The sequence below is a fragment of the Mustela lutreola genome, chromosome 16, assembly GCF_030435805.1.
Source record: "Mustela lutreola isolate mMusLut2 chromosome 16, mMusLut2.pri, whole genome shotgun sequence".
Lineage (NCBI taxonomy): Eukaryota > Metazoa > Chordata > Mammalia > Carnivora > Mustelidae > Mustela > Mustela lutreola.
Genome location: NC_081305.1, coordinates 24453850 through 24598028, shown reverse-complemented (window position 1 = coordinate 24598028; position 144179 = coordinate 24453850).

Below are 144179 nucleotides of genomic sequence, written 5' to 3'. Positions count from 1 at the left end.
ATCAAAATGATTGATTCATTTTTCATTTTGAAATTGATTTTTGTTCTTTACCAGTGTCTTGGAAGAAGTGTTAGAATTCAAAAAATATACTAATCAACTGAAATCCAATTTTAAGACTCTGAGGAGATTGTGTAGTCATTTCAGGGAAGAGAAAACTACCAGGTTAACCTCTTTCATAATATTTGATATTATCCTATTGGAGAAAGTCAACTAATAATCATGCAAAATATTGAAAAACAGCAGAGGATCTAAAAAGAAAGAAAGAAAAAAGAAACTATAGTTCTTGCCTGAAGTACTGAGATAAAATTTAACAATAATTCTCATTGGTTATTAAGGGCCCACCGTGAGCCAGTGTTAATATGCATTTATTGTCTTATTTAATCCTTCCTGACCTCTTCAGAAGTATTTTATAGGTTAGAATATAAACTAAGAGCGAATAAGTACTTTTCCAGCTATGACAAAAGAGAGTATTTGAAAATTTGTGTTTTTTTTTTCTTTCTTTTTCTTTTTCTCTTTCGCTCTCTTTTTTTGTAAATTTCAAAGGTAGAGTTTAGTGATTCATCAGTTTCATAGAACACCTAATGCCCATGCCTTAGCCCAGGACGCATTTACCCCAATCCCCCACCTTGCCCTCCAGCTATCCTGTTTGTTTTCTAGAGTTAAGAGTCTCCTCACTGTTTTCACCTTATTCTGTTTTTCCTTCTCTTCCCTTTTGTGCATCTGTTGAAAATTTGTTTTCCATCAATATCCAAGAAGCTTATCTTTTAAATTCCAGTGATTACTATTTTCAGGGAAGAATGCAGCATGAAATTCCTTACTTTAAAATGAGTATTTCCTGGGACGCCTGGGTGGCTCAGTGGGTTAAGCCGCTGCCTTCGGCTCAGGTCATGATCCCGGCGTCCTGGGATCGAGTCCCACATCGGGCTCCTTGCTCGGCAAGGAGCCTGCTTCTCCCTCTGCCTCTGCCTGCCATTCTGTCTGCCTGTGCTCGCGCTCTCTCCCTCTCTCTCTCTGATAAATAAATGAAATCTTTAAAAAAAAAAAAAAAGATTTAAAATGAGTATTTCCTGAATAAGAAATATCTTTTCTCAGCAAGACTGAACTTGTACATCAAATGCCACTAGAGAGCAAAGCCAGGTGGGGCTGTGTAGTCTCCCTACTCAGCAAAATTCGTTCACCAGTTAAAGGACCCTTTTTGAACTACAGCCCCACAACATGCACATCTCAAATTTGAGCACCAGGAAAATGACAAATCACCGCATGTCATGTGTTTTCAGGGATGGATGTGAATAGTCAGTACTATACTGTCCCATGAGTGAAAGCCAAGGTCCCACTAAACTGCTGGAGAAAAAAATTAACTATGCAAAACATTGTAAGGAATATAGGTAATTAAAGACACCATGACTTTCAGGATGCTATTGTCTGTCAGTTAATAATAAAATAACAACTTTGACAGTGAAACTGTTTAATATGTCCAAGAGAAAAGCCAGCCCTCAACAGTTACTTAAATGCTTTCAAATGCCTTTTTATTTTTTTAAAGATTTTATTTATTTATTTGACAGAGATCACAAGTAGGCAGAGGCAAGCAGAGCGAGAGAAAGAAGCAGGCTCCCTGCTGAGCAGAGAGCCCAATGTGGGACTCAATCCCAGGATCCTGGGATCATGACCTGAGCCGAAGGCAGAGGCTTTAACCCACTGAGCCACCCAGGCATCCCTCAAATACCTTTCAAACAACCTGAAAACCAGGGTAATAAACAGTCTAGAGAGAGCTGGGGGACTTAGGAGGCAGCTGAAACAGGGAAAGGTGGTGACAGAAGACAGAAAGAAAGACTAGAGTAGTCGATTCAACCTTTAAAACAGGAGAAAAGTCTTTACTTTCAAATTACAAAAAATAACCTTGTTCCGATCTCATTTCATGGGCAACAGAAAGAACAAAATTTAAAAAAAAACAAAAAACCTAGTCCATATACACTTAGAAAATATTTAAGGCACAACAAAAATAAATAATTTATGAGGCAAAACCTATTCTGTATAAATATATTACCTGGCCACTATTATTTTCATTTTATGGGTTAGCAGTGAGTCAGCTCACATCCACAGCTGAAAGTCTGCCATATTGTGGCAAGGAGAAGTCTCTTATATAAATGTCTAGCTGAACCTTGAAGTACTTTCCGCCTTATATAATGAAATAATCATGAGAAATGAGAAGACTGGTAAATTCTAGCCTTGAGAAGAATTCCGTGAAGATTGTATGAAGGAGGTTCAAGTGGCATTAGCATGTCTGCATCCTGTGTGTGCTTCCAAAAATCAGTTCAGAGTTTCAGAGTGCAGGTGGTAGAGGAAAGAAAGAGCAGAGCATTCCAGGTGGAAAGAAAAAAAAAATTTTTTTTTAATGTACTCAGTTTGGATGCAGTTCTCAAGTACGATGTTGATGCATCATGAGTTTTCTCTTGAATAACTCAAAACGAAATTTCATTAGAATATTGGAATTTGTGGAGGATTTTTTTTTTACTATAAATTGGAGCAAAATCAAGGTTATTCTTAAAATAGTTTAGTCTCCCCACAAAAGAGAATGTCAGGGTGTGAATTAGTGAAAAGAGTGTTGAAAGGGGAGGGTGTGTTTAATAGACCTTGTAATAGAAGTTGTCAGGTTTTAAATCCATGAAGATATCCTAGACCAAGGAGGAGACTTGGGCTTGCAAGACAAAAGCCAAAGTCAGAGGAGACTCTGAAAAAGGTGGGATTTATTTTTTAAGGTCACCCAATCACAGGGACTAGCAGCAAACAGGATGGTGTCAGGGTTCCTAGAGGAACTTAACCCACCAAGTTGCTCTCTCTTCTTCTGCTGACTGTCCACCCTGGGAGCAGACCCATTCTCGGACTAGCTTATTCTGTATATATCGACCCAAGGCTTCCATCTTCTTCACCAACAGAGAGAAACTTAAACTCAGTAGTTTTTGTGATTCTAAATTTAAGGCTAACGATGATGACGATAAAGACAAAAGAGTACTTCTCTGTCCATCTGTCCGACCTTTGGGAGGAAATTAAACTCTGTTGTGAGCTAGGTTATCCTTCTATTCAGGGTAGTTTATAATATGCACGGAAATGGCAGCACTGAGTGGATCCCTAAACTGTGTCATATCTGACAAAGAACAAGAAGATCCGTTTGAGAAAAGCAGGACGCTGTTCTGCGCAGATCCATTAGGAAGCATCCACTACTTGGGCTGCACTCTCTAAATTCTCCATTTACTTATGCATTCCATTCTCTAAGCATCCTTTAATGCCACCCTTATCTCTTTAAATTTCTTCTGTCTTACTTCATATAATTCCTTCTTTTCTCTGTTTTTATTTACTATTTCATCTCTGAATATTTAGTACAGAAACACAGAAATTATGCCCAAAAGAAAGTCGCTTTGATAATACAAATTCTTTCATTAAGCCATACTCATTCAGGCTCAGATAACATTGCATCTTTGCCCGGTGGCTACCTGTTGGGTTCTACCTGTTACCATCTCTAGAGGAGGGCCAGAGAGCTGAAGGAGAGATGGAGGATTATGGTTCTTCCCTTTTTTGCTTGCTGTTCTCATTGGTGTTGTAAGGGCCTATTCAGCCAGAGTGGCCCCACCCTGGTTGAACTGCCCTTTTGTTGTTTATGCAGTACAACTTAAATTGACCCTGCCCTTACTTAAAAGCAAGTCAGGGAAACCAGTCCCCAGTAACAAAGCCCAAATACAAGGGTGGGTCAGGTCAAGTGGAGGTATTCAATCAGTGGAGGTGCATACTGTCTCCTAGCTACCAAGGAGTATGGGCCCCGCCCTTGGGGTTCCTTTTGGGCACCCATTCTGACTAAGGTGATAGGCTAGTTCAAATAGCTACTGTGGGGTGAATTGTAGTCCAATTGGCCACCTGTGTGTGACCTAGCATGACTGTGCAGCTTTCTCTGTGTATTGCAATCTCATTGGCCACCTGTATGTGACCAGGCTCAACCACATGGCCTTTGCTCTATAAAAGTTAGTCTTTGAGGCAGGGAGGAGTTGTGCTCTCTGTAAGAGGTATGGCCCCGGCTGGTTGGTTTGATTCTCGATGCTTGGTGCGAAATAAAGCTTTGCTTGACCTTCGCTTTGTATCAGTCTTGCTCCTTTAATCCCAGACCCATTATTGGGGGACCCAACATTGAGGACCCAACAGTGTCAACCCAGCAGATTTCCAATCCCCAGATTTCCCAGCACTCACAGTATCAACCTCATCACTCCCTCTTCTGAGGCTATAAAACCAACCAGTTGGTACCCTCCTAGATCCAAGCACATCCTCTGCGCTCAGGGACACATGGCACCATCTGACTGGGGCCCCGTCTCAGGCTGAGTCTCTGCTCCACAGGACCCCACTCTTTAACTTCTAAGCTACGAAAATTCCAGTCTCTTCCCTTGGTTCGCCCATCCTTAGGGAGGGTAGCTCATACTTTCGAGTTCTCTTCTTTCTTTTCTGTTTGTTAACAATAGTTTAGAGTAAACAAAATCTTCTTTGTTAAAATAAATGGTATAATCCCCGTTTCCTGACTGACTCCTACCTAACACAAGGTAATTTATCCAAGTGCCACCTCAGACACTTCTAATGAATATTTACTTGTCTATTGTACCTAGAATATTTGTTTGTTGGGCACAATGCCAACATTCTTTTGATTCAGTTGACCATTTAGCAACTCAGACTTCTTAAAAGGGAAATTCTGTAACATATTAGAAAAGAAAAACCCTACAGAACATATCTGTCCAGGAAATCATATGTTCTCTTAGTGACATTGAGAACTCTTAAAAGTTACTGACCAGTCATTGGGAATATGAAGTTATAAGTAAACTTGCATCTCTAGCATAGATGAGTCATGTATCTCCAAAGCACGGCTAAGCTTTGTAAAAATAGGTATTGAAGAATTTGCTTTTTCTTAATAGCATCATGAGTGTTAAAATCTTACATATAATTAAAAAACTAATGTTAATAAACTTACACATGTTACATTGAAATTAGAGAACATAGGTATGTTTGCACAAATGTGGATGTGCCCTGCTCACAAGCAGCTGATTTCTTAAGTCTTCTTTATTGAGACCCAGAGACACGACTATAAATTTCCTTCAAAAGGCTCTTCTAGGAAACTGTTTCTATTGTATGGCTACCATTGATTGAGTATCTGCTCCTTTATATACTCTATGCTAAATATTTCATAAACATATAGCAAGATTGTCATGGAAAATAATAGAGGGATTTATTTTTTTTTAACAGTCCTTTGCAAGAGTCCAAGGCTACATGACTAGTAAATGAAAAAGAGGTTTAAATTCAGGTCTGTTTGGTGGATTGGAAAAAATATGGGTATTGGGGGTGGGGGCCAATTACCTTACTCTTACCTGATCATACCAAAACACATACTCCAGAAATATATTTAGGTTAGCGTGTGTGTCGTATTCTGTCATTCTGAAAGATGTAGATTTCTTTGCTAATAGGATTGGAATAATGTAGTTGTATTATGAAGAGTTAAAATTAAGGACACAGAAGAATTTCAAGATAATGGAGCTTGTTCCCTGATTCTTTAGTGAAATTACTAGTTGAGTTCAGGAGAGATAGAATCAAAATGACAGAACAGGCAGAAGGCTATGTAAGCCTACTTTTGTGTGGGGTTTGGGAGGAGAAAATAAAAGATTAACACTAAACACAAAGTTTTTTTGAGGCCCCAAATATTTCATTTGAAAGTCTTAATGAAAAGTTACAACAAGGGGCACCTGGGTGGCTCAGTGAGTTAAGCGCCTGCCTTCTGCTCGGGTCATGGTCTCAGGGTCCTAGGATCGAGTCCCACATCAGGCTCTTTTCTCAGCAGGGAGCCTGCTTCCTCTCTCTCTCTGCCTGCCTCTGTGCCTACTTGTGATCTCTCTCTCTGTCAAATAAATAAAATCTTTAAAAAAAAAGAAGGAAAAGAAAAACGTTACAACAATAATAATATAATAATATAAGCCATATACGCTATATAGATAGAGATATATAGAGACATACAGACTACATAGATATATAGATAGAGGTACAGATATTTATTTGGTTTTCATCTCAGCTGGGTGACTCCCTTCTTTCCTAAACATACACATTCCTGCCTAAATTAATCCAAATAATATTATTTACTTTTCTATCTTTAATGAACGCTGCCTTTTTTAAACAATTCAAGAATACTTTTTTCCTTTCACTTTTAGAGAAAAACTCCTCAAACCAGATGGTTGATCTTAATTAATTCTTATCACAGAGACATCTTTGTCATAAAGTATTTTTCATAGATGAACAGGATTATATAAGCGCCTCTGTTTACTGAATTACTAAAAGAATGACTTTTCATGAGGGAAGAAGTCACTGCAATTTTATCTTTTATTTCTCCAACTTCCTTGGCACTTAAAAGCAATTATAACATTTAGGCTAGTGAGTCTTCACTGAAGCAAGAGACATATTTATTTTAAATGCTTATGTTTTCAAAAAAATAATTTTTTCAGGATTTTTATGTACTGCAGTGTTTAGTTTCAAAATAAATACTGGAAAGGCCACATTTATCAGTAGGCGCTCCATCTGTACACTTAAAACCCACACTCAATTTCAAGGCATCCAGTGGATGCTGGAAGTTTTCTTTTTCTTCAGCCTATTTTGCTTCCCGTCTTAACTGGAAAGAATACCAAGGGAAATCCATTCCCAGATATTCAGGCCGTAAGGAAACAAAACTTTCCTTCACAGAATGACAAGTACTTAAGGTTCAATTTGATTTCATCTAGGAAAGGTAATACAGTTATGATTCTTATATTTTAAGAAAACTTTGAGAAAATAAACAACAGACTATGGCGTGGTCACACATACACAGGCAAACACACACAGAAACTCAAAGTAGAATTAAATTTCCTGGAAGAGAAGTTTCTCAAAGAGAACCAATAATACGGGAATAAGTGAGTTTGGTGCAATTATAGATTAACTTCAGTTTTCAGAGCAATCCTTCTAAGTAGGATGAGCTTTGTCATTTGGCAAGTAATTAATAAAGGCAGGATTTGAACACAGATTGTCTGACCCAGGAGCCAAAGTTCTCTGCATTATACCACCATGCCTGAGTTCCTCTGTGACTGAAAAATAGGTTTCCAGCAGACTATTTTTACTTCTGAGTTAATAAGGAATAAGAGGTTTTTGTATGAGTTCATGTAAAAAGAGTAAATTTATTTTTATCTAAATGTTTCCTCAGATAAATATATTCAAACTTATCAAATAACCTTGAATTGCTGTGCATGTCTGATGGATAGGTGTGTGTATCTTCTTCATGCTTTATTTATTCTCTTTATATAAAGGCATTGTTTACCTTTTTTTTTTTTTTTTTTTGTTAGTCTGGATTGACTGATTCTGTCTCCTTTGCATCAAGTCAGCATTGATAATTGTCTTGTCAAGTACATTGGTTTATCCAAATTTATTCCATTTGGAGACTATAGTTCACTTACTGATGCCAGGTTTAACCCATGGATAGCCCCCACATTGAAATATAAAAATATTATTTTTGAAATGACAAGCATTGAAAAAGATAGGATAGCTTTATTTTTGTTTTTTCCTTTCTGTGCTCCAACTCTGCTCCATTTCTCCTTAATCCATTAATAGTGTTGGAGAAAATTCGGGAGAAGTTCAGGGGAGAACATGGGATGTTAGAAGAACCTTTACTATTTTTTAAAAATTGATTGGTTTATACTTACTAGTGAGTGGCTTTTTTGTGCCAGTCATTATGTTAGGGTCAAATATGTGATAGTGAGCAAAAACAAGCAAATTATTATAGACCTTATAAAAATGCTTAAAAGGGCCTATATAAAATGATGGGATAAAGCAATGTATGGTACTTATCCCATGATTCAGTAATTTTTTGAGAGAAAAACCATTTTCATTGTTAAAAATACAAGCCAATTGTAAATACTGCTGTCTTATGATTTAAGAGTGTTTGAAATATTTTAAATAATAGATTCAGGTCAGTCCATGAAATCCATGAACGCAACTTTATACTGTTTCATAATAACCAATGAAAGGCATGCATAGGGCATTTTCTTCACAAACAACGTGATAATTTAATTTCTAGAGATTCCTAAACAAGATATAACTTTTCTGGTTGTTTTGCCTCACAAACGGTGTTGAATAGTACCAAAGGGAGAGAGTATCCGCGTGGCCATCAGGCATGGCCCACTCTGTTTAAACTTGAATTTTCTTCTTGAAAAGCATGTTGCGGTTCAGTGGTGAGTGGATGACATCTTGGGTACTGACTGTCAGTATAGAATTCAGTTGTGTAAGCTGCAAATATATCACCACGTATAAAATGCCACAGTTTTGTCTCTGAACTTGTAGAAGCCAATGAATACAATTTTTTTTCTCCTTAGAATAAATTATTATATTCCTTACATCATTCTCAGTTGTAGTTAGGAGTTATAATTGCCTTATACTTCTGAATCCAGTGAACCACCTGTTGCCCAAAAAACAAACTGTTGTATGAAATAATGAAGCAGTTACACTGTGCTATTTGATCATACCTTAGATTCACAGGCTTTTATGCTTTCAGTATAAAAAGCATAAAACCATAGGCTTTACCTACATACTTGTATGGGCTTGCAGAGAAAAAAAATAATCATTTGCAGATATAGAGAGTAAAAAATAAAAGAGCTTAAATTTTGATCAAAACTAAAATGTATTATTTTAAAATGGGATTTTTGAAAAACTTAATGGATAGAGGAAATATATTTTGTAAGGAGGTTTGTACATGCTATTGTGTGCTTGGAAATACCGATGCATGTTAATGTTAAGTTGTGTCTGTCATATCTTCCTGGTGGAAGAGGAATAATTTTAAATCAGTAAAGCAGATGAGTGTATTTAAGTGGACAAGAACAAGTCTTGGTCAGCAAGATACTTGGAGATCCAGGCATGATAAGAAGAAGAATATGTATATTTTGGATGCTCTTAGGGCAGCGAGACAAGAAGATGAACTGGGTGGACTTTGTGAGTTTAGAAAAAGGATTTGAATTGAGGGTCTATATATATATATATATCAAAGTTGCAAAAGAAAAAAAGGCATGGTCAAGAGGGGTGACTTTAGAGATTTGATGAAAGTTTATATATATATATATATATATATATATATATATATACACATATACACACGCATGCACACACACACTCACGTACATATATATTATATAGGTACGAGATCAACTCAGGTCACAAGCCCAGGGTCCTAGGATCAAATGCAGTGTCTAGCTCCCTGATCAAGCATGGAGCCTGCTTCTCCTTCTCCCTCTACCACTCCCCCTGCTTGTGCTCAATCTCTCTCTCTCTCTCTCTCTAAGAAATAAATAAAATCTTAAAAGGAAAAGAAATATAGATATGAGAAATATACATGTATATGTATAAAATACATATTTCTACACATATGAAATATATGTAAGAAAATGCCACTAACTCTGATCCTGGAGTAGAAAGTTGGGGAGGGAGAGTAGAGGAAGACATAAGCCATCACTGAAATCTTGTGAGACCTCTGTTCATTGAAGGTGCTCCATTGGGATTTGTTACTTGGGTAGAGGAGAGCAGCCAGGGCAAAACCATACCTGGGCAAGGGAAAAAAAAAAAAAACCAAAAACAGAAATAATACCTCAGCTTCCTTCTTTTCTGCCTTCTACCATCCTGTTTCCTGCCAGTGTATTTCATGGGTTACATCATAGAAAGTCAGAGGCCCGGAGTCCCTTGATAGAGTCTAGAAAGCCTATAAAGGCAAATGCTCAAAAGGTGAAGCTGACTGGAAGGCAAAGAGAGAATATCCAGCCCATCATGGGAAAGGGCTAGAGTTGTGGAGTAGGAGTAGGTAGGGGTGGGACACTAAGCCTGTGAACCTAACAGCATCTTAGCTTCTGTACTGGTGGACATTGAAACCAGAGTAGATTAACCAAATTTTCCATGGTTCCATCTTGCTTGCTACCCTTCATCTTGCCATTTTAATTCTTGCACTGGAAGAATTAATCTTCCAGAATTGATCTTCCAAGTTACTTTTATAAACTCGTATTTGTGATAACCTGATCATTTGATTGTTCTTCTTGCTTTTTACTACTGTCCCAGAGATGCAAGAACTGCCTACTATTCATAGACAGGGTAAGACAGAAATAACAAGAGGTATCCTGTAATTGTACTTAAAGTGGAGTGGCTTAATTTAAATATTAAATCTTGGAGATAGTAGTTGAGAGTATAAAATTAAAATATCCACCCACTAAGATAATAGATATGATAAATATACATATACTATAGCTCCCTGATAAGCGTGGAGCCTGCTTCTCCCTCTTATATTGATTATATATTATATAATATATAATTCTATTAAGTGAGTTGCCTGAAACTATATCCAGATTTGCCTCACCTCAAACACCTTGCTTCCTCCCCTCTTTTGTTTCCTTAGAAGATGATTTATCACTTTTCCTCTGAGCATGTAACAATCACTAAGTTACTTGGAAAACACAGGCTGATTCTAGATCAATATGGCTGAATTGGGATGTCTATGAAAATATTGAGAAAGAGGAAAAAAAGTGTCTTCAGAGGAGAGATTAATCAGCTTGGTTTAGAGAAAATAATTGGATAGAGGGAATGAGAGTGATGGTATCTTTCAGCCTTCCAAACATTGTCCTTTGAAGATTATACTTTGATTCACGGATAGAGCTTGTAGGTTCTAGTACCTTTAATTATCAAAACAACAATAAATATTTATTTATTTGAGAGAGAGAGTGTGTGTGTATGCACATGAGCGGAGGGGCAGAGGCAGAGGGAGAGGGAGAGAGAATCTCAAGCAGACTCTGTGCTGCCTGCAAAGCCCAATGCAGGGCTCAAACTCACAACCCTGAGATCGTGACCTGAGCCAAAGTCAAGAGTCAGATGCGTAATTGACTGAGCCACCTAGGCACCGTAAGAATTAGGCATTGTTATTTCTACCTAGCAAATAAAGAAAACTAAAGCTCAAAATTTCTACCTGTGTGATATTGGGCAAACTATTAGTAGTCAAGCTAAGATCTGACACCAAAGTGTCTGATGGCAAAAACTGAATTTTTAATTACTGTTTTACTAGAACACAGTAATATTTCAAATGTGAAATTAATTCAAAAATAAGTCTAAGGGTCAGTTAACTGAATGAAAGCTATCACTTTCAGGTAAATACGCTCCAAGCAAATTTTCCTATACATAATGCATGTTGCAACTTGTGCATTGTAGTAGAAACAGCATATTACAAAGAGCCAGACTAAGCAATCGATGACCTTCAGTTTCATCACAAAATATGTGTGTGTGAAATCATGAATCTCACTAGATGGGCTTGTTTCTTCATCGTTTGTGGTAATAAAAACAGCAGTTAAAAATTATGCTACGCTTGTGAAGTTCAGAAGTCTACCTACCCCTGAAGTGTTTTGTATATATTTGTGTATATTACATATTCAGTCCAAAAGAAAGGATATTTTTTAAAAAGAACAAAGAATTGAGGGCATAAATTAAAAAAAAAAAAAAACAGTAAGAAAGTAAACACAACTGTTGTCTAAACACTCCCATTAAAAAATAGAAACTGTAAGCTATTAAGATATGGAGCAAAATTTGGGGCACCTGGGTGGCTCAGTGGGTTAAAGCCTCTGCCTTCAGCTCAGGTCATGGTCTCAGGGTTTTGGGGTTGAGCCCCGCATCGGGCTCTCTGCTCAGTGGGGAGCCTGCTTACTCCCCCTTTCTCTTTGCCTGCCTCTCTGCCTACTTGTGAGCTCTGTCTGTCAAATAAATAAAATATTTTTTAAAAAAATAAATGGAGCAAGATTCAAGTACATGCTTTCTAGAAAAACTAATTTTATTTTTATATTTTTATTTTTACTATTTTTTAGAGTATGTATGTATGTATGTATTTATTTATTTGGCAGAGAGGAACAGTGAGAGAGAGAGAGAGCACAAGCAGGGGGAGTAGCAGAGGGAAAGGGAGAAGCAGGCTCCCTGCTGAGCAAGGAGCCTGATGTGGGGCCTAATCCCTGGAGTCTGGGATCATGACCTGAGCCAAAGGCAGATGTTTAATGACTGAGCACCCAGGGGCTTCTAGAAGAACTAATTTAAGTAAAAAGATACAGGTAGCTTAAAAGCAAAAATTTTTTAGAAATAAAGCATACAAATACCAGTCAGGAGAAAGTTGGAATGGTTCTGTTAATATAAAAAGTAGATCCCAGGAAAAGGAACATTATCTAGAACAAAGGTTACTTTTCATAATGATAGAAAGATCAGTTTATCACAAGGACATATATAATCTAAATGTGTATGCATGTAATAATAGAACTTTAAAATGCCTGGAGTACATACTGATGGAAGAGAAAGGAGAAATAGCCCTACATTTATAGTGGAATAGATATTTCTTATACCTTTATTGGAAATTGATGTAAAAGTAGACAAGGAAAGATGACATAGAAGATGTAACTATTGTTAACTAACAAAAAATAATTGACATCTAGAGGACATGGAAGGCCTATGAATATTATTCACTAAATTGAAATAAGTGTCATCTGTAGAAATGCCAAAAAAATAACAGAGAAATGCACACCCTTTTTAGATGCTTACACAATTTTATCAAGGTAGAGTACATTTTTGGTCCCAAGTCCCAACAAAATTAGAAGGATTAAAATAATGCAGAACATATCCTTTTATCACAACATAATTAAAATAAAAATCAGTGCCAGGAAGATATTTGGAAAATACTTACATATTTGGGAGATTAAACAACAGAATTCTAAATGACCCATGGGTCAAAGAAGATATCAGAAGGGGAATTAGAAAATATTTTGAAACTGTGTGAAAATGAAGAAGTAGCTAAGTAGCTAAGCAGCACTTACAGGGAAACTGTAGACTTAAATGCTGAAATATAAACAGAAGACATGGCTAAAACCAGTAATATAATCTTTCCTCTTAAGCTAGAAAAAGGAGAGGAAATTAAAATGAGAATAAATAAATGAAAGCAAATACAAAAGATAAGATAATTATAAAGAAAGTGTGCAGACAGTAGAAATAATCAATAAAAATAAATAAAAACAGATAAACCTTTATAGACGGATCAAGAAAATGAGAGGACACAGACTGTCAGTACTAGGAATGGAAGAAAAGATTTTACCTGATACCTGAGAGACGTAAAAGAAGTAATTCAAGAATCTTATCAACAGCTTTATGCCAGTATATTTGACAACCCAGATGAAATAACTAATTCCTTGAAAGACATGATTTTTCCAAAACCAATTCTGTAATTCAAAATTTGAATTGTGTTACACCTGCTCCAGATATTTAATTCCTAAATAAAAGACTTTTCATAGAGAAAGTGCCAGGCTCAGATGGCTTCACTTGTGAGTTCTGCCAAGTGTTCAAAAAAAGAATATTACCATTCTTTTCATCAGAAAATAGATAACGAGGGTAGGATTCCTAACTTATCTATAAGACCACCATAACCAGACTATCAAAAGTAAAGGTGTTACAAAAGTAAAAAATATATAGACCAGTATCTGTCATGAACACAGATGCAAAAGGCTAACATAATGTTAACAAGCTGAAATTCAGCATTATGTAGGGTTAGCTTTATTCAAAAATGCAAGTTTGATTCAACACATGCACATCGATTAAGGTACTTAACCATATTAACAAAATTAAAAGAAGAATCATATGATTATCTCAATGGGGGCAGAAGAATAAGCATTTAGGAAATTTCAACATGCATTCACGACAGAACTCTAAGCAAACAAGGAACAGAAGGAATGCTCTCTGCTTGATAAAGAATATCTATGAGAACAAACAGACAAACAAACTTGGGCCTAACATGGCACTTAGTAGTGAAAAACTAATTGCTTTTGGCCTAAGATCAAGAACAAGGTAAGGATACCCTATTACCAGTTCCATTAGAAAGCCTAGCCAGTGCGGAAGCACAAGGAAACAAAAGACATATAGATGGGAAGAAAAGAAGCAAATGTGTCTTTATTGTCAGGCAATTTGATAATATACATAGAAAATCCCAAGAAACCTGTGAACAAGCTACTAAAAATAAAAAGGGAAGGGTTGGGGGGCCTCCATGTGATGAGCTGCCAACGGAGGAGGGAGCCTGGAGCCCAGAGGAGCTTTACCTGCCTTCTGGAGATATTACCTGCATCCCAAAGGGGCTGAGGGGACCCTTAGACAGGTGGGACCTGGGGTCCCATGGCCATTTGTCCCTGTCCCTCTCTCTCCATTGGCTCAGTGGGAGTCTGTAGGCATGTGTACATGGCCGGGAGTGCCTGACATTCATCCTATTGCACTAGATGCGTTGGGAGAGAAGGAGGGTTAGTCAGAAAGGGATCCAGCCCTGGGACCTGTCCCTGTGCTGCCTCTTCCCTGGACGTAAATAAATAAGTAAATAAATAAATAAATAATTTTGCAGGGTCACGACTACAAAGTCAGCATACGGTAACGAGTAGTATATGTATACACTAGCAATTAGTGGCCAAAACTATAAATTTTTTAATAAATATGAAATACATAGGAATGATTTTTGTGAAGTCTGAGCAAGATACATGCCCACTGATGAGAACAATTAATGAAATCATAAATAAATGGAGAGACAGACCAGTTTGCAATATTGAGAGTTAAATATTGATAGGATGGTTGGCAAATCTGGAAAATAGGTGTCAGGCTAAGTAAAAGTTTTCTGTCACCTCTACCTCTGCTGCTGTTGACAACTGTATTGTGGTTATTACATGAGAGTTTATCCTATTCTTAGGAGATGCACCCTAAAATATTTTGAGGTAAAAGGCCATAACACACCTGACTTACCTTCACATTGTTTAAGGAAAACAAAATTACACATGTGTTCACACATGCATGCGTAAGTATTAGAGAAAGTTTGGTCGGCGGGGGGGGGAACCAAATGAGAGAGCAAATACCGTGAGTTAGCAAATTTGAGTAGAGCATAAATGGGGAAAACATTTATTTGCTTTACTTTGATTTTTGCAGCTTTTCTCTATATTTGAAATTATTTTCAAAGAAAAAATAAAAATCATCTATTTGAATGTATGTGACCAATAAGCATGTGAAAAGGTTAGCATTACTGGCTATCCATTAACTGTATATTAAAATAACAATGATTTTCTAATACACACCTATCTGAATGGCTAAGATTAAAGAGACTGACAATATCAAATATTGGTGAAGATATGGGACAACTGGGCCTCTGCTGGGGAAATTGTAAAATGGCACAGACATTTGAAAAACAGTTAAGTAGCTTCTTAAAACATTGAGCATATACTTTTTTTTTTAAGATTTTTATTTATTTATTTGACAGAGAGAGATCACAAGTAGGCAGAGAGGCAGGCAGAGAGTGAGAGGAAGGGAAGCAGGCTCCCTGCTGAGCAGAGAGCCGGATGCTGGACTTGATCCCAGGACCCTGAGATCTTGACCTGAGCGGAATACAGAGGCTTAACCCACTGAGCCACCTAGGTGCCCCTAAACATATTTATATACTTCTCAACCCAGCATTTCTACTACCAGGTCATTTCATAAGGGAAATAAGTATGTGTATCTTCCTAAAGATTTATTCATGAATGTTCATCACAGTTATGTTCATAAATAGCTCCAAACTAAGAAAAAACGAAGTGTCCACCAATGAGACAGTGGGTAGACTGTGTTACATTCATACACTGAGCATTGGAAAGAGACCGTTTCGAGATACACACAACTTGGACAGGCCTCAGAAGCACACATGCTGCATAATTCCATTGATATAAAATTCCCAAAGAGACAAACTCTTTGTAGTCCCAAGAAGGATACCAGCAGCTTAACTACAAGGAGGTGGATAGGGACTTTCGTGGAGACAGAAATCTTCTTCATCTTGACTGGAGTTTTGATTCCACTGGTGTATATATCCACTTGTCAAAATGCTCCATATTGACTCTAAAACAGGTACATTTTGTTATATGTGTAAATTATGCCGGAAGTTAATATAAAATGAAAATTGCTTTTTACGACAATGTAGATGGCAACCTTAAGGGCATTATGCTAAGTGAAATCAGAGAAAAACAAATGTTGTTTGTTCTCACCTATATGTGGAATCTTAAAAAAAAAAAAAAAAAACACGCTCAGAAATAAGTAGAGTAGTGGTGATTGGAGACAAACTCTAAGGTATGTCTGTTCTGGGGAATCTAAAATGCAGCATAGTGACTATGTTAACAATATTATATACTTGTTAAGAGAGTAGATAATTAAATGTTTTCACCATACTCACATGTACATACACACACACACGAAGTTATAATTACGTGAGGGAATGGAGGTGTTAGCTAATTTTACTGTGGTGATCATTATGTATCAAGTCATTATGTTACACACCTTAAATTTAACATGTTTTATGTTAACAAGTTCTCAGTAAAGCAGGAAAAAAGAAAACTGCCACTCAGAAAAGTTAAAATATCAGGAAGAGAGAGAGGGAGAGAGGGGAGGAGGAATGGAGGGAGGAAAGAGAAAGAAAGTTGATAAGGAAATTTTTTCTTGCTAAGATTTAAATGGCCTGAAGCCTAGTGCTCATCAAACAAACAGTCATACACTTACGAAAAGACAGCATCTGCCATTTTGCTCAACGCATGCTATCGGTCAGGATTTGGAGTTCAGACTAGCCATTTCCAGTTCTTTACTTTTATCCTATACCTAGGACTACCTGAAAGGTCCACTAGGTGTCAGTGTAAAAGGATGTCTACTTGCATTTTCTCAAGACCCAACTCATGCTTGTGCCTAAGGGGAACATGCCAGCATCTCATTCAGGTAATCCCGATTTCCCCCATGTATGAATTTGACCCAATTCATACATTTACTCTGTACGCTGACTGTAACGCAGTAGTCACAAAGCCTGCAGAAGAGGAACTGAAACACCATTTTTTTTTTCTCTGACATTGAAAGGAAAGCACGGAGACTAAAACTCTGGACTCTTTTCTATATTCCAGTGTCCTCACATACATTATCACCTCGTGCAGTCTTCATGCTGTGAAGTCTGTTTTATGATCTTTATTTTACAGATGAGGAATCTGCGGCTCAGTGCAGTTAAATGGCATTTCCACGATCATTCAACTAGAAAATGACAAAGCCAGAAAGCAACCCTATGTTTTTATGATGGCAGATCCCATGCAGTACTTGAAATAAGCAAATACTCACATAATTTGAAAACAAGTTAACATCTGCTTGAACACTAACACACATTAATTTATTTTTTCAGTATTTTGTGCAAGTTCTGTATGTTCTGAAGTTGTATTTCCCCACCACTTACGATGATACAAATCGCATTGTTAAATTCGCTAAAGGCCAGATGAATGGATGATGTGTAAATACGTACACAGACAATGTCTTTTATACAAGGAAATATAGATAAATTCACTCATTCAAAAAGCCTTTATAGTATATGAAATACCCAAGGGATATTATTTATTAAAGGAAATAGTAATTCCTTGGTCAATTAGAATGGGAGATTTAAATATGTCTAGTAAAAAAAAAAATGTGTCTAGTTATCTTGAAGTGTCTTGGGCATGGTAGGAGTTAAGTATGCTGACATTCTCCAATGTGATGCCTAAAAATATAGCTTTGCAAAAAACACTTGCCTAAGTCTCCCCAGAGATGCCTGCTGAAGACCTCAAGAGAACCAGGTCTCCTCAGGAGATGGGAAGGATTGTGGTACTCCCTATCTGGAGCATTGAATACCAGGAGCTCAGATAAGAGATGAAGCCATAACACATAAGTAAACGCAAACAAGAGAACAAAAAAGAATGTACCTGAAATAACAAGGATTTCTTTTTCCATATCTTTTCTTTCTTTCTTTTTTTCTTTTTATTGTATCCCTTATTTTCCCTGGTGATCTTGTTTCCTCAACTTGTCCTCTTGCTACCAAGTAACATAAGAAACAAACAAAAACTGGGACAGCTGGGTGGCTCAGTATGTGCCTTTGGCTCACGTCCTGATCTCAGAGTACAGGGATCCAGCCTTGCATTGGTCTCCCTGCTCAATGGGGAGCCTGCTTCTCCCTCTTCCTCTGTACCTCCCCTCCCCTCCTCGCCCTGCCACTTGTGCTCTTCCTCTCTCTCTCTCGCGCGCGTGCGCTTTCTGTCAAATAAATAATTTTTTTTAAAAAGCAACAACAATAAAAAATACAAGACATGAAAATACAAACCTTTCATGACCTCTTAAGCCAAATTTGATTTATAGTTTTCCTATTTTCTTTCTCCTTTTCATATCTTGCTCTGAGGTATCTTCATTACCCTCTTTAAGTGAGTCTTAGAATTTGCAATCATTTTGAAGTTTCCCAAAGAACAGCTTGAGGGGAAGAGACATAATAAGATTATAACACGAAGAAATACTCTGTGCTCGTTTCTGCCATACTTCTGTACTCCAAACGTGAGGGTCTTTTTCCCTTTACAAACACCCAAATGATGTACAAACAGAATGAAATCAAGGTCTTTAAGTAGTCTCATAGTATAAAACATAAAACTAAATCTACGAAATAATATTACACAGTAGTTACAGCTTTTGTGTTGTACTATATGTTTGAGTCAGTTCAGGGTGCTATAATAAATAATTATAAACTGGGTTGCTTAGAAACAACAGAAATTTATTTCTCATTGTTCTGGAGGCTGGAAGTCCAAGGTGAAATTGCTAGTTGGTCATGTGTCAAGTGAGGCCCATTTTCTGATTCATAGCTGTTTCTTCTTACTGTGTCCTCCCATGGTGGAAGGGGCTAGGGCTCTCTGTGGGGTCTCTTTTATAAGGGCACTAATCCCATTCATGAGATCTCAGCCTTAAGATCTAATCACTTCCCCAAGTCCCTACCTGATTAATACCATCAACTCTGGGGATGAGGATTTCATAGGAGTTTTGGAAGGACACAGACTTTTAGACCATAGCACTATCTAACATGTCTTACAAGTTGGCTAGTAAGTTCTATACTTTTTTGTCAGCAAAAACATATACATACCAGGTAATATTATTTCCTGTTAGAAAATGAGACTCATATAACTCAACAAAGTTCCCTTTTGTTGGGGGTTTCTAGGAAGTACAGAATGAGAATGCTATTAATATTAATTAATATTAATGTTAATAATAATTAATGTAATAAATACTATATTCCTGGTCCCTAGACAATCATCTACCACTTTGCCAAATTCCCCTTTTTAATATTGTTTAAATCATATCAAATAATTTTTAGGTATGGAACTTGAGTTATTAATGGGGTCTTACAAAATTGTGCTTCCATAATCCAACTCAAAGAGTCCGTATGACTGAGAGAGGATTTAAACAATAAGGTAGGATGGCTGAAGTGAGATCAATTAAAAGTTCAGTATCAGCTTCAGCCATATGGAAATGTGCATTTCTGGAGTCCATCATTTTAATTCATAACCAACTAGAACAGGTACATGTCTGACTACCTATAATTACAGGGGCCTCACATATTAAGTGATTTTTAAAAAAGCATCCCCATGTCATTTCTTACATAAAAGAACCCACAATCACGCATTACATTTGACAAATATTGATTTGCTTCTCTGTCTCAAAATTCTTTTAAAAATTGGTGGCTCAGTTGACGAAGCATCCAACTCTTGATTTCGGCTCAGATCATGATCTCAGGGTCGTGAGATTGGGCCCCGCATCAGGCTCTGCACTGGGCATGGAGCCTGCTTAAGATTCTCTCTCTCTCTTCCTCTGCCCCTCCCTCCACACTGCACACTCTCTCTCCCAGAAAGAATTTTTTTTAGATTGTGTTTTAAAGATAGACAAGTCAGTGCCTTGTTTTTTTGCTCATGCTTCCCAGAATTCTCAAGTGATTGAAATGCTTAAAATATTCTTCAAGAGGATAAAAGAAAATCATCTGTATTCCTTCTTCTATGACATGAATGGTTTAGATGGCCTTCCTCTTGCTACCAACATGTATCTGGTCACCATGTACCCACCCCTTTCATTTTAAATTAACCAGCATATTTGTCTCCCTTGTGGATTCTTCTAAATTACTGACATTCAAATTCTCCATGATTTTTCTTTTTCTTTTTTTTTTTTTCCTAAAGTTATATTTATGTCGAATTTTTTTTTTTAATTTTTTTTTTAATTTTTTATAAACATATATTTTTATCCCCAGGGGTACAGGTCTGTGAATCACCAGGTTTACACACTTCACAGCACTCACCAAATCACATGCCCTCCCCAATGTCCATAATCCCAACCCCTTCTCCCAAACCCCCTCCCCCCGGCAACCCTCAGTTTGTTTTGTGAGATTAAGAGTCACTTATGGTTTGTCTCCCTCCCAATCCCATCTTGTTTCATTTATTCTTCTTCTACCCACTTAAGCCTCCATGTTGTATCACCACTTCCTCATATCAGGGAGATCATATGATAGTTGTCTTTCTCTGCTTGACTTATTTCGCTAAGCATGATACGCTCTAGTTCCATCCATGTTGTTGCAAATGGCAAGATTTCATTTCTTTTGATGGCTGCATAGTATTCCATTGTGTATATATACCACATCTTCTTGATCCATTCATCTGTTGATGGACATCTAGGTTCTTTCCATAGTTTGGCTATTGTGGACATTGCTGCTATAAACATTCGGGTGCACGTGCCCCTTTGGATCACTACATTTGTATCTTTAGGGTAAATACCCAATAGTGCAATTGCTGGGTCATAGGGCAGTTCTATTTTCAACATTTTGAGGAACCTCCATGCTGTTTTCCAGAGTGGCTGCACCAGCTTGCATTCCCACCAACAGTGTAGGAGGGTTCCCCTTTCTCCGCATCCTCGCCAGCATCTGTCATTTCCTGACTTGTTGATTTTAGCCATTCTGACTGGTGTGAGGTGATATCTCATTGTGGTTTTGATTTGTATTTCCCTGATGCCGAGTGATATGGAGCACTTTTTCATGTGTCTGTTCGCCATCTGGATGTCTTCTTTGCAGAAATGTCTGTTCATGTCCTCTGCCCATTTCTTGATTGGATTATTTGTTCTTTGGGTGTTGAGTTTGCTAAGTTCTTTATAGATTCTGGACACTAGTCCTTTATCTGATATGTCGTTTGCAAATATCTTCTCCCATTCTGTCAGTTGTCTTTTGATTTTGTTAACTGTTTCCTTTGCTGTGCAAAAGCTTTTGATCTTGATGAAATCCCAGTAGTTCATTTTTTCCCTTGCTTCCCTTGCCTTTTGCGTTGTTCCTAGGAAGATGTTGCTGCGGCAGAGGTCGAAGAGGTTGCTGCCCGTGTTCTCCTCAAGGATTTTGATGGATTCCTTTCGTACATTGAGGTCCTTCATCCATTTTGAGTCTATTTTTGTGTGTGGTGTAAGGAAATGGTCCAATTTCATTTTTCTGCATGTGGCTGTCCAATTTTCCCAGCACCATTTATTGAAAAGGCTGTCTTTTTTCCATTGGACATTCTTTCCTGCTTTGTCGAAGATTAGTTGACCATAGATTTGAGGGTCTATTTCTGGGCTCTCTATTCTGTTCCATTGATCTATGTGTCTGTTTTTGTGCCAGTACCATGCTGTCTTGATGATGACAGCTTTGTAATAGAGCCTGAAGTCCGGAATTGTGATGCCACCAACGTTGGCTTTCTTTTTCAATATCCCTTTGGCTATTCGAGGTCTTTTCTGGTTCCATATAAATTTTAGCATTATTTGTTCCATTTCTTTGAAAAAGATGGATGGTACTTTGATAGGAATTGCATTAAATGTGTAGATTGCTTTAGGTACCATAGACATTTTCACAATATTTATTCTTCCAATCCAGGAGCATGGAATATTTTTCCATTTCTTTGTGTCTTCCTCAATTTCTTTCATGAGTACTTTATAGTTTTCTGAGTATAGATTCTGTGTCTCTTTGGTTAGGTTTATTCCTAGGTATCTTGTGGTTTTGGATGCAATTGTAAATGGGATTGACTCCTTAATATCTCTTTCTTCTGTCTTGCTGTTGGTGTAGAGAAATGCAACTGATTTCTGTGCATTGATTTTATATCCTGACACTTTACTGAATTCCTGTATAAGTTCTAGCAGTTTTGGAGTGGAGTCTTTTGGGTTTTCCACATATAGTATCATATCATCTGCGAAGAGTGATAATTTGACTTCTTCTTTGCCGATTTGGATGCCTTTAATTTCCTTTTGTTGTCTGATTGCTGAGGCTAGGACCTCTAGTACGATGTTGAATAGCAGTGGTGATAATGGACATCCCTGCCGTGTTCCTGACCTTAGCGGAAAAGCTTTCAGTTTTTCTCCATTGAGAATGATATTTGCGGTGGGTTTTTCATAGATGGCTTTGATGATATTGAGGTATGTGCCCTCTATCCCTACACTTTGAAGAGTTTTGATCAGGAAGGGATGTTGTACTTTGTCAAATGCTTTTTCAGCATCTATTGAGAGTATCATATGGTTCTTGTTCTTTCTTTTATTGATGTGTTGTATCACATTGACTGATTTGCGGATGTTGAACCAACCTTGCAGCCCTGGAATAAATCCCACTTGGTCGTGGTGAATAATCTTTTTAATGTACTGTTGAATCCTATTGGCTAGTATTTTGTTGAGTATTTTCGCATCTGTGTTCATCAAGGATATCGGTCTATAGCTCTCTTTTTTGGTGGGATCCTTGTCTGGTTTTGGGATCAAGGTGATGCTGGCTTCATAAAATGAGTTTGGAAGTTTTCCTTCCATTTCTATTTTTTGGAACAGTTTCAGGAGAATAGGAATTAGTTCTTCTTTAAATGTTTGGTAGAATTCCCCTGGGAAGCCGTCTGGCCCTGGGCTTTTGTTTGTTTGGAGATTTTTAATGACTGTTTCAATCTCCTTACTGGTTATGGGTCTGTTCAGGCTTTCTATTTCTTCCTGGTTCAGTTGTGGTAGTTTCTATGTTTCTAGGAATGCATCCATTTCTTCCAGATTGTCAAATTTATTGCCATAGAGTTGCTCATAGTATGTTCTTATAATAGTTTGTATTTCTTTGGTGTTAGTTGTGATCTCTCCTCTTTCATTCATGATTTTATTTATTTGGGTCCTTTCTCTTTTCTTTTTGATAAGTCGGGCCAGGGGTTTATGAATTTTATTAATTCTTTCAAAGAACCAGCTCCTAGTTTCGTTGATTTGTTCTATTATTTTTTTGGTTTCTATTTCATTGATTTCTGCTCTGATCTTTATGATTTCTCTTCTCCTGCTGGGCTTAGGGTTTCTTTCTTGTTCTTTCTCCAGCTCCTTTAGGTGTAGGGTTAGGTTGTGTACCTGAGACCTTTCTTGTTTCTTGAGAAAGGCTTGTACCGCTATATATTTTCCTCTCAGGACTGCCTTTGTTGTGTCCCACAGATTTTGAACCGTTTTATTTTCATTATCATTTGTTTCCATGATTTTTTTCAATTCTTCTTTAATTTCCCGGTTGACCCATTCATTCTTTAGAAGGATACTGTTTAGTCTCCATGTATTTGGGTTCTTTCCAAACTTCCTTTTGTGGTTGAGTTCTAGCTTTAGAGCATTGTGGTCTGAAAATATGCAGGGAATGATCCCAATCTTTTGATACCGGTTGAGTCCTGATTTAGGACCGAGGATGTGATCTATTCTGGAGAATGTTCCATGTGCACTAGAGAAGAATGTGTATTCTGTTGCTTTGGGATGAAATGCTCTGAATATATCTGTGATGTCCATCTGGTCCAGTGTGTCGTTTAAGGCCTTTATTTCCTTGCTGATCTTTTGCTTGGATGACCTGTCTATTTCAGTGAGGGGAGTGTTAAAGTCCCCTACTATTATTGTATTATTGTTGATGTGTTTCTTTGATTTTGTTATTAATTGGTTTATATAGTTGGCTGCTCCCACATTAGGGGCATAGATATTTAAAATTGTTAAATCTTCTTGTTGGACAGACCCTTTGAGTATGATATAGTGTCCTTCCTCATCTCTTATTATAGTCTTTGGCTTAAAATCTAATTGATCTGATATAAGGATTGCCACTCCTGCTTTCTTCTGATGTCCATTAGCATGGTAAATTCTTTTCCACCCCCTCACTTTAAATCTGGAGGTGTCTTCGGGCTTAAAATGTGTTTCTTGGAGGCAACATATAGATGGGTTTTGTTTTTTTATCCATTCTGATACCCTGTGTCTTTTGACAGGGGCATTTAGCCCATTCACATTCAGGGTAACTATTGAGAGATATGAATTTAGTGCCATTGTATTGCCTGTAAGGTGACTGTTACTGTATATGGTCTCTGTTCCTTTCTGATCTACCACTTGTAGGCTCTCTCTTTGCTTAGAGGACCCCTTTCAATATTTCCTGTAGAGCTGGTTTGGTATTTGCAAATTCTTTCAGTTGTTGTTTGTCCTGGAAGCTTTTAATCTCTCCTTCTATTTTCAATGATAGCCTAGCTGGATATAGTATTCTTGGCTGCATGTTTTTCTCGTTTAGTGCTCTGAAAATATCATGCCAGCTCTTTCTGGCCTGCCAGGTCTCTGTGGATAAGTCAGCTGCCAATCTAATATTTTTACCATTGTATGTTACAGACTTCTTTTCCCGGGCTGCTTTCAGGATTTTCTCTTTGTCATTGAGACTTGTAAATTTTACTATTAGGTGACGGGGTGTGGGCCTATTCTTATTGATTTTGAGGGGCGTTCTCTGAACCTCCTGAATTTTGATGCTCGTTCCCTTTGCCATATTGGGGAAATTCTCCCCAATAATTCTCTCCAGTATACCTTCTGCTCCCCTCTCATTTTCTTCTTCTTCTGGAATCCCAATTATTCTAATGTTGTTTCGTCTTATGGTGTCACTTATCTCTCGAATTCTCCCCTCGTGTTCCAGTAGCTGTTTGTCCCTCTTTTGCTCAGCTTCTTTATTCTCTGTCATTTGGTCTTCTATATCACTAATTCTTTCTTCTGCCTCATTTATCCTAGCAGTTAGAGCCTCCATTTTTGATTGCACCTCATTAATAGCTTTTTTGATTTCACCTTGGTTAGATTTTAGTTCTTTTATTTCTCCAGAAAGGGCTTTTATATCTCTCGAGAGGGTTTCTCTAATATCTTCCATGCCTTTTTCGAGCCCGGCTAGAACCTTGAGAATTGTCATTCTGAACTCTAGATCTGACATATTACCGATGTCTGTATTGATTAGGTCCCTAGCCTTCGGTACTGCCTCTTGTTCTTTTTTTTGTGTTGAATTTTTATGTCTTGTCATTTTGTCCAGATAAGTGTAAATGAAGGGGCAAGTAAAATACTAAAAGGGTGGCAACAACCCCAGGAAAATATGCTTTAACCAAATTAGAAGAGATCCAAAATCGTGAGTGGGGAGAAAGGGGATAAAAAGAGGTTCAAAAAGGAAGAAAGAAAAAAAAAAAAACAAAAAGAAAAGAAAAAAAAAAGAAAAGAAAAGAATTTTTAAAAAAAGAAAACACCTAAGAAAAATGTAAAAAAGAAAAAATATATATATTAGATAAACTAGTAAAAAATCGTTAAAAAAGAAAAAGGTAACAGTTAAAAAAAAGAAAATTTTACCCGAAGGCGAAAAAAAAAAAAAAAAAAGAAAAAGAAAAAATTAAATTAACTGCAAGACTAAAAAAAATCACAGGAAAAAAGCCATGAGTTCCGTGTTTGGCTTTCTCCTCCTCTGGAATTCTGCTGCTCTCCTTGGTATTGAAACCGCACTCCTTGGTAGGTGAACTTGGTCTCGGCTGGATTTCTTGTTGATCTTCTGGGGGAGGGACCTGGTGTAATGATTCTCAAGTGTCTTTGCCCCAGGCGGAATTACACCGCCCTTACCCAGGGCCGGGGTGAGTAATCCGCTCGGGTTTGCTTTCAGGAGCTTTTGTTACCTGAGCGCTTTCCGTAGAGTTCCGGAGGACGGGAATACAAATGGCGGCCTCCTGGTCTCTGGCCCGGAGGAGCCGAGAGCCCAGGGCCCCACTCCTCAGTGCGCCCTCAGAGAACAGCGCCCAGTTACTCCCGTCTGCCTGACCTCCGGCCGCGCTCCGAGCTCACCGAGCCTGCGACCGGTTCAAGGTAACACGGAGCTGCGAGCTTACTGTCGGCTCTGTCTCTGTAGCCGGCTTTCCCGTTCCAATACCCGCAAGCTCTGCGACACTCAGACACCCCCGATCCTTCTATGACCCTGCGGGACCTGAGGCCACGCTGACCCCGCGTGGGCTTCGCCCCGGTTTAGCCTCTGGAGCGATGTCCCTCAGCGGAACAGACTTTTAAAAGTCCTGATTTTGTGCACGGTTGCTCCGCTGCTTGCCGGGAGCCGGCCCCTCCCCCCGGGGTCTATCTTCCCGTCGCTTTGGATTCACTTCTCCGCCGGTCCTACCTTTCAGAAAGTGGTTGTTTTTCTGTTTCCAGAATTGCTGTTCTTCTTCTCTTCGATCTGCCGATGGATTTTCAGGTGTTTGCAATCTTTAGATAAGCTATCTAGCTGATCTACGGCTAGCTGAAGCAGTCTCAGCTTGCTACTTCTCCGCCATCTTGACTCCTCCCTGCTCCATGATTTTTCTTTTAACCCAACAACAGGGATAAGAAGAAGAAATGTTCTCTAAGAGGGCATTTTCCCCACCAGGCTCTAGTCATGGTGGGAGGTAGAACACTCTATAGGCTAAGAAACCTTCACTTATTTTTAATAGTAAGAAGAGAGATTTTATTGTTGCTGTTGTTGTTGTTTTAATAAAAATCTACTCCAGTTAGGAGCGCCTAGGTGCCTCAGTGGGTTAAAGCCTCTGCCTTCAGCACAAGTCATGATTCCAGGGTCCTGGGATCCAGCCCCGCATCAGGCTCTCTGCTCAGCAGGGAGCCTGCTTCCCCCCACCCTCTCTCTGCCTGCTTCTCTGCTTACTTGTGATCTCTATCTGTCAAATAAATAAATAAATAAATAAATAAAATCTTTTTTAAAAAATCTGCTCCAATTAGTATTGGAAAAGAGAGGGAAGAAAGGAAGAAGAAAAATGTTAATTGACAGAATAATGCTTCAAATTACTTAAAAATCAACATTCTCTTTGTTGCAGATATTATCAGTAAAAATAGATTATAGATATATTATTAGATATGTGAGCAAATAGGTACATATAAGGCTGTTGTTATTTTAATAATGAAAAGCTTTAATAAAACTGAAAACCCAACTAAAAGAGGTTGTTGGATAAACTCTAGTACACACATTATCTTAATGGATATATGCTCTCCATATTATCAAGAAGTTTTATTTACTTCTAATTTTGTAAAAGATTTTGTTTATATGAGAGAGAGCATGCACAAATGGGGGGGAGGGGGGAGGGAAAAGCAGATTCCCCGCTGAGCAAGGAGCCCGTTGCCGGGCTTCATCCCAGGCCCCTGAGATCATGACCTAAGCTGAAAGCAGACACTTAACTGACTGAGCCACTCAGGTGCCCCTCAAGAAATTTTAAATGCATGATGTTCTACACTTTTTTCCATGCTATATAAGCAAGCATAAATAAAAATTTAAAAGATACATACATACACAGAAAATTTAAATGTTATTTCTTAGATGTGGAACTGAATTTTCAAACTTACATCTGATAGTCAAGAGACTACTGAAAAATAGTCTTCCAAATATTTAAATTATATATATACTATAATATAAAAACATATATACATTTGAAATTGGCTCACATGATTACGGAGACTGATAAGACCCAAGGGTTGCAGTCAGCAAGCTGAGATCCAAGGGAGCTGACAGTGTAGTTCAGGCTGAAAGTTGGCAGGCTCAAGACCTTTGAAGGAGCTGATACTTTGTTTCCATCCTGAAAGAAGAAAAATAACCAATGTCCCAGCTTAAGAGAGTTAGACAAGAAGACATTCCTTTTTGTTTGGGGGAGGATCAGCCTTTTGATCTATCAGACCTTCATTTGATTGGTTGAGGCCCACCCATATTAGGGAAGGAAATCCGTTATATGTAGTCCATTGACTTTAATGTTAGTTATCCAAAAATGCTGTCATAAATACACATAATTGTGTTTGTCCAAATAATCTGCATACAGGCCCTGTCAAGTTGACACATAAAATTAAGCATCACACAGAGATTCCATTTGAAAAGTAAGTAGCTGCATGCATATTGATAGATAAAGATCATTGACATAAAGTTACAGCTGACATACCAAATCACAAGAAACCATAGATTTTTGTCAGTATTTTTCCTGGAAAACAAGGCAAGCTGACCCATGTTCTAAAATTGTGTTTGTGGGCATCGGGGTGGCTCATTCAGTTAAATGTCCGACTCTTGGTTTCAGCTCGGGTCTTGATTTTGCAGTTATGGGATCAAGCCCCACATTGGGCTCTGGGCTAGGTGCGGAGTCTGTTTCAGATTCTGTCTCCCTCTTGCTGCCCCTCCTCCCACTCACAAACACTCCTGCTTCTCTCTAAAGTAAATAAATCAATCTTTTAGGGTGCCTCAGTGGCTCAGTGGGTTAAGCCTCTGCCTTCAGCTCAGGTCATGATCTCAGGGTCCTGGGATCGAGTCCCACATCAGACTCTCTGCTCTGCAGGGAGCCTGCTTCCTCCTCTCTCTCTCTCTTTGCCTGCCTGTCTGCCTACTTGTGATCTCTGTCAAATAAATAAGTAAAATCTTACATAAATAAATAAATAAATTTTTTTAAAAAGTAAAATAAATAGGATTGTGTTTCAATCTATGTATAAGCACTGACCCCTAGTCTTGAGATTCTAGACTCCCTTCAGTGCTCATATTAAGCCTTCTAGGTAAGGTTTACAGAGACATAGTGACTATCCATTCATCCCATTTATTACCAACTTTCTCTGTAGGTTTATCCCTTTTAAGCTACCAGAGCAAACTGTCAAAGACCTGTAAGTGAGCAGAAGAGGTCACTGGGGGGACCCTGTAGGGATGACCTTGTTCCACAGGGGTGTCTGTGTTTGAGGGACTAAGCTGTTTTACAACTACATAAGGATAGAGGAAAACTAATAGTAATGTAAATGCTTCAAGTCCAGAGCAATGTAAATTATTCCTGTTCATAAGTTTTGTTTGATAGAGTATAAATCTCTGTAAATTAAATTCTCATTTGAACCAACTTCAGTATATTTCTGGTTCCCTCATTAATTAACAAATTATATAAAAACTTTGACATCTGTTCATTTTATATTGTATAAAATATTTATATTTGCATTGTGCCTTGAACTTCTTTGTTAAATTCACTGTTCTTGTAATTACTTCCTCAAAAATCTGTTTTAGCCAGTGGATTACAAGCTCAGTGAAGGTAAGGACCACATTTGTCTTGTTTATTGCTGTATCCCCAGGGCTTACTGTCAGGAATTTAGTAGGGCTTAGAAAATATCCTCATGGTTCCCTGAATTAGTAAATGCAAATGAATCAAAGATATTTCTGAGCAATCAAATGAGTCCCGGGGGAGAAAGTTTCAGTAGTATTAAGAAAGCATTGAATGGCCTCATTAAATCAGAACATGCAAAGTGTTTACATGCAAAATTTGTAATGAAAAAGCCACTATTTAAAGAGTTCTTTGAACAGCATTGCTGGGAAACTGCACTGTTTTGGAGAGGAGTCCAGTAGTGTCAATAAGGCACAGACTACACTACCGTTATAACCTGGACCAGAGACATCTTTGAATAATAATGCAGGATCCCCCCTCTTTAACTTCTTGTACATAGGGATTTACCCACACATTTCTTATTTATTTTCCATATTATTTTTTAATTTTCATTTTTAAGCATGATTTTTGTTATTTTTTCATTAAAATTTCTCATTGCTATTGAATATTTTGCAAGGAATTAAGGAAGTCAAACCCATGAGATATTTGAGCTTTTTACACTTCATCCAGTCAGACTTAGATCTTTTGCAAAAGGATGCAATTTGTTCAGTACTACATAGGTGATTTTGTAAAGGTTGGTGGAAACTGAAAATATATCTTTCCTGATAGACTTGGCATTCTTGTTATTATTAGTATCTAAACTCCTAATGCATAACTTTCAATAAACATGTTTTAAAAAGGCTACCATTTCTTTGCTCAATAACACTGGTAATGAAATTTATTATTTTGTGTCTAACTGTAGTGTTTGTATGTTAGAGAGATAGGGAGATGAGATTAAAAAGACTTGCTATGGATGTGTATGCATTTCTTCCATAGTAGACAGCAAAAACAAGAACAATAGGGAAGAAAAGAACTTTGAAAATCAATTTGTAATTCTGATTAGGCATTAGAAAACCAACATTCACAGACCATTAAACTTACATTAAGATGTTAAAATATCCAAAGATCTTTCCAGTATTGTATCTCTTTACAATTCCTGCTTTAAAGCCACAAACATGTTACCTGTTGAGAGGTTGTTTTGCCTTGCACCAGTATATTCAGTAACCATGAGAATCTTAGCTTCTTTTTTTAGCATAATTCCTGAGTACTTCCTTTAATTTTTTTCCTCCTATCCCCAAACATTTTTGATGAGTTAATTATCATTTCCAAGTAACAAATCTCTCCCTCCAATAAATGATATTGAGTAAATTAAATCTCTGTGATTACCATCTAGATTTGTCTAATTAGTAATTAATATGTTTAAAATTCTAATAAGATGGAAATGGTCAAAGAAAGTAGAGATAACCTCATCTGCTGTCATAGTTTCTTTTATCTATTTATAAATTCATAACCTGCAGAGACCTAGAAAAAAGACTGCTTACCTAAGCATACTTTTTAAATGGAAAATCCTAAGGCACTCTGCATCACAATGGGTGTCCTTATGGGTGCATCAAGACATGGGTTTGAATTCTGATCCCACTCCTTAACCAAGGCCATATAATGATTAACTTAAGTGACCTTTTCTATAGAAATAGAATTGGAAGGTTGACTGGGGAAACATGTATAAAGCACATTGCACAGTACCTGACCTCCTTTCAATATTGCAGAATCGAGGAACTTTGTTAATACTATCAATTATTGAAAGAAGTTGCTATTGTGACCAAACCCGAGTTCAGCTGTCTGTTGTTCAGAAGACTAATACTCAAGAGATGAGTGTTGATTGGAAAGTAATATGAGCTTTATTCAGGAGGCTGGCCACCTAAGGAGGGAGCAGACTCTTGTCCAAAGGCCAACTCCAAGGTTAGTTAATCAGTAAAAGGAGTGCGGGGTCTCTAACATTTTTTGATTACGTTTAGACTCAGTGGTGCTAGCTATAGATGTTGTCTTGGGTGCTCAGGGGTTAGGCAAGGTGGTCTGGTTCTTGTTTTGTGTTTTCTTAAATGCTCTGTTCTTTCTAGAAAAGAATGCGTGATCTATAAATACACAAAGGAAGATTAATTAATTGATCACGTGGGCTAAGGACATTTACCAAAGTTAAAGACTACTAGGTTAGCAGCAGAGGCTGAGGTAGGTTTACTACGTCTGTCTTCTCAACTGAAAGAAATCATTACTTCAGCCAAAACTAAATAAAACGTGATGTGGGAAACAAAGGCAGAAGAAAAAGTACTAAATTTCTTTACTACCTATATAGCCCATTGACAAGTCCTTGAAAGAGGCAGAGTGACATATAAAACTACCTTTTTGCAACAAAGATGTCTCAAGAATTCTTTCTTGGCTGTCAGCTTTGAACCCTAATGTCTTTCCTCCATCAAAAAGGACATCCATGAAAAAATTCATACAGTATTTGCTTTCTCTGACTGAATTATTTCGTTTGGCTTTATACTCCCTAGATTCATCTATGTTGCTATGTTGCTGAACATGGCAAGACATCATTTGTATTGATGACTGAGTAATGTTTTGTTGTATATAGTCCATATCTTCTGTATCCATTCATCCATCGATGGACACTTGGGCTATTTCCATAATTTGGCTATTGTAAATAATATTTCAATAAATAAACCCAGGGGTGTATCTAAAAAAAAAAAATGGATACCCAGAAAGACAACAGAGAGGGAAACAAAGGAAATCAAAACATTAAATGAAAACCTGATGAATAAAATAACAAATTGGGGCAAAAATAAGGTGAGGAAGGAAAAGAGAAAAAAAAAACAAGTAATCTCTTGTGTGGAACTGAATTGGTATAGTTATTCATTTGCTATTTGATTTGCTGGCACTTATATTGCAATATAACTGGCATTTGAGAGAACTGGGCAGTTCTCATAACAACAGAATTGGTGGCCTGGAAAAGTGAGACAATTTTAATATTTATGGGCTGGTGTCTTCAGACAAGGCACTTGATCACTCTGGGTTACTTTGTTCATTTGAGGGTTTTATAGCAAATGCATACTTAGCTTCTTTCCAGCTTGAACATTTCTATAGTCTATGATTATTTGGTTTAATTTACTGTGTTCAATTTTATCTGAGCCATTGGTCAAGTAGTCCAAATTTTTACTCTTTAAGTGAGTATTTTGTTCCCAATTCTGTAACACTTGTTCCATATCCCCTTTTATCCTGTTGTTAAAAGAAATACTCTTGATTGTTTTGTCAGTGTTGGGAAGGAAGAATTTCCTTTACTCTTCAAGATCCTTCTAGCTGGACTAAGAAATTGACATGAGACAGATAACAGGTTAATCAAATTTAATAATGTACAGATGGGGAATCCATACAGACGTGGAATTCCAAAGACAGGCAAAGTGATGCTTATATGAGCTAAAAAGAAGGATAGGAGTCTGAAGATTCAAAGGGGGAAAAGATAATTATCAGGAAGGTGAGAGAAGGTGTTTGGAAAACAAGGATTGCCCTGTTATGCAGATAAGTTTCTTAAAGAGAAATCTCTGTTAATAGTTCTCTGGTACAAATAGGCAGTCAAGAGGAGGTAAAGAGCCTTTTCTGAACCTTCTGGGTTGGGATTGTTTTTAACTCAAAATAATATTTTTGCCAAAGTGGGCCATCTTAGGGCAGCCTGCTTTTGGCCCTCATGAAGAAGAGACATGTATGCTTATAGAATATCTTCAGAGTAAAATAGTGTTTAGTCATGAAATTCTTCTGTATTAACTTAGATAAACAATGTTGTAATTAGCCATACCTCACAATCAAATGGAGGATAAATATCATAACTAATGCTGAAGTAAGTCCATGAAGTAATTATCTGTGTGAAATCATACCAGCAGCCCCTCCCCACTCCCTGCGTTGTTCTTTAGAAAACAAAGTTAGAGTTTTGTATCTGTGAACCTCAGAATTCTAATATGGAAAGAAAAAATTAGCAAACTAGTACATTTTGTGGGTCTATTTATGCTTTTGAGATAGATTAAATAGTAGAAATCACATAAGGTAGCTAGTGCTGCCTTACACCATTATTCCCAAGCTATGATGTGCAGACAGGTCACCTCAGGGACTGTTAAAATCATGCAGATTCTGATTCAGTAGGTCTTGGATAGGGCCTGTGATCCTGAATTTCTTTCTTTCTTTCTTTCTTTTTTTTTAAGATTTTATTTATTTATTTGATAGAGATCCTAAGTAGGCAGAGAGGCAGGTGGTAGGGGGTGGGGGGGAGAAGCAGGCTCCCCGCTGAGCAGAGAGCCTGATGCAGGGCTTGATCCCAGGACTGTGAGATCATGACCTGAGCTGAAGGCAGAGGCTTTAACCCACTGAGCCACCCAGCCACCCTGGATCCTGAATTTCTAACAAGCTCTTAGGCAATGCGATTGCTGGGGTCTGAGGACCAGGTATAGAGTGATGGAGGCCTAGATTCTATCATCTCAGCCTTGCCTGAAGTCTCAATACATACATGTTAAGGTGAAATATACCCAACTGCTCCAGTCTTTTGCTTGAGATGTGCCCATGGGATGGTTGTTTGGTCTTACAGTTTCCTTCTTTGAAAGAGGATGAAATTTTACTTGTTTCGGTAAACAGTTAAAATACCCAACGGAAAAGTGATACAAAATAAAATGTTGGTTCCCAACCATCTTAGGAGCTTCCCAGGTAAAATCTGAAAACAGCCCCTGTATGTGAAAGGCAGGAAGAGACCAAAGAAAGAGGTGCATCGGCCACTCTAGCTTGGTAGGTGGCAGTTGTAATAAGCAAAGTGAAATTATATCCTAGGCTTATCTTGGGTGGTAGTGAGACAAATGGGTCCCTATACCCACCAAATCTTAAAAGTTTAAGCACCTCGCTGTCTCAGGGCTGTGACCTTGGAGCAGCCTCCAGGAGTGGGAATGGCAAGTGGAACCCACATTCCTAAGACAGGAGAGGATGAGGAATCTCCAAGTGCTTAGGAACAGCTCTTGGGTTAATGAGTGGTCAGTAACCTCCTCCAATATCAAACAGTCTATTAGAAGGAAGCTGCTGGATTCCAGTGATTCCAAGGATGTTTTCTGCTTAAGAATAGAAGAACCTTCTGAGATTGTACACATAAGTAAAGGGAAACATGAGAAGGATAAGTTTAAAAAATTTTTCAAGTTGCTTGAAGGCCTTCAAGAGGTGTAGATTTGGGTTTGCCTAGTCAACATCTATGTAAGAGTGGAGACTCAAGCAATGTCATCAATAATCATCTCAAAAATGTGATCATATGATTAGAATTTCAAATAACCATGTGTGTCTATCTTTCCCATTAAGGAGAGAGAGAAAATCAGTAATCTGGGCTTGGTGTCCTATAGTTCTGGGCTAGAATCCTGTTTCCTTAACTTACCAGTCATATTACATAGCATCTCTGAAATTTGATATTCTCAATCATAGAGTGAGGAGTGGTGGTAATTAATAGCACTGATCTCATAGTGTTATTGTGAGCATTAAATGAAATTGTGCACATAAAAGGTTTTGTACTCTCATCATATAGGAACTGCTTTAAAAGGAAATCTAACTGTAGAATGTGAACATACACTCACGCAAAGAAAATAACAAAAAGTCAACAACAACAACAACAAAACTGAACCTCCTAAAAGCAAAGCTGCTTTCTTTGTTTTCTCCAAGATCTTAGTTTAAGAACAATGTATGTCAAGTATTCATAAGGCAGTTACTATGAGATGCTGCCAATTTTTTTCTTTTCCTTGAAATCTGTTTTATACCTGCTGTATATTGTGCTGGCCACAGGGATGCACTGTGCTTCTTTCAAAATCTCTTTGAAAGCATTATCAGTTTGGCTGATGGAACATTTGAACAGCCCAGGAAAACAGTGAATATATAGTAGAAAACACTTGGGACTTAAGAGACAGAGAGACCTGAATGAAAATTCTGGTTCTAGCAAGTATCAAAACCTCAACAGGTTGCATCTGTAAAATGGAGATGATAAACCTCACTTCAAAGTGAAGTTATGAAAATGAAAGGGCTGGTGGACAGAAAAATACAAAGGACATTCCAGATATCTGTCCTGGTAGAAAATTGTTTTGGAAAGCTCCTCATTTTTGCAGTTTTATATGATGAGAATTTCACTTTAGCTTTTCCTGATCCTCATTTCTCAGAGAAATGTAGAATTCTATGACCTAGAAGCTCCAAGAGATTGATGTAGTAACTAAAGGAGTTTTCTGTTCACTGCCAGGAAACCAAAATAGCAGCCATGTTCACAACCACTTGAATTAATTGAGATTTTATAATAGGATCACTTCAAATTTGTGATTCACAAGTAGGTACATCCTTTAATCTTGCTTCTGGGCTGGTGTTGGGCAGTAGCATATAGTGCTTGGCAGCCTATAAAGCGTCCTCCCTAAGGTCTGTGCTTTTCAATATTGGTTTCTCAGCCTGGTAGATTGCACTGGATCAGGCCATAAGACTTTTCAACACAGAAAGGTGAAACCTCAGATTTCAGATATAGTCAAGATTATGTCCTTAGAATGTTCTCTAAGCTTTGGAAAGAAACACATTTATAGTAGCACAAGATGATAGCATGAGACTAGTCAATATTCAGGGATTCAAAAAAAGACATGCTGATCAAGACATATGATGTGGCACATTTTTCTCCTCAAACCTGGGAAACAGTTTTGACATTTCTCTTTTTGTCATAATATAATGTACTTTCAGTACTGTAGCGGAATCCTCTCAGGGTGAAGTCATTTATCACAAGACTAAATGCATGAACTGTCTTGCTTCACTCTGATCCTCAGACTGGAACTTCTGTTGGACTCTCAAATGTGTAATTAACGTTTGTTTCTAACATTCTAAAGATAACTCCTCTCTCCAGTTCTGACTCCAGGTTGGCAATATAAATTCCATGAATTTCCATCATAAAATAAGGAAAGTTTTGTGAAATAGCTGGTAGCTTTTTGCTGTATTTAAAAAGTACATGTACGTAGTTTAAGATCACCTGGCTCTTAATTTTAAAAGATATGATTTTGTGCCTATTAGCCATAAAAACACTAATAATAGCTATCGTTTTTGAGCGATTATGTGTGAGATACTCTAATAAATGTTTCATACATAATTTTATTTAATTTTCGCTAGAATCCTGTCAGGCAAATGCTTTTCACCTTTTTTTTTTTAGTTAGGATACTAAGAAAACTTAAAATCATACTCAAAGCCCAGGAATGTCTGATAAAAATATATATGGCTCTTTAGGAAGTTTTTCTGAGTCTAGTATAATTAGATAAATTAGAAATGCAATTCAGTGCAGAAACATGTAAAATAAAATAAGAGTATTTCCACTTTGGGATATATGAAGTAGATGTCCTTTTTCAAATTTCTCTTTCTAACTAAAACCCTGGATATTATATGTGATACACATAAGACAACTCTGAAAGTTGGAAGGACGAAAGCAGACCATCTAGGCACTTTGGGACCCAAGGAATGACATCATGGTGAGTTCCTTAGATTTTCTTTTACTTCATATTTCCCAAACTTAAAACTGAAAAAGCTGGCAATCTGCGAATGCCAACAGAGAGGGGAAAGGTTCCAACAAAAGCCTATTTTCTCTAACTAAAAGAAAAAGGCAGGCTGGGCTTTACATGAAAAATAAATTCACACTACAATAATTTTATTTTATCCAAAAATCTCAGAAAAAAACTGTTGCCCACTCCTGCCCCTACCATTGCAGGCCAATGGGGGAGCCTAGTAGGGGCTACTCCCTACTAGGGGAGCCTAGTAACACTTACCTGGCTTTAGTTAGGCACATGGAGTGGTGTTAGAGAAGGCCAAGTCAGGAGCTACAAATTTCATTCCTAGCATGAATAATGAGACCATCCCTCCTTCCCCTCAGTGAGACCACATGGAAAGCCTGGACTTAATCTCCACTCTGCAGTAATGTGGTACTTTTCCTCCCACTCTCCATATTGGGGTGGTGTCAAGACCTATAAAATAATTAGAAAATTTCACCACTGCCCCATAATAACAAGGGCATGTCCCCACCCTTGGTATGAATGAAAGCTGTACAGGGAAAAATAACAAGGCATACTTACACTACCCAGGTAAAGAGGTATCCTTGGAGGCCTAGTGAGAAAATAGAAAGTCCATTTGCATCAGCTATAAAGAGGAGCTCCTTTCTTCGGTATAAGCAGAGGCCAAGTGGCAAAACTAGATGGCTGTATCCACCTGTTAGTAATGAAGCCCTGTCACTCCTTCCATTTCCAGAGGAATGTCAGAAGAAGCCTCCTGAAAGAGAAATTCAATTATGAGCCAGAGTTATGGCTCATAATTATGAGAGTTATGATAATAACTATATGATAATAACATATTATAATATGAGAGTTATGAGTTTCATAACACAATAACCCCAATTTCCAGGTTCCAATCAAAAATCTCCTGTATTACTGAGAACCAGAAAGATCTCAAACTGAATGGGAAAAAAGACAATTAATAGATACCAACAATAAGATGACAGAATGGTAAAATTATTTGACAAATGCTTTAAAGTAGCTGTAATAAAATGCTTCAGTGAGTAGTGAATACCCTTAAAATAAAAAAAAACAGAAAGTCACAGCAAGAAATAAGCATTCTTCTTAAATAGAAGATATAAAGAACCAAGTGGAAATTTACAAAAATAAAAAAAAATTCAATAACTGAGATAAAATATTCAATGAACTGTCCAAGGCGGGGGGTGGGAATCATTCAATTTGACAGAAACTACACAATCTGGACAACAAAAAGAAAATACACACACACACACACAAACACACACACACAAACACACACATATGATCAGGGCCTCAGAGACCTGTGGGAATATAATAAAAGCTCTAATCATGTCATTGGAGTCCAAGCAGAAGAAGAGGAAGAGAGTGGGGCTGAAAAAGTATTTGAAGAAATAATGGTGAAAAACATCTAAATGTGTCAAAACAAAAACAAAACCATAAACCCATAGATTTAAGAACCTGAGAGAAACCCAGACAGGATAAATCCAAAGAAATCCATCCCAAGACACATATGGTCAAACTTCTGATATATAAAGATAACAAATCTTGAAAGTAGACAAAGAGAAATAATGCCTTATTGATAAGGGGAAAAATAATTCAAATCACATTGATTTATCTCAGGAGAGATTATGTGCCAAGAAGAAATGCCACAATACTTTTTCAAATTCTATAAGAAAAGAATTTTCACCCTAAAATCTTATTATCAGGCTGTTTCCTTCAGGAATGAAAGAAAATAAAGACACTCTCAGAGGACGGTAGAAGCCACCTTGTGTGATTTTGACTGTTTAGCCCGCCTCAAAAACATAGATATATCCACAATATGTACTAGTTTGCTTTTTTTTCCTCATCATATTAGAACTCTGAGGTTCACAGATACAAGATTCTAGTTTTGTTTTCTAAAGAACAATACATCAGGGAAATAATTTCTGGTAAGATACCACACAGATAATTATTTCATGGACTTACTTCAGCTTTACTTATGACATTTATCTTCCATGTGATCTTGAGGTATGGCTAAGTACAATATTATTTACCTCATGATATCACACTATTGGATGATAGAACCACTTTCATGTCCTCATTCTAAGAGCAAAGCTCCTCCCACCACATTTTAATTTTTGATATGGCTGAAGAAGAAGGAGCTTTCTTCTATGTTTCCCTCACCTTTATCTTCCCCATCATCTTGAACACATCCCTTACACAGTGTTCAGTAAATGGGAGTTAGAGAGAATGAGATCATTTTCTTCATGTAGGGCACCTCTCTTCCTTACCATGGTCTTACTACCTCATAGTTGAGATTGTAAAACTTGGCAATTTCTATTCACAGCTTTGAATGATTTAGAATTCTGTTTTGCATTTCAGTTTTGTCTGAACCCATATGGCAAAGTCAGAACTCCAAACAAATCTGATAAATTCCATCTTGTGTAGCCATTCCCTGTGGCTTGGTAAAGCACTGCAAGTTTTTCATTACTTAATTCTTCTTTATTCCATGACCATCTGTATCTCCATCTTCAGACTTGGATAGGCCTCACAATTGTCTCTGAAACTCAGTATAAAAGAGCTCCAGTATGTTCGTTTGTTAAGTTTGAGTTTTTAAGAGACCAAGACAAAAAATAAACCAACTTAAAAACAGAGTTTGTTGTACCAGAGTAGAATAGTATTTCAACACAGATACGTTCACCTGTACAAGATGGCTCTCACAGAGTCCACAATTGAATTGATAGATTATCACTGAGTAACTTGCATAAATATTTACTTAATATTTATCAAGTACCAAGGACTTAACATATACTGTTGTGTTAAATTCTCCAGACAATCCTTTGAACCAAACAGTAATGTTATCCCCACTTAATCTTTCAGCTTAGTTTGTCTATAAAAGTGCTGGTCACCCAAAAACAGAGTTATTCTTTTCCACAAAGTGTAGGCTGTACATATGAACACACAGACTAAAATACAGGGGTAGGCTTCAGAGAAGATTTTTATATCTAAGCTGTGTCTTGAAGAATGAGTGGGATTTGAACAGGCAGAGCATGATAGAAAGGATATTTTGGGATGTCAGACCAATCTGTACAGAAGAATCCAGTGGGACTTAGAAGCGAATGATTACTCAGACAGCAACATGGCAAAATCTGTGACTAGAGAGCAATGTGGGAAGGTGTCTGATGATAGGAAAGTCACTTTGCGTTTCTTATGAGTGGCTTGATTAAGTCAACCACCTGGACTCTGTTCTCTAGGTGATAAGGAGCCAAGATGGGGAATGCTCTGACCCTCTGGCAGCAGTGTGAATGATTCATTGAAAAGGAATCAGGGACAGGAACATGAGGTAGGTCTTCTCAGACTAAATGGTTGAGGGCAAACATGAGCTTCGAGCTCATTAATATGCTTTGCTTTCTATTAGACTTTATGTTCTGTGGCTCATTAATTCCCTGTTGATATAGCCTCAGGCTGTGTTTCCTTCTCACTGAGTTCGTGGAGTAAAGATTTTCCTCTCGGCCTTAAAACCGTATCAGCTTCTAGCCTCACTGGGCTGTGCAGCATTTGCTGATTCTTTGGTGTGGGCACCTCTGACCCGTAAGTGAGTTCCATTTCAAACTTTAACTCAAGCACTAGGGGGGAATAAATCAAATGTGATGAGATTTGGCTGAGATAGTCACAACATCTATTTCTTGAAACTTTTTAAACTGAAGTACAGTTTCCTTGTTTGTATCACTGATCTTTCTCCAGAGGGTGGAAAGTGTGGTAGTTTGGGGCATTTATCATTCAGCATGTTTGTTTGATGAGAAGGGATAGGCGAGGCCAAAGCAAAGGCTTAGGTAATTTTTTTCTTTTTTTTAATAAATTGAAAATGCTTATATAATGTATATGCCTCTTGCTATACATAAACACATAAAATAAAAATAAATCTAAAACGAATGGATGAAGAAACTGGAACAAATGGAAAATGAGACAGAAATGAGAGGGAAAGGGGCTGATTTGATTAAATGTAGGATTGTTGATTTGGGTTCAGGTCATGATCTCAGGGTGATGGGATCAAGCCCCACATCAGGCTCCATGGTCCATGGGGAATCTGCTTCTCTCTTTGTCTCTCTACCCTCCCCTGCTCATTCTCTCTCTCTCCCTCTAAAATAAATAAATCTTTTTTTTTATTTTTTATTTTTTAAGATTTTATTTATTTATTTTACAGAGAGAAATCACAAGTAGATGGAGAGGCAGGCAGAGAGAGAGGAGGAAGCAGGCTCCCCGCTGAGCAGAGAGCCCGATGCGGGGCTTGATCCCAGGACCCTGAGATCATGACCTGAGCCGAAGGCAGCGGCTTAACCCACTGAGCCACCCAGGCGCCCCAATAAATCTTTTGTAAAAAATGAAAGCAACAGGGGTACCCAAAACGTTGATCTTAAAAACCTGGACCGTGTAAGTAGCAGGCCATAAATTGGGTTTTGACTTTTCTTTAACCAAACCAGGAATCGTGAAACTTGCCAGTGTCCATTAAGGGAAGAAGGAAAAAGTAAGCAAACCCCAAAACCTTGTATTCAAGAAGCATGCCATTTGTGCTCTGAGTTCTCTAATATTCAGTGGTATCCAGGGGAGTATTACAGTTTATAGTGAAAACAATTCTTCAAAAATATCCTTATTGTATGGTTGCCACTTCGGAGAATCTTTCTCAATTTTACCCATTAGTATATGATTGAAATACATTTCAGTAACAAATGCTAGGAGGTTGGTGTTGAAGAAAGCATACAGTAATGCTGTTCAAATATGAAGTTTTCTAATCATCTTACATAATAATAGTTTTTAAAGCAGGTATCTTTCACCTCAGATAATAATGGTCTCTGGAGAATCTTTCTAAGTGTATGGTTGGGGCCAATTCCAGATCCATTAGGACATTTCATCTTGGACCAGCTTCTTTTTGAGGTACCACTAAAGAAAACTGGATACAAAACACACAGCTAAGGAAGTAAATGAACTTATATAATTTGTGATATAGTAATAGTAAATACATCCATTTCGTATTGGGAGACTTTGCCAAAATTATTGACTGAGATTTCACGATAATTAATTATAATTTTTGACTTGTTAACTGGAGGTTTTTGACTTCTCAAGGAAACACTTAATTGATTTATTTCTGAGATGAAACCGAGTACAAAGTATTTCTTGGAATAAAAGACAAGGTGTTGAAAAAATATGGTCCCTGAGAATCTTGAGTGCTTCATATATTGCGAGCTGGGGAGAAATGGAACACTTCAGAGACAGAAGTCTGCTTCGCAACCTTGCAAGTGGCTGTTTCAACTAAGGAAACAGGGAAATTGGATCCCATCCAATGGTAGGCTAAAAAATTAGAGAGAGAGTTGTATTTCTTGCTTTCTCTGCTGAGCATTTTCAGCATCTTTGCTGCACACCCTCACAAAGTTATTTACCACAGGTGTGCTGGTAATTATGATATATTATAAACATTTACGTTGTATAATGGTCCTCAACGTCTTCCACCTGTGACCTGGTCCCTGCATACCAAGCAGTCATGCAAAGCAGGTAGAAAAACAGGCTGCCAACCTAAGATTTGTTTTTCTCTTTTCAAATGTGCCTTTCTCTTAGGGCATGAATGTTTAGCTAGGGATTTTTCCCCCTCGGTTTTCTAAATGGCTACGGTTAAATGCATTTTTTTAAACCTTAAAATATTAACAGTTTTAAATAAAAAGCTCTCCAGATGACATGCAAACTTTGTCGTTGTCTTAAACGAAGTTAAGTTAAAACAAAGTTACATTTATTTTCTAAATGACCCAGATCTTATTTCATTAATAATTAGACCATGATGAAATGATTCTTATCAGTGGGTATTAATGATGCAAAAGCACGCTTTGCTTGTGCTAAGTGGTCACATATGTCAGTGTCTTATGAACTCTCGCCTTTGCTTCATAAGAATGATACAATCTTCTACCACATTATGGTCCAACTGCTGTTTAGCAGTTTTGCTCGCTGGTATCAATGTTTTTGCATTTACTATCATTCTCCCAACCCATCCCCCATTATAATGAACTTCTTTTTTTCTTAAAGCATATCTAATATAATAGGAGCAGTGGTGGTAACAGTCAGGACCCACAGCACCTCACCAGGGCCTAATGTAGTCCAGGAACTGTATGAGAAACTTTACGGCTAGTGCTTCCTTTTCCTTCTCCATTGCTTATGAGCTAATAACAGCTCTCTTATTAACCCAGATCAGGAATTTTTAAGATCAGAGAGCTGAGACAAGGAGAACATTTGATTTGTTTGCAATTACTCCAAGAGGAAGTTAGTAGGAAGTACAAGCTCCTATTTCACTACTTAAGTCCCGAGGAGCAGCACTTTTGAAAGAAAGAGATAAGAGATTTTACCTCCCTGCTCTGTGCGACTGAGGATATTAGAGATCTAACCTCCAACGAGGTAAAATTGAATGTGCTAAAATCCTGTGAATAAGAAGTTAGTTTTTTTTTCTTGAGAGATCATTAAGTTGCCAGAAAATTAGGAGAGAACACAAATTAACACAGCTCGAGAATCCAAACATTTCAAGATAATAATGTGGTGTGCACACAGGGGGAGGAAAGAAAAAAAAAAAAAACCTGAAAGAAACAATAAAATATTCTTTGGAAGGAAATCCATGAGAGCATCTGTCAGGTAGATAAACTAAACCAAATATATCTAAACAAAGAAACTCAAATCCCACACTCACAGGAAATTCCATAGACATATGAAGTGTACATCTACAACAACATAGAACAGTAAACTTCGGATTTTTTTTTTCAGAGCATCATCCTTGTCTTTAACTTAGTCATCTTTACTAACCTCTCCTGAAATTCACATTAAGTGTTGGAAGAGGGCCAGGCATATGGTGAGCGAGAAAGATGAAGGGGCCAGAAAGTCACGATGAGACTGCTGTCCTATGTGCTGAAGACACTATTAAAAAGCTTCAGGGATCAAGAAAGGTAGTTGGTTTGGGAAAAGGAGGCTCGGTTATTGGCCTGTTGATTTTGGGGGCCAGCAATTCATCTAGAAGGCACTATTCAGTAGGCAGTGGGTTATCCTATTCTTGGGATCCAAGGGAAGAACAGAGTTGGACCAGATGACTCAGGAGATCCTTTCATATGAGAGATCTGAGAAGGAGGTTAGTTAGTCAGTTGAAGGGAGGAGACAAGAACCCTAATGCCATATCACAGAAACCATGGAAGGAAAAAATTTCAGCAAGGATGGGGGTTGGAGTGTCAGGACTGCCAAATTATTCTATGAAAAAACTTAGCATGATTTTAGGCGAGAAGGTAAGTGGAACCCCAAGGTGCTAGGAGAACCTCAAGCGTGTGGAAGATTCTAGCCTCTCTTTCAAGTTCACAGTTTTGTGAGACCACTCTTTGAGAACAGTCTGTTGAATCCAATTCATTTTGCACCTAAACCCTCTGGTTTCTAATGTAGATGCTCGTCATTGATACTATTTTACCTTTTTGTCACTCTTTATAATTGCCACTAGGGGCCTCTGTCTCAATTTCCACTTTAACTTCTGTCCACAGTTTTCCTGGTTATTCCTCACCTTGAACTTCTCACAGTTAAAAATGTCCCCTGCACCCGTCTATCCTGTGCCACCCTCACGGGCAAGATTCCACAGGGCACAGGTGTAGACTGGACACTGAAAAGGCCCTATCAGGAGTATACACAAAACAGGAAACAGCATACACACAGCATACACACAACAGGAAAACGCCACATGATTATTTTGTTAATCAAACTTTTAAGCATCAGAGCCTAAAGGAAACATTTTTACTGTAAAGATTTTAAGTATTTATATTTTAAGTATTTATATGTAAATCAAGCCCTTCTCCCATTTTATAGTTGGTTACAGAAAACCTGTTGCCTTTGAATATTATATTCTTACTTTGTGTTGTAGATAAAAACAAAAATGCTTAGATAAAAGAGGACAAAGTTAGCGTCTGGAAAGGGAGATATGTGAGAACAAAATATACAGTATGTCTGCTGTCTTAGCTCCAGCGGCTCTAACAAAATACATAGACTGGATAGTTTAAACCAGAGATGTTTATTTCTTACAGTTCTAGACACTGGGAAGCCAAAAACCAAAGTTACAGTGGATCTGAGGTTTGGGGAAAGCCCTTTCTCTAGCTTGCAGGTAGCTGCCTTCTTGCTCTGTCCTCACACGCCCTTTCCTCAGAGTACTAATCCCATCATGTGGGTCATGTCCTCATGACTTCATCAACCTGATTATATCTGAAATGCTTTACCTCCAAATACCATCACATGGCAGTTAGAGCTTCAGTGTATGCATGTGGCAGGGGAGTAGGGGGAACCCAAACTTTTAGTCTGTGAAATTCAGTGAGATGAATCTCTCCCACTTCTCACTTTCCTCTTTCTCTCTGCCTCCCTGGTTGACTTTGGTTTTGGTTTGTTTTGTTGTATTATAAACTGTCACTGTGCTACATGCAGATTGACGCTCCAGGCAATTGCAATTAAATCAGGGAAAAGATATGCATTCACCAAGGTTAACACAAGCAGCAGCTCTATCAGGATGAAACACAGATAAATACATCCAGGACCTCAAAATAAATATAGTCATTTCAATCATGGTCTCCTTAGTTTTTCCCCCCCAGTAAACCTAGAGAACATGCACAATCAAAACCTAAATAAATAAGTTCCCAAATCAATATGTATGTCACTAAAATTTTCAAGCTACAAATGTAACCTGTCATTTCAAGTTATGGGCTATTGTTTTCAAAACAAGTTATTGTAGTATTAAAGGCAAATGCTAATACAGTAAAGCCTCCTTCTTTGTAAACTCTAGACACATGTATAAACTTAGTTTTGATCTAATTAACAGATAAATACCTATAATGAGTTCAGCTGCCTTAATCTGTGTTTGAATACATGTCTCCTTTCAAATTTGATTTTCAGATATAACTTTTAGTAAATTTCATTTGGTGCTTTCTAAAGAGACCTATTCACCTTACATTTAAGAAGATGTGTGTATTAGAAAGACATTAAGGATGGTCATTCAAGTATAATAGGAAATATAAACTTTGTATTAATGGATTCTTTTGACATGGCATTACATTTATCATCCTCCTTTTTCCATGGTTCTTTAAATAGCCTCCTATTTCACTTGGGTGATTTCAGTCTCTATAAGGAACTGTCCATATTCCTGTCAGTTATCATCCTTAAAAATGCTGGTTATTTTCTCAAAAATGTTTTATGTGTTCTTATTTCCTACCTATTTTGTTCTCAGTTCTTTCGCCTAATTGCTAAAACCCTCCATGCTGAGTCATCTTTTTTTTCCTGACTAAATCATTTTATGGGAATCAACTGCAACAAAGCCTGGACTGCACAACACACCTGATGACGTCATCTTTGGCCAGGCGCCTATAGCTTGGGGCAGGATTTGCCCTGCCTACATCTCTGTTAGTTTTCCACTCTTTCTTCCAGACTGAAGTCAGACCTGTCCTCTCTGTGATGCCTGCCTCTGATGCTCCCAGTAGGGTTTACTCTTTCCTTTACACTGCTCAGCAGTACTGTGTGTGTTTATACTTTTTGAAATAGCATGTATCTCATACCCGTGCCTTAGTTTTAGTCATTTATGTGGACATCTCTTGATCTAAATCTTTAGCCTCTTAAAGGGGCAACATCCCACTCATTTCCATACATAAACTAGAATTCCTTCACATAATCTAGAATCCTGTTTGGTACCTGGTAGATATACATTGATTAACTTATCTTTTTATCTACCCATCTAGCCATTCATTTAGTCATATCTCCCACATGTGATATCCATGGTAATGTGGGCACAGCAAATGAACATAAATAAGGTAGTCCCTGCCTTGACATCACAGATAGCCTAGTGCAGGAGACAAAGTAACAGGGAGTTGTAATGAAATGTGCAGTGGGTGTTAGGCATAGTTGGAACTTTAGCAGGAGGAGAACATCATAGTCTAGGGGTCATAAAACTCCTCCTGTGAGGAAGTGATTTTTAATTTTAACCTGGAAAGATTAGATAATATTCACCACTCTAGGAAGTGACAGGAGGCAGAATATGAGGTATTTGAATAAGCTGTTCCCTCTAAAGAAAGGAAGAGAATTTGGAAATCGGAAAAGATGGAAGAAGTTGTTTGTGGTTATTTTCTGAAACAGATAATGGGAGGAAAGAATGTAAAAGAAGACACTAAATTAAGAGAAGTTTAACGGAGTAAAGTCTCTTAAGGAGGTAGGGAAACCATTTAAATGTGAAATTCCAAAATACAGAAATAAGTAGCAGGATTTTAAAAATATTTTAGGATATTCCGACCTCTCCAAAAGAAGGTTTAAAGAGGATGCTAAACAATAGTCAAGTTGTAAGAAAATAGGGAAAATAAGAAGTACTTCTTTCTAAAACATCTTTGGTAATAGGCCAAATAAGTTTGTAATTACCCAACAACAGTATGTCTGTGTGTTTAATTGGTTACTTTTAGTAAACTCTGAATGTCTGCTCATGCTGAATTCTCCATCTCACCTGCAAGACCCAGCCTTAGCCGGTGTCCAACAAGTGATTGCTGAATGAGAGTGAATACATACAATTTTGTATATCTTCCAAAATACGTAGATATGGCCACATTGCCAACATGTTATGGAGCTACTTTAACCATCACATATTTCTGTTGTACATTTCTGCTTTGTTAGCTTCCAGCCTCATAGTAATACTGTGAGATCAGCCCTAAGAATGCCATTAGGCTACAAAACATCCCCCTGCGTCAAATGCTGAAGTCTCCCTTCTATACTATTTCTTCCCAGTGCCCATAACTTTCAGACTTTCCTGATAGAAGGATTCTTGACTTTCTCCCCTACCAATCAGACTTAATTTATTCTCTTAAAAATTACGTTCTTAAAAATTAGGAGCTCCTGTGAGGCTCAGTGAGTTGAGCCTCTGCCTTTGGCTCAGGTCATGATCTCAGGGTCCTGGGATCGAGTCCTGCATCAGGCTCTCTGCTCAGCAGGGAGCCTGCTTCCCCCCCTCTCTCTGATTGCTGCTCTGCCTACTTGTGTTCTCTCTCTGTCAAAATAAATAAATAAAAATCTTTTTAAAAATTACAAAAAAAATTATGTTCAAATTGAAACCAGTTCTTACTAAATGCTACCATCTTTTCCTTCCTAATGTTTCTTTTTTTGTTTTCTGTGTGTTCAGTTTGTTTTTGAAAGAGTCTCAAACATCAACTGCTTCACCTGTCCCTCTCACGCTTAAATCCCCTGCGTGGTAATGCCAACTAGTGGTCATTTTATTCTGTTTAAACCAGTTAGTTATAGAACAGATGGTATCCAATCCCCCAATAATTTTGTACAGAATTAATGATCAAGATAGTCTTCATTTTAATGAACTGAAGTTGATCTCTTTGTAACCTTTGTAAAAATTGTTCTCCATTATACTTTCTGGAAAAGTAAAAATTATTCCCTTTTTTACATCATAGAATTCCAGGATTTTAAAGCAACCCACAGAGCATCATATCTTACTCTAAAGACAGTGTGGTCCAGAAGACCAGAAGACCAGAAGGTTAGGTGTCCCAAGTCTTTGAGATTTTTATATACTTATTTCAACCCCTATCCCTTCTTCCATAGAGGTCTAAATCAACTACCAGTGGTTCTGAGATTTTATGCCTATGCCTTTGAACTTGTGCTCTTGAATAGAGTCACTTTTATCCAAATGTCATTAATCAAGACAGGGAATTGAACACTTCCCTCAATTCCTTGAGTCCATTTAACCCCAGTGATTTGCTGAAGAGTGGTGATTCCGAGAATAGAGTGGTATGTAAGAGTGGTTTACTTTCTAGCAGGGTGTGTACTTCAGACTGAACATTTAATATTCTTGTTCTCATCTTGTCTTTAACTACTGCAAGGTATTTCTCACTGACTAACCTTCTTTCATGTCTTTCTCAACCTTTTTGTCTTCTCACTGACTCATCTTCTTATTCTACTACCTTCTCTCTTTTCCCTCCTCACTGAAATTATGGGCAGATTCTCTCCCCTCCCATTTCCTTCTCTTCTTTCTCTTCCTCTCTCCATCCTCCTCATCTCTCACTTACCTCACCGTTAGTTCTGCCTTACGAATGTAGGTATAAGACTCAGAGAAGTTAAGAGAGTTGTGTGAAACCACCTGGTCAGCAAGTAATAGAACAAGGATTCACATGGTCTGTTGGCTTAGTTTGGAATAAGCATTACACTGTTTTCAACAATTGCTCAGGTGGCAGGTTCAAGACGATAAGCCTTATCAGGGCAGGCATTGCCCTGCATTGGTGTAGTAATAGCAAATGCTCATATAGCGTTTATTATGTGCTGGGTATATAAACTCACTGTATCTACTCATGTGTTTAATTTCCACGCATCTCTAAGAATTTGTTTTTATGATTATTCCAGTTTTATAAGTGAGCAATGGACATACGTAAAGACTGAATGACTAGCTCTAGTCCTCAAGCTGGTAGACAGTGAGTGAGGATTCTATTTCAGGTATTTTTGACTGCTAATCTCACGCTCTTTACTGTCCTGGACTACCAGACAAAGCCAGTTGTTCACAGTGTTTTTGACTAACTCATTCATGATAAGCCTGCTAACATACAGATGTTGTGTTAAGATGCATACAGACCATTAGCTTATTTGACTTTTATGTCAGAGACCATGTTAGACAAACAATGAAAAATATGTGCTTTCTCTGTTCTTAGGGTTATAGTCCAGTGAAGGAGGTTTACACAAACAAGTAGGTTCACTCATGTTTAGTATGTGGACTTCTCATTAGACGCTATGGGGACTCGTATATGTGGAGACTTTGTGGGTACCCAGAGATGAGAATGATGAATGCTAATTCACAAAACCTAATGTAATATTTGGGGCAAAGAAAAGTTGGAGTCCAACCTTGAAAGACAGTATGCATTATCAGGACAACTAGAAGTGGGAGCTTGATGAATGTGAGGTCTTGAATATTCTATAAAACCTAAGCTGCATGATCTGAGGCCTGAAAGAATGAAATCAATAGAGGGCAGCTCTTTTAAGCTACTTTGAACTTAATTCAATAAAAATTCCCATGATGTATTTATATAAGTAGCAGTAATTTTAACCTTGTATGTGTACTTCTATTTTTGTTTAATTTGACCTTCCTAAAGTTAATGTGGTTAAATCTGACCCGCGATGCCTGCCAGATATATAGTAAAAGAGTAGTAGATTAAATATTTTTTATCAATTTGGAAAAGTAATCAATGTGTCATGGACGCCCTTAATAATGAATTGAATAAAAGGCACACCTTTCAATATTGAAGTGAACAAGGGCAAGCTAAAAGCCATATGCTCTATCACTGGCGTCATTTTTTTTGAATTAAAGCTTTACTAATATTTGATGTACAGATTCCAAAAAGAACATATTTTTAAAATAATTATATATTTTACTTGTGAATAACAAAACGTGGGAAGGAAATGTACCTATCACTTGTTCCATTGTCTTTAATTTTAAAACGAGCTGATGTATTCTTCTGGAGATAGAAGCCTGTTAAGCCATACCTACTTGTACACAGCACAGAGGTGTGGTCAGGCATTATGTAGTATGTACTACAGCGTCATTTTTCTTTATATGTCAAATATTTGGTTTGCAACTTTTTATTTGGGTATAACTTCAAGCCTACAGGAAAGTTGGAAACCGTGCATTCAGATTCACCAGTTGCTTGTTTTGCCCTTTGTGTGTGAAGGCATATATAAAATATATGTTACACATGTAAAACTAAGCTGCATCATCTAATTTGATACACCCATGCAATTAAAAAAATATTTGAGAGAAGGATATAGATATGATGCCTCTTTTCCTATAAATTCTTCAGTGTGTAATTCCCAAGAGCAGAGGCATGCTGTTACATATACACAGTATAGTGCTCAAAATTATGAAAATTTACAATGCTACCATACCACTGTATGGTCTACAGTCCATAGTTAAATTTTGTTCATTTTCTCAGTAATGTTTTGTGTAGGTATTTCATTCCTAATCCAGGATCTGGCCCAGGGTTGCGTATCATATTTAGCTTTCACGTGTCTTTTCTTCTTATTGTAGAACAACTTTTCAATACTTCTTTGCATTTATTGACCCTAAATTTAGAAGAGTACTAGATAGTAGGGGGTGTCCTAAATTTGGGTTTGTCTGATTTCTCTTAATAATCACATTCATGAACTCAGAGTGCTTGAAAAAATACCGCAGAATAGTGCTGCATTCTTCTCAGTGTATCATATCATAAAGAATATGATGCCATTTAGTCCCATTATGGGTGACATTAACTTTGATTCCTTGGAGTGTCAGTGAGTTTTTTCTACTATAAAGTTATTGCTCTCACCTCATAATTAATAAGTCATTCACAGAGAGAAATTTTTAAATGATTTAGCTATTCTCTTTTTTATCAAACTGTTATTCCATAGTTTTAGAACATTGGTGATTTTCCAAATCCAACATTCCCTCTATATTTATGAATTCACATTCATATATGAGGCTCTTTATCTTCCATTTTTGTTTATTTATCTGTAGTATTGTGCATTTATGAATCTGTTTATATTCTATAAGTCTGTTACTCATTTTATTTTGATGTTCAGATTATTTTAACTGTAGCCAGTGAAGTCTCTTCAGACTGGCTACTATGTGGACATTTTGGACATACCCTTATCTTTCTTAATACAGTTCCTTATTTTCTGGAACATCAAGAGAACCAAGTCTCTTCTTAATTCTCTTTGACCCAATGCTGGATTCAATCTTTCCCTCAAGTCACCTTGACTCATTTGAGAGAATACTTACATTTAAAAGGCAGGATAGGAATGCTTTGTGTGTTTGTTGCTAAGGATATGTCGTTACTTCTAACCCCTTTAAGTGGAAAAACAAGGAAAGAGAGTGTGTGTGTGTGTGTGTGTGTGTGTGTGTGTGTGTCAGAGAGAGAGAGAGAAAGAGAGAAATCAAAAGGGAAATGAAACATTTCACAGATTCCTCTGGTAAAATGCTGAAGTCATGAGTATGTATCTCTTCAAAATACGTGGGTGTTTATCTCTTCAAGAAAAGAAACTCAAGAATTTTAATTGGTGTTTAAACAAATAGTGTTCTGATTGGTCTCCAGAATATCTTTTGGTTGGCAGCAAAGGCTGTTTCTGATACCCAGTCTCATAACAATATGGAATGATACTTTTTTTTTTTAAAAAAAGATTTTATTTATTTATTTATTTGACAGAGAGAGATCACAAGTAGGCAGAGAGGCAGGCAGAGAGAGAGGGTGGGGGAAGCAAGCTCCCCGCTGAGCAGAGAGCCCGAAGAGGGACAAGGTTCCCAGGATCCCGGGATCATGATCTGAGCCAAAGGCAGAGGCTTTAACCCACTGAGCCACTCAGGTGCTGATACTTTTTTCTAGAGATTTGGCCATACCCAGTAGAGGCAAATGAAATGAGGTGAGGTTTCTAGGAGAGAACATATCTTAAAAAGGGTGAGTTTAAGACGAAGTCTAGGAATATTGGAATATTTAGGCTTTGACTTTAAATAGTGCCCCTGTGCATATAAACTGATTTAGGAAATAGACCTGAGAGTCTTGAGTCTCATTTTTCTTTTGTTATCAGCTCTTTTGCTACTTTTTTTCACCTAAGACAGATGTCCACCACCATTTCATTTATAAATAACTAAAACTTTGTTGTCAAAAAGGCCTTTCTTTGTAAAGCACCCTTAACCTTGTTCACTCCATTCTAATGACATATAGTAAGGTTTAAAGTCCTACAAATCCCCTTTTAGCTCAAATATCCTCTGATAAAATCACATGCTTTTGCTCTAGGCAATTATAATGTATAAAGAGCTAAGACCCTCTGGGGCACTTGGGTGGTGCAGTGGGTTAAGCAGCTGACTCTTGGGTTTAGCTCAGGTTGTGATCTTGGCAACTGTGAGATTGAGCCCAGGATCAGGCCCTGCCCTCAGCAGGGAGTCTGCTTGAGATTCTCTCTCTCCCTTTTCCTCTGCCCCCCTCCCAAACAAATAAATAAATAAATCATAAATAGACAGACAGATAGATAGATAGGAAGGACCCTCTGAGATATCCTGGTTGGGACATGGTTGTGTTAGGCTGAAACTTAGCTCTCCTAATTTTGAATTGTGTGTAAGTACTCCCACAACTGTCCCTTTTATTTTATGTAATGAGTTCCTCCCCTGAGTATAAATGGTACAAATTCTTCCTCAACAAAATGTTTCACGCAAAAATCTCAAGGTGGAAGAGCAACAGGTCCTCCCTGATTATACATATATATGACTTAATTTCTATGATACCAAGTTTGAAAGGAGGAAAGCGTTCAGGAGAGCACCTGTGTACTGCCAGCTTGTTGTGGTTTTTAATTCGTTATTTATCAATTAGTATAGTCCGGTGCTGTGCTGGGGCACTGGAGAGAAAGTAATAAGTAAGATACAGGGCCATTCTGCATGGAACTCAAAGACTAGTGAAGCCTATGATAAATATTATTTTGTAGACATAAAATATGACATAATGAAAAAAGTGAATAATTAAAGAAGGAGTCACAGAAGCAAGGCTGTTTGGCCAGCGTTTTGAAGGATGAATAGATTTGTCACAGGTAAAGAAGAGTATAATATGTCTTTACAAGCTAATGTGGACACCGCAGTGTTATTCCCGACTCCCCCTTAGGACTGAGGCATTTATTCCCACATCTGTTTGGAGCAATGGGTTGTTGATAACTCCTGGCTGAATATCTTTCTGTGACTTGCTTTCAGACGTAGCGAGATGCCTTGTTTGAGGTTATGGTTCCCTGTCAGAGTCAGCCTATGTTCAATGACTCAGTACTGACTGAGATTAGCTAAGGCTTCTCTTGGAAAGGCTTCACATCTTTAACTACCCAGGTCTATGTCTCTTAATTCATTTTGTTCCAGAAAGCCCACCCCAATAAATCTGTAGTTCAAATAAAGTTCTCTTTACCTAACAACATGGAGAAAGGGACTGTTTTGTTCAAAGTACCAAGGGGATTCAGGAGTGTGGTTGAACAGGTGCAATACCCTGAGATCATGACCTGAGCCGAAGGCAGCGGCTTAACCCACTGAGCCACCCAGGCGCCCGAATAGGTACAATACATGGGTTTGGTGAGATTGGAGGAAGAGAATGATCATGTGACGAAAGAAGAGTAGAACCTAGTGGCACTGCTGAGGGATTCCAAGCTAATCTCATGGATACCAGGAGATTACTGAAGTATGTCATGTGGTCACGACAGAAGAAGATCAGTCAAGTGGCCAGCCATTGGCATGAACACAGATGATGATGGATCCCACTTCTATTTCCTCTTCCATCATTGGAATTTTCCATACTGAATCTTGTCTCTTGTTGTTGAGAGAAAAAAAATTCTTTTAAAAGATGTTACTGTAGCATGTGAAAAGGAGTGAGGTCATAGTTTCTCCTGTAAACTTTCAGAAATTATCTGAGAAACTTTCAAAAATTATCTGAGATTCATCCTGTAAGGGAAAACGTTCATACCACAAGAGGGAGACGTACTGTGGAGGAATTTTGAGGAAGACAATAAAAGTAGTATATGGAAAGATTTTCAGATCATATTTAAATATTTCTTACCGTCGAGTCTCAGGTAAAATATCATTGAAGACTTTTTTGTTTCTATCAGATACAATATTGTCTTCATCAGTGATATTTTACCTGATATTTGAGGGGTTAGGAATATCTGAATATGATATGAAGTCTTTGCATATGCTTTTATCATTTACTGTTTCCCTTCTTCCTGTCTGAATTTTGTGGTTACAAGGTGCTACCACAGAAAAATCTCTAGATGTGGGACCACAAGACCTGAATTCTAGTCCCACTTCTTTGTTTTTCCACTAATTTGTATCTAATATGTATCTTTGTATCTAATTTGTACCTAATACGTAGAACTATTGCTAGTTTTACATTTTAAGGAGCACAGCTATATTATTTGTCTCTTGATTTGGGGAAGAATCACTTAGTTTTCTGAGCTTCAGGGTTTGTTTGTTTCTTTTTATAAGAAAAGTGGGGAAATTAATCCTTCTTGTACATCTGAGGATCAAAGTCTTTTACGAAGTGTAAGACATAATATGGCTGGGAACCAGAACAGGAAAGTCCTGGACAAATCAAGTAACTCATTTCACAAAGTGTTGGATGATTGAGTTTTAAAGCTTCAAGCTCTTAATATACTATTCAGCACCCTGAAAACATAAAGTCGAGAGAGGGGGAAAAGTAAGGAAAGGACTACTGCTTCTTGGACGAGGACCTGAATGCCCATTAAAATGCATCTAGCAGAGGACATAAAACCAATGAGAAGGAGCAATTTACTTTTACTGCTGGGGCAGGAGTCATGCAACTATTTTTACTAACTATGGCTGTTCCCCAATCTATCGGAGTTCCTAAAATATTTATGATCACTCTGTCTGTATAAGTCGCTGTCTGTTGCAAGCAGAAAAGCTAACCTGTGGTGGAATGTGTTTGTTGTCATTTTCTTGTCTGATAAGGAAAGCAGTGAAAATAGAGAGGGGCTGAGCAAAATCCTCATATAACACATCAAGAAAAGAAAAAATGAGGAGGCTGTGGCACCATGCCAGGAGTAAGAGCTTTGCCAATTTGGCACTTTGCCTACCTCGACTGGGGGATTACCCTGTAGTGTATTAAAGTATCAGCTTTTTAATTTACCATATTATTTTCCAGATGTTTTTGGTAGAAAGGGACTTCTCGGCAAACACTTGAGTGCTTGTCAGAGAATTACACATTTAATATTACACTACTCATTATTTTAATTAATGACAGGAAGAACTTGCTTGAAGACAATTCTTAGTCACACAAAAAAGGATGTTAATATTTTATGAGAGGAGGAAATTATCTTTAACATTGATGAATTAGAATGTTCAGAAATTATAATAGGAATATTACTGAAAAAATGAGCCAGTGGTAGTGCCATTTAATATAACACACTAATTTTGATAGAAAACTGATATGGAGGCATCATGATGTAATATTAAGAATAGCATATAAGAAATTGACATGCACCATGCATGAAAGTTCTCTAAATCATAGTTCAGTTAGAATTTGGAATAGATTTATATATAGTGATGGATGCAGGACACATAAATCCTATTCTCTGGTCTATGAGCAATATTATATATCAACACTATCACTGTCATTTACTGAATGCACCCTGTGTGTCCGGCATTTTGTTATCACTTTTCATATATGTAAGTACTCAGAGCAGCTGTTTATTCTTGCTGAAGAGAGTGAGGCTCATAGAATTTAAATGATTGGTTCAAGTTCATTGAGTAAATAAGTGGCCAATCCATTCTACAGTCTAAGTTTTGAACTATGTTATAATTACCTTTCTAAGTCTCCTAGAAAAAAATAAATTAAAAAAGCTTACATCTCCAGCTTTCAAATGAATTGGCTGCTCTAGGAATTCTATTGGATCTTGTTCAACTGTAAAACTCTGAGGTTTGATTTTCACGATGTATTTATTAGTTCCTGTTACATGCTGGACTCCTTGCCGAACTCGGTGCTTCCTGATCAGTTTCCTTCCAGTGTACTTATTAAATTTATCCTTCAGATCCTGTGTAATGTTCTCCTTGTTCAACCCTTTGGGTTCTAGCTGTGTAGAAAGTACCTTTCTTCCAAAAATATCTGGAAAATGATATGATAACTTTTATAGACACTGCACTGACTCAAACAAGGTAATCATGATGAAACATAAGTAACTTGAGATATGTGCAGTTCTTTTTATAGTAGCTTAAACGTGTGAGATGCTAATTTGCCCACTGATACCCCTCTGAGGTTACCACAGAATGATCAGTTATTTTGATACTCCTTTGTTCTTTCTAACTGGGCACCTATTTAGTAGCTCTCCCAACAGAGCTGTTTTTCTTATATTTTAAAGATTTACAATTTGGTATTATTTGTTGGTGAGGTGGATCTTGAGAAATGTGACAATTAGTGTTAACCGTACCAGTCAACAAAACAAAAAGACAACCTACTGAACAGGTGAAGATATCTGCAAATGGTATATCTGATAAGGGGTTACTATTCAAAATACATAAAGAACTTATAAAACACAACCCCAGAACAATAAATAATCCTATTGAAAAATGGGCAGAAGACCTGAACAGACATTCTTCTTTTCTTTTTTTAATTTTTTTATTTAGTTTCTTTTCAATGTAACAGAATTCATTGTTTTTGTACCACACCCCGTGCTCCATGCCATACGTGCCCTCCATAATACCCACCACCTGGCTCCCCCAACCTCCTACCACCCGTCCCTTCAAAACCCTCAGATAGTTTTTCAGAGTCCATAGTCTCTCATGGTTCATCTCCCTTTCCAATTTCCCTCAACTCCCTTCTCCTCTCCATCTCCCTATGTCCTCCATGCTATTTGTTATGCTCCACAAATAAGTGAAACCATATGATAATTGACTCTCTCTGCTTGACTTATTTCACTCAGCATAATCTCTTCCAGTCCCATCCATGTTGCTACAAAGTTGGGTATTCATCCTTTCTGATGGAGGTATAATACTCCATAGTGTATATGGACCACATCTTCCTTATCCATTCGTCCGTTGAAGGGCATCTTGGTTCTTTCCACAGTTAGTGGCCATTGCTGCTATAAACATTGGGGTACAGATGGCCCTTCTTTTCACGACATCTGTATCTTTGGGGTAAATACCCAGTAGTGCAATGGCAGGGTCATAGGGAAGCTCTATTTTTAATTTCTTCTTTAATTTCCACACTGTTTTCCAAAGTAGCTGCACCAACTTGCATTCCCACCAACAGATTAAGAAGGTTCCCCTTTCTCCACATCCTCTCCAGCACACGTTGTTTCCTGTCTTGCTAATTTTGTCCATTCTAACTGGTGTAAGGTTGTATCTCAATGTGGTTTTAATTTGAATCTCCCTGAACAGACATTCTTCTGAAGAAGATGTACTGATAGCCAAAAGACACATGAAAAGATGCTCTACATCACTATCCCTCAGGGGAATGCAAATCAGAACCACAAGGAGGTATCACCTTATACCTGTCAGAATGGCTTGAATGAAAAAGACAAGAAATAACAAGCGTTGGTGGGAGTGTAGAGAAAAAGAAACATTTGTACACTATTGGTTAGAATGCAAATTGATGCAGTCACTGTGGAAAACAGTATGGAGACAAACCATAAGTGACTCTTAATCTCACAAAACAAACTGAGGGTTGCTGGGCGGAGGGGGGTTGGGAGAAGGGGGTGGGATTTTGGGCATTGGGGAGGGTATGTGCTTTGGTGAGTGCTGTGAAGTGTGTAAACCTGGTGATTCACAGACCTGACCCCTGGGGATTAAAATATATGTTTATAAAAAATAAATAAATAAATAAATAAATAAATAAATAAAAACAGTATGGAGGTTCCTCAAAAAATTAAAAATAGAAAGACCATATGATACAGTAATTCCACTACTGGGTATTTACCCAAAGAAACTAAAAACTTTAATTTGAAAACGTATATGCACCCCTCTGTTTATTGCTGCTTTATTTGTAATAGCAAAGATTTAGAAACAACCCATGTCCTCCTGTAGATGAATGAATAAAGAAGAGGTAGTATATATACAATGAAATAATACTTACCCATAAAAAAGAATGAGATCACGCCATTTGCCACAACATGGGTGGACCTAAAGGATATAATGCTAAGTGAAGTAAGTCAGACAGAGAAAGACAAATACCATATGATTTCACTCATAGATGGAATTTAAGAAGCATTAAATTCCACCCATGGGGTGCCTGGGTGGCTCAGTTGGTTAAATTCCACCCATGAGTGGGAGATACCCGTACACACAACCCTAAAATACAGAGAACAAATAGGTGGTTGCCCCAGGGGATGTGGGAGTGGGTGGGAATGGATGAAATAAATAAAGGGGATTGACGGGTACAAAGTTTCAATTACAAAATAAACAGGTCAGAGAGATGAAAAGAATAGCGCAGGGAGAAGTGTCACTAAGATTGTAACAATGTTGTTTGGTGACAGTAGTGACTATACTTATCCCAGGGAATACTTAAGAATGTAAAGAATTGTTGAATCATTATATTGTACACCTGAAACTAATATAACACTGTATGCTAATTATACTTTAATAAAAAGAACAGTATCTCTTATTAGAGTATCGTGGCACCATAGGAGAAAGCAGAGGGAGCAATGAAGATATCAGGGGTCCTAGAAGCCTTTATTAAGAGGCATTTATTTTAAAAATAATAAAAATAAATAAATCTTTACAACCGTGGTATTCCTTTATCAATGAGGTGCATCTTGGTAATGTGTTAATAGTACTAATGTTGGAAGATTATTTCTTTTCGTAATAAGTCAATACAAAAGGAAGAGTAAGACCTCCAAGGTCACTCTAATACACTGTCCTAATACTTTCTCAACTAGAACAGAGAAACAATGGAGCTATAGCTAACATGCATGTTAGCGGACACAGTAACCGAATTTATTTTTCATAGATGTCAGAATCAGCCATCATGTGTTTTGCACGAGAAAAGGGTTACAATTGTGGCTCTACTTAAATATCAAAATCAATGTGACTACTTCTGCAGTCTTATAATGTTGAACCCATCCACCCAGTAGTCCTCACCACGCGAGTTTTCCTTAGGGTGTGATCATGGGCTCTCATTCTCACACTACCCCCTGGCTCCTCTCAATCCAAACCAACATTATTAGAGCACACTGAGATTCACCTCTGTGCCCTCCTGCCACCTCCACAGTCACAGCCTCGGCCGGTCCTGAAGTTGTACTTGTATTCCTGGGTCTCCCTCGCCCAGCACAGTTCATTTTGCCACCTGACCCCCAGCGCTGGCTTGTATATCACTTTTCCTATCCTAATTACTTTGCCCTTTAGAATGATTTTTTTTCTTTTAAAATAATTATTTCAGCATTTGGAAAGAAGAACATGGAGTATATCTGATGGTTTAAAGGATTTATAAGCAATAAAAGTTTACTTTTGAAACAGTAAAAGAACTGTGTGAGCATTAAGTAGCCTTATTTCCTCAGCTATAGAGGGAAAGCCCAAGGCAAATGCTGCTTTTATCATTTCATAAGAATGCACACATATATTCTAAATAAATACCTGAAGTCAGATATTGTTGTATTTAAGGGATATCTGGTACTTACTTTCAGGACATAAGTACCAATGTGTAGCTGTTACAAAAATGACTTAATTGTTCATATTAACATGCCTAAATCCATTAGCTGTCAAGTTCTAGGGTATCAGTTCTTCTGCCAAGACACTAGCCACACTCAAGTCAAGGAAAGATGATTTCTATCCATCCTCTGAAGAAACTAAACTTCTCAAGAGAGGCTATTTACAGTCCCAGGAGTGTTTTACCTCAGTCAGAAAAATATAAGGACACTGGGTATAACAGACACCAGTCTCAATGCCAGCAAATTGGATAACCTAGAAGAAATGGATACATTCTTAGAAACATACAACATACCAAGACGAAATCATGAACAGAAAATCTGAACAGACCAATATCAAGTAAGGAGGTTTAATCAGAATTCAAAAGACCTCCCAAGAAAGAAAAGCCCAGGACAAGAGGGTTTCACTGGTGAATTCTATGAAACTTTAAAAGAAGGATTAATGCCAGTCCTTCTCAAGTATCATGGCTAATCAACAGGGAAATCCCGTCACAACCACAATGAGGTATCCCCTCACACCTGTTAGAATGGCTATCATTAAAAAAAAAAAAAAAAGACAAGAGATAAGTGATGGCAAGGATGTGGACAAAAGAAGACAATTTGCACAAGATTAGGGACAATATAAATTGATGTATCCACTATGGGAATGATGGTTCCTCAAAAAAATTAAAAATGGAATTACTAAATGATCCAATGTAAGTGCTAATAGTTCCTCATGGTACTTAAAAAAATCAAAAGTAGAATTACTCTATGATCCAGCAATTTCATTTCTGGGTTTATAGCTAAAGAAAATGAAAACAGGATCTTGAAGAGATATCTGTACTCTCCTGTTGTAGCATTATCTTAGAATTATTCACAATCACCAAGATAGGGAAAATAATTTAAGTGTCTTGTGAATGGATGAGTAGATAAATTAAGATATATGGGGTGTGTGTGTGTGTATTATTCAGACATGAGAAAGGATATCCTGCCATTTACAACAGCACAGGTAGACCTTGAGAGTATTAAGCTAAGTCACAGAGAAAAGCAAATACTGTATAATCTTACTTATACATGAACCTTAAAAAAGCCAAGCTCAAAGAAACAGAGAGTAGAATGGCCTGTAGTTACCAGGGCCTGTGGACCAGGGGAAATGGAAAGACATCAAAGAATACAAACTTCCACTTGTAACACAAACAACGTGTTGAGAGCTCATGTAGAGAATGGTGATTATAATTAATGTTACAGTATGATGCATTTAAAAACTGTTCATCTTTCTGACCCTTTCTCAAGGCCCTCCATGCCCCAAAGTATCATCTTACTTCAACATCCACTCAAATTCAAGGACCTTATCTTCTACAGCAGATCCAGGTATGCAAGAAGTTCCTCAGGTATAGTTCCTTCAATACAGCCAGGCAAGTGCAGCTCTTCTCAACCTACAGAAATGAAGAAACAAGGTATTGGCACCCCTCTACACAGTAATAGATCTGATAGAGGATCACTGCTATAGAGATCAAAATGTTGGATTTTCCTTATTAGGTCTCAGGGACTAGAGCTAATGCCTCCTGTGCCTTCACTCAGCCCTCCAAGATTTGGTTCTGATCTCTCAGTCACCCTTCCCATTTCATGAAAGTTCTATGTGTTTGCAGCTGAGTAGTTCTCTCTGCCTACTTCTTGTCACTGTAATTGGAGGTATCTAAAGGTGTCCTTTTGTTCTGTACTCTTAACTCATTCCGTCAAAGCACTGGACTTTGAAACACTTGGCGAACCCTCTGTGAATCTTTCTAGGATCTACTCCTTTAGAAAAAAAAAACAAACCCCACATAAATGTCTGTGAGGTAATCCTTTGCCTTTTCCTTCTGTTGGGATTGCTGAGGACAATGTCCTTAAGCATTCTGGAAGTTCTTTTGTTTCATTCAGGAGATACACACCTTCCATTCCTGTAGGGGGTATTTTTCCTACTAGTACTCTGAGATACCAACTTCCATCTTGATGGAAGGTCTTAAAGGAAAGATATGACAATCATACCCTCAGCTTTGGCTTCGGGTCATGTTTTTTATCTGTAGAGATTGGGGAGTTTCAGAATCATCAACTTCGACCTCCTTTTTATTTTATTGTTCCCTTTTGATTTTATTGGTCTTCTCTCACTTTTCATGTAGAGCATCAGGAAGAAACCATATGGCACGCTCACTGTGTTGGGAAATCTCTTCAAATTGCCTGCTTCATTAGGTACATTTTCCACATTCCACAGAACTGCAGGCGGTGGTGTTGCTAAAATATTCTGCACCTGTACCGTTTCCAGTAATATTTACCTCACTCTCCCAAACCCTTGCTGGAGGTGTCCAGTAACTTCTTTAAGACACAAAGCTTTCACTAAAGCTCTTCTCAAATTCCAACCCCCAGTTCTAAAGCCACACCTACATTTTAGATTTTTGCAACAGCCAAGCTCCACTTCTAGGTACCAGAATCTGGATTAGGTAACTCTTACGGCATAACAAATTATCCCAGAATGTAGCAGCTTAAAAAAAAATTATTTACAGTTTCTGTCAATCTGGAATCTATTAGCAGCTTAGTAGCTAACTCGGGGTCTCCCATAAGTTTGCAGTTAAGCTGTTGGCTCTGTTGGGGATGGGGAATCAATTTCTAAACTCACTCAAATGGTTGTTGGCATGGGCTCTTCCATAGAGCTGCACAACATGGCAAGTTAACTAAGGAGACAGAGTGTGAAGGAGAGAGTGCTTATGACACAAGACATGGTCTTGGAAGTGATAGAGCTCACTTCTTCTTTATGATGTTGAGCACACAGACCAATCCTGTCACAGTGTGGGGGACAGCATGAGCATGCCAGGGCCAGGGGCAGTGATCACTGGGGACAACCTTGGGGGCTAGCTACCTAAAGTAGGTCTCAGTCATAGGCAGAGCTTGGGTCGTGAGAGAGATGGTATGGAGAGATGAGTAGAATTAGGAGATTGAAAGTTTACCAAAATTAAATGGATGCTTGTCTGATGCCAGGTGCAGCCTTCACTGCATTAAGGCTGGGAGGCTGAACAGGTTCCAAAGGTTCAAGAAGGGGGCATGTACATATCAAGTGAATCTAATTTTTATGTAATAAATAGCTAATATGAACACTAAGAACAATCAAATAGAAGACTGCACATAATTTTTAATATTCAATATATGGAATATTTTTATGTAGAATACCCTATTATCTAGTGAGGTGACACCAATATCACCAGATTTCAGCTGATAATCCTGATAGCCCCACTTACCTTTTTACTTAGTTCCACTTATTTCACCATCATGAATCTGCTAACTAAGATGCTAGAATGTATCTGAGAAAATATCTAATTGTCTTCTTACAGATGAGGATACTGATAATTTGCTCTAAAATGTCCCTGTCAGTAGAGATTTCCTCATGTTTTGTCCTATGTACCCAGAATTAGGAAAGGATGAGATGTAGACAAGTCAATCTACATTTTTCTTTAAAAAAAAATAATAAAAAGGTAGATTGGGAATGGGTAGCTGTGGGGAAGAGGTGGGCAATGGATTTCAAGCTTTCTGTAAGTACGCTAATTCAAAAAACTCTTTCTCTTCTGTGATTACCCAGAACAATCTGGTATATACTATTTTTTCCCCTTGGTGTGCTATATCCTACATCTCTCTATTCATGGATATACCCTTTTCCAGGACATAAAACTGAAATATACACTTAAAAGGAATTAAAATGTATTAATAATATAGACCAATAAAAAATTTATTGAGGTATACTTGTTACAATGGGTCCTAAACAACTATTTTGATGGCTGAGTCATCAAATTTCTATATTTGTGAACCCAAAGGATATTGACTCTCCTATTGGTGTACATGATATGGGATTGCACAGAAGATGGAAGTGAATTATTTAAGAATTTGCATATTTACACGTTTTATGTTCTAAAGTAATTCCCTGACCAACTCTCTTTTTTGGGGTTTGCAAGTTATGGTAGTCCAGTTGTCTGGTTCACACAAACGCTAAATGTTTGTCATGATACTTTATTACTAAATAAATCTAAGAACTTTTCAGAGTCCCACTTTCATTTAGCTATTTGAGAAGTTAAGAAAAAGGAATTAATTACTAAATGAAGGGAGGCAGCATAAGCAAGCTCTATATTTTCTTTCAAGAGAGAGAACACTGTTGGCAAGGGGCTGAAGAATGATTTATTATCCAACTTGGTGTGATGTCACAGAGTGAGTAGTATGGAGAAATCTACAAATAAATACTTGTATCAAAATTATTGAGGATCATTCGTACTTTGAAAGTTGTTTTTCTGAGATTATTAATTTCTTCTTTAATATATATCTCTTTTATCATTTCTTAAAGTAAGGGCTCTTTTCAAAATACTTCTGATGCCTTGACACCAGAACACATATTGAATAGGGCTCATAGTGTCTTATTCTTGGGGTATTATAATTATCTGGCATATAAGCGTGTACATTTTTCTGTCACTGAGGAAGTCTCAATGGGAATAATTAATAGAAAAATTATTCCACTTTAGTAAGAACATTTTTTTTTCTTTCTTTCAGTAGAGGACATTTTTTTCTGATTAATAATTCTCTCTGTACAAAAATATTTCCTAATATAATCACAGTTTTTTTTTTTCTTATTTTTCTTAACCTCAGACAACTAAGGGAAAGTGATTATGTTGACTGTATTTCAGGGTCTATTATAATTATGTGCTTAACTGCTGTGAATGACAGTATAAACCCTTTCTATTGTAGTGTTGAGGAATCATTTTCAGTTCTGATAAAATATTACTCATTTTTTTAAAGATTTTATTTATTTATTTGACAGAGAGAAATCACAAGTAGATGGAGAGGCAGGCAGAGAGAGAGAGAGGGAAGCAGGCTCCCTGCTGAGCAGAGAGCCCGATGCGGGACTTGATCCCAGGACCCTGAGATCATGACCTGAGCTGAAGGCAGCGGCTTAACCCACTGAGCCACCCAGGCGCCCCTAAAATATTACTTATTTTAACACACACGGTGCTTTACATTTGTTAACTGTCACGGTCCTCATTTTTTTCTGCAGGTGTTACTATTGTTGTTGCACAGTAAGTATGGAGATTCTCTTTGTCACTTGCTTGATTAAAATAATGGAAAACATACAGTGCAAAGAATATTCCACTGCAATTCACTCATTAGCCAAGCTTCCTTTTATGACCATCCCTCTTCCAGTAGCTTCACAAAGAATATTAGTCTGTGTGCTCAGAGGTGATTTACAAAACTCATTAAAGATATGGAAATTATTTTAGCAACCATCTAAATTGAATTTAGGAGTGGTAATAAATCCGATGTATGATTTCAAACAATACACGTATCTTGTAAAATAAAGCCTTTCAATAAATATGGAAAAATAAGACAGGGTTTTCTAAGACAGACAAAATTTTAAATGTTTTTCATGATGTATTTTAAATTGGGACCAAAAAAAGTAATGATCCTCTCACTTAGGAAAGAGAATGTGGAATGTATCTGAGGTTTTTATTTTTTTTTATATTTTTTAATTTTTTTAAAAGATTTTATTTATTTGTTTGACAGAGATCACAAATAGGCAGAGAGGCAGGCAGAGAGAGAGGAGGGGGAAGTAGGCTCCCCACTGAGCAGAGAGCCCGATGTGGGGCTTGATCCCAGGACCCTGGAATCATGATCTAAGCCAAAGGCAGAGGCTTTAACCCACTGAGCCATCCAGGCACCCCAATATCTGAGTTTTTTAGTCAGTGGACCATTTCTGCCCTTTTTTGGCTCCTGAATACTCTATACATCAGGGGAAAATGAATCTAGTCATACTTCTGTTTGTACCATTAAATGACTAGCTGTTACTCCGAATAAGAAAATGAAACAAAACCCAGTTATCTAAGTGACTCACTAAATTCTGTTTACATCCCCACCTTCTCTGTCGCTGTGTATGTTGTTAAATCCCATAACAACAGTCATACTGCACTTTCAGTCACACAAAAGGCATAATCCCTGTGATCTTGCATTGTCCTGTGTGCTCCAATATCTATCCTGGTGCTCCAGTATTCTTTTGCATTTCTTGATCTCACTTGGCAAACTCCTAATCATGTTCCCTCTTCCTTATTCAGAGTTTTCCCAGTATAAGTAGAATCTAAACTGGATGCGTCTTGTCTACTTGCTGTCGTAGTCTCTTGTCCTTCCACAGACCGTGTCACATTTTACTGCCTTTTCCTATTCCCTGATCAAATCTCTTGACCGCACTGAAAGCATTGTGAAAGCAAGTACTGTGTTTAATTGTTAGACATTGCATTCCTTACACAAGAATGGTATATAACATACAGATAAAGAAAACAAAATCAATATTATTGGTTGCCTGGAAGAGTGAGGAAAAGAGCCAATGAATTAAAGAGTTTCACCTCAGTTTTCTGTTTTTAAATACTTGGATAAGATTTTTTGGGAAAGTCAGCCAGTTGCCTATTTCTAATGTCTCAGGTTCTCTCTTACTCTCTTCCTGTTCTCCACTTCCTCCTCAGGAACCCAATCTTGAAATTATTCAGTGGTGAAATGTGACACTTTTGTCAGTATAGTCAAGCCATTATGTTTTGGCCAATTTGCTACTAGAAGAAACGCTGCATGAAATTTCAGTGAAGGTTCAAGATTCAAGTTGGAGGAGGAGGGAGGAACCTTGCTTGCCTCTCTACTTTTCTCCTCCTCTATTCTATGTAAGAATGATGGGAATTCGTGATTGGAATTCCAGCATCCATCTTCAACCATAGTGACCTTAATAACAGAAATGACTGTCAGATGACGGAGCAGAAAGGTAGCATAGCTTGAGTCCTTGGTATCACCAGGAAGCCAGCAAAGCAGCCCTGGACTGGCTCTGCTCAGACTCGTTTTACCTGAGAGAAAAGCAGACTTTTAATTCCCTTCAGTTCATGTGATTTTGTAATGTTCAATTTTATGCTACTGAAATTTCATCCGAACTTAGCATTATTAGTTAAAATCTCTTGAAGTAACCCATGTGAAGTTATTAATATGATGCTATTAAACATCATTAAATATAGTGAAATGAAAGTGGGAAAGATGTTGGTTTTTTTTTTCTCAAGAATAAACTATCAATCAACTTCAAGAGGAAGAAAAATAAATCTTTATAGCAAAGTATATAGCACATGGTCCATGGAACTCATCTTTGAGAAATTACTCTGTACCCTCAACCTTACCAAGATGTGGCTAAAATAAATTTTTAAAAAATTTTCTAAGAAGGTAACAGATCAGTGTGATTTTCCAGAATTAGGTCCTGCATATATATCTTAACATCAACATATACATAAAGATAGACCAGGCTGCTTTGGGTGTGATAGTCATTGGGCACATGAGGGAGACATTGCAAAAACACGAAGCCCCAGTGTTCCAACTTTTGAAGTCCCATTTATATTAGTTAATAAATTATTGTATTGAATATGCAAGATGCATATTTTTTCTTAGTTCCTTCAAGTGCTTATTGATGAATACTTAGTTATTTGTATTAATACATCTGTCCTTGATTCCAGAGATCACTCTTTTCATCATAAGTTGAAAAAATGTTTTGCTTCTACAAGGTGATTAAGTTCTAGAGATCTACTGTGCAACATTGTGCTTGGAGTTAATGTTATTATAATTATATAATTAAAATTTGCTGAGTGTAGAACTCATGTTAAGTATTCTTAATGCAATTTTTAAAATATTAAAAAATATTTATTTTCAGGTGCCTGGGTGGCTCAGTCAGTTAAGCATCTGCCTTTGGCTCAAGTTATGATCTCAGGCTCCTGGGATTGAGCCCCAAATCAGGGGGCTCTCTGCTCAGCAGGGAGTCTTCTTCTCCCTGTTAACTCTCCTTCTGTGCTCTCACTCTCTCTCAAATAAATAAAATCTTAAATCTATCTATATATATATATATTTTTTTCTAATGGCTTCATGCATTTTTATGTCAGATGAGTAGATCATAAGTAATTACCTTGATCTGATTTACATGCAGGTTGGGCTTAAGTTTTTATTCATATGTTTAAGCTTAAATCACTTCCTCTTTTTCTTCTTAAATATGCAAAATATGAGCATCCCATAAAGTACCACCATAGACTGTTCCCTGTTCTTCCAGAGCAGAATGAGTGTTTTTTTTTTTGTTTTTTTTTGTTTTTTTTTTTAAAGATTTTATTTATTTACTTGAGAGAGAGACAGTGAGAGAGAGCATGAATGAGGAGAAGGTCAGAGAGAGAAGCAGACTCCCCATGGAGCTGGGAGTCCGATGCGGGACTCGATCCCGGGACTCCAGGATCATGACCTGAGCCGAAGGCAGTCGTCCAACCAACTGAGCCACCCAGGCGTCCCCAGAATGAGTGTTTTAATGACGTTTATATTTCAACTAACACAGTGCCCAGCTTGTTGTGGTACTGAAAAATGCAGCAACAGGATAGCAGAGTACTTTAAAAATTTATTTTCTTATAAATTTGTTACAACAGATTAAGCTCTAAATTGATATCTTGTTTCTGATCATTCAGGCTTTTCCAAAGAATTCTTAATAGATTTTCCTTCACCTCTCAAATTATCATCCTTAGTCAGTATTGATTAAGTATCTTTTTTAGCCCTGTTTCCTTGTACATACTGTGTAAAACAAGTTCAGTCAGCACTGTTTCTTCTCTTAAGGAGCCTTACATATGAGAGACACACCAATGGTCCTTTTCTTTCTTTTAAGGTGCTTTTATTAAGGAACAGGAATAGGACCCATGGGCAGAAAGAGCTTCCCCCCGGTCAACTCTTAAAGGACCTAGGGCAGCATATGGTATCCCATTTTTTATCCCAGAGAAAGGATATTTGTGAAGCTGAAGGGAGAGGGGGCCAAAGATTGAGTAGGGGAATTCGCGACTTCCTTGGCTTTGGGTCTTTGTGTGATTCTGACTGCAAAAGTAAATGCCTCTGTGAAGAACCACAGAATATAATATTGTTGTTTGGTTTGAAGAAAACTTAAACTCCAGGTCAGACTCTAAAATTTATGATACTGCTTTGGAAATAGCTGAGTATGTAGAGGGCGTTAGCTAAAGATGTGATCTCATTTTGTCTCTTCGGGGGCTCGGTTATGATTGTAATGATAATTGCTTAAGGTCCTGTACTCAGAAAACTCTTTTTTCTAGGTCAGCTTTAATTAAACATTTGTGTGGATAGGAGTAAAATGCAGCAGTGAATGGGAACCAGGAGTTAAAATGGTTTTCATACTTCTTTTTTAAGAAATTGAACATCCTAAAGGTCTTAACAATGAAAATATTTTAAAGATAATAATAGTGATAATGATGTTCACTACAATTGATACTATTACCACCAGTTTTTTAAGCACATACTGGGCAGGTACTATCTGAAACACTTTGTAACTATCATGTAATTTTAACAGTAACTCTTCAACATAAATGTCTTCAAGCCAGCTTAGCTACAAAAATTCCTCTAGCAATTTTTCCCTAGATATGTTTTTTCTTCACTATAAACCTCAATTAGGCAAGGAAGGTTTGTGATCGTGATAGATATGGTGATGCCCTGAATTTTTCTTTCCTGTCAGCAGAGAATTTTTATCCCCTGCCAGAAGTTTGTTTTGTTGTTGGCTGACGATTTGATCTCAGAGGAGAGAATGAAATAACAAACAATATGTATCATATATTTTATAGAATTACTCTTCATGGTAGTAAACCATGAAAATTCAATATCAATTCTTGAAGTTTTTACAAGCCCACTTAAAGTAAAAAATAACAAATACAAAAAAAGCTGCAATTAAGTTTTTAAGTATTCATTTACACAATTATTCTATCTACATTTCTTCATAATAAATTGGTTTCTTGTATCTCTACTTGCAGATTATTGGAAACTTGGGGTTAGTATCATTTCTCAGTTTTATTTAAGTTTATTGAATTCAATAAATACTTGAAATAATAGTGCTCATTCTTGCTCATTCATTAATATAATAATATAGTTTATATTTGAAAACAAGCTCCCTCTAAAGGACAAATTGATGGAAAACAATGCCGCCTATATAAATAAGAATCAAAGCTGCTAAGTTACAAAATGTCAGGCTATTATAGCCAGTAGAGTAAGAGGGTATTTACTGGTTAAAAAAATATATCAGAGGGGTGCCTGGGTGACTCAGTGGGTTAATTAAAGCCTCTGCCTTCAGTTCAGGTCATGATCCCAGGGTTCTGGGATGGAGCCCTGCGTCGGGCTCCTTCCTCAGCAGGGAGCCTGCTTCCTTTTCTCTCTCTCTCTTTCTGCCTGCCTCTCTGCCTACTTGTGATCTCTGTCAAATAAATAAATAAAATCTTAAAATAAATAAATAAATATCAGAAATTGCCACTTTGATACATAGTAGTTGTTCACAGAACCCATTCAAACATATTTGCTAGCCTTCAAAAAGTATTATTACACTAAAGTCTAGAGCAAAAATACTACCATATATTCAGTGCAGAATAGCTGATACTCAATACAGTTCTTTATATATATTAATTTATTTAATCCTTTTATAAATCAAATAATTTAAAGCATATTTTCTGCTTACATTAATTTTTCTAAATTCTTTGGTGTTAACTGTGTTCGTTTAAACTGTTCCTTTATGAGGTTGCTCTAAAGATTTAAGTATAACATGTTCCTTTGGCCTTACTAAAAACAAACTAAAAGCATCTGGATGGTGACCAAATTAAACAGATAGGATATTCATTTTGCTTTATGATGTATGAATACTTTGCACTCTACACCAAGAAGGATGTTACTTAAAATGGAGTGTATATTGTTGTCATTGTTACTCTCAGATACAGCTAACTTAAGATCCTAAACTTCTAATGCTAATGAAAGTGCGATTAAAATTATTTTATATGATTTTGAAATGGTGCCATCAAAACAGAAATTTATGTTGAAAGTTTCAAATCCATGCATATTGCTTTCCACCTAGCATATCCAATGATTAAAACAAACCAATCAGTGGCATTTAAAACATGTTTGTATAAATGGCATAATTTTATTGAGCTGGCATCTCAGTAATGTAGTTGAAATTTTAAAGAGGATGATAATTTTTAAAAATTTGTGCAAATATATTTGACTGTTTGGAAGATCTCGAGTTTTCCATAGACAGATTACACAATCAGCAATAATTTCTTCTCCTTTCTCTGTACCCATGGCCCCTGGAATGTGATTTTGAGTCTCCTCCTATGAAGAGTAGGTTTGCATGTACTTCCTGTTCCTTGGATCTGTGCTAGCTTTGTGATTTGCTCTGGCAAACACCATGTGTCAGAGGCAGTGTTTTGGTACGTGCTTTCCTTGGGAACCCAACCATTGCTGTATAAATGAGCTGAAGCTGGTCTGTGTGATGGTGAGAGAGAAGGAACCTGTCCACCCCATTGGCCTAGCTGACTGCATCCAGTCAACAGGCATGTGAGTAAAGCTCTTCTAGACACATCAGTCCCCAGCTGACCTACCACTGAATGCTGACTCAGGAGCCTGGCCAAAATCAACCCTGAGGGCAAGAATAACTACTTATTCTTTAAAGTCACAGATTTTGAAAAAAAAAAATCTTCTTTTAACAAGAGCTGACTTATATAAAATTTATATAAGAGAAGACTAACTCACTTACAGGATAACAAAAGATTACAAAGAAGTAGTACAGTAGCCATGGGGTGCCTGGGTGGCTCAGTGATTTAAGCCTCTGCCTTTGGCTCAGGTCATGATCTCAGGGTCCTGGGAACGAGCCCATCGGGCTCTCTGCTCAGCGGGCAGAGGCTCTCCCCTCTCTTTCTCTGCTTGCCTCTCTGCCTACTTGTGATCTCTGTCTGTCAAACAAATAAAATCTTAAAAGAAAACAAAACAAAACAAAAAGCAAAGAAGTAATACAGCAGCTGAAAACTTATAAGCCTCCCGTATGGAGCCTGTGTTATTTCCAACAGTTGAGTTTGATGGTCCTACTGGAAGTATTCAAGAGATAAACACCATTGTTCTCATCCATAAGGGGAGAAACCACCAAAGATGGAAGCTTAGACTAAGTTCACATTCACTGGAGCCCTGCACAACTGGCTAAGAAAGGCAAGGGTCCTGATGTTAAGCCATGGTTTTGCTTATGGCTATAAAGATGACAAAGAACAAGGAATAGCTGTCTTGTTACCCAGTTCCACTGGATAAGGGCAAGCATCCGCCCTTCTAAACTTTGGGCTCTTAATGTGTATTGATTTAACTGGCAATCTACTGAGACAGAAGACTTTGTTTGAAAACTGCCTTAAACATCTAGGTAACATCGTGAACTCCGTAGGAGCTGTCATAGGACAATGGGCCTCCCGCTCGGAGAAAAAAAGAGCATGAAGGGGAAGGAACATCATTTATCAATGAACAAGTGCAGAGGCAAAGATGGGAAGTTTCAAGGGAAGGTATTTATCATGAGATATTGTTCTATTAAGCTGGCTTTATTTTGGTTATGTCAAGTGATTGATGTGCAATAGATGTAATCATTTTGTCGAAAAGATGTTAGCTCCGCAAAGTGTCAACTGTTCACTGTACCATTATTAAACAACTGCATTCTGATTGACTTCTGAACAAGAGACTTTCAAGCTTCTGTTATTCAGAAATAGGCAACCCAAAAGCAAAGTCAAAGGGAGTGACAAAAGTACTTGATAGACTTTTAAAGTGTTAAGAGAAAGAACCACATTACATTAAATACAAATTATCGTTAAAGCAAAGGCAAAAAAAAAATCACATAAGGCAATAAGTGGAAAATCATACACTCTAACTTTTTTTGATTATTGACTTGCTATCATTATCTCTCTTGGGGAAGATAATTAATCTTGGGAAATTGTTGATAGCTTTAAAATTAAATGTCTTTGAAAAAACAGTGGTAAATTTCATATTTTAAAAACAACAAAAAAAGCCATTCTGACTTTGGACCTAATTCAAACTGAATATTCTTGGGTTGCTGATGTTTAAAATACAAAACCAAACCAAAAAACTTTGACATTCGGGTGAGTCTCCCATGACAGAGACCAGATTTTGAAAAACGTTTCTCTGATTTAGAAAATGTAATTAACACTTATTTTATGAGGATACACTGAGTATCACACACTATTTTAGGCAGGATATAATGGTGAATAAAATTGTGACATCACAGGATTTAATTTCCTTTCTTCCTGAATTTAACCAAATTGACTTTGGAAACAGTTGATAAGTCCCACTTTTTAAGACCCTACTAAGTGTACTCCTGGGTGTCAACCCTAGGTGTGGCTGCGTACTCCAGGGGCGTAAGCCACGGAATTTGTGAAACATATGCTATGAAGTTAGATATATACACAGCGTTGGTGTATGGCCTCATCATTTCCTAGCTTGTGATTTTCAGCAAGACATAAAATCTTTTGTTCTGCCTTCTTCATTACTAAAGTGAGGATTATCATCCTTCTTGTATAAGACCATTAAGAAAATCAGCGTTACTTGCTCTAAGCTTTAAAGAAAATCTCTATGAGGTGTCTAGGTAACTATCATGTAATAGTTGCTCAACAAATTAAAGTTAATATAAAGTATTGAGGAAGAAGGTGTTTAGATTTTGGGGTGTTTATTTGGGATTCTTAATTTTGTTTTTCCTTTGGAAATGCAATAATATGACTTGACCAGTTAATGGAAGGCATAGAAGGTTTTTAGACTCATTCCTCTATGTATAACCATGTAGAAAGGAGAGTTGTAGACCTAGAAAGATCTCTAACTGGTGAGGGAAATGCTGTCAAAGGGGAAGAAATTACTTCTTTGACTTTGTTTCAGTCATTTGATGTGCTTTGGTTTTCATTCTCTTTGTTCTGAAGTACAGGGTTTGGTCTACGGTGGGGAAAGTGAGTTACTTGCCTCAGGGACAAAACTCAAGGGGACACTAAACATTTACCTTTCAAGGTAAATCATATTTTAATACAGTATATTTTAAATTAAAATTAATGTTGGGAAATCCACAGTTAACGTACTGTGAATTTTTTTAAGAGACAGAATCAATATTATGTAATTTTCCTTTTGTCTCAGGCAACATACACACCACACAGTACACATTAAGTTTATAGCCCAGTGGGTCTTCACAGACCACACAGTCCTTGAAACTAATGTTCAGTTCAAAAAACAGAACATGGTCAGTATCTCCAGAGCCGCCTCATATTCCTGCCTAGTCACTAATCCCTCAGGGTTGCCAAAATCTTCACTTTTAACACCGTCAATCAGCTTCACTTATTTTTGTAATTTATATAATTGGAATCAAACAGTATGTTCTTTTTTTGCCTGGCTTCTGCCCAGCATGATGTCTGTGAGATTTGTGTGTATTTTTGCACAGTTATAGGACATGTGTTCTCACTGCTGGACCGTGTTCCACTGTGTGACTAGAACATGCTTTATTCATTTTACTACCGATGGGCATTTGGGCAGTTTCCTGTACCAACTTAAAAACACAAAAAGAAGGTGGATATAGCAACACAACAAACAAACAAGGCAGATCAAGCAAACAAAACTGAAACCTATATCCATTTATAGGCATTTGCTTCCTTTGTCCTCTTTGTTTTTTTGTTTGTTTTTGTTTTTGTTTGTAATAGCACCTCAGTTTTCCTTTGGGAAGCTTCTCCTATAATCCATACTGTGCTGGGGGAGATCTTCATAACAGTGCTTTCCCCCGCTTCCCAACCTGGGTGAGTTTATGACCCACATTGAAACAATCCCTGAAGGAGTGCGCTTGTCATGAAGAGTCCCGGATGGTGTATGGCATTGTTGAATCACTGTAATTGCACACCTGAAACTAAAATCACACTGTATGTTAACTAATATTAAAATAAAAACTTAAAAAATAATAAGATGACAAAAGGCGAAAACAAATCCAATTCCTGGAATTAACTTTTCAGCATAGTGATATTCAGCAAATGTTAGCACAAAAAAAGAGATTGGGCACAACTACCTGCTACTAATATATTGTTTTAAATTAACATATAATGTATTATTTGCTTCAGGGGTACAGGTCTGTGAATCATCAGGCTTACACACTTCACAGCATTCTCTGTAACACATACCCTCCCCAATGTCCATAACCCAGCCACCCTATCCCGACCCCCAACACCCCAGCTACCCTCAGTTTGTTTTGTGAGATTGAGTCTCTTATGGTTTGTCTCCCTCCCAATCCCATCTTGTTTTATTTTCTCCTTCCCTACCCCCCAGACCCCCCACTCAGCCTCTCAAATTCCTCATATCAGAGAGATCATAGGATACTTGTCTTTCTCTGATTGACTTATTTCGCTCAGCATAATACCCTCTAGTTCCATCCATGTCGTTGCAAATGGCAAGATTTCGGATTTTTTATGGCTGTGTGGTATTCCATTGTAGATATATACCACCTCTTCTTTATCCATTCATCTGTTGATGGACATCTAGGTTCTTTCCATAGTTTGGCTATTGTGGACATTGCTGCTATAAACATTAGGGTGCACATGCCCCTTTGGATCACTACATTTGTATCTTTAGGGTAAATACCCAGTAGTGCAATTGCTGGGTCATAGGGTAGCTCTATTTTCAACTTTTTGAGGAACCTCCATGCTGTTTTCCAGAGTAGTTGCACCAACCTGTAGTCCCACCAACAGTGTAAGAGGGTTCTCTTTTCTCAGCACCCTCTCCAACATCTGTCATTTCCTGACCTGTTAATTTTGCTACTGATATCTTTCAGTATGCCAAGATTCTTCTCCCAGATAGCCAGTCGTTCACACTTGCTTTTGATGTGTGAGCTCCCCAGTGCCCTTTCAATCAATTGCTTGAAAAGATTAAGCTACCCGAGTTACGTTTCTGTTGCTTGTGTCCAAAGAATCTCAACAGCGAGAAAGGAATTAGAGCGTTTCACATGGGGAGAAAAAGACAGCTAACCTGAATAAATATAAAAGGTAGGAAATGTAAAATTGTGTTACTTGTATGTAGGAAGAGTTTTAAAAATTCCTTTAGTATGAATAACAGTAAGAATTAAAAATATCTGAAAAATCTAATGAGGATTTATGCTTTAAATGGAATTTTAATCATCATGGCTGACATCTTGTCTCTGCAGGCTTTGGAAAGTGTAATGATCCTGACTTTTGGAAATGTCTATGCAGATGTTTTATCACACGTTTTTCACTGTATTTCCATAAGTATCAGCAGGGTGAGAGTCTTACATGAGCAACTCATTGAGTAGCATCCTGAAACTGTCCTGTCTGGAAGGATTACAGTATCTGATAATGGAGGCAGACCTTCCTGTGGCTTTTCCACGTTGGAAGCCTGTCTGAAACATGTTTGGGCATGACTTTAAGGAAACACAAAGCCCAAAAAGTTTATTGCTAGCAGCACAGAATATAATCTGTCACATTTCATTTCCTGTTCCTGAAGACTTGGAAACATTCCTGGGGCTTTAAGGACAAACACAATAGCTCATCATGGATTGTTGCAAAAGAACTTGTCAATCCAAGGAGACTCACTGCTGCTTGTCTCTTTGGGATACCTGGGAAAGTCACTATGTTATTATTGTGAAAGGTAAATGTTCCTGTATTTTTTTTTCTGCCTTTATGTTTTTAAGCCTTTAGACAACTCCTATATCCATGGTAGCTGAACTTTTCCTATGTTATCATGTCTTCTGAGTGGTTGTCAACCACGGGGACACGTATAAAAGTCATGAAAATAGTCACTGTGAATCTTGTCTACTTCATCTCTGTTCTTTTTGTGTAGAAGAAAAGGCTACTTGATATAAACCATATGTGCCAGCATGGCATTTTGGAATAAATAGCTCTACATTCAAGGGTAGATATTTTGTAGTCAAATTTAGGATGAGTTTTACATGTAGAAGTAAAATAAATGGAATGTAGTATCTATTTTTTTATCCTTAAAGCAGGTTGAATAATGTTGAAGCATCTGTCAGCTTTCTTAAATAATTTCAAAGCTAGTCTTTGCTTGCAAGGGAAGTGTAGGATGCTGGCTGATTTCTAATACCAGCACTTAATTTTAGTTCTACAAATAAATCATGAACAATAGCTCCTTAGAAATTTGGACTTTGTAGATGCAGAATAACTTTATGTTTCTAGATTGCTTAAATTTTACCTATTCATCAAATCTGTAGGCCATATGTCCAAGGAAGTTTCCTATGATTGTTGATTAGTAAACTCAATATTTCAATTGAGCTTGAGTCCAATTTCAATCAGAAATAGCAAGCCTGAGTTCAAATACGAGTTTGGTAGTTGTGTGACCTCGAACAAGTTACTCTCTTTAATCACCTACATACTTCCTGACACTGGGGGTAAAAATACCTACCTCGTTCCGTAGATGTGAGAATCAAATGAGATAATATATGTAAAGTGACTGGAAAATGTGTGAGGCTTTACATGCTTTTGTGCTCTCTCTCTCCAGCCTTAGAACCTTTGCATATACTCTTCTCTCAATCTAGAATGCCCTCTGTCCCTTTCTACCTTTCACCTTCAGAACTCCTGTTTATTCCAGTTGCTTCTTAAATGCCCTGAGCCTCCAGATGAAGTTTGGTTTTCATATCATGCACATTCAGGACCTTTTTAGTAATATTTCTCATAGACATTGATTACAACATTATATGAATTTATTGCATTTAGCCTTGGAAACTATAAACTCTGTAATGATAGATCCTATGTCTATTTTGTTCCCATTAGATCATAAACAGATTTCAGCATTTGGCACATGTTGGAGGTAGAATCCTCTCTCTTGTGATCACTGTCCTTCCTTAAAGGCCAATATCCCTTCCAAGATGGTAATGGTGGTGTTTGGTAGCAAGGATTTGGGACAACTAAATAACCCCTGGATGGAAGTAGTTTGCCCAAACCATGGATTGTGCTCCAAACTTAGCCTACTCGGTCCTCTGCTTTAGACTGTTGGGTAGAATTTTTCCTGTTGTTTTGGGGGAGATATTTTTTGGCTGCAATTATTTATTAATGTGATTAAAACAGTCATAAATTTTTTTAGGTTTCTGCAAAACATCATTTTTAGTCCACCATATCAGTGATTGCCATCCACAATCTAGACTTTTTACCTCATGATCACCTATCTTGTTGGACATATATATATTGTGTGTGTGTATATATATATATTATATATCATATATATTATATATGCTTATATATGTTACATATGTACTATGTAACATAGTAGGGGACAGAAATTAATTATCAAATGATTATACTATCAGTGCATGTATACCTGTTTTTAAAGAGTTGAATAATTCTTTTGCGGGGGGGTAGGAGGAGGGAGAGGCAAAGAGAGAGGGAGAGAAGGAATCTTAAGCAGTCTCCATGCCCAGTGCAGAACCTGATCTCATGAACCTGAGACCACGACCTGAACCAAAATCAAGAGTCCGATGCTTCACTGACTGAGCCACCTGGCTGCTCCAAGAGTTGAGCAATTCATAAAGTATCTAAGTAGATGTTTCTAATGTATGATAATAGCTATAGAGTTAGTACAGAGTTAACATTGGCCATTAGCACAACGACAAGTCACTAATCGACCCCAGGCCTATGTAATTCCAAAGGTTCCTCATTAGTTCCCCAGTGTGCAACAATACTGATTGAAGTTAGTTACTTTTACAACTTCTCCCTTGCATGCAGCATGGAAAAGATGGTTAGGTGAGGGGAAGCCCTGTTATTTCTAAGTCCATGATTATAGGACTTTGCTGCTAGCACAGGACCTAATAATTAAACGTTTAATCATGAGCAGTGACCGTGAATATGAAAGATGAATATCAGGGCTAATTTGGCCAACAAAGTAGGCAAAGTCTCTGTTTTCCTGGAATTTACTTTCTGTTGGGGAAGCACACTTGTATATTTATCATTTTAACTACATCTGTTTTTAAAAGAACAAAAAAAAGGTCTGTCTGTCAGAGCACACAGAGAGACCATGGATATCAGCTGTTCCTTGACAGAAGGAAAGACTTTCCTGGCGAAGGAGACACTTTAGATGAGACTCAAGTGCCTTGAAGAACATGGAGGAACTTTCTTGGCCCTCTTCCTCTTTCATAAGATGCAGGGTGGGAAAGAGGCCTGTTGAGATGACCAGATCAGCTGATGCAACAGAATGAAAGGAAAGAGTTTCACAAAAGAGGTATGAAATCATGGACTGCCTCTAAGCCTCACTTGCCTTATCTACAGACTGGAGTGAATGGTGATCACCTACATATTTGATAAAGCTGTCAGAAAACAACGGACACTCAATATAAGGTTACATGTCTATTTTAATCTGATATATAAAATGCCAGGCAGTCAAATTCTATAATATCACACACACATGCATGAGCTAGCTGTACAGTGAGAGAACAATGGGTAATACAGTTGTGCAAATGAAAAATGAATCTGTGTGGAGCCACTGCTCTGGGCCAGTAGAACTGAGTTTAAATTTTTTACAGGGAGGCACCCAGATAAGAGGAATCTTAACAGTTGTTCCACAACTCACAAGCTGATACTATAACAAGACTTTGAGCAGGGTTTATTTCAGACCCAATTTGAGCTATTGAGTACATACCAATACGAATGCCAGCATTCATTAGATTTGGGGAGACAGATGGTCTGGACTGAGACAACCAATTAATGTAAAATGTGTTCTTTGTTGGCACTTACCACAAAGGAAGATCTTTTTTTGAAGTACCTTGTTCTTAAAGTTTATTCTATTTTCAGACTAATGTTCCTTTATGTAGAAAGTAAAAGTACTTAAGACATTTATAGGGGAAATTTTGGCTAATTTTTAGGACATTTATAGAAAGCTAGTACGTATGAATTAGAAATTTTTTTAAAATTTTTAAGAATATGAAATAAGATACTTGTAATATTCTGATATTCCATTAATCACATTTTTCACCTGGTTAAAAAAAAAAAGTATAAGGAAATTACTTTCCCAAAGATTGCTCATTGCAGTCATTTAATGCCTTCCTAAAAGTCTTTGATTCAATTGTATAAGTGTCACTGGATATAAGAATTGCTCTGGGTTGTTTGCAGAAGAGAAAAAAATGCAAATGTATCCTTTATTTACAACACCTATCTTTTTAGGTCCTGCCTATGTGATCAAACCATGGAAAATATTTTTATAGCTGAAAATGTTCTAAGGAATCTTTGCCAAATTTCCTATTATTTAAGGGTTTTTGATGCTTGGGTCACACAGTGAGTGTCCCCTTACCCCTGACCCATGTCAAATCCATGCACAGGAGAGCATGTGTTTATCTGGAATGGCAAAGGATAGATAGGAGGTAGGACTAGGGCAATATCTTAGTGTCATGTATTTCACATTAGACCTTGAAAGCTAAAGTTCACAGATTGGATATTATCTTCTGAGCCAAAGTGAGGTGAGAAAGAGACTTTACTGGGTTGTAGAATGAAAATATTAAAATATATTTTAACATATTTATCATCTTTTAAAATCTATTTTTAAAACATCTTTTCAAATGTTTTATTTTCTGCATGTCTTATGATGTATAGATATATTAGTGTGGAAGACTTTATATATTATTTACAAATAAATACATGTACACTGGTGATATGTGCTTACATATATTACTGATGAGCAGCTGGTGAAAAAAGTGTCAAAATCTCTCCTCTGGGCACGAAAGCATTCTATTGCTTTTAGAAAACATTGAAGAAAAGAGAAGAGATAGAAGGAGAGAAAAGGAGGAATAAATAAACACATATGCATATCACACATCACACGCTCATGTATATATATATCAGATGCATGTAGACTGATAGCAATGACCATCATGGATCTGGAAACAGCTCCACATACGGCCCCACAGCATGTGAACTTCATAGACTCAAACCAGATTACTCTCTACAGTCAGCCTGATTTTACCACAAGAGGTGACATGAGCACTGTAAAAGGTCATATAAGCTTTGGATGTCATGTTGTTTTGTGTATGTTGTGTTTGTATAAGTTTTGTAGTTGTTAATGTGCAACACTAGAACATTGTATCTCAGAAGTATAGTAGCAGTAAGAAGGTTGAAAGTGCTAATAAGAAGTGGCTCAGGGGCGCCTGGCTGGCTCAGTGGGTTAAAGCCTCTGCCTTCGGCTCAGGTCATGATCCCAGGGTTCTGGGATCCAGCCCCACATCGGGCTCTCTGCTCAGCGGGGAGCCTGCTTCCTCCTCTCTCTCTGCCTACCTCTCTGCCTGCTTGTGATCTCTGTCAAATAAATAAATAAAATTAAAAAAAAAAAGATGTTCTGCAACATAAATTTTAAAAAAAAAGTGGCTCCAATTATTACGGAAATAAAAGAGGTGATGGCGATAAGTATAGTTATCAATTCAAAGTGGTGAGATTAATGTTACCTATGCTTATGGAACAAATGACTTAGCATAAAGAATAACTGTGAAGGAGAAATGGCAATTTGAGCAAAATATGAATATATCTATGCCTAAAGTATAAGAAAAAAATATTTTTGGGAAGTGAAGAATTTTTTTTCTCTGAATTGTCTGACTTCAAAAAACACATCCATTTGGGATGAAGGACCTCAATGTACGAAAGGAATCCATCAAAATCCTTGAGGAGAACACGGGCAGCAACCTCTTCGACCTCTGCCGCAGCAACATCTTCCTAGGAACAACGCAAAAGGCAAGGGAAGCAAGGGAAAAAATGAACTACTGGGATTTCATCAAGATCAAAAGCTTTTGCACAGCAAAGGAAACAGTTAACAAAATCAAAAGACAACTGACAGAATGGGAGAAGATATTTGCAAACGACATATCAGATAAAGGACTAGTGTCCAGAATCTATAAAGAACTTAGCAAACTCAACACCCAAAGAACAAATAATCCAATCAAGAAATGGGCAGAAGACATGAACAGACATTTCTGCAAAGAAGACATCCAGATGGCGAACAGACACATGAAAAAGTGCTCCATATCACTCGGCATCAGGGAAATACAAATCAAAACCACAATGAGATATCACCTCACACCAGTCAGAATGGCTAAAATCAACAAATCAGGAAATGACAGATGCTGGCGAGGATGCGGAGAAAGGGGAACCCTCCTACACTGTTGGTGGGAATGCAAGCTGGTGCAGCCACTCTGGAAAACAGCATGGAGGTTCCTCAAAATGTTGAAAATAGAACTGCCCTATGACCCAGCAATTGCACTATTGGGTATTTACCCTAAAGATACAAACGTGGTGATCCAAAGGGGCACGTGCACCCGAATGTTTATAGCAGCAATGTCCACAATAGCCAAACTATGGAAAGAACCTAGATGTCCATCAACAGATGAATGGATCAAGAAGATGTGGTATATATACACAATGGAATACTATGCAGCCATCAAAAGAAATGAAATCTTGCCATTTGCAACAACATGGATGGAACTAGAGCGTATCATGCTTAGCGAAATAAGTCAAGCAGAGAAAGACAACTATCATATGATCTCCCTGATATGAGGAAGTGGTGATACAACATGGAGGCTTAAGTGGGTAGAAGAAGAATAAATGAAACAAGATGGGATTGGGAGGGAGACAAACCATAAGTGACTCTTAATCTCACGAAACAAACTGAGGGTTGCCGGGGGGAGGGGGTTTGGGAGAAGGGGGTGGGATTATGGACATTGGGGAGGGTATGTGATTTGGTGAGTGCTGTGAAGTGTGTAAACCTGGTGATTCACAGACCTGTACCCCTGGGGATAAAAATATATGTTTATAAAAAATAAAAAAAGAAAAAAAAAGAAAAAAAAAAAAAAAAAAAAAAAAAAAAAAAAAAAAAAAACACATCCATTTGTATATAAACAATATTAAGAAGCTAGATGTACTGTTGACATATATTTCCCAAGAAAATATAAATGTCGTGGACAGACCATGAAATTTCAATTCAAATGAGGAGCTATCTATCTGACTCCAAAGTCTGACACTAACAAGCTGTTAAGTTTGGAAAAGCTCCTTAACCTCTCTGAGCTTAAGGTCCACCATCCATTAAGTGGGAATAATAAAACCCACCTAAAGAGTGTATTAAATGATTCATATGAAGTCCCCAGCTTGTGGGCATATGGGAATTCTTCAATGAGTGGAAGCTATTATTGGAAAATATCTTCTAATCTATAATCACAATAATCAATTACCATAATAAAAATATTAGGCAGAGGAATATTTCACCGTTCCTGGCATTTAGTAAGGCATGTAGTGAATGTTAGTCTTCTTGCCTCCTTTTTACTTATTCTATTAATTCAAGTAAGAAATGCACAAAAAAAGTTTCATAGGGAAATAAAAAAATAATTATCAATAATTTGCTTATTCTTACATGATGAATGAATTTTATTCGTTTAATCTGTTGGGTTTTTTTTAGCATTCTCTTCTGAGCTCAGAAATGATAGTGTTTTGCCATAGCACATTTGATTAGTAGGAAGATACTGATGCGATCTTTTTCCTTTTTATTAGAATGGATTTTGCAAAGGTATATTAAAAACATGTTTAAACAGAGACAGAAATGTATACATAATGGGGATATATATAAGCTCATGGCTCTTAAGATGAGCAAAGATGACTAGAAAACAAAGTGAATAGGAGAGGATTTTTTTTTAGTCATAACAAGATTTCATGAATGTACCTAAGCTAAGAAAAAACTGGAAATACATAGTCCATGGTTAAAAATGTGCAGAAGGAGGTGCCGCAGTGGTTCAGCCATTTCGGTGTCTGCCTCGCATCAAGCCCCATGTTGGGGCCTTGCTCAGCGGGGAGTCTGCTTTTCTGTCTCCCTCTGTCCCTTCCTCCCATGCTCTCTCTCTCTCTCTCTCCAATAAATGAAATCTTTAAAAAATGAATACGGGTTGCAGAGGTCAGGGGGAAGTCAGGCATGCTGACGCTGGCTAGATGAAGAGGTTTGAAGGGCCATCTAGACTGATAATTTGACGCAGTTTCAATAGTTCACTAGCCCTGGAATGAAGGAATTACATCCACCAATCGTGAAAATCCCATGACCTGATTACTTCGTTCTTCATTTTATCATGATGCTGTTTTGAATTATCTGGAATGAAAATACTTTCGTTATTTCTTTTTATAGCTAAATAAGTATTCAGTGAACAAGGAAGTTAATCAATTTCCTGGCACTAACTCTATGTATGTGGGAATGTCTGCCTGAGCTTATATGTTCGTGGATACGTGCCTTTTTTGAGAAGCGTGAGGCTACAGCGAGGGGTGTGTAGGACTCTTTAAGCACGCGGAAGTGAATGGGGACACATAATGTCAAACATAATGACTTTTTCTAGGAGAGGGATACTGCCCTTTTGTTGATTGAAGAGTTTCAATATGCATTCCCCAGGAGTGTGTTTTGAAGGGGGTGGAGGTATAGAAGATGACTTAACACTAATTCATTTCTCCCGTACTCTATTGCTTAAAAGGTTATACGCAGACAAAGGTTATGAATATGCTCTAAAGATTATGCAATTTAAAAAATGACTGGAGTCGATGATAAGGGTAACTTCAATTCTACAAGAGAAATGGTTGGTAGAGGCCTTACTACCATGCAGCCGAGTCATGAAAACGTATGATTTTGTAATAGACGCACAGGTCGTCTGCAGCTCGAGTGTCCTTTATTCTTCACTTCTTGCCCTCTAAGACAAAAGTAATCATCTCTAAGATGTCTGACCAAAGCACTGACGTGCCAGGATTCTTGTCGTAAGATGAGGGGTTCTTGTTGTTCAGGCTTTATTCCAGAGAGTAGGACACAGTTGGTCCTAAAACCTTAGAACTGAAATTGAGGGTAGTAGATGAAAGTTACCTACTTCAAACAAAGGAAGGGCCTTTTTGAAACAGAGAATAAACTCAGGACTGGTTGAGAGGAAAGGATCAGAGAAACAGAACAGGAAGAAGGACATTTTAAATTATTTCCAGGAAGAAGGACATTTGAAAGCAGCCCATAAACCAGGCATGGAGTTTTAAAGATCACGGTTTCGAGGTGTTTCCTCTGAGGCAGTTAACAGAAGCCCTTCTGAAATTCTTGCCTTTCACCAACAGCCAATACCTAGCTCAGTAGTGTACTGTATATCCGGTGTGGAGTCGTCCTGGTGAATTTAGTGATGTCTTGTTAGGTGGTGTGATGGGATGAATTCTGAATTACAAAATTGGAGATAAACAAGATTTGTGAATTGGCCCAAGCAATTTAGAGATCTGCCATTCAAAGGGCAGACCAGCGGTGGCATCCCAACCTGGGAGCTTGTCAGAAATGCAGAATCTCAGGCCCTACCACAGGGTTGACGACTCCAAATCTCTAACAGGATCCCTGGGTGAATCGTATGCATATTAATAGTATGAACATGCATTCAGAGAAATCCCCCATTTTTTTTAAGTAATCTCTACATGTGGGGCTCAGGCTCTTGACCCTCAGATCAAGAATTGTGTGTCCTACTGACTGAGCCAGCTGGGCACCCCTGAGAAATCCTCCCTCTTTTACTGAACAAGTTATGAGTGTCTAGCAAGACCTTAGGGATAGTGGCTTGGGTTACACCTTGAACCAACCCAGTGTCCAGTCACTTCCAGTCATACATTTCTGTCAACTGAAAGAGGGACAGAATCCTCTGGAATCTTGGCCTCTGCTTCGTTTGAATCTTCTGAAAGTGCCGGCGATCATCATTGCCTCGCAAATGAAAGCTGAGATTCAATAAACCAAAGTTAGACTCTTCGGAGGTCCTTGTTAAAAGTGTCCTATTTTATGCTCACACGTATCTGGGTTTGGATGATAAAGTATACGGACATCCTAAGTCATGTAATTGTTACTTTTATACTTGCTGGCTCAAAAATGGTTAGTTAATAAATGTATGATACTTCAAAAAAAATTAAACAAAAATACACCAAAAAGACTCTCAAGTTATTTATGTAGACCATACAGAACAATCTTGTTGGCAGGGATGGGTAACAGAAGATGAGCTAGAGAGAGAAGAAAGCTGCCCTCCCAGGAGCCGGCTGCCTTCACCTTTGTGCCCCTCCAGAAGGGCCATTCAGGACGTTTTCTAGGAGCGAGTGACAGTCCTCCACACAAAAGGGCGTTCAAGCCTCTGACTCTTGTAAGACAGACACACGTTTCCGATTTTGAAATGTCATTTCTTTGCAGATTCTTCTCTTTTTGGCGTCAAAGGCTTTAAAGATGGTTGGGTCAGGTTTGATTCAGAGTTCAAGTTGAAGGTATTGTGTGTTCCCTGCCTTCCACATTCTCTGAGGGAAGAAAGATTTACCAGCTGTTTGGCCAAGAAGCTCAGTCTTTGATGACACAGGTGAGATTTCATTTCTCACCTTTTGTGTGTGTGTGGGTTAGAACCACTGCAGCGACCCCTGTGACACTTTTTTCATGGGTCGTCTAACCTCTCTAAAAAGCATTTCTACTTGCTTAAGAGTAAGCATTGTCACATACCGTATCATCTCCTTTTCAAGGTTAGTAAGCCCTTTAGTAAAATCATTGTTTTTCCTACAAAAATAATCAACTCAAAATCAGAGGAAAAAAGAGGAGAAAGCTCCAATATTAGCCATCACCAGTAAAGCTCACATCAAATGAGGGTATTTTAGATACCACAATAAGTATTTCTAACAGTCTTTTTTTGAGGTATTAAATACTTATGTCACACAAATGTCAAAATAGTGTTTGGAGAGATAGAAACATAGAGAAATGGTAGGCGTATTTCTGTAATTTAAAAAATTCTGGGGGTGCTTGAGTGGCTCGGTTGGTTAAGCATCCGACTCTTGATTTTAGCTTGTGTCATGATGTCGGGGTCTTGAGATCAAGCCCTGCGTAGGGCTCCGCCCTCTGCTTGGCACTCTCCCTTCCCTCCTCAGACCACCCCCAGAATGCTCTCTCTGTCAAGTAAATAAATCTTTTTTTAAAAACTCTGTTTTCATACATAAATAATGAATCTTGGAACACCACATCAAAAACTAATGTTATTGTATGATGACTAACATAACACAGGAACACAATAAAAATTTTTAAAAAAGAACCACTCTGTTTTTCCCGACAAAGCCAGAAAAATAGTAACAAAGCAAACTGTGCAATGATAATATTACTCATATGGTTACTCATGTATTCACCCAAAATCATTGTTAGGAAAAGATTTCCAACACAATGGAATGCCACCCTCATTCTGCCTTAAAATCAGCAAAGAGAATAAGATTAGTAGAGGAAAAGAATCAGATGACTACCCCGCTATATTCTTGACTTTTCTTTGATATCCATTATTAAATCTTGTAGATGTTTCCCATTTATTTAGACTCAACAATCTGCACCTCTCTAAGGCATTTGAAACTGATTGCAATAAAATCACTTTTATACGCCTGGAAAGGGTATGCAGAGATTCAGAGAAAACTGGAAGATATCATTAATAGAAAGGTGGTCATTGTACTAAGAGGCAGAGCTGATGCATTTGCGCAGTATATTATACTCCACGCTTCCTGGTGGCCAAGGCAAAGAGGAAGAGGCGGGGAGGGAAGTAGGAATGGAAGGAGAGAAGGTGCAGAGGCTCCTCTTCAGAAGGCGATAGACACACAAATTCTGTTGTATAAACAGAGCAGCAATGCTTACTGACTGATCACTGTCTCCATGTAGCCTCAGCCTACTCTTTAACATTGTTCTACGTAAGTAAAATTTATGTTAGGGCATGTGTATTGCCAGAAATGTGTCCTTGCCTTACATATTTCACTTTACGGTTTATTACTCACATTGGCTCTTAAATACAGGAGTTTTAACAGCTGTCTCTAGTTTCTATCAAGGTACCCTAAAAATCCTCTAATAATATTTTCCACCTCATTTCCTCTTTTCTTTCCACTGCTTTGTGAGAAAGCACTGTGTCCGATAAGGGGAAGTGACAGCCTTGTCAAAGTCTCTAGCAAGCATTTGCATACTGTTATTTTATTCAGATGATTACAGCAGCCACCAAAAACTGAAGGAATTTACTTTCCCTAAATAATACATTTTCACTGATTATGGTGTTTTATCCTATAATCTGTCACTCACAAACTACCTCTTTTGTAGCTTGGGGGTTTTTTGTTTTGTTTTGTTTTGGGGTTTTTTTTGGTTGTTAGTTTGGTGTTTTTTTGTGTTGTTGTTTTTTGGGGTTTTTTTTTTTTTTGGTAGGGAAAATTGTTCTTTATTTTTTACTGTAAAACCTACTGTTAAGGAAACAAAATCAAGAGAGAACACTGGGTACCATCCTTATTTCTGATGAGAGATTGGATAATAGTCATCAATGTGACTATATAGATAAACCCACTGAATACTTTTGTGTTTTTAATCCCAAAATATGAAAGTGCTTTACAAATCTTAAGTAGATATTGCAAAGGTCAGTGGTGCTTCTTCAAAAGAGTTTAATGGCTGCTTCAGAAAAATCTTACTTCTTTTCCACAGGTCACTTAATATTGCATTGTATGAAAAAAAAAAATCCCTCACTCAAATGTTTCCATATTACTCACTCTCAAAAGGGTAAACTATCTTTTAATGCTTTATTTCTCAGGTTTATTCATTCAAAAGATGAAATTGGTAGATTCAGCCATTTTTCTCATCAGGTTTTGTGGTAATCAAACTTGAAGGCTATCAACCAGAAAGTTCTGAAAGAAATTATGCTAAGAGCTAAATTTTCTCCTCTAATAATAGTGTATTAGAATGTGTCCTTCAGGAAAAAGTAATTTTTGCAGGAGGGGACAGAGATCTTTACAAATATTCCAAAACATTTGCTTATAGTAATAGGTACCATTGGCAACTGTAGTTCCTATCTATTTGTCTAGTCACATGCAAAGAGCATCTTCTGAGATCAGACATATCTGTGTTTAGATTCTTAGCCTTTCCTTACTAGTTCTGTTTCCTTTAAGAGTTCCTGAAGTAACCGAAATTCTGAAAATGGAATTTCTCATCTGAAAAGTGATAAAAAGCTACCTAACATTATTTTTCTGCCATACGTAAGAGTCTGTGTCTTGGATCCTGGACACTGGAAGAGGTTCATTCCCTACCCAAGTACATAAAGGCATTTTCTCTTACTTATGTAGAATAAAGGAAACTAGAACAAATTTTTCCTGTACAAAAAGATCAGGCCTTAGTGATATGGATGACTATGTTGAGCAAAGCAGCTGACATCCTTAGCAATCACTCAGACCTTTCTGAATCAGCCCTTCATCATTTCCTTATAGCATATTTGGGACTTTGTTCCATGGCTAAGCATCTCTGTCTTTCTGTGTCTGTCTCTCTGTCTCTGCCTCTGACTGAAGACAGACTTGTAGAATACTCTCTTTTCCTGGATGGTGATACAGAGGTATGTATCTAGATTCAGCTAGTCCCGCTGTGAGTCCTAGTTTAGCACCGTACTAGAGATATGGCCTACAACAGCTCACTTAACAACTCTGAATATCATTTTCCTGATCTGTGAAACTGGATTTGTAAAAGTATCTACTGCATAAAGTAGTTGTGAAGATTGACTTTAAAAACTAATATTTGGGGACACCTGGGTGGCTCAGTGGGTTAAAGCCTCTGCCATCGGCTCGGGCCATGGTCCCAGGGTCCTGGAATCCAGCCCCACATTGGGCTTTTTGCTCAGCAGGGAGCCTGCTCCCCCCCCCCCCGCCTACCTCTCTGCCTACTTGTGATCTCTGTCTGCCAAATAAATAAATAAAATCTTAAAAAAAGAACCTAATATTTGTAAAATATAAAAGATGAAGTCCATGAGACTAGCCCTCTATAAAATGTCATGACCTTTAGCAACATTAGGCTTTTACTGCACCCTGTTGAATTCTGAAGTCATTTGTTTGTTTATTTATTTATTTATTTATTTATTACACACACACACACACACACACACACACACACACACACAGAGGGAGCATGTGCATGCGCATACCAGTAAGGGGAGTTGCAGGCCGAGGGAGAGGGAGAAACAAGCTTCCCACCCAGCCAGGAGCCCCTTGTGGGTTCTATCCTAGGAAGCAGGGATCATGATCTGAGCCAAAGGTAGACACGTAACCAACTGAGCCACCCAGATGTCCCAAATTCTGAAATCCTTTCAAGGCGGAACAAAAGCTCTTTTTAGCTTCTACTGCCTCCTCCTACTGCATCTATGGCCTCCTCGTGTTCATAGATCACTACCGGGACCCAGAGTCTCTTCCCACCTCTCACTCCTCTGCCCCCCTTCCCAGGACGCATTCCTTCTTCATTGTCTCCGGCTTTCCTGTTATTCAGTCATTCCTGTACACAAGGATTTCCCTTTTGATGAAGTTGAGAGTCACTCGAGTCTTGCACATTAGCAGATGGGAGGACAGGAGAGAGAGAAATATCTTAGTTCCCCCTCTGCGTGAGTATCTCTGGTGAAAAACAACTACAGGGATTTCACTAACAAAAGAGCTGAAGTGTGAACATCATTCTTAGATCTGCATTATTATTTAGCACTGATGACTTGTCAATATCCATTTTCCCAACAGTCCTTGACTCTAGGGTGTAGTTTTGCCAGCAGTCTCTGATTCTTATCTTTCGATTTGGAGGAGGTTGAAATGGGTCCAATCAGTTACTCACTAAAGCCTCATCATGTTCCATGACCACAAAGAGGACGACAGGTTAAGAGTCCTGGGGTGATGAATAGAGCAGAATACACATTCATGACCAAATCTGTGTTTTCTCATTATTGTGAATATTTAAATGAAAGAATTTTGTAAACAGCTTTGAACAGTGTTGATCTCTACTTGATTGACGTGTTTCTATTTTCCTTATACAATATTCCAGTTGAGGGAAGACAACAGTTCCATGTATACTCACCACTTATCTCTTCTTATTAGCAGAGTCTACTAAACTATAAGTCTGCAATCAGTGTTTAATCATAATGAGTCTAACAAGGGTTTAACATTTTACATTCTGAGGGGATTAAATGATTGTCATTTTTGTGTTGCCTCTTCTATTCACCATATTCAAATTTCCACAAAAATGCTTGGCAAGATATTTTAGTGGAATTATGCCAGGTACCAAAACAAAATTTACTGACATCTTAAAACTAGGGGCAAAAGAACACTTACATTTCTTTAAAATTAACAAAGTGTAGCATTTCTGATGTTCTACGAAATAGAAACACTTTTATTTTACACCTACCTGTAATTATCGCTTGTTTTTCTGTGCCTGTGTGTATTCCATTTACATTACAATTGAATAAATAACAAAAGCAAGTCTTTCCCTTCTGCTTTCAGAGCTCTGTGGCATTGCAGGTAAATTTCAGAAACAGCTTTGTTTCTCTAGAGACAAGGCTTCCTCCTCTCCAGAATGCAGCCATTGGTTGTAGCACAGGTACATTGTGAGCTGACAGGAGATACAAAAATGGAAGGCTGAACTTAAAGTCAAATGTGTTTGTTTTATAATCACCAAAAGCAGTAGGAAAAAAAAAATGTTAAGACTTAGAAACAATTCTTACTTTGTAACTTTTTAAAATTTTTACTTTTTTTTTTTTAAGATTTTATTTCTTTATTTGACAGAGAGAGACACAGTGAAGGAGGAAACACAAGCAGGGGGAGTGGGAGAGGGAGAAGCAGGCTTCCCGATGAGCACGGAGCCCCATGTGGGGCTCCATCCCAGGACCCTGGGATCATGACCTGAGCTGCTGGAAGACGCTGAAAGACTAAGCCACGCAGGCATCACTGTAACTTTTTTGAAGAGGGGGAAAAGTAGTTAGCCCTTTCAGATTCTGTGCAATGTGGAGTATCTAGTGTTCTGGGTGTGGATGCGTTATTTCTCTCTCTTCTTGGCATCCCCTGACTATTGGTCCCAACATGCCACCGGCTTTTGCTCTTGCTTGGAGGCAAGCAGCATATTATTCATGTTGGTCATGATGAATACCTATTTCCTTACTGTTATATAGATATTAGATATTATCTTATAAAATAATGTGTCGTCACCAGAATCCCCATAGAATCTGTAGGTTTGTCTTTGTTTTACAAAGCAGTGGCCAAGGATTGTACTTTCCTGTGACCTTCGTTAAGGCTAATGAAAAATAAATCATTTGCAGAGATTGCGGTAGGAATTTAAGCCATACATTGGTCACTTTCCAGATTCACACGCGTGAATAAGAAGGGTACAATAAAATTAAGCATGATGAAGTTCAAGCTTGTTTCTAAACCCACAGAGATCTTCCAAAGTTGAGGTTTGAGAACTGAATTGAAGTGTAACAGTTGAAAAGCAGAAAACAGCCAATTATAAATCTACAGTCTCTAGTGGCAAGGTGTGTTGGAACCAGGTGATGGAATAAGGCGTGATATGGAAGAACAAGCCTGAGTTTTTTTTGTTGTTGTTGTTGTTGCTTTTTAAAGATTTTATTTATTTATTTGACAGACAGAGATCACAAGTAGGTAGAGAGGCAGGCAGAGAGAGAGGAAGGGAAGCAGGCTCCCCACTGAGCAGAAAGCCCAATGCGGGGCTCGATCCCAGGACCCTGGGATCATGACCTGAGCTGAAGGCAGAGGCTTAACCCACTGAGCCACCCAGGCGCCCCCAAGCCTGAGTTTTGAAGTCAAACGTAATTAGCTTTGAATCTCAGTTCTGTTCTTTCTTAGCTTTGACTTAATTAAGCCCATTACTCAAATTTTCTAATGTCTGTTTCTTTTGTGGTTCTTGCTGTTGAGGAATTAACATGTACCTCCCAAAACTTTTGAAGACTCAAACCAGAAAATATAAGTAAAATGCTTAGACACTATGTGTCTGACACATAGTGGGTATTCAAATACTTACTCCTTTCCCCGCTGCTTCTTTCAGAAAATCGCATGAATTCCTGCTGCCTGTTCTTTCTACGGCAATACTTTGTTAGTGCTAAATTAATCCTTCTCTATGTGAGTTTCTGACATGAAGGCTTTATCATTTCCCGTATTTCCTTTAATTGTGTTTGTGTGTGTGTGCACCCACACTCAGGGTCTAGCCTCCATTTAGTTGCTCTATTTCCAGAGAGTTCTGACGTAGGTTGTGGGGGCAACACGACAGTAAAGTTTCAATTAGCAAAGAAAAAATATGACAGAAAGATTTCTTTGCAACTCTTCAATGTCATCCATCAAAAAGTCACTGGTATGTTTTCAAAAGGAAATAGCCTCTTTTTTTTTTTCCTGTGTAAAATAAATTATAAAAGTTTGTTCCTTGAAAACTGCCAATGATGGGGAACTTCTCCCATTATTAGAGGTCCATAGAATTATCAGACTGCTCTAATTATTAAAAAGACAAAACCAAACGAAAACAAATCTAGAATCTTTGGAGTAGGCCAAGATTTTTGCATCAGAATGCAGAATTATTAGCACTTATAAAGAAGCACTAAGAGTAAGACAAGTACTTGAAGAACTGTCAGTTTACAGAAACATTTTTTTTTTTAAAGGCAGCTCTCATACTTGGATCTTAGAATGAACAAAGATTTTTATTTATTTCCAAATTGAGTGTAACTTCGGATGACACATTTATGTTCTAATTCTGGCTTTACTAGCTGTAAAACCTTGGAACTTTTACTGACTTTCTTCTTGAGTCTGTTACTGCTTGCATAGAAGGTAAGATAAATGAAGTTGCATCAAAGGCCGTGGGAGATGCCCGATAAATTGTTCTATGTGTTCATGTTTACCTAGAGAACTGAGGTGATTATCTTCTTCAGTTCTGACAAAAGATCTAAATAGTAGATATTTTAATTCTTAATTTTTCTAGTTGGGAAATGAGAGAACTTAATTCCATCAAGGACACTGAAGTCGTCATTCGTGGAGTCAGGTTGTAGAATCAAGTCCATCACCGTCTTTCATACCATAGAACTGGGAGGACATTGCAGAGTGAGAAGATGACAGGCACCGAAGTTTCTGAAGGGTCTACCTTCAGTTGTTTTGTTCGTTTGTTTGTTTGTCTGTTTCTTAGCCCTTCTGCAGGCAAGTGTGAGGTAAGGGGAAATCCAGACTTCAGGCAGAGAGCAATGCAGTAAAGCAGACTTTCCATATATTTGTGTACAATGAGAGGGGGAGAATATTGAACCTACAAAAAAGAATTGACATTCATCCCTCAACTGTATTCCTGCTGCTTTTCATTTTTCATTATAGCTTATTGAGATTATTTTGGATCTCAGCACTGATGTTGATTTAAAATCCACAGGTATGTGGTTTCCATAACTTGATCCAAGTCTTAGATCAAGACAGAGTCAAAGATGAGACCTCACAGTGAAATCTATTACAAAGCATTTACTGAATATGGTCTCAGTGAGCTCTAAGGCATGGTTTTCATATTTATGGTATATTTAGAAGTACAGTGATCTGGTTCACAGACTTGTAATGTAAACTTTTGACGGTTGAAATAAAAGTCTTGTGACATCTGTGCCATTTACTTATATGAAATTTCTTTCAAAGACAAAGGTGGTAACCAATATTCAGAAACAAAGAGGTCCAGGAAACATCTGCCTTATTTGTCAGTTTTTTTTTTTTTTTAAAGATTTTATTTATTTATTTGACAGAGAGAAATTACAAGTAAGCAGAGAGGCAGGCAGAGAGAGGAGGAAGCAGGCTCCCTGCTGAGCAGAGATCCCGATGCGGGACTCGATCCCAGGACCCTGAGATCATGACCCGAGCCGAAGGCAGCGGCTTAACCCACTGAGCCACCCAGGCGCCCTTATTTGTCAGTTTTATCCATGGTATCCATTACAGTATCTCAAACATGTATTGTTCAATTGATATCCATGAAAGGAATTATTTTTATTAAGCCAAAAATTAGTTGTTATTGTCAATACAGCATGATTTGTCCCTTCCTTCTGTTTGCATCTAAGTGCTTGCTAGAGGGACTTTCATCAAATATGCAATGCTGAACAACATGAAACTTAACTCATCCTAAAATTCCTAAAAAAAAAAAAAAAAAAAAAAATTTGATTGAATGAAGTCTGTTTTAGGTCATATAGAGCTAGAACTTGATGCTTTCCTCTGTGTTCCTCTGTCTTTTGCTTCCATAAAACTAAATCTGTATTACGAGTCATGGCCTCAGAGACCTTCTTGGAGAGATAACCACTGGTATGTCAGTTGCTTAGGATACATTCTATGAATCAGTCCCTTAGATGTACCACTGGGGTATGTACTATTTCTGACCTAGTTTTACAGATAATAAAATTAAGTTCAAATAATTTGTGTTTATCAAATTCTTCTATTGCTAAGTGTTATTTCTCATGATTTTGTATTACTTGTAGACCTTGCAGGAGTTTTGAAAGATTTTAAAGGCTGAATGTGAGAAATAAGTGATTAAAAATAATCATTAGTCAATTTCTGGAATTAGTCAACTTTTCCTAAGCTTGGAAATGTCTAGTTAGTGGTCTTTGTGGGGGGTAGGGGGGTGGTTCAGGTAAAATAGAGATTGGGAAAATAAAATTTAGCCATGAATGAATCCAGCCCCTCTCCCCCAAAGAAAGAAATTATGAAAAATGAAATGGAAATGTTTAGTAGTTATCATAACAACTCCCAAGAGGAACTTCATCCTGGTATTGATATCCATATTTTACAATGAAAACAAGTATGTAAATAATTTCTCCATTATTTCTTTTGCTTTTATGAAATGAAATTGGCTTCTATAACTATATTTGTTTTTATTTTTTGGTTATGAAATTACTAGTTCATAAAAAAACATTTTCCAATGATCTGTATATTCACTTCTTTGAGAGAATCATGCTTTTGTACTGTTTTCCCCCATTATTCAATTTAAGGATAATCACTTGGAATTGTGTTTTTACTTTTATCAGGATGATCATGCTTTATGAGCTTATATCCATTATATTGATGTGCATTTATTTTTTTAAGGATTTTATTTACTTGAGAGAGAGAGCAAGTGAGAGAGAGAGCAAGAGAGAGTGCATGGGTGGGGTATGGGACAGAGAGAGAAGCAGACTCCGCACTGAGCAGGGACCTGGGTTAGGGGCTTGATCTGGGGACTCAGGGATCATGACTTGAGCCAAAAGTAGAGGCTTAACCAGCTGAGCCACACAGGCACCTGATACATTTAAATTTATGAAAATACTTCAAAATATTCTGACATGTGAAACTTTTAAAAAACACCGTCCCTAAAAAACAAAAAAACAAAAACACCGTCCCTAGAGGAATCCTTAAATTAAGTGTCACCCTGTGCTCACTGTAGTATTTGCTCGATAAATAGATAAATAGATGTAGAACTATATCTTTTTTTTTTTTTTTAATAGAAGTCACAGTCAGAGAAATGAATGCTGGGGAGATACTAGCAAAACAACAAGGTTAGCAAACATTTCTCTTATTTAAATGAGCATGCAATGTGGAAAAGGGGTCACTTATGGATTAATTCATTGAGTGGAAAATCTTTCCAGTCACTCATAGCTACTCTGAGTTCAATGAAAGTTTGCTTTGAAAGCATTTTAATTGAGTGCTACTAGTTAACTAGAATTGGCTTTATAACATAGATGGTTCTTTCTAACTATCAGATAACATGAGAGTTTTACAACAAAATGATCACTACCTTTATTATCTGTGACATTTTGTGATGCAGATGTTGCATTCTTATGCAAAATGTAATAGATAATTGTTATAAAATACTATGCTGAAATTAGGCTGATTATTCTATTTGATTTAAAATGTCATGTAGTAAAGGTTATTTTCACTCATTAAGATTGAATGCAAGTGGCCATATGTTAGAACAGTCTTTTGAATTGAAAGTATACTCAGCTGAAAATTGTCAACAAACTCAGAAATATCCAAAGAAAAATAGCATTCTTTTTTATTTGCCAAAGCATCTTCTCTCAATTACAGTGTCATTATGTTGTACCCATGGATGATACTTCATTATGACAAATCTGATCTTGAAAACAGTAAATCATTCTATATATAAATTTGATGGTGTTCTGATATTAAAAATGTGTAAAATTTGTCCATACTCCAGAAATGGAACATCAGCAAAGAGGATTATCGGTCTACTCAAATAATAATGTAACCGTTAAGAGGATAACATTTTCCAATTGCAATTACATGCCCTAATTTTAAAGGGGCTATCATTTACAATAATTTGGCAGATTTGGTCCATATTTCTTTCAGAAATTCATTTCTTCATTATGCCTCAAAACAATTTATGGTGCATTTATGTTGGTGAAGATAATTTGCTTATTTTATTGTGAATGGAAATCAGTAATTACATACAATCCCATTTTCTGCAGACATAAAGTTAATTCATGGTAGTAATTTTATACAGAATATTAGCTTGTGTTAGTTATGATGAAAATGTAACTGTGGTAAATGCCTCCATTATAACTGAATTTCCTTGGACCTGATGGGGAAAGAAATGTTGACTTAATACTAACAATTCCATAGATGATTTAATGACAAGCCTGTGGAACACTCCGCTCTCCTTGCGGTGTTTGAACGGAGTCTGAAACCCACCTTCTCTGTTTCTAGGCTTTGTGACTTTGAAACGAACACCTTCAACATACGCATGATCACAATACTTATCTCATAAAGTTACTGAGAGGGTGAAGTAAGAAGACCCATGTGCAATTTTAGTTTGTTTCCCATATTTATGGATATATAACCAGGGTTTAAAAAGTGCCCAACAGGGCGTCTGGGTGGCTCAGTGGGTTAAGCCTCTGCCTTCGGCTCAGGTCATGATCTCAGGATCCTGGGATCGAGTCCCCGCATCGGGCACTCTGCTCAGCGGGGAGCCTGCTTCCTCCTCTCTCTCTGCCTACTTGTGATCCCTCTCTGTCAAATGAATAAATAAATAAAAATCTTAAAAAAAAAAAAAGTGCCCAACAATGAGTTAAAACTATTTATCTCCACTCAATTCTCTGACTACAAAATATTTATATTTGAGGAAAGCATACAATGAAAGACAGAGAGAGAGGAAGGAAGGAAAGAAAGATGAAACAAGGAAGGGAAAGAAGAGGGAGAGGGAAGAAAGGAAGAAAGAAACTTGAAAAAGGAAAGAAGAAAATTAATGTTGACAGGAATAAGAGAAGGAGTACTTGAGTTTGTGCTTAGAACCTAATGTTAAAGATTTTATTTATTTGAGAGAGAGAAGGAGCACAAGCAGGGAAGCAGCAGAGGGAGAGGGAGAAGCAGGCTCTCTGCCGTGCTGGGAGCAGGGACACGGGGCTCAAGTCTAGGCACTCCCTTAACCGACTGAGCCACCCAGGAGCTCCCGCCGGAAACTAATATTACACTGTATGTTAACTAACTGGAATTTGAATTAAAAACTTAAAAACAAAAAAGAATACCCCACTGTTAATAGCTTTGGGGGGCGTCGATTGCCTTGGTTTTCCTGTTACATTCCCTATACCTTTGTGAATCACCGTTTTATAAAAATTTCTTGACATTGCACAAATTGAATGAGGGAGTTCTTCCCCCCGACCTTCTATTACCCTGACTGTTAAAGAGACTGATGAAGAAATGAGGCATTATGATTTAAGCTTCCCCTCAAGTTAGGGTCAGAACAGGAACCTGGGGCTGGGTTAAAACTAGGGTGTCTAAGACTCCACTACTTATGGTTAAAAAGAAGAATTCTAACTCATTAAATCTAAATTGAATTAGTATTTTATTGAGTATAATTTACGTAAGTATTCAGTCTGATGATTTTTGACAAACGCATACACTGTTGTAACCCACATTCCTAAAAAGATATGAGACATTTCTCTTATCCCCAAAAGTCCACTCCTGCTACTGCCTAGCTGGTCCTCCCACCAGACATGAGAGGCAATCACTTTGTTATTGGTTTTGCCTGTTGTAGAGCTTCATGTAAATTGAATCATACAGAATATACTCTTCTGTGTCTGACTCCTTTCATTCACAGTAGAATTCCTAAAATTCATCCATGTGTTGTGTTTATCAGTCTTTTTTTTTTATTGACAACTATTACTCCATGCTGTGAATATACCATTATTTTAAAATCCATTTCCTGTTTGTGGACTTTTGAATTAGTTCTACTTTTTGTCTATTCTGAATAAACTGACATGAACATTCACATATAAGGTTTTTATGGACATAGGTCTATTTCTCTTGGACTGAAGTTTTGGGATTATGTATGTATAACTTTGAAATGACAAAAAAGTTTTCCAGTTTACTTTATTATTTTACATTCATACAGAAATGTTTAAAAGTTGCATTTACTTCAGCTTTTTGCCAAACTTTGGTGTTACCAGTGTTTCAATTTTAGTTATTATAGTGAAAATAATAGAGGTGTGTCATCAGGGCACTAATTTGCATTTCTAATGATGTTGAGAGCTTTTCTGTGGACTTATTTGCCATTTGTATATCTTCTCTTGTGGGATCTTCTTTTCAAGTCTTTTGATGTCTCCCTTTTTGTCTATTGGTTTTTCTTTTCAAGTAATGGAAATCTTTGAATTCGTGTAATTTGGATACCACTATATTTTGCCTAGTTTTTTACTTGGGTGTCTTTCTTATTCATTTTTTAATGGTACTTTTTTGAAAAGAAAAGGTAAATATTTACAAAGTATAGTTCTTCACTTATTTAAATAGTTGGGTTTTTTTCCTCTATGTCTACTAAACTGTTGCCTATTCCATTGTTCAAAAAGATATGCTCCTATGTCTCCTTTAAGATCTTTATATTTATCTCAACAGATGTATGCAATTCTTTTATTTAAATTTAGATTTTTGTTATTAATTATTTTTATTAATATATAATACATTATTTGCCCCAGGGGTACAGATTTGTGAATCATCAGGCTTACACACTTCACAGCTCTCACCACATCACATACCCTCCCCAATGTCCATAACCCAACCACCCTCTCGACACCCCTCCCCAGCAATCATCAGTTTGTTTTGTGAGATTAAGAGTCTTTTATGGTTTGTCTCCATCCCTGATCCCATCCTGTTTCATATTTTCCTTCCCTATCCCCCAAAACTCCCACTCTGACTCTCAAATTCCTCATATCAGGGAGATCATACCATAAGTGTCTTTCTCTGATTGACTTATTTGGCTCAGCATAATACCCTCTAGTTCCATCCACGTCATTGCAAATGGCAAGATTTCATTTCTTTTGATGGCTGCATAGTATTCCATTGTGTATATATACCACCTCTTCTTTATCCATTCATCTATTGATGGACATCTAGTTTCTTTCCATAGTTTGGCTATTGTGTACATTGCTGCTATAAACATTCAGGTGCATGTGCCCCTTCAGATCACTACATTTGTATCTTTAGAATAAATACCCAGTAGTGCAATTGCTAGGTCATAGGGTAGCTATATTTTCAATTTTTGAGGAACAGCCGTGCCTTTTTCCAGAGTGGCTGGAAATGACACCCTCTACAACATCTGTCATTTCCTGACTTGTTAATTTTAGCCATTCTGACTGGTGTGAGGTGGTATCTTATTATGGTATCTTCTCCCATTCAGTCTGTTGTCCTTTGGTTTTGTTAACTATTTCCTTTGCTGTGAAAAACCTTTTGATCTTGATGAAGTCCCAATAGTTCGTTTTTGCCCTTGTTTCCCTTGCCTTGGCAATGTTCCTAGGAAGAAGTTACTGTGGCTGAGGTTGAAGAGCACAGCTACCTGTGCTCTCCTCAAGGATTTTGATGGATTCCTGTCTCACATTGATGTCTTTCATCCATTTTGAGTCTATTTTTGTGTGTGGTGTAAAGAAATGGTCCAGTTTCATTTTTCTGCATGTAGCTGTCCAATTTTCCTCAATACCATTTGATGAAGAGACTTTTTCCCATTGTACATTCTTTCTTGCTTTGCCAAAGATTAGTTGACCATAGAGTTGAGGGTTTATTTCTGGGCTCTCTATTCTGTTTCATTGATCTATGTGTCTGTTTTTTGTGCCAGTACCATACTGTCTTGATGTTGACAGCTTATAATAGAACTTGAAGTCTGGAATTGTGATGCCACCGATATTGGCTTTCTTTTTCAACATTCCTCTGGCTATTCGAGGTCTTTTCTGGTTTCATATAAATTTTAGGATTATTTTTTCCATTTCCTTGAAAAAAATGTATGGTATTTTGATAAGGATTGCATTAAATGTGTAGTTTGCTTTCAGTAGCATAGACATATTCACAATATTTGTTCTTGCAATCCATGAGCATGGAACATTTTTCCATTTCTTTGGGTCTTCCTCAATTTCTTTCATGAGTACTGTATAGTTTTCTGAGTACAGATTCTTTGCCTCTTTGCTTAGGTTTATTCCTAGGTATTTTATGGTCTTGGGTGCAATTGTAAATGAGATTGACTTTAATTTCTCTTTCTTCTGTCTTGTTGTTGGTGTATACAAATGCAAATGATTTCTTTGCATTGATTTTGTATCCTGACACGTTACTGAATTCCTGAATGAGTTCTAGCGGTTTTGGAGTGGACTCTTTTGGGTTTTCCACATAAAGACCATATCAGCTACAAAGAGTGAGAGTTTGACTACTTCTTTGTTGATTCAGATGCTTTTATTTCCTTTTGTTTTCTGATTGCTGAGGCTAGGACTTCTAGTACTGTGTTGAATAGCGGCGGTGATAATGGACATCCCTGCTGTTCCTGACCTTAGGGGAAAAGCTCTCAGTTTTTCCCCATTGAGAATGATATTTGCTTTGGATTATTCATAGATGGTTTTGAGGTATGTACCCTCTATCCCTACACTCTGAAGAGTTTTGATCAAGAAAGGATGCTTTTTGTCAAAAGCATTTTGTCAAATGCTTTTTCAGCATTTATTAAGAGTATCATATGGTTCTTGTTCTTTCTTTTATTAATGTATTATATCACATTGATTAATTTGCAGGTGTTGAACCAACCTTGCAGCCCAGGAATAAATCCCACTTGGTCGTGGTGAATAATCTTTTTAATGTACTGTTGGATCCTATTGGCTAGTATTTTGGTGAGAATTTTCACATCTGTGTTCATCAAGGATATTGGTCTGTAATTCTCCTTTTTGGTGGGGTCTTTGGTTTGGGGATCAAGGTAATACTGGCTTCATAAAAAGTATGAAAGTTTTCCTTCCCTTTCTATTTTTTGGAACAGTTTCAAGAGAAGAGGTATTAATTCTTCTTTAAATGTTTGGTAGAATTCCCCTGGGAAGCCATCTAGCCCTGGGCTCTTGTTTGATGAGAGATTTTTGATGACTGCTTCAATTTCCTTACTAGTTATGGGTCTGTTCAGGTTTTCTATTTCTTCCTGGTTCAGTTTTGGTAGTTTATATGTCTCTAGGAATGCATCCATTTCTTCTAGATTGTCAAATATCCTGGTGTATGGTTGCTCATAATATGTTCTTATAATTGTATTTCTTTTGGTGTCGGTTGTGATCTCTCCTCTTCCATTCATGATTTTATTTATCTGGGTCCTTTCTCTTTTCTTTTTGATAAGACTGGCCAGGGGTTTGTCAATTCTTTCAAAGAATCAGCTCCTAGTTTCATTGATCTGTTCTACTGTTCTTTTGGTTTCTGCTTCATTGATTTCTGCTCTGATCTTTATGATTTCTCTTCTCCTGCTGGGTTTAGGCTTGCTTTGCTGTTCTTTCTCCAGCTCCTTTAGGTGTAGGGTGAGAACTTTCTTGTTTCTTGAGAAGGGCTTGTATTGCTATATACTTTCCTCTCAGGACTGCCTTTACTGACCACAGATTTTGAACAGTTGTGTTGTGTTTTCATTTTCATCTGTTTCCATGAACTTTTTCAATTCTTCTTTAATTTCCTGTTTGACCCATTCATTCTTTAGTAGGATGCTCTTTAGCCTCCATGTATTTGAGTTCTTTCCAACCTTCCTCTTGTGATTGAGTTCTGGCTTCACAGCATTGTGGTCTGAAAATATGCAGGGAATGATACCAATCTTTTGGTACCAGTTGAGACCTGATATATGACCCAGGATGTGATCTATTCTGGAGGATGTTCCATGTGCAGTAGAGAAGAATGTGTATTCTGTTGCTTTAGGATAGAATGTTCTGAATATATCTGTGATGTCCATCTGGTCCAGTGTGTCATTTAAGGCCTTTATTTCCTTGTTGATCTTTTGCTTGGATGATCTGTGCATTTCAGTCAGGGGGATATTAAAGTCCCCTACTATTATCGTGTTATTGTCGATGTGTTTCTTTGATTTTGTTATTAATTGGTTTATATAGTTGGCTGCTCCCATGTTGGGGCATAGATATTTAAAATTGTTAGATCCTCTTGTTGGACAGACCCTTTGAGTATGATATAGTGTCCTTCCTCATCTCTTATTTTAGTCTTTGGCTTAAAATCTAATTTACCTCATATAAGGATTGCCACCCCAGCTTTCTTTTGATGCCCATTAGCATGGTAAATTGTTTTCCACCCCCTCACTTTAAATCTGGAGGTGTCTTTGGGTCTAAAATGACTTTCTTGTAGACAGCATATTGATGGGTTTTCTTTTTTATCCATTCTGATACCCTGTGTCTTTGACTGGGGCATTTGGCCCATTTATATTCAGGGTAAGTATTGAAAGATATGAATTTAGTGCCATTGTATTGCCTATAAGGTGACTGTTACTGTATATTGTCTCTATTCCTTTCTGGTCTACTACTTTTAGGCTCTCTCTTTGATTTGAGGACCCCTTTCAATATTTCCTGTAGGGCTTATTTGGTGTTTGCAAATTCTTTAATTTCTTGTTTGTCCTGGAAGCTTTTTATCTCTCCTATTTTCAATGACAGCGTAGCTGAATACAGTATTCTTGGCTGAATGTTTTTCTCAGTTAGTGCTCTGAATATATCATGCCAGTTCTTTCTGGCCTGGCAGGTTTCTGTGGATAAGTTTGCAGCCAATCTAATATTTCTACCATTGTATGTTACAGACCTCTTGTCCCAAGCTGCTTTCAAGATTTTCTCTTTGTCACTAAGACTTATAAGTTTTACCATTAGATGACGGGGTATAGACCTATTTTTATTGATTTTGATTGGGGATTCTCTGTGTCTCCTGGAAATTGATGCTTGTTCCCTTTGCCATATTAGGGAAATTCTCTATTTTTAGTATAATTAGTATAATATATTCTTTAATTATATTTATATTATTTTATAATTTATAATTATAATTTATAATTATAATTATGTTATTTAATGTATAATTATATATAATTTAGTATAATTCTCTAACTTAGTATAATTTAGTATAATTCACTCCAATATACCTTCTGCCCCTCTCTCTCTTCTTCATCTGGAATCCCATTTGGGATTCTAATAATGTTTTGTCTTATGGTTATCACTTACCTCTTGAATTCTCCCCTTGTGGTCCAGTAGTTGTTTGTCTCTCTTTTCTCAGCTTCTTTATTCTCTTTCATTTGGTCTTCTATATCACTAATTCTCTCTTTTGTCTCATTTATCCTAGCAGTAAGAGCCCCCATTTTTTTTTTAAGATTTTATTTATTTGACAGAGAGAGATCACAAGTAGGCAGAGAGGCATGCAGAGAGAGAGAGAGAGAGAGAGGAGGAGGAAGCAGGCTCCCTGCCTAGCAGAGAGCCCGATGCAGGACTCAATCCCAGGACCCTGAGATCACGAACCAAGCTGAAGGCAGAGGCTTAACCCACTGAACCACCCAGGCTGCCCCAAGAGCCTCCATTTTTGATTGCCCGTCATTAATAGCTTTTTTTTTTTTTTCATTTCAACTTGTTAGATTTTAGTTCTTTTATTTCCCCAGAAAGGGATTTTATTTTTCCATACAGCACTTCTCTAATATCTTCCATGCCTTTTTCGAGCCCACCTAGCACCTTGAGAATTATTGTTCTGAACTCTAGTTCTGACATACTACCAGTGTGCATATTGATGAGTCCCTAGCTGTTGTTACTGCCTCCTTTTCTTTTTTTTTTTTTTTTTTGTGGTGAGTTTTTCCACATTTTCATTTTATCCAGTTAAGAATGTATTAACAAGGGCATAGAATACTAAAAGTGTGGAAAAGACCCCAGAAAAATGTACACTAACCAAATCAGAAGAGATCCGAAACTACCAGGATGAGAAGAAAGGGGGAAACAGATATAAAGAATAAAAAATTATTATATATAATATATATTATATATAATTATATTGTTATATTTATGTTTATAAATTATGTTATATCTTTTATATTATTTTAAATATACTATATAATATAATAATAATAAATACATAAAATACATATTTATATATGTTAGACTGGTGACTAGAACACCCACTTGATTTTGGGTATATCTTGGTCTCTTAGAAGAAACTACGTCCCAAAATTTTAAAGAAAGAAAAATTTATATATATACAAAAATAAGGGTAAACACGATGAAGGGATAGAATATAATTGTAAAGATGAAAATTTTTAAAAATTCTAAAAAAAGGAATTGATAAGATAAATTGGTTGGAAAAAGAAAAAAAAGAGGAGGGAATGTGCTGAGGCTGAAAACTAGAACAAAGCCATGTGCTAGATTTGAGTATATTATGATCTAGTAGAAGAAATTGTATCCCAAAATTAAAAAAAAAAATCCTATATGTATATAAAAAATAAGGTTAAATACAATGAAGGGATAAAATATGACTATAATAATGATGGTTTAAAAAAATTTTTTTAGAAAGGTATTGTTAAGATAAACTAGTTAAAAACGTTAAAAGAGGGAAGAGGGAAAGTTAAATAGAAGAAGAAAAAATTTTTTAAAGTTAACTTTGTGAGAAATTTGTGCCCTTTCATTGTCATGCTGGAGTTTGATCCAAAAGGCCCTTCCAAGGATTATTCAGTGATCTGGACCTTTTCTTGGCTCACCATTTGCTATTGATCAGGACCTAGATTTACTGAAGTTACTTGGAGATTTGTGTCAGATAGAGACACAAATGATTTCTTTTTGGTAGAACAGATAACCCCAAAGGGTATGGGTATGGAGGGGCCTAAACCAGTTTTGAAGATCTAACCGAGTAGTCATCTTATTCCACATTCTTCTTCAATAGTTGTAAATACCATACTTCACATGCTCCTTGAATCAGCTTATCTATTTGCCTGTTCCTTCATGAATGAGTGAAATAAATCTTTGGCACATGTTTAAAAAAAAAAATTAACTTTGCAAGACTAAAGCATCATGGGGAACAAGCCATGAATTTTATGCGTTGCTTTCCCCTATCTCTCAAGTTCCGCTGTTCTTGATCTGTGAGCTTGGTCTTGGCTCAATGTTCTTGCTTATCTTCTGTGGGAGGGGCCCATTGCAGTGATTCTCAGATATCTTTGCCCAACACGGAATTGCACTATCCTTGCCAGGGGCTTCCCTCTGGGAGCTTTTGTTCCCTGAATGCTTTCTGTACTGCTTTGGAGGACGGGAATGAAAATGGCAGTCTCCCAGTCTCCAGCCTGGAGGAGCCAAGAGCTCAGTGCCCCTCCTCAGTACATCTTAAGAGATAAGCAGTCAATCACTCCCATCTCCCTGGTCTCCAACAGTGCTCTATGTCTACCTGGCCTGTGACCAAGCATTTCTATCTCTGGCACACAGCCCCGTTTGGAGTCTCCAAACCCAGCAGATTCCTGTTATGCTGCTCCTCCCGGAGGAGGAAGGTGACTCTCCCTGGAGTGGAGTCCCTTCTCGAAGAGCAGTGGCCTGACTGTGCCTTGAATCATGGTTTAGGGTAACCCCAATCTGAAAGCTCCCTCTTCGGCTTTGTCTCTGTAGTTGTCTTCCCTGCTCCAATACCTGACAGCTCTGCCACACTCAGACACGCCCAATCTTTCTGTGACCCCACAGGACCTGAAACCACACTGTCCCTGTGAGGGCTCCACTCCTACTTAGCCTATGGAGCAATGTCCCTCAGTGGAGCCAACTTCTAGAAGTTCTGATTTTGTGCTCTGCTGCTCTGCTGCTTTCTGGGAGCCAGCCCCTCTCCCCACAGTCTATCTTTCCATCACTTTGGATTCACTTCTCTGCTTGTCCTACCTTTCAGAAAATGGTCAATTTCCTGTTCCTAGAATTGCTGCTCTTCTTCTCTTCTATCTTTTACTGAGTTTGTAGGTGTTTGGAATGGTTTGATACCTGTCTAGCTGAACTCCTGGGATCTGATATCATTTTAGTTGGCTATTCCTCTGCCATTTTGCCTCTCTAACTCTGGCTTAATCTATGCAATCCTTTTCAAATTAATTTATGCATATCCTGTTAGGTTCCTTTCTTTTATACATGAAAGTATCATTATTCCAGCATCATTCATTGAAAAGAATTTCCTTTCCCCAAATTATATTGGAGCGATTGTTGAAAGTCAGTTAACATTATATGCATATTTGGGGATTTTTTTTTTTTTTTCAGATACTCTTCTGTTAATGTCCTCTGATTTAAGATTGATCAGGTCAGAAGATATTCTCTGATTTCAATTCTCTTATGTTTATTGAGAACTATTTTATGGTCCGTCTGGTCTGCCTTCGTGAATATTCCTTGTACATGTGAAGATTCTATGTATTTTGCAGGTATTAGGGCAAATATTCAATAAGTATCTGTCAAAGTTCTTTAACAACATTTTCCTAGTCTTATATTTCATTTCATATTTTAAAGTCTTTTATTAATTAAAGATAAAAACATTAAAATCTTTTAAATACAGATTTCTTCAAATTCTGTAAGTTGTTGCTTCATGTATTTTAAAGCTCTATAATTAGGTTCATACACATTGAGGATGGTTGTACCATCTTGATGAATCAATCTCTTAACATTATGAAATGTTCTTCATTACTCATGGTAAGACTTTATGTCCTGGAGTCTATATTGTCTGATATTATAAACTAGGCATGTCAGCTTTGGTAATTTCTGTTTGCATGATATGTTGTTTTGGCATACTATTCCTTTTCTTTTTTCTGTGTCTTTATGTATGTGAAGAAAGCTTTCTTTTGGGAAGCATATTGTTGGGTGTTGTTTTCTTACCTATTCTGAGAATCTCTACTTTTTAATTGCTATGTTTAGACTATTTGTATTTAATATAATTATCAATATGACAAAGTTCAAATCCATGATCCCTAATTATTTTCTATTTGTACCATCTGTTTACTTTTCCTTCCCTTGCCCTCTTTTCCCTGTTTCCTTTTGGATTAATCAAATAATTTTAAATAATTTTAGTTTTTCATTTTATCTCCACTAATTCTCTTTGCTTTTTTTTTCCTCTTTCACTGACGGTGCTAGGATTTAAAGTATATTCTTACTAAAGAAAAAAGCCTATACTATACTTTTTTTTTTTTTTTAAACTTAAAATATACATCCAACATGGGGCTGGAACTCATGGCCCTGCGATCAGGAGTTTTGTGCTCTACCAACTGAGCCAGCCAGTCACTCCTGTTCTGTACTTATTTTATGCACATGCTTGTGTTTTTTTTTTTTTAATTCATCCATGTTGTTACATATAGTAATATTTAGCTACTTTTCATTGCTGAGTACTAATGCACAATATGGATATATCAACAATTTTCCTATATAGTGAGAGTTAATGGACAATTGGATTACTACCAGTTTTTGGCTATTGTGAACAAATTACATACACAAATTTGCATGGATCTATATTTCCATATCTCTTAGGTAAACATAGAAATAGAATTGCTCTCTCTCTCTTTTCCCTTAGTGTCTCTAATCTATTAACATGGTATATCTCCAATATTTTAATTCTTCTACAAATTTCCCTAAACCATCTTTTGTAGGTTTGTGTGTGTATGTGTGTGTGGTAATCTTACACATTTTTTGGTAAACCTAATCCTACATGGTTTATGATTTCTGATGCTGTTGTAAATGGCTTTTTATTTGATTTGCCAGTTGTTCATGGAAAAGATATTTTATGTTGTCCTCATAGTTTGTGGTATTCATTAATTCACTTGTTAGTTTGAGAAATTACTTTGGAGTTTCTTTGTGATTTCTACATATGTACTAAAGGACATTTTACATCTTTTTCAGTTTTATACTTGAATATTTATGCAATTTATTTTCCTTGTGTTATTGTTACACTGGATAGGACATCCAGGCCAATGTTAAATAACAGTGGTCAGGACAGCCAATCTTATCTTACTCCTGATATGGAGGGGAATCGTTACTCTTTCAATATTAAGTGTAATGTTCATAGTAGAAGTTTCATAGATATCTTTATCTGTCTGAAGAAGTCCTCCTGCCTTTATTTTCTTTCTACTTTGCTATGAGATTTTTTTATCATGAATGTAGTTTAAATTTTGTCAAATTGTATTTTTGCGGGCGCCTGGATGGCTCAGTGGGTTAAGCCGCTGCCTTCGGCTCAGGTCATGATCTCAGGGTCCTGGGATCGAGTTCCGCATCAGGCTCTCTGCTCGGCAGGGAGCCTGCTTCCTCCTCTCTCTCTCTCTGCCTGCCTCTCTGCCTACTTGTGATCTCTCTCTGTCAAATAAATAAAATAAAATAAAAAATCTTAAAAAAATTGTATTTTTGCAGTTGTTCATGTGATCATCTTATTTTCTTCTTTATTCTGTTAATGTTGACTGATGTTCAGTGTTAAAGTGGACTGCCATTCAAGGATCAAACCAAATTGGTATTTTTTTTATTTTTATTTTTATGTATTATATTACTGGATTCAACCTGCTAATATTTAGCAAATTGTGTGAGGCTATTAGTTTGGGACTTTATTTGCTTGTTCTTGTGCTTTTCTAGTTTCCCTATCAAGGTTATGCTGACCTCTTAAAATTAAAAGGAGTTTCCTCCTTCCCTGTTTTCTGAGTTTGTTTAAGATTGATAGGATTTCTTCTAATAATGTTTTCTAGAACTCAACAGTGAAGCCATCTGCACCTGAAGATTTCTTTGTGAGAAGATTATTAATTTAAAAATTCAATGTCTAACAAATGCATCAGTCCATTAGTGTGTGTTTTTCAATAAATGTATCCTTTTTATGTTGTTAAATTTATAGCTATTAAGTTGCTCATAATTATAATTTTGATATTGATGCTGCTTCATTCTTTTCTGATACTGCGTTGTTGTTGTTTTTCTTAATCAGTCTGGCTATGAGCTTCTTAAGGTGGTTATATTTTATTTTATTTTATTTTATGATAATATTTCTTTATCATTAATGATGAATTTCATTTTTTTTCCTGTTAGTCATCTATTTCTTTTCTTTCCCTTTTCATCTTTATTAGTTGCTGTTTTTTTGGATTAATTTTAATAGTTAATTTATTTTCACCAGGTTTTTATGGCTAACATTTTGATAATTAATTTTTGGCCTCTCATCGTTTTTAATAAAAACAAATCAAAACTATAGTTTTCCCTATTAGCACCACTACTATGATACCCCATATATGCATATATGCCTTTTTTATATGCCTTTTTCCTATCATTCAGTTCTAAGTATCTTTTTTTTTGACATATAGTTCTAAGTATCTTCTAATTTTGTTAGCTCTTGTTTCAACCATGAGTTATTTATGAGTGTTTTAAGATTTTCCGTATCTTTTTTTTTTTTTTTTTTGATGCCTAATCTAATTCTGTCATGCTCAGAGTATATACTATATGAAGTCAAACCACTGGAACTAGTGAGACTAGTACTATGGTCTGTCATTTTTCACGTTCTATATGACCTTGTAAAATACATGTTCAGCATTTGTTGTGCACAGTGTTCTATAAATATCAACTAGGTTCTTAATTATATTTAAATCTTTTATATCCTTACTGAATTCCTATTTTTTCTATCAATTACTGAGCATTCAGTGTGTGTCTGCTTATGGAATTGGCCTTTATTATTATGAAATGCCCTCTTTGTCTTTGATAGTAAGACTTTCCTCTTGAAATCTATGTTTGATGTTAACATAGATGTTAACATAGATAACTTTCTCTTGCTTACTCTTTCCATTGCTCATCTTTGTACTGTGTCTTTATGAATTAAAGGTATCTCTTGTAAATAGCATATAGTTGGGTCTCTCCTATTTTTTTTGTTTGCTTGTTTTTGGTTTTGGTTTTGGTTTTTTTGGTAATATCATGTGAAAATATCTTTTCACTGGACTTCAATAGAATTTTTACATAATGTAATTATTGACATGCTTTGGTTTATGTGTACCATTATGTGATTTTTAAATTATCTTTGTCCCAAAAATAAATAAATAAATGATCTTTGTCTCATCTGTTCTTTTTTATTAAGTTTTCATTTAAATTCCATTCAGTTAACATACAGTATAATATTAGTTTCAGGTATACAATATGGTGATTCATAACTTACATACAACACCCACTGCTCATCACAAGTGCCCTCCTTAATTCCCATCACCTATTTAACCCATCACCCTGCCTACCTCCTCTCTAGTAATCATTAGTTTATTCTCTATAGTTAAGAGTCTGTTTCTTGTTTTGCATCTCTCTCTCTCTCTTTTATAGTTAAGAATCTGTTTCTTGGTTTGCCCCCCCCTTTTATTTTGCCCCTTTGTTCATATTTTTGTCTCTTAAATTCCATGTATAAGTGAAATTATACAGTATTTGTCTTTCTCTGGCTAACTTATTTTGCTTAGCATAAGACTCTAGTTCTATCTATGTCTAGCATATGACAGATTCCATTCTTCTTATGGCTGAGTAATATTTCATCGTGTATATATACCATATCTTCTTTATCAATTCATCATTTAGAGGACACAGCTCTTCCCATTATGTGACAATTGTCAGTAATGCTGCTCTAAACATCACTGTCCCATCTGTTCTTATTTCAACCTCCTGACTTCTTTTGGATTAACCAAGTTCTTATTTTTATTATTCTATAAATCTCAGCTACTCACCATTTTTGTTTTATCTGTTTGTTTTACTTTCAGCTGTCATCTCAGGATTATGGTATTCAGTGTCAACATCTGCAGTCTACCTTTATTGGAATTTATCAGCTTCACATAATATACCTCACTTTCCAACCATCTTCCTTTTTGTTCGGTTGTTTTTATTCTAATTCTACATTTATTATAAATCTCAATACATTGTTGTAGTTTTGCCTTAAATAGTCAATTTCCCCTTAAATATTTCTTTTTCCCCACAGGAAAAGACTGGTCATCTATATTTACACACCTATTTACTAATTTTCTTTTTTGTCACTTATGCGGACCTGATATAGTCCTATATGCGGACCTTCCTTTTGCCTAAAAATCTTGCTCTAATATTGCTTTTAGTTCCAGTTTGCTGGTATCAGATTCTCTCAGTTCTTATACTGAAAATGTCTATTTTGCTTATATTTTTACTACTATTTTATTTGGACTTATAATTCAAAGATGACTTTTTAATCTTTAGTAATTTAAAGATATTTGGTTGGCTCCTCCTTGCATTGTTCTGATGAAACATCAGCACCCATTCTTATCAGTGTTCCCTTGTATATGTTTTCATCTTTCTCCATCCAGTTATTTTCAAGATTTTCTGACTCTTAACTTTTCACTGATTTAAGCAACAGAGTGCTTAGATTTGTTATTTTTGCTTACACTGTTTGGGATTTGTTTTGCATCTCAAATATGTAGGTTAATATTTATGTCACATTTGGAGATGTTTTTCATTCCAAAACTTTCTTTACTTCTACTTTATTTTCACATCCATTTCTTCTGTTAAATCCTTGAATATATTTACATTGCTGCTTTAAATCTCTATTCTGCTAATTTTTATAATAGTGTCATCTCTCAGTCTGTTTCTATTGATTGTTTATTCCTGGTTATGTGTTACAATTTTTTTAATTGCACCATATGTATAAAAAGCTAGATTTCATACTCAAGAGCTTTCACTTTTGCTGTTGAGCCCTTAATTAACTGTTTGATCAGCTTAATTACCCTGAAGCTAGTTTGAGGTTTTGTTGGGAACAGTGTAAAGTAACTCTTACTCTAAGATTACATCAGCTCTATTTATAGGGAAAGGCTTTCCTGGGGTTTTAATTGGATTAGTGAGTATTCAGTGATATCTCTCTAAATAGTTGATTAGAATTCAAATCCTTCCCAGTACTGTTTGACTTCCATAAAGAAAGTTGTTCTCTGCCAGTTCTCACAGAGTCCCATCCTGAATATATGAGTTAGTATTCAACCAAACACTTAAGAGCATCACTATCCAGATATCTGTGACTCTTTCTCTGTCCCACACATTTTTGCTTATTCAACAACACTGAACCCTGATCTCTGTTTCTTCTGCCCCATGAAACTATTGTTGTCTGGCTACTTCTTTATGACAAAGTTTGGAAAATGCCTCTAGACAGATAGAACCTACAGTAGATATGCAGTTTACACCATGTATTTCCATTCTTTTTGTTGTCCAATGCCTACAAATAGCTGCTTCATAAATTTAATCCATTGATATGGTTGTTTATAGTTGGAGTGTATGTAGGCTATCCATAACTCTTGTCTTCACCAGAATTGGAATGTAGGCTATCCATAACTCTTGTCTTCCCCAGAATTGGAAATCCATTTTAATTACATTTACTTCCCATTAAATTTTGTTGAACCTGTTCAGCATGCCTAGAGTAATAGCCCTCCGTTAGGGAGTCTCCCTTTGTTTATACAAGTAAAAGGACTAGATTATTTGGTGAATGTGGATAGATTTTCTGATAAGCATCAGTGACAGCAGATTTTGAGTATTTGTATAGTTTGAAAGTACAAAGAGTCTTCAGACTTGGCAAAATGAAACCTATATGTTGTCAAGTGATTTGTCAGGGTTCACAGGACAGGTTTAGTAGGTGAGGAACAGATCCAAGATGAAAACTTAGGACTTCGACACTCATTCTCAGAGCCTTAATCTTCTAAACTGAAGTTAGAGTGAGGAAATAATAGGAAATAGCATGTGATGAAGTCATTTAAAGAATGCCAGTGTCATTAGAAGATTTAATTGAAATACATCTCATTTCACACATTGCATCCTCTGCCTCTGATGGTTAAAAAAATATGTTGTACTTTAACTCCCGATCACCAAAGAAAAAAAACTACTGAAGTTTCCCTAAACTCTTCGTCCCACAACAGCCCGTTTCTGTGTGACATTTTGTTGCTATTGGCTTTGTTGTTGTTGTTAATGTTAAGTACCCACCATCACACATATCCATCAGGAGAACTCTAAATGCAGAATCGTTCTTTTATTGTCATTGTTTGCGGGGATAAATGCAAGACCTTATTTAAGAGATTTTCATTTCTTCATCTCTTTAATGTTTTGTTTAGAAATTAGAGTTAACTATCAATTAAAAATAAAGGTATTCTAAGAAAAAAATTCTGATATGATATGGTACAACTGTAGAATGTTTTCTTGTTCTCCTTGAGAAGTTCTGATTTACATAATATTTTAACTATCATACTTTTTTTCTTTTAGATAGAAAATTCCCATGCTGGAGTTCTGAATGTGTAACATTAAAAGCTTGGAATTCATTTCTTTCTTTTTTTTTTCTTTTTTAAGTTGCTAACTCTGAAGATATAAGAAACAGACTGACACTAAACCACTTCAATGTTTTGCTTAGAAATGGAGCAATGGATTGTGCACAATGCCGTTCATTCATGTTGGCAAAGGACTGAACTCCTCAGGGATCCAAAGTGGCAACATTTCCCTTTGTACGATTTTTCACAAATGTTGGACCTGTATTAAATAAAGTTTTTGACATGATGCCCTTGAAAAATTCCCAGCCTATTATCAGCCAAGTTCTAGCTAGTTCTAATTATCTTGTTTCACAATTTGAAGAACTTTTTTTTTTTTTTCTCCTCATAAGAAACTGCCAAACTAGAAGTAGGGATGGTTTATCTAGAGGGCATGATGATTTGGTTGGCAGAAGCCATTTTCAGAATCTCCTGGGTACCTGAAATTAGACTTTACAGTTTTGATGACTGAAAAGATGCCTCCAGCCTTCTAGGGGGATGGTTGACCCTCCCTGCATATAACTATGAAGGAGTTTTGCAAAAGTTTAGCTGAAAATGATTCCACTATAAACAAACATTTAAATAGCAACAACTTATTTGACCTAAGTTAAAGCCCATTAGTGATTTTGAATGCTGTGTATTAGAGTCTTTTCTAGGAGAGGAAAAAGAATGTTACGTGTTCTTAAAAGGCTCAGAGTATTTCTGCCTTTAACATGAACCCCAAATGATGATAAACAGTTTATATCCATTAATTCTAATCCTCATAAATAGCCATCTCACTGAATTGTAATAGCTCCATTCTAGACAGGAAAAAGAACATTAGAGAGATTAAAGAATGTATTCAAGTTCACATAGCAAATGATAGGGCAGAACCCAAATGCAGACATTGGTGAATGTGATCCTCATCTGATACCCTTTACATTATGCATATTAGTTAAATGACCAAGAAGCTCAGAAAATGTCCTCCAAAGCAGCCTTCTTTTCTTCTTTACATTTATTTTATCCTTCTGCACATTAATTGATATTCTTACCTCCTCAGATTCAAAAACTTTCAGTGATCATTGCTTTTGCCCTTTAACATATCACCCTAATCACGCTGTTTTCAGTTCCTCTCCCTCATCTGCTCTTTCACAAAATAATCATCCGATTTTTCTATTGTTTTCCTTGAGTTCACTGTGTTAACTTTCTTCTTTATGCTCTATCTCCTTAAAATGTAACCTTCCTTCTGCATTTTTAGTAATCCTTAAGATTTGGGAGGTGCTTGCTTGTGTGACTCAGTCAGTTAAGCCCCTGACTCCTGATTTTGGTTCAGGTCATGACGTGGGGACTGTGAGACTGAGCTCTCCTGGGGCTCATTGCTCAGTGGGGAGCCTGCTTCAGATTCTCTACCCCCTTCCCGCTGCCTAACCTCCCACTCACAAGTGCTCTTTCTAAATAAATAAATAATATTACCTGCCTCCTTAGCGCAGTAGGCAGCGCGTCAGTCTCATAAATAAATAAATAATATTAAAAAATAATCTGTAAGATTTTGTTTTTAAAGATTTTGTTTATTTATTTGACAGAGATCCCAAGTAGGCAGAGAAGCAGGCAGAAAGAGAGAGAGAGACGGGAAGCAGGCTCCCTGCTGAGCGGAGAGACCAATGCGGGGCTCGATCCCAGGACCCTGAGATTATGACCTTAGCTGAAGGCAGAGGCTTAACCCACTGAGCTACCCAGGTGCCCCAATCTTTAAGATTTTAATTCTAACCTCTATTGCCTCATCTCTCATCATCTTTTCCAAATCTCTCTCAAACTTATAACACAGTTTTATGTGCTTGCTTGCTTGTTATGTTTGTTTCTGTCCCTACTCCCAGACGAAACCACAAGGTTGTGGAAGGTGGGTTTTCTATGCAAGCAACATAATTTCATAAACCCCCCCTAAAAAAGTGATGAGAATAAACATTTTCTGAACATCTTCTATACTTTAGTAGGGGCATAGGGCTAATTCCTTAGGTATTATTTTAGTTAATTCTCTATAAAACATCCGATGTCGACCCTTGTTTTAAAAACTGTGTGTGTATAATTCAAGGGGTTTTAGTACCAGATAACGAAGGGCTGAACTTTTTTTTTTTTTTCTTTTAAAAGCACTGGTCTCTTTAATTCCAAACCTATGGTCATTATATTATATGAAAGAGCTTCTTTAACATTTCTAGTTATTTAACTTTTGTGTTAATTCAGTTTCAGGGTGATAGAGGAAGGTTATGGGTCCAAATATTTTGAAATGGCATGCCAATATGTATTGATATTAATAAATTTAGAAACTCTCAGAGAATGTATTGTGAATTTCAGCACTTACTGACAAATGATATAAATTGGAAGTAAACCACATTCTTTATAAAATAAGAAGTGTAGAAAATAGAATCAAATAAAAATTATGATATTAACATGCATCTCTTCAATAATATAAGTAGACTCATCACCAAAGCAAAGAATTTTAAAACAAATTAATTAATTTGTAAAAGTACCAGACATTTCTGCTATCAAACTAAGACCATACAGTCACTGAAGTCTGTTTGAGTTCTTAAACCAATAGAAAATGTATATATATAACCTTAGCCTTTAAAGGAGATTTGAAGGCATGCAATGTGGCCTGGATGATAAATTGAAATCTTCTGTCCTTTTTAACTCATTCTTCTTCATTTTCTGTGGGTAGACAAGGTTTACTAGCAAAACTGGCCCAGTAGACACACTTACTAACAAGAAGTTATTCTGATAGGAGAAGTTCAGATTAACTTGCAAATCAAAGGGAATTGTTACCAGGAGCAAGATGAGATCAGATTTGCTTCTTTAAGCAAAGTTTCTGGAGCTCTGTGTTTATGTTACTAAATAGGTGGAGGCCAGCATAATTTACAATGAGAATGACAAAATTTAGAGGGAATAAACTCCATCTATCTTACTAAACCCTAGAAAAAGGATTTCAAAAAAAAGAAGGATAAAGTTGAACATACCATTGATTTATTTGGTATTTCTTATAAAATACATTATTTTCATAATAAACCAATTGTATTTTTTTTAATTTTTATTTATTTATTTATTTATTTATTTTTTGAGAGAGAGGGAGCATGAGTGAGGGGGAGGAGTAGAGGGCAAGAGAGAGCTCCAAGAGAGAGAGCCAGGCAGGCTCCATGCTTAGTACAGAGTCCAAAGTGGGGTATGACCTGAGTCCAGCCAAAATCAAGAGTCCAACACTTAACAGACGAGCCACCCAGGTGCCCCTTCAACTGTATATATTTTTTTAATCTAGCCAGAATATTTTATCTGTTTGCCCCATATTATCCCCAGCACCCACTATTTGCTGCATATATTGTATATGTACTTGTTAAATCTACCACAATCTTTAAAATATTTTTAGTGACTTTACTGAGATATATTTCACAAAGCATACAATGTGGTAATTTGAATTGCAGAATTCATTGTTCTTTAGTATATTCAGAGCTGTGTGAACATCACCAAAAGCAACTTTAGAATATTTCCTCACTTCAAAAAGAAACCCTATCCTGTCTAGGGCATTGTATCTAAGATAATGTCATATTTAAGCAGTAATTGCCTAACTTAAAACCATAAAGGTTACTCCTTTGTTTACTCTTTCTGAAAGTTTTATAATCTTACTTTTATATTCATGAATCCTTTGGCATTTTACTTCCCATTTCTCTCCAACCCACCTACCCTAGGCAAATGCTAATCTATCTTTCTATAGATTTGCCTCTTTTGCACAGTTCGTATAAATGCAATCATATACTTTCAGTTCTTTTGCAACTGAGTTCTTTTCATTTGGTACAGTGTTTTCAAGGTTTGTCCATAGTATAGAATATATCAGCACTTCATTCATATTTATGGCAAAATACTATCCCATTAAATATATACATAACATTTTGTTTATCCATTTGCCATTTGATGGACACTTCGTTTATATCCATTTCCTAGCCATTACAAATAATGTTGCTATTAATATTTATCTACAAGTTTTTGCTGGCTGTATGTTGTCATTTTGGGGTGTATATAGAAGTAGAATTGCTGTCTCACGTAGGAACTTGTATGTTGAGGAACTGATGCACTGTTTTCCTAAGTGGTTGTATTATTTTACAATTCCAAAAGCAATGTTTCAGATCTCCAATCTCCCCACATCCTCACCAATGCTTTGTTTTTTGTATTATAGACATCCTGGTGAGTATGAAGTGGTATCTCATTGTGGCGTTGACTTGCGTTTCCTGAATGACCAATGACATTGAACATTGTTTCATGTGCATTAATTGCCATGTTTATATCTCTTCCTTGGAGAAATGTCTGTTCAGATTCCTTGCCCATTTTTATTGGGTTATTTGTCTTTTATTTTTCATATGAAGCAGTTTTATATATATATAATCTGGATACCATTCTTTCATCAGTTAAATAATTTGAAAATATTTTCTTCCAGACCATACTCACTTTCTTCATTGTGTCCTTTGATGCACACATTTCTAATTGCAGTGAATCCACTTTTTTTCTTTTTCTTTTTTTTTCTTTTTTTTTCAGCAAAGCAAGGTTTATTGAACAATAGATAGTAAAGTGGTAGTACAAAACTCCTGAGGAGGGAAGGGACCCAAGAGGGTGGCCCTCGGTGAATCCAACTTACTGATTTTTTCTTTCGTTGCTTGAGCTTTTGGTATCATATCTAAGAAACAGTTTTCTAATCCAAGATAATGAAGATTTATACTTCATTTTCTCCTAACAATTTAACTAGTTGTACCATTTAGGTCTCTGATCCATTTTGAGTTAATGTATATAATGTGCGGCACGGTTCCAACCTCACTTTTTGCATGTAGATATCCAGTTGTCCTAGCACCATTTGTTGAAAAGGCTCCTTACTCCCATTAGGGCTCTTTTCCATTTGTTTAGATCTTCTTTAATCTCTTTGAAAATGTTTTATAGTATTTAGAGCACGCACAAGTTTTTACTTTTTTGTTAAATTTATGTCTAAGTTTTATTTCTTTAACACTATTATCAATGGAATTGTATTCATTTCTAAGATTTTATTTATTTATTTATTTATTTAAGAGTGAGACGGAGAGCAGTTGTGGGAGGGCGGGGGAGAGGAACAAGGAGACTCCACATCAAGTGCAGAACCCTGTGGGGAGGCTGGATCTCAAGACCCGGAGATCATGACCTGAGCAGAAATCAAGAGTTGGATCCCCAACTGACTGAGCCACCCAGGTGCCCCAATTCTTAATTTCACTTTTAGTACCTTCATTCATTTTTAGTATATTCATTACAGTGTATAGTGTATAGATATATAATGGATTTTTCTTTGTTGATCTGGTATCCTATAACTTTGCTGAACATGTTTTATTAGTTTTATAGGTATTTTGTGAATTCCTTAGGATTATCTGTATACAAGATTATGTCATCTACAGGCAGAGATATTATTGCTTCTTTGGTTCCATTCTGGCTGAGCTTTATTTATTCTTATTGTCTGATTGCCCTAGCTAGAACCTCCAGCTAATATGGAATAGAAATGATAAGAATAGACATCTTTGAGTTTGTTTGTTTTTTTTTAAGATTTTATTTATTTATTTGACAGACAGATCACAAGTAGGCAGAGAGACAGGCAGAGAGAGAGGGAAGCAGGCTCCTTGCCGAGCAGAGAGCCCAATGTGGGCCTCGATCCCAGGACCCCGAGATCATGACCTGAGCCAAAGGCAGAGGCTTTAGCCCGCTGAACCACCCAGGTGCCCCATTTTTTTTTTTTTATTTTTATTGGAACATGTTCAATCTTCCATGATTTGGTATGAAGTTGAATCCAAGTTTTCCTTCAGTGATTCTTACCAGTTTTAAGAGGTTCCAGTCTATTCTTACTTTGATGAGTGTTTTTATCTTGAAAGTATACTGGAACTTTTTTATGGTCTAGCATATGATCTGTCCAAGACACTGTTTCATGTGTACTTGAAAAGAATGTGTATTGTACTATTTGGAGTGGAGTGTTTATGATGTATTTATTACATATGGTTGATTCAAATTTTCAGTTATCTTATTGATCTTCTGCCTAGTTTTACCCTCCGTTATTAGTTGGAGTTGTAATAAAGAGACTGACTTATTTTTTGATGTTCTACTAGTAACAGTTTTTAAGCTCTCTCTCTCTCTCTGTCTTCCATCTACTCTAAGCTGATGAGAAAGCTCAGGTGCTCCTTTCTTTGGCATTGACAAGTAGTGTACATCTTTCGTGTGAGCCTTCACCCCTGCTCTACCCCTTAATGCCCATAAAAACTCTAAGCCGATCTCCTCTCTGTGCTCTCAAGTCGTTTTTAGACTTTCTGGGAAAACTCTAAAGTCTTGCTCTCCTTCAGAGAGCCTCATTATGTGAGTAACCAAAATTTTATACTCTCTTGGTGGATATGTAGAGTCATCAGTCTCAGTATCTGTACCAATTTATAGGTGGTGGTCCATCCTGCATCTTTGGGAAGACCACAACAGGAATTCAACTCTCTAGCTGTTGTTGCTTCATTGTGTATTTCTTCCTTAATTCTGTCAGGTTTTTATGAACATATTTATGGGCTCTGTTGTTAGGTGCACGTAGATCATCATGTTCGTGGCGGAATCCTCCTTTCATCATTACAGAATGTACTTCTTTATCACTGGTACCATTTTTGTTTTGTTTTAAAGTCTAAACTGAACTCTCTGCAATTTTTCTGTAAATCTAAAACTGTGCTAACAAAGAAGTTTAATGTATGTCAGATGACACATTCTGTCTTATAGATGAGGAAACTAAGTGCAGAGAAATGAAGCAAATTGATAAAAAGTTCAAGTTATTGGGTATTAGTGAATATGTTTGGTTTCTCACATCATACTGTGTCTTACCTCTAACTGTAGCCAGAAAAGCTGATTTCGCTGGGTTTACTTCAATTTCAGTTTTTAGGGAGGAATATAATTCCTTGCTGCCTAAAGAACTAATAGCTGTTAAAAGTTCATAAAAGCAACCAGAATAAGATCATTTTGCATGACCCTATAACAAATAATCAATTCATTTGAATTTTTATTTTTCTTAAAGATTTTATTTTTTATTTTTTTATATATATATATTTTTTAATTTTTTATTTTTTATAAACATATATTTTTATCCCCAGGGGTACAGAAAACAAATAATCAATTCAATTTAAAAGATAGTCTCTATAAAAGCAAGTGCACCTTGCTTTTATAGATATATGTTTATAAATATATGTTTTATAAACATATATTTTTATCCCCAGGGGTACAGAAAACAAATAATCAATTCAATTTAAAAGATAGTCTCTATAAAAGCAGTGCCACAATGATTAAGTATGTATTTATTCAGCAAACAACAAGAGTATGCCCAAGCTTTGTGTGAGATGAAAAGGTGGTTAGGGCACTGTTCCTACCTTTGATGAAACAACATTTGCACATGAAAATTAAAGACTGGTGATGTATACCAAATCAGTCAGAATGAGAAATCCTTTTGCTTCCTTCGGGTTCTTCTTACTCATCAGGTAGAAATAAAGACCTCAGATTTGAGTTGGGGGATATTATGCGGTAAGTGAGAATGAAAACAATGTTTTTGTGTCTGAAACACATCCAAATAGGACCTGAAAGTTGGGTAGATTACAGAAAGAATGAGCAGAAACAACTGTAACTTGGATATTGTTACAGACCTTTGGCCAAGTATTTTCACACTTTAACCTTTATAAGTGATTGATGGAATGCAATTATGCATTTAAAATTGGTTCAATTTTGATGTCCTCAAGGAAAAATATATTTATAAATAGTCATAGTATTTCAGCTATCATTCTGAAAACCAAATATATAAAAATAATTCTAATATAAACATTTTATTTTAGAAAGTACGCTTGGTGAAATATGTATATATTTAGCACATTGCAAAGGGTATAACATTTTTTTAAAGATTTATTTATTTATTTATTTATTTGACAGACAAAGATCACAAGTAGGCAGAGAGGCAGGCATAGAGAGAGGAGGAAGCAAGCTCCCTGTTGAGCAGAGAGCTCGATGGGGGGCTTGATCCCAGGACCTGGGATCATGACTTGAGCCAAAGGCAGATGCTCTAACCCACTGAGCCACCCAGGCACCCCAGGCTATAACATTTAAATCAAAATTCGTTTATTATCTTACCTCTTTCCTTCATTTCATCCTGATTTTTGGACCCTTCTCTGGAGTTAATCATTGTGTATATTTTACTTTAGATTTCTTATAAGACTTTATTCTAAAATGTCTTCATTCTATATATTGAATGCATATTAGTTTCCTTATATGAGTCAACTTTAAAAAAAAAAAAAAACCTGAATGTTACATGTCTAAATTAGGAGAAATCACCTTTAAATGTCAAGTACTATATCTGAACTAATTGATAGTATATTTGCATTTATGTCATGGTGGCATATATTTCTGGTTCCTCTTACTGATGATTTAAATTTAGTCAGGGTCTTTTTCTTTTTTTTTTTTTTTAATTGATCCACAAAAACACTAAATCATTAATTTTTTAAATCAACTTACTCTTTTCCAGATTTTTTTATAGAAAAAAATAATTATGTGAACAGATTCCCTTTCTATAATTCATGTTGTTGAACTCAGCTCACAGAGAAGAAAGTATTTATATTAAACATCAGCAACCAAAATGAGGAAAAATTAGCACGTGTTAATATGAAATCTACTCAGAATTAAATTATCTTATGGATTATTGAAGTCTTGACAAAGCACCATGTAGAATATAAGAATATTATTCTCTACACTGGTCTCATACCACATAAAGTGAAAATGTTCTTGTTTAATTTTTTTTCACACCTCTTTTAAATGCAAACATTTAGAGAAACAAGAATTTTCAGAAGTATTAGACCAATATCAAAAATTATAGAAATAAGAACTATCTAGTTACCAGTAAATAAACGTTAAGTAAGTACTTAGAATATTGTACTCAATTAGAAAAAAATACCGTCATATTTCAAATTGACAGGGAGTTTTAGAACATCAAAGTGGGTCTTAGGAACCCAACATGGTTTTTCTTTTCTCCACTTTTGTCAAAATACTAAATAAAACATTGATATAAAAGTTTTATACCTTGCGGGGCGCCTGGGTGGCTCAGTGGGTTAAAGCTTCTGCCTTCTGCTCAGGTCATGATCTCAGGGTCCTGGGATCGAGCCCCGCATCAGGCTCTCTGCTCAGCAGGGAGCCTGCTTCCTCCTCTCTCTCTGCCTGCCTCTCCGCCTACTTGTGATCTCTGCCTGTCAAATAAATAAATAAAATCTTAAAAAAAAAAAAAGTTTTCTACATTGCAAGGTTTTTCATATTTTAGGTATTCCATACGTGATTACTAAATACAGATCTTTCCCAGAAAACTTCATACTAATGAAGTTAACAACAAACTAACTAATAAAAAAGAGATAAGAGAAAAGGAAATAAAAGCTCTAAAATATATCATTGCATATAATTTTTCTTTAAAAAAATTCTATTCGGGACGCCTGGGTGGCTCAGTGGGTTAAAGCATCTGCCTTCGGCTCAGGTCATGATCCCAGGGTCCTGGGATCGAGCCCCGAATTGGGCTCTCTGCTCAGCAGGGAGCCTGCTTCCTCCTCTCTCTGCCTGCCCCTCTGCCTCCTTGTGATTTCTGTCTTAAAAAAAAAAATTCTATTCCATGGAGACTTGGGGAAACTTAGAGTAAAGGAAACCATTCTTTTTCATTTCTAATTCTCCATGAAACCACAGTCATGCTTGGGCTGGTTCATTGTGAGATCCAAAAAGTATTTTCCATACCAGGGGTCCCCATTTTAAATAAAATTAACACATTTCCCCCACACATAATATGTATTCTGTGGGTGCTTTAAAAATACTAACTACCTGAGTAAATAACATTGTCATGATTAATTAGGCACAGCTCAATTTTTATTTAAAAGTCATTGAAAAGAATCTGAAAGTTTATTAGCACCATCTCCAGCACCCACAGGTAAGAGATAGAGCTCTCAAAATAATTGCATATTGTACTTACAGGCCTCTGCTATAAATTCTCCTCACTATCTATAAATAAAATTTAGAGTGAGTCTAGAAAGGACAAGGTAATAAGTCCTTTCACAGATGAAAGAAGACATATGTCGATTTAAATCATGCAGTATAGATGGCAAATATAGACAGGCATAATCTGTAATATAAGTCAATTTATACTGTTTTTCTTTTTTTCTCTTTAACAAATAATATGCCATCTAGAGTGTTTGAAATATCATCTGTTAAATAAAAATATCAATTTGTTCCCTGCTGTACTGGTTATAAATTGCCTAGACATAGTCACATGTTAATTTCAAAATCTCTTTACTGTGTAGTATTTTTTACTATTTTCAGTGAAGGTAGGGCACTTATTCAAATGCCTCCTCACACTATTATGCGCTCAGAAACCTATATTATGCTTAAATCATCTGTCTAAGCAGGAAAGAGAAAGTAGGCTCTAAATGGTTTGCTTATATAGGCCTCCTAAAAATACAAATTCTGTTTTTGTCATCTGGGCATCAACCAAACACCAAATGTAAAGCATTAGTTATAGGAAGTATGGTAACTTGATTTTGCTTTTGAGGAAAAAAAATTTTTTTTCAAAATTAAAAAGAAAATCAATCTTCTCTGTATCTATGAATTGTAGAACTTTTAAGTGTAAGTAATGCCACACAACACTTCATCAGAAAAGCTGGTTATCTGTCAATAGAAAAACTGTGAAACAATAAGAACCTTAACATCTAAAATTTTTCCTCTGCAGCTCAGAAGTGTTATATTTTAATAAACCACAGTTCTAAAACTCTTATAGACATATTTGTTTTCCAAAGATGTTGAGCCAAGTATATTTATTTGCAAGCTAAATAAAGAAATGGCGGCGGGGGGGGGGGGGGAAGGTGATTTGGTAGTGCTCATTCACATATTTTCAAATGGGTGATATTCATGGAAGTGATAGGATTAAACGCAAGCCTCAATTAAAAATCAAGAAAGGATGGGGGCACCTGGGTGGCTCAGTGGGTTAAAGCCTCTGCTTTCGGCTCAGGTCATGGTCCCAGGGTCCTGGGATCAAGCCCCGCATCGGGCTCTCTGTTCAGCAGGGAGCCTGCTTCCCTCTCTCTATGCTTCCCTCTCTCTATGTCTGCCTCTCTGCCTACTTATGATCTCTGTCAAATAAATAAAATCTTAAAAAAAAAAATCAAGAAAGGATGAATACCCAACTTTTGTAGCAACATGGACAGGACTGGAAGAGATGATGCTGAGTGAAATAAGTCAAGCAGAGAGAGCCAATTATCATATGGTTTCACTTATTTGTGGAGCATAACAAATAGCATGGAGGACATGGGGAGATGGAGAGGAGGAGAAGGGAGTTGAGGGAAATTGGAAGGGGAGGTGAACCATGAGAGACTATGGACTCTGAGAAACAACCTGAGGGTCTTGAAGGGGTGGGGGGTGGGAGTTGGGGGAACAAGGTGGTGGGTATTATGGAGGGCACAGATTGCATGGAGCACTGGGTGTGGTGCAAAAACAATGAATACTGTTACGCTGAAAAGAAATTTAAAAAATTTTAAAAAGAGTGTTTTATATTTGATTTGCTTAAACAATGAGAATAATCATTCTTCAAGGATGCTGAAAAGGTCACTAGTCTTGGTAAAGGAAGGCTTCCGCAATTTCCTTTCAGTTGCTCTGTCTTCCCTCCTTAATGCATAGGATATACAGTTGGGGGTTGGGGTTAAACTGTGAGTAGACTGTTTTCTTCCCTGCCTCCTCTTAAGTATCCACCCATCAACCCCCTGTTTCTTGTAGACCACAACAGATAGGGAGGTAGGTAGAGAGAGAGATTGATAGACAAACAGGCAGATTCGTTTTCTTTCTCTTTTTTGGCTGTGACAAGCTCTTTTAAAATTTGAAGTGGGGATCCTATGAAAGGCACCCTGAAACTTTAGCAGTGGTAGCACTCATGTGCTGGCCACAAATCAGAGCTCTGTTTTATTGGAAGAGCAGCCCAAAAACAGATGCAAAAAACAAAAAGTAAGAAGTAATGCTGCCCCTTTTAACAATGGATAGATTACCTTGCCTTCCTTATAACCCCTCCTCTTTGAGAAGAGTCTACCCATTGCTGCTTCTCTGCATGCAGTAATGTCCACCAGCGGCCCCTGGGCACAGGGGAATTATCTTAGTAAATGTAGTGTTTCTGTGATTGGGGTTAAAAGGACTCTTTGAGAAGCTACATACTCATTCATATGTTAACAGTTCTGGATAAACCTGTGTCAGATTTTCTACATCTTACTGGCTGATCTGCTTTTGTCCTAAATACACGTGCATATGGACCTTGATACTGGCATTTTTTGGTTTGCTTTGGAAGTGTTAATGAATTTCTCAGGGTAACCATTGATTTGGAAAGGACTAGGAGTCTAAGTCATGGTCTGTTGTTATCTGGGCTTATCTGCTAGAAAAAGCAAACAGTGTGAAATGAGGACACCCACACAGGTCCTCTAGCCCATAGAGTCCTCTGTAAGCATTTAGTTCAAATTTGATTGAAAAGTTTAAGGTAGTGTTCATTTAATTAAGGAAAGTCCAAGTAGGGCATTTGCAATAGTACCTGGTAAAAGACTCTGCTTTAAAAGCATGTCACCAGTTTTCAGGGTAATGAAATAACCCAGTATAACCAGTGAGAATGTCTTCCTGACAAAGATGTCAATAGTCAAAAGTGGTTGTGTATTTTTAAACAAACTTTGTTTTAATACATTTTCTTCACAGTGGCTTCCCCAGGCTCTGGAGTCAGGCTGTCTGGGTGTTTATTCCAATGTAAAATACATCACCTGTTTGTTTTCACTTTCTTCTTCTGTGTAATGAACATTATAGTTTACCAACATGAAATAGACAATGTGAGGATTAATTATTCCATGTAATTTACTGTATAGCCTATTGCCAGGACATAGGAAAGTGCTCAATAAATTCTACATAATAATGATAATAACAATGACGATAACAAATGATAATAAGAACGACCACGACAATTGCAGTGTCTGCTGTCTGCACTCAACATTCAGGCACCTAGGTTGAAAAGAACAAAAAAGAGAATAGAAAAAAAAAATCTTTCCAAAGTGCAAGAGTCATCATAACCAAAGATAATAAAAATTCAATAACACTTATGTGACTGAATTGAAATCTAATCTGATGAAGAATGCTCAAAATCATTACTACCTGGGATTTATCATCATGAACTATTTATTCTGTCCACTTCAAAATAGATCTTGCCTTTTTTTAATTTGCATACGACTTGAAAATGAGTATACATAGGTAATTAAATTTTTTGGAGACATTCTCTTCTATCCAAAAATGAAGTAACAGGGATCAAATTTGTTCTTCCACCTAAAATAAGCAAGAAATACAGTGATCTTTGGAAGAGGAACAAGTGAAGTCAGGCCTATAGTTGCCACACTTTACCACCCCGAATTTCCAAGCTGAAAGAAATCAAAGATCTAAGCAAAGGGAGAGAAATACCATGTCCATGGATTGGAAGACAACACAGGTAAGATGTTAACTTCCTCCAAGTTTATATATATGTTTAATATAATTCCTCCCAAAAGATCAATGATTTTTTTGGTAAATATAGACATGATTATTTTAAAATTTATTTGGAAAAGAAGAGGATGTAGAATAACAAAAATAATTTTGTAATAGAAAAATAAGAAGGAAGGAATCAGGTGACCTGATTTCAAGACTCACTGTATATCTATTGTAATCAAAAATCTATGATATTGGCAGAGAAAGAGCAGTGGCACAGAAAGAGAATGCAGCAGTAGATCCACACAAATATGCCCAACTGATTTTTGGCAAGACCAATTCTGTGAAGGAAATTCGATTATCTTTCAAAAAATGGTTTTGGAGCAGTTAGACATCCAAGTGGAGGGAGGAAAGAACTTTGACCAAACTCTCATACCTTACACAAAAGATTAACTCAAACTGAATAGAAACTTAATGTAAATCATAAAACTAAAAATATTTGAGAAAAAAAAATGGGAGTTCTAGGACCTGGTAAAGAGTTCTAAGACTTAACACCAAAGAGATAAACCCACAAAAGGAAAAAAATTGATAATTGGACCTTATCAAAAAAACTTTTAAACATGATCTTTCTTTAAAGAGGGTGGAAAGGGCGCCTGGGTGGCTCAGTGGGTTGGGCTGCTGCCTTCGGCTCAGGTCATGATCTCAGGGTCCTGGGATCGAGTTCCACATCAGGCTCTCTGCTCAACGGGGAGCCTGCTTCCTCCTCTCTCTCTCTCTCTGCCTGCCGCTCTGCCTACTTGTAATCTCTCTCTGTCAAATAAATAAATAAAGAGGGTGGAAAAATGAGTTATAGGAGGGGGTAAAATATTTGTGAAACACATACCCAACAAAGCATTAGTGTTTAGCATATATAAGGAAGTCTCAAAACAGAACCATAAATAAGCAATCCAGTTAGAAATTGGGCAACAAAAGGATAAAAATGGCACATAGTTGATACAGAGGACAATCTGAATGAATCTCTGAAGATTTAGGCTGGGTAAAAATAAAACCCAGGCCCCAAAGATTGCACAGTCTATGATTCCATTTATATAACATTTTGAAATGACAAAATTATGGAAACAGAGGAGAGATTAGGAGTTGGCAGTGGTTAAGGAGGTGGGGGAGACAAGAGGGAAATATATGTGGGTCTAAAAGGGAATTGTGAAGGACCATTTTCTGTACAGTTACTGTTTGAGGTAAAATGGGCAAAGGTTACACGGAATTTCTGTTATTTCTAATATTTTCATGTGAATCAGCAATTATTTCAAAATTTAAAAAGTCTAAAAATTATCAATATGAATTTTTTAAAAAATCTATAGTTAAGGAAATGTCAAAATTTATTAAAGTATCCTCTAGCATTGAAAAATACTCCTCAATAAATAGTAAGCAATTTTGCACTCAGTAAATATATTTCATTTGAGATTTGTTGACTGTTCTTACATTGACAATAAATATTAAATTGTATCAATTTAAAAATACCAAAAAGGTTATAAATTTCATAAGAAATATGAAAATATATGCATACTCTAAGCAATCAAAAATTAGAATTTTATAGAATAAAAAAAATGAACATTTTCTCTTTCCTTCCCATTACTCCTAAATCTCCTCCTTATTGATAACTACTTACAGGAAAATAGCATATATATTTGGGGTGGGGGTTGTATTTTGCCATGGCATTCATATATGTATATATATGTGTATACACATGTATATGTGTATATACATACATATAATACATATGTATGTATATATGTATATATATATGTATATATTTATATGTACATATATAATAATATATATTTATTTAATATATATTCATTTAATATTTAATGTTATTAAATATTTAATATATATATAATATATTATTGATTTTATTATCTATTTATTGTTATTATATATTTTATTATTATTTATATATATTTATTTTCTTTGTTTTTTTATTCATCATACACTTAAAAGGTATTTTTATTCATTTTATATAGAACTACTCTACTACTGTGTATAAAGTTCCATAAAATGGATATATACTAGGATCTATTCAATCATAACCTGACTTTAAGACATTTGTGGGGTTTTCTTTTTCTATGTAATAATAATAAAATACCAGAACAATTCCATAATGCCTACAGTTACATTGATCTGAATACCTTTGGGATAGTTTCTTTTGTTTAGATTCCAGAAAGACATTTTTGGATCTGAGTACGGGTGCTTCCTTTTACATGGTTACCGTAGAGCTCTCTGAAAAGGTTTCCCACCTGTGCAGCATCCGCTTTGTGTCAGCTCCACACCTTTTCTTTTATATGCCGTTCTTTCAACACATAGGGGTAAAAGTCTCCAGAATACCTTAGGCCAACTGGAAACTGAAGCAAGTAGAAGGCTGGAACTGGTGGATGTCTATTGAGGAGTAGTCGAGGCTTCTCAGGATCTGCACCAAAATCTCCCCTCTGCTTCTTCGTTCCTCCAGTCCCTCCTACTTCCTCGGTTTTGCTCTTCCAGCCCTTCTAATAGCTTTGTAAGAGGTTGCTGCATGCAAACACATAAGTGAAATGAAGTGCTCTTGCATAAATAATGAAATCTCTTAGTCGTCTTATTCTACAAGGAAAGTCAAAGCCAAAAACTTGTTATTTGAGAAAATTAAAATTGTTTGGATAAAAATATACCTAAACTCATTGAGAGAGAGAAAAGTGGTAGTATTTGGAAAGCACCTAGACTACGAAAGGCTTCCAAGGGACCCAAGCTTCCTGATGGCCAATAGGGAAAAATTGGGCATGAGAGCTGTATAAGATCAAGCTTTAATCTTTTTTTCTGGAAAGAAAACAAGTGTTACATACTTTTCTCTGGGCTCAGAATTGGTACAGTGCCATATGGCACGAGCATCTGTGTGATGTCGGGACACGCTGCTTTCGTTCCAGAGATACAGCATCCCAAGCATCCCAAGCATCTCGTGACCAGCAGCAAAAGAACTGAGCAGAGTGCCCCCTTCTTGCCACCACCAGTATTGTTGTTGAAACCTGGGGAGTTACATTTGCCATTTTATTAAGTATAAATAATTTGTTTAGTATGGTTTTTACTTTATATGTGGAGCTTTCTCTTCAGGATAGCAGTTTCCAATGTCAAGGATCGAATTCAACAAGGATGTGTATGTTGCTGGGGCTGAAGAGCTGTGAAAGGCTTTTCTTTCGGCTAAAAACACCAAGAGTAGGCCAACAAGAGCAAGTCCAATTTCTTGAGGCTAATAGAGAAAGAAGCAAGGCTTAAATCCTTCAGTTGAAAGCCAAGTTTCACTTTTATTTTACTGAAATAACCTGCCTGCCTTATCCTCAGCCTTGTGGAAAGCAGAGCAAGGATTAGGGAAGAAGCTTTCTTGAAATAGCCCTATCTTAAAATGCAATGATTATTTTCTCTGGGTCAAATCAGATGAGCATCCTGCCCTGTCATGTACCTCTGAGTAGAGACTGCCTCCTTGGCTCAGCGGACTGGTCTTTCCCTCTCACCTTTTCCCTTGGCCTGTGAATCTTGAAATGACATTAGAACTCTTTATGTTTGGAGATTAAATTAACTATTTAGCCAAATCACTAAAGTGGAGGATATAATGCTCAGAAGTAAGCATTTCATTTACAAAAATGCACGTTATCTAATGCAATAAATGGTGATAGTGTGTCTTTAGGCTCTGGTTGTTTCAGTGTTTGGGGAAATAATAAAGCCTTTTTATTTTCTCCCTTAGATCATAAGTGCTATGTTATTAGTGCCGTCTCAGCGTTAAACCAGGTTGCAAGCTGCTTATTCTTCAAAATGAAGCTTTATTTTTTTAGTTTAATTGCTTTTTCAGGAGCATTATTAACTTCCAGAAGGGGAGAAAAAAATTTAAGCAGCTGAGGCTTTGGTTCAGTATATTTGAAGCTAAAAAAACACGTTTCAAAAACTAATGCAACAATACTGTACCAATTATCAAGAATAATATTAGGGAATATACATAGTATGATAATTATAGAAAGAAAGATCTTTTAAATACCATGTGTGAACACCATCTGTATTTTTCTGTTCTGTGCTCTCAGTATGCTGAATAAAGAATTATCCTGCTATCCCGAGAGACCAGATAAAGCCCAATCTCCCTGAACCTTTCCAAAATAAATCTCCAATCAAAGTTTACATCCCGATCAACCACCAAGTTCTAGACTTAATTCCTAGCATCTCTGAATTCCTCCTCTTCACTTTTTTACAGACTTCCTGTCTGTGTGAGAACTGGGACATTGACCACCACACTCACCCTCACCCCCGAAACTGGTCTCCTTGTGTTCCAATCCAATACCAGCTGCAGGATAATCTGAATTCACTCAGTTCTGCCATTCTGCCAGAAGGTTTATGCATCTTGATAAGTTCCTTTTCTTAATGAAGTTAAAACAAAAATGCCAGCATCCAAAATTTCACAGGCTGATTTAACCATCCTGTTGCTTCTCCAGTTCTCTGTGGAAGGTTCAACTACTCTCTCATATATCTCCATTGCTCCATTTAGCCGAACCTGGTCACTGTATATCTTGAACCTATTACATGACATCGTAGAGTAAGATTGGAAGACTGGGAGAAGGAGGTCATGGGAGGAGATATATGGATAGGCCTAAGGGAGCTGGCACAAAGTGTAGGGATCTTATATCACACATCAGCGCCTAACAGAGGTCATTCACCGAAATGAAAAACAGTGAAGAGAACGGTGGGTATCAGCAAGCCTCTGTCCTTGGCCACCCCAGTGCTCGTGAGGCGGGCTTATGAATGGAGCAGTCCTAGTGACAGAGAGCTGCCCTTGGCCAACCAATACTTGAGATAGGCTTTATAGCATGGGTTCCTTCTTACCAAATTTGGTTGAGCTCCTACTAGTGCCTAATGTTCAACCTGTCAGCAAAAGGGACCCATACTGTGCCCCTGATATACTACTGTCCTTCAAGGAGAACAGGCAGCTACTTGATAGAAAGTTGATAACATTGGGCATCTTCTGCCTAGGAAGGGCAATGATACCCTGATGACATCAACCTATCAATGCAGGTTCATTGATTGTGTAACAAATGTACCATTCCAGTAGGTGTGTGTGTGTGGCGGGGGGGTTGGTTGGTACTGGAGAAGGCTCTGTCTGTAGAGTGGCAGGGGACATACAGGAACTCTCTGTACTCTGTGCTCGATTTTGTGGTGAACCCAAAAGTACTCAAAAAAAAAAAAAAAACCAGTCTATTTAAAAAATTGGATGAAACAGATTCCGAAGATGGCATTAGAAAACCCTACGTTCCTTTATTTATCCTCATCTCTATGAAAGAAAGGAGGAAGGAGTCAGTGAAAAATCAAGATATAGATGTCAGTATAAAAATTTCATTAAATTGCTATTTTAATTAAAATCCTCCTTGCCATGTTCATAAAACATCTTATGCATATTATATATTTATAAAAATTCTCAGTTTTAGTTCACACTTTACGGTAAAGTATTTTCACATACATTAGCTTTTTAAAGTACTTCCAACAAGTTAATAGTGGTTTTCCAGTGTCACTTAGCTCTTCTGTGATGAAGATGGGGTTCAAATTCTGATTAGCTTTTCTCACAGGCAACCATATGAAATTCATCTCAGACACAGAATCTGTTCCAGAGCCCAAGAGGTATACACTAAAAATTTTAAGTGTACTTGCTAAATACATTCAGCTCTCTTTCCATTCTGATTTTCCAAACTTAAGTCGTTGGTGGACATTTGCTAGAACATGAGACTAATTTAGAGACCCAAGCTTTCTTGATAAATACATCCACTTTTGAAGTTGTCTAACATTTCCAAACTTCATAAATGTTAATGTTAATTAAATACATGCTCTGAAGGAGAAAAAAATCCCTTAGATAGCATATGTTACAGTTCAGCTATTTTTGAAGATGGTATAGGAGTTTTGTAATGACTACTCTCTTGAATATCACATTGTTTCCCAAACTGCTGGTGGTCTGATGCCAACTGGTGTGATTTGCCACCATTTGGTTCGTATGCCTAGGGAAATGTCAAAATCTCTCTAAATTAAGCAGTTGCAATTCTGTAACTGCCTCCTTTACCTTGGCATCGGTTTTTGATACTGTTATGTTGAATCTCATTATTAAACGAGAGATGTTATTTAGTTCTCAAGTCTCCACTGATTTCTCAACTATTAAAAAATCCAGTTATCCCTTGGTGCCTTCAACATATATATTATGAAGTATTTGATACATTCATTATATGACAATACACGGAGAAAGCCTCCACTTTCACAATCTAATAGAATTATTCAGAGGTTGACGTGAGCATTTATTGAATTCTTACTCTGTGTTAAGCACAAATTTGTCAAAAGGTCTCCGCCAGATAATTGAAGAAGGATGTGTTTATACCCAAAGAGAAGTTTTAAATATTTAAAACTTTAAAAGCGCCGAGCTATGAGGGGGAAGATGACAAGAGATAGTATAAAATTCACAAGTTAGTAGCAACTGTGACGTTTCCATCCCGGAGCCAGAAGTGATATGGTGAAGTCAGAAAGAGACAATCATAGACAATCATAGAATCTTGCTAGTCAATATGTGGGTCACAGAATTGCAATATTTGTATCACCTTGAAGCTAAACAGAAAGGAAAAAGCTCCACGCCAATGCTAGAACTGATTTAAAATTATATTTTCATAATCTCCCAAGGTGATTTGTAGGCACATTAATGTTTGAAAAATACTGATGTATAGGCTGCCTCTCTGAAAGTAGTAACCTGGGGCATTGACCTGGGATATAGCCAGCTCAAGATGATCTCATAGGGGAAACATGGGGAATAAATATCCTGACCTTACAGTCTTACTTCTATCCTTTGGCCCCTAGAAGAGATCCTCATTAACCAAATTAAATAGGATACAATGAGCGGGGAGAACTGTTGATAGGGTTTATGGAGATCAGCTACCTGGGGCAGAAGATTAAAGGGGACAAAGTAGCAAATGGACCTGAATGGCAACCGGAATTTATTTGAGCTAGTTACTGCAGGTCTAAAGATGAACAGTATAGTCCCCTGACCTCAAATACCCCAACATGTTTGTTTGGGATTTTTTTAATCATGTTTTATGGTATAGGCGTTCTTACTATTGAAATTGCGAACAAAGGTGATACTATTCCAATACAATATCTGTAACCTATTCATCTTGAGGACACTTTACCTAATCCTTTTGGTTATTAAGTAAAAGTACAAAAAAAGTTCTGTCAGAACTAGCCAGACTGGCTAGGATTCTCGGATATATTCTCCTGTTCAACTTTACTTTCAGAACCATAGTTTAATTTTTCTTTTGTCTCCTTACCTTTTGGGAGTGAGTGCTTCATTACTATGTGATTTCTGATGTCTGGGAATCCCTGCTATGTCTGAAGCCTATTATGTTAGATTAAAAATCTTATGTACTTTTATCAAGCCAAATTGAAAGTCTGGTAATATGGTAGCATTTCCCACTGTTTGAGCTCAAGACTCTAATCATTCTGTTTCTCAAAGACCGAATTTACTAGATGAGAGCTTTTTTAAATGGCAAAATATATCACATAATTATCTGTGCTGGTAAACTAGAGGTGGTACAGGCTCTGCTGAGAAACCCTGGGGAGACCCATGCATATTAGCTTCCAAAATAAAATACAGCTTTTATACACACCATAATGGTTGAGGCTGGAAGCTGAGGTTGAGTGGGTATGGGATCCCAGTGAGCACTTACTTATAATAAGACTTGGAGCTTTCACAAGAATTAGAGCCAATATCTGAATGCTTTGTACTGTAGAAATGTAATGATAGAGTAGGACATTAAAAATACTATATTAATTATTGAATGCGAGATATATGTTCAAGCACTATGCAAAAGCTGTATGTATGCTATCTTTATACTACCTGAAACAATTCTATGTGATAGGTACATTCACTCAGCCAGAATGATCCAGGGACACCAACAGCACCAATGGGAGACCATCCATACGTTACTATATTCACTTGTTTCTCTCATTAAGCTTACTCCATACAAGCACAGCCTCTTGCACATCAATCAATCAATCAATCAACCAAAGTTTATAACAAGAATTTATTTTTCTTCAAGATGTAATCACAATGGATTTTTTGATCTATTTTATTTTAGTTCCCTGGAAGCATTATTTGTATATTATTTGCTTGAATCCTAGTCCTCTAGTGACTATAGCTTTGGATAGAGAGTAGGAAGCTCAGGCCAAGCATTTCATAATGTGTATAAATGTCAAATCACTATGTTATACACCTGAAAATAATAGAATTGTGTGTGTCAAGTGTACTTCAATTAAAAATAAAAGAGCATAATGTATTAGCTGCATTCAGATCTCTAAGAAGAATTCAACATTCCTTCTCTCTGAGAGAGAGAATGTTCAGGTAAAAAAGGCTTTCTTAAGATCAGTTAAGCTCCTTCAGAGTGCCTGGGTGGCTCAGTCAGTTAAGCAGCTCCCTTTGGCTCAGACCATGATCCCAGAGTCTTATGATAGAGCCCCGAATCAGGCTCCCTGCTCAGCAGAAAGCCTGCTTCTCCCTCTCCCATTGCATGGCGTTCTGCCTACTTGTGCTCACTATCTGTCTGTCAAATTTAAAAAAAAATAATCTTTATTAAAAAATTAGTAAATAAAATAAAATAAAATAAATCTTATAAAAACAAAAACAAGTAAACAAACAAACAAACAAAAAAGACAGCTGAGAGAGGGCGCCTGAGTGGCTCAGTCAGTTAAGCAGCTGCCTTCAGCTCAGGTCATGATCCTAGGCTCCTGGGATTGAGTCCCACATCAGGCTTCCTGCTCAGTGGAGAGCCTGCTTCTCCCTCCCCCCTGCCTGCTACTCTGCCTACTTGTGCGCTCCCGCTCTCTCTCTCTCTCTCTCTCTCTCTGTCAAATAAATAAATAAAAATCTTTAAAAAAAAAAATCAGTTAGCTCCTTTATGGGGTCATTGTACAGAGAAATAGTTAACTGATTGTAATATTCCATTTTACCGATAAAGCACAAATAGATTAAACAAATATATTAAATTAAGTTCCTTCACTTGGTAAATGAAAAATTTAGCTTCTACTTCTGTGCTAGAATATTTTGAAATAATATTTACTTTCAAATTAAATTAAAGCTTACTTTAGAATGCATAGTTGCTGGAATTGTGATTATGGAATTATACCAATTTTTTCCTTTTCTTCTCTTTCCCACTCTGATGAGCTTCTGGCAGGCTGATGGTAGTAGAGTATGTACTAGAACGGTTATTGAGTTAGATGGTAAAAATCATTATGATTGGATTTTAGCTGTCAATGTTACCCTAAACACAAGAACCATCGACACCACTTCCTTGTTTTCTGATCCATTTGAAATATCAGAAAATTGAGGACTCTAAACAGCATCATGTAATAAGAAGTAAGAAAGATTCAGTTCATGAATTGTTGTTTATTCCAGAGAAAGAATGTTTTTTCCATGAATAATAGGCAAAGAGCAAAGATCTAGATGGAACAGGGAAGAGACCTCTATTTCCCACTTAAAACCTAACAACAAAAATTGAATAGTGGTCAAGAGGCTGCATTTAATGGCTTCTGCTGTTTCCAAGCACTGAATGATGCGCTGAAACTTTTCATATGTGCATTGTTTATACTTGAGTCTCTTGAAAAACATGGGTTCATCAAATCAGTTATTAGGTACCTACTCTGTAGCAGACAATATTCTAGGTATTATTGGCACAATGGTAAGAAATCAAATTCTTTGCCTTATGGGAGCTACAGATTTGATGGAAGGAGAGACGTTACAGTACTTCTTCGTATCATCTTTCAGGTGTTGATAAGTACTGTAAGTGCTAGTTAGGAAGGACCTTTCTGATAAGTGGATACTTAAGTGGTCCCTCAGCCCAAACCTGTTCACTGGCAGCCTCCTCCTTCTCAGGCGGTAGATACTCACTGACGACCATAGACATAAAGGAACAGCCAGAAGGCACATTTTGCTCAAGTTCGGGACAAATGTTCTGAATTTTTAACTATGTGTTCGGTGTTTTCTTGGTGTTTTTTTTTAAATTTATTTTTTATTTATTTTCAGCATAACAGTATTCATTATTTTTACACTACACCCAGTGCTCCATGCCATACGTGCCCTCTATAATACCCACCACCTGGTCCTCCCAACCTCCCACCCCCCCGCCACTTCAAACCTCTCAGACTGTTTTTCAGAGTCCATAGTCTCTCATGGTTCACCTCCCCTTCCAATTTCCTCCAACTCCCTTCTCCTCTCTAACTCCCCATGTCCTCCATGCAATTTGTTATGCTCCACAAATAAGTGAAACCATATGATAATTGACTCTCTCTGCTTGACTGATTTCACTCAGCATAATCTCTTCCAATCCCGTTCATGTTGCTACAAAAGTTGGGTATTCATCCTTTCTGATGGAGGCATAATACTCCATAGTGTATATAGACCACATCTTCCTTATCCATTCGTCCGCTGAAGGACATCTTGGTTCTTTCCACAGTTTGGCGACCGTGGCCATTGCTGCTATAAACACTGGGGTACAGATGGCCCTTCTTTTCACTACATCTCTATCTTTGGGGTAAATACCCAGGAGTGCAATTGCAGGGTCATAGGGAAGTTCTATTTTTAATTTCTTGAGGAATCTCCACACTGTTCTCCAAAAAGGCTGCACCAACTTGCATTCCCACCAACAGTGTAAGAGGGTTCCCCTTTCTCCACATCCCCTCCAACACATGTTGTTTCCTGTCTTGTTAATTTTGGCCATTCTAACTGGTGTAAGGTGATATCTCAATGTGTTTTTTTTTTTTTTATATTTTTTATTTGCTTATTTTGAGAGAGAGACAGAGTGAGAGAGAGCATGAGAGGGGAGGTCAGAGGGAGAAGCAGACTCCCCATGGAGCTGGGAGCCCGATGTGGGACTCGATCCCAGGGCTCTGGGACCATGACCCGAGCCGAAGACAGTTGCCTGACCAACTGAGCCACCCAGGCGCCCCCTCAATGTGGTTTTAATTCGAATCTCCCTGATGGCTAGTGATCTGTGTTTTTATTTGTGAAGTCTGACAAACTTAGTTGAAGGCCTACCATGTAGTTAAGGTGTTGACCTCCACTCTGAGTGAGACAGGGAGCTATTGGAAACATTTTTAGCATCCTGTTTTGAAAGGAATGGTCTGTGTGCGTTGTTGAAAGTCATTGAAGGGATGACGAGCACAAGCAGGAAAGCAATTTAGGAAACGTGGAACGATGGCAACTTTAACCAAGGTCTTAGCGTATATTTTGCAAGGAGAAGTGACAAAATTTGATGAGGATTTGGCTGCAGCATTGTGGGAAAATAAATTGTATAGTCAGGGACAGCATCAATTATTTTGTTTGAACGACTGTGTGACAATGTTGCCCTTGTCTATCCCTTAAACACTCTGCAGCTTTTTGTATGCTATGTTAGACGTTTTGCTCTCGGGATGGAAGAATTTGTTCTTCTTCCTCTCAACTTCTCAAAATTTTATAATGTGGATTAGGTATTCTCCTGTATAGGTTACAAAAATAGAGGGAAATTGCATTGGCCATTACAGGATGATTTGTGGGCTCAAAAGGGTTCATGGTTAATTTTGTGGATTATGCGTGTGTGGATGTGTATATATACATATATGTGAATATATGCATATCCAACTGTATATATATCATATTAGTTAAACCTTGAACAACATGGATTTGAACTGCATGGGTCCACTTATATGTGAATTTGTTTTTGATAAATGCTGCATAGTACTATAAATGTATTCTCTCTTCCTCATGATATTCTTAATAACATTTTCTATTCTCTAGCTTACTTCGTTGTAAAATACAGTATGTATACATATTCAAAATATACATTAATGACTGTATATGTTATCAGTAAGGCTACTGGTTAACAATAGCTATTCAGAGAGTTTTGGGGAATCAAAACTTATATATAGATTTTCTGCTGTGCAGGGGTTGGTGCCTCTAATCCCCATGTTGTTCAAGGGTTAACTGTATTATAGATAACACATATTTTTTTTAATATTTTTTAAAGATTTATTTATTTATTTGACAGACAGAGATCACAAGTAGGCAGAGAGGCAGGCAGAGAGAGAGGAGGAAGCAGGCTCCCTGCTGAGCAGAGAGCCCAATGCGGGGCTCCATCCCAGGACCCTCATATCATGACCTGAGCCGAAGGCAGAGGCTTTAACCCACTGAGCCACTCAGGCACCACAATAATACATATATATTGTCACACTTTCTTTAAAAGGGGGTTTTCATATCTTTAGGAGGATGGTGGTTTATCTAGAAAAGAATGTAAGAATCTTATCTCACTACATTTATTTCCAAGTACCTTAACCCAGAAAATTATAGTAACTAATATGTTAGTTTAAAATAAAAAAAAAAAAATTAAGTGGTGCCTGGGTGCCTCAGTGGGTTAAGCCTCTGCCTTTGTCTCAGGTCATGATCCCAAGGTCCTGGGATGGAGCACTGCATCAGGCTCCCTGCTTAGCAGGGAGTCTGCTTTCCCCTCTCTCCTCCTGCCTGCCTCTTTGCCTACTTGAGATCTCTGTCAAATAAATAAATACATCTTAAAAAAATAAAATAATTAAAAAAAAAAAAAAAACCCACACAACTTTTTTGGAGGTGTGTGGGTGGCTCAGTCGATTAAGTGTGCAACTCTTGGTTTCAGTTCAGGTCATGATTTCAGAGTTGTGAGATGGAGCCCTATGTTGGAGCTCTGAGCTGGGTGTCGAACCTGCTTAAGTCTCTCTCTTCCTTTCCCTTGGCTTCTTACCCCTGTTTGTGCATGTGTGCTCTCTCTCTCTCTCAAAAACAAGCAAACAAAAACACAAAACAACTTTTTCTATAAATACTCACTGAAGTCAATTAGGAGACTTTTCAATGTATATACATAAAAAACTCTATTAGGCTTACGCTCCAGAAATACATATTTATTGAGATAAAGTATTTATGGAAGGTTTAAAAATGCTGATCATTGAAGTATCTTTCAGGAGGCATTTTGTGTCTAAATTAAAAGAAAAAACAGCATGGATATTTGATACTTACCTCCACATTTGGATCTTTAGATTGGAAACAAGCTTGGATACAATTAGTAGTATCATGGTCAGTAATTGAAAGGGTGAATCCAGGTGACAAGTGATAACAAGCCACTGGGTCTCAGGAGAAAAGGAGCAAGAAGTTGCTGCGGGGGATGGAACATCTAAGGTCAGATTTGGATTCCAAAGCTCCATCAGTCTCTGCAAATCTCCCTTCATTGAAGCTGGGTATTGTTTATCATCAAAGGAGGAACTTAAAGTCCTGAGCATTCAAATCCTGTCCTCTGGGGCAACCTGCTCAATCTGTCACAGAGGGCTGGGAACCTTTTCCAGTTCCAACAGCTCATGACACACCAGTTTCTGACCCAGACACGTGGAGAAGCGGCCATGCTTTGCTTTCTACAAGGCTCATAGAAAAGGGAGACAGAAAAAGGAGGAGAATGAAATGGATCACAGAGAAGGGATTACAAAGGGATAGAATTTGCAGGCAGAGCTTTCCAGGGAACAGTTCCTTTGTGCTGTCTGGCCAAAAATCCCCTGACCATTACTATTATTTATTTTTATAAATGTATCCCTCTCTCTCTATAAAACCAAGTAGTATTGCAAATGGCATGTTTTGGGAGGGTGGAAGGGTGGGGTGTGCAGCTTGTGTTTATTTGAAATGTAAGTGGAATTTCTTTTCAAAGGCAAATGCCCGAAGAGGGGATCTCGAGTTTCCTTGCTTATGGACCTATAGTGTACATCTTCCTTTTACTGGAAACCATCCATACCAGACAATATTTCAGGCATGGCACACACAGGATTTAATGAATCTTATAGCAATCTTAATGTGGAAGTCAGGGCTAGGTTTTTTGCATTTTAGTTGAAGAAGCAGAACCCCAGAGAAGTTTAAAAAAAAAAAAAAACTTTATGAAGATTACAAAACTGAAATGAAACTCAGGAGTGACTAATTCTTAGACCTGAACCAATCCTAAAATGCTGTGCTACCCTTTGAGTGCCATGTAATTTGTATTTCTAACTCAGATATTCTGGCCAAAGACAAATGCTCAACAGGATAGCAGAGCAACAGGTATGAAGTAAGACTGTTCCAGACATATTGGGACATTTGGGCACTCTCCCTGTGGTAATGAATGTGTTATTGAGTGAGATCACATAATATACCTACCTTGTAAGGTTTTTCTTGAAAATCTGAACTCTAACTTAATCTGCATTTATAAAATGTAGTCTTACAACCAATTTGCAGGAACTGTTCATCACAAATGGTTGATTTCCTGCCTTTACTCAGATTTGTGTAAGTGACTCAATTATAATCAAGAAACAGCAGAGCGTGCAACGTAACTAGGCAATCATCAGTATGGATCTCAAGCTCTGATGGGACGCTACTCTGATATTGAATAAAAGCTCAGAAGAGGACAGAGAGTAAATGAAGGATTTGCACTGACACTTTCTGGAACACGAGTAATGCGTGTTCTTTATTTTACTGGGCCATTCCTCAAATTTACTCTCTTGGTTGTAGGTATTCCTGGGGAGGGGGGTATGGAATCAGTGTGGGAGTAATAAGGAAGCACTGATAGCGAACATTGCAATTAGAACTACATTAATGCATATGAGAAATAAGGGTCATCAGTAGTAAAAGCTGATCATTGGCAATGTATCTTTCTCTGTTCTTTCGGTGGCACTGTCTAGGAGAGCTCTGAAAACTGGCTGCCTGGCATTACATCCCAGGCTTCTGCCTTCCTCGGGTGCCTTGGGAATATTACTTTTTCTCTCTGGACTTCTGTGAAATAAGGCAAGAGTGCATTTTAGAAAAAAGACGGTCAGGACGGCTCTGATCCCAGGCTCATTTATCCAGAGCACTAAAAGAGCAAGGCTTTTCCAGTCCATGGTTTCTTCCATATCAAGATACCCACTAATTTAAACAGGGGCAGCATACAACTCTGTGATTCATTGACTATAATGATTAGCACTGGGACAGCAGTGGTACCCAAAGAGTTCGCAAATAAAATAGGCTTGGATTTCCAAACTATACAATCTCCTCAAAAGGTCCTTTTTGGGACCACATGGGTGGCTCAGTCAGTTAAGCATCAGATCTTAATCTCAGCTTGGGTCTTGATCTCAGGGTTGTAAGTTTGGGCTCTGCACTGGAGTCTACCTAAAGCAAAAAAAAAAAAAAAAAAGTAATTTTGTGTATAGAGTAGACGGAAGAAAGTCCTTGCCAAATGCAGTTAACCTTAAATACCACCACCATCATGCCAAACCAGATTTGTAGGTATATCCCCTTTCCCTACCCATGCCTATCAATATAGGAGATGGTCTGTAAGCAACTTTGTACCTCTTGGGCCTTCTTTAGGTGGTGACTTTTAATATCCTTAAGGTCAGTTGCTGTTAGTTGATATTAAAGTCAGTCTGCTTTTCTCAGTCTTTATATGTACATATTTTTTAGCTTTTGACATCCTCTGTTTTCCTTTGATGACTTAAAAAAAAATTCTCATTCTTTGTAAAACAACCTAGGACCTACTTTAATATTATTTGATTTCCTATTTGTGGGATGTTTACCTGAGAGAAGGAGATAGTTCCAGGGTCCTTCCAGTCAGAGAATTAAAAACTCAGTGAGATTAATTCCTTTGCCTGTAGGAACCCAATGATGGATGGCAGGTTTGGAATTGGATAACATGTCAGAGGTTTTTGTTTGTTTGTCTGTTTCCTACCTTACCATGACATCTCTGGGTACTGAATCCTTGACCCTACATAGTCAAGGATTTTGATTCCTTTTTGGCCATATCCTTATACCTAGAAAAGATGAAACATCCAGGAGCATTCAATAAATGTTTGTTAAAATGGTAACATTTTCACGGTGTCAGTTGAAAGAGGAATGAGTGCAAATGCTAAGATCACAAATAAGAGAACGTTGAAGCACAGGGTTAGGAAAATAACACAACTTCAAGACTAAGTTCTTCTTTAATATTTGCCTCAAAGTTGAATGCATTTTTTTCTGGATACATATTTGTACGTTTTTGCATATCCTTCATAAAACATACACAACTATGAAAAGATTGCAGTCTCCGTGCAACTTTCACAAGGAGTGAATGCATCCTATAATGTAATGTGGAAGCAACTTACAATTTTGTGGTTTTGTAGTTGGGGGAACAAATTAAAGGACCTGTTTATTTCGTAGGTACCATGTTTTATAAATATGTTTAAAAAGCAGTTGGAGGATAATGACAGAGACCAAAGGAAGATGGTTTGACAGGAAATTTAAAAGGACTTGGGGCATATGGCTCTACTGTTATCCCAGAAAAGAAATTAGCTTCCACCTGGTGAAAGCTTCTGACTTGGGGGTTTAAAAAGATACTTCCAAATAATAACCAGAAGAAATCGTTTTAAAAACCTGAAATTGGTACCCCCTAGGGAATGGACAGATCTAGATGGTAGATTGGGAAAGGACAGAAATGTTTATATTTATATTCATATTTATATTTATGTTTATATT